Source organism: Saccopteryx leptura, chromosome 1 (assembly GCF_036850995.1).
Source record: "Saccopteryx leptura isolate mSacLep1 chromosome 1, mSacLep1_pri_phased_curated, whole genome shotgun sequence".
NCBI lineage: Eukaryota > Metazoa > Chordata > Mammalia > Chiroptera > Emballonuridae > Saccopteryx > Saccopteryx leptura.
In genome coordinates this window covers 49,172,648-49,294,543 of record NC_089503.1, presented here as the reverse complement: position 1 = coordinate 49,294,543, position 121,896 = coordinate 49,172,648, and the positions used below count along the sequence as shown (strand labels likewise).

General features: G+C 41.1%; 2 protein-coding genes, 1 long non-coding RNA gene, 2 other non-coding genes and 1 pseudogene across 5 annotated transcripts; 2 read left to right on the top strand and 4 right to left on the bottom strand.

The window, feature by feature from the left end:
- The first annotated feature begins 4,135 nt into the window (after positions 1-4,135).
- On the top strand, positions 4,136-12,285 carry LOC136388767 (uncharacterized). The gene is made up of 3 exons (XR_010748216.1): positions 4,136-4,249; positions 4,837-4,955; positions 12,005-12,285. It is a non-coding gene; the product is annotated as an uncharacterized lncRNA (long non-coding RNA).
- Positions 12,286-13,707: 1,422 nt separating this feature from the next.
- Positions 13,708-54,985, top strand: CTR9 (CTR9 homolog, Paf1/RNA polymerase II complex component). The gene is made up of 25 exons (XM_066365806.1): positions 13,708-14,039; positions 15,102-15,200; positions 18,621-18,860; positions 19,369-19,486; positions 19,972-20,061; positions 29,533-29,681; positions 30,528-30,635; positions 38,622-38,729; positions 38,847-39,083; positions 39,273-39,362; positions 39,456-39,584; positions 39,688-39,871; positions 42,191-42,279; positions 42,789-42,974; positions 43,407-43,494; positions 43,649-43,797; positions 44,862-44,978; positions 45,136-45,281; positions 46,555-46,626; positions 47,592-47,727; positions 48,209-48,355; positions 48,747-48,904; positions 49,915-50,011; positions 50,228-50,340; positions 53,914-54,985. The coding sequence occupies exons 1-25, from the start codon at positions 13,995-13,997 to the stop codon at positions 54,332-54,334; spliced, it is 3,516 nt and encodes a 1,171-aa protein (XP_066221903.1). The 5' UTR covers positions 13,708-13,994; the 3' UTR covers positions 54,335-54,985.
- Positions 54,986-59,938: 4,953 nt separating this feature from the next.
- Positions 59,939-60,045, bottom strand: LOC136390286 (U6 spliceosomal RNA). The gene has a single exon (XR_010748705.1). It is a non-coding gene; the product is annotated as a U6 spliceosomal RNA (small nuclear RNA).
- Positions 60,046-76,399: 16,354 nt separating this feature from the next.
- Positions 76,400-77,381, bottom strand: LOC136388766 (tropomyosin alpha-3 chain pseudogene; annotated as a pseudogene).
- A 6,553-nt stretch (positions 77,382-83,934) lies between these two features.
- Positions 83,935-97,273, bottom strand: EIF4G2 (eukaryotic translation initiation factor 4 gamma 2). The gene is made up of 23 exons (XM_066360067.1): positions 97,075-97,273; positions 96,746-96,757; positions 95,285-95,411; positions 94,895-94,960; positions 94,243-94,383; positions 93,596-93,698; positions 92,592-92,723; positions 92,115-92,181; positions 91,879-92,030; positions 91,231-91,341; positions 90,954-91,037; positions 90,770-90,868; positions 89,700-89,841; positions 89,450-89,610; positions 88,977-89,090; positions 88,189-88,314; positions 87,934-88,038; positions 87,629-87,844; positions 87,287-87,545; positions 86,840-87,044; positions 86,485-86,696; positions 86,277-86,398; positions 83,935-84,765 (listed from the first exon to the last, which is right to left on the bottom strand). Exons 1-23 carry the CDS (start codon positions 97,271-97,273, stop codon positions 84,700-84,702), a joined length of 3,021 nt encoding a protein of 1,006 aa, XP_066216164.1. The 3' UTR covers positions 83,935-84,699.
- On the bottom strand, positions 88,781-88,923 carry LOC136389985 (small nucleolar RNA SNORD97). The gene has a single exon (XR_010748517.1). It is a non-coding gene; the product is annotated as a small nucleolar RNA SNORD97 (small nucleolar RNA).
- Positions 97,274-121,896: the final 24,623 nt, after the last annotated feature.

Sequence of the window (121,896 nt, the reverse complement as noted above, 5' to 3'; positions counted from 1 at the left end):
GTTCAAACCAATGTTATTTAAGGGTCAAGTGTATATGTATAAAATCTTCCATGTGAGACAAGGTTGCCTGTATTTTGAAATTTAAAACTGTTGGCTTGAATCTCATCTCAGCCTCTGCAAGGGACAAAATCCATTTAGAGGTTTATTCCTCTACAGATTGGAATTGTGTCGCTTCCCTTATTAGGCAAAGAGGCTACAAATGATCTTAGTTTTAAGTATTATTTTCTTCTTTTCTGTTATACATGTAATGCTTTAAGGACTGTGCCAGGTCCATCGTGGTCACTTTGAGAACCGAAAAGCCAAATGAAGGCCAGGAAGGAACAGTCCTCTCTATTAAAGCAGAGGCTGGACCCCTCCCAGGCCTCCCTTAGAAGGGTCTGCAAGGAGTTGATCTTGGCTTTAATAAGGTTTTCTGACATAAGGAACCCAACCTGAGGCCTTAAGCAACCAAAACACCATATTGGTTCACCAAATCCAAAATTCAGGTTGGTATGGGCTTCTCTGGCACAGGCTGTTTGGAGGCTCTCAATGTTTGTAAACCTCTCTCCTCCTCCTCCTCCTCCCCCATCAGCTTTTCATAAACAGGTCTTTTCTTATGGTAACAGGATGGCTGCTGGCAGCTTGGAGAGCTACATGCTTCCATTCGCATGCAATGAGCTGATGTGGTTGTATGCCCACTCCTAAAGCAATTGCAGTGGCCACAGGAATGCCAAGGGGGTTGGAATTATGTTGATGACTTAGGCCAACTGGAACCTGCTCCTGGAGCCAAGAGTTGATTTGATCGTAGACTTAAAACCCACTGTCTCTATACACATGGGATGGCTACAGGGCAGGCAATCATAATATCTATTATAAAACACCTTTATCAGTGCGGATGTGGGAATGTTGTGTTGTGTGTGTATACATGTACGTTATGTATATATGATATATCTGTGCAAGCATGTGCGTGAGATGTATGTATATAAATATATAGATATTTTATGTATATAAATGTGCATGTGGTGTGTGTGTGTGTATTAGCTGAGAAGACCATGTGTCCAGACTGATGTCCTTTCCATTTGGAGCCTTTCACCCTGACTTCTGCTGCTACCACCTCGCTGGCGCCTAGGGGGCACTGTGCTCCCCCTTTAACCTGTGTGCATAATCCTTTTTTTGCTCTAAGCAGGTGGGTTGGAAATTTTAAAAACAACTTGACTAACAAAAGGAGAACAGAAATGATATCAATTCAGAGAATGTGAGAATCATGCAAACTTATTTCTTATAATGTATGTCACTGAACCAATATTTACCTCCTATTTTTCCCCAAATGCTATCTTGCCTTTGAACCTACCCAGCTCCTGCTTGGCCTTAACTAACCCACACAATCTTATTCCCTGTTCTGCAGAACAACCTCCAAGAGCCTTGTCCCTTGCAACCAAGATCAAAAATCCCATCTGTACTTGCCATTTTGCCTCAGCCTTCCCCCTCCCTCATCACTATTTCAGGAGACTCTTTTAGCCCTTTCAACAACAGACTCACAGTAAAATGGCTCATATATATATATATATATATATATATATATATATATATATATATACTTTATATGATAAGAATCAGCACAATCTAAACAGGAATAGAGAGGTGACCTCACACTATCCATCAGTGCATTTTGAACCTAGACTCCAAAAAAGACAAGAAAGGTCACAAGCACACAGGCGCGCGCGCGCGCGCGCACACACACACACACACACACACACACACACACACACACACACACGCACTCCCTGCCCCCAATCAGTTCTGTGCAGCCCTCTGCTGCGCTCTGCTGGGTCCTTGCTTAAACAGCCCTGGAGCTCACCAGCAACTGTTGTCTAAGTAGTAATGTAATAACTCTGGTATGAAAAAAGAAAGGAAAAAGAAAAACAACTAAAACTTCAATCAAAAGACTGAATTCCAAAACAAAGAAAACACATTTGAAACATTTGTCAAAGAGGTCTTTACATTAACTTAAATAGAACTGGCATAAATAAATATGGGGGGAAATAGCCCAATAGAAAATTAGATAGAAATAGTTTATAGAACAACAAATTCAAAAGATGATAAACATATGGAAAGATGCTCTACCTTATGTGTAATCAATATAGTCAGAAAACTTTTTTTCACTTATCAAACTGGAACAAGGCTTCCCTGATGCAGACGGGATGTGAAGGGATTACTACTCCATTACTATCATCGACCTGTAATGGAGTAGTACAAACTGATACAGGCATACTACAGGCTAATTTGATAACTACCAATATTTAAAAGGCACATATCCTTTCACATAACAAAAAATTTAGGTATGGTTATAAATATAAAAATTCAGCCATATACAGAAACCTTCTTGGCAGAATTTTTATAAAAGCGAAACCCCAAGTGCTCACTAAATTATTCATCATCCATATGACCCAATATTGTACAGAAGTTAAAGAAAATAAAGAAGATCCAATTGTGCTGATGGATAAAGATGTATAAGACATATTAATTCTCTTAATAATAATTAAGAGAATTCTTAATTCTTTTTTATTCTCAAAAGCATGATATAGAGAAAAATGATCCTTTTGAGTAAATTGTAACATCAACACATCTGGGTAAATACATCTTGTTTTTCCAGAAGGAATCACAAGAAACTATGCTTTCTACCCTTGGAGAGAGGAAGTAGAATAGGAAGGAAAAGGGCAAGATTCTGTCTATGCATTTTGTATTTTTCTGGAGTAAAGTTGAAGGACTTGACAATTTTTACTTTGGATTTATATTATTTTTAATATTTTAAAAACTTGTCACTCAACTCTTTGTTACTCAATTATGGCTTCTCAGCTTTAAATGAACCTTCAGGCCCTGGCCGGTTGGCTCAGCGGTAGAGCATCGGGCTGGCGTGCGGGGGACCCGGGTTCGAATCCTGGCCAGGGCACATAGGAGAAGCGCCCATTTGCTTCTCTACTCCCCCCCCCTCCTTCCTCTCTGTCTCTCTCTTCCCCTCCCGCAGCCAAGGCTCCATTGGAGCAAAGATGGCCTGGGCTCTGGGGTTGGCTCCTTGGCCTCTGCCCCAGGCACTAGAGTGGCTCTGGTCGCAGCAGAGCGACGCCCCGGAGGGGCAGAGCATCGCCCCCTGGTGGGCAGAGCTTCGCCCCTGGTGGGCGTGCCGGGTGGATCCCGGTCGGGCGCATGCGGGAGTCTGTCTGACTGTCTCTCCCCGTTTCCAGCTTTAGAAAAATTAATAAATAAATAAAAATAAATAAATAAATAAATAAATAAATGAACCTTCAAGTATATGCTTTGTGCTAAACAACAGAATTCCTTTAAGCATGTCTCCTTTATTGATTGATTGATTTGAGAGAGAAACATTGATTGGTTGTTCCACCCATTCGTGCATTCATTGCTTGATTTTTCTTTTTGTGACAGAGACAGAGAGGGGGGGGGGCAGGGACAGACAGACAGGAAGAAAGAGAGATAAGAAACATCAATTCTTCGTTGTGGCTCCTTAGTCTCCTTAGTTGTTCATTGATTGCTTTCTCATATGTGCCTTGACTGGGGGCTACAGCAGAGCCAGTGACCCATTCCTCAAGCCAGAGACCTTGGGCTCAAGCCAGCAATGATGGGGTCATGTCTATGATCCCACACTCAAGCCAGCAATCCCGTGCTCAAGCTGGTCAGCCCACGTTCAAACTGGATGAGCCTGAGCTCAAGCCAATGACTTCAGGGTTTTGAACCTGGGTCCTCTGCGTCCCAGTCCTATGCTCTATCCACTGTGCCACTGCCTGGTTAGGCCATTGCTTGATTCCTGTATGTGCCCTGATCAAGGATGGAACTCCACAACCTGGGCATATGGAAACTATGCTCTAACCAACTGAATTACTGGGCCAGGGCCTAAGCATGTCTCCTTTAAAGTGAACAAGATGTGAGGCATTCTCGGTCGAAGGCACTAAGGGAACACTGCAGGAGGAAGAGGCTTTGCTGCCATTTTCTGGGGTCAGTATGAGGACACTTGCTGGAGCCTGCCCCAGCCACGGCCCAGAACACTGTCCTTTTGTAAGCCTGCAGTGTCAGCCTGCCAATAATCTTTCGACAGCCCTCACAACAAAGGCTTGAAGCCCCAAGTGACCCACATGCTCTAAAAGCTATCTGCCTATGCTGGGGCCCCTGACCACCCATGCCACCAGGTGGATAGGATAGTTGGGAAAGAATTTCTAAAACTCTCATAACACCTTTTTAAGCATAAAGTCACCCAAGGGTAAGTAAAAAGAATTTTTGCTGGAGTGCATATTAATTTTTTCTCTGCACTAACAAGTCCTAGAACATGGTGATGTGTTTATAACTTACACAAAGAATCAGGTAAAACGATTTTTGAACAGTTCTAAGCTTATTTTATAAACAAAGATCTTTAATATAACAAAGCCTATGATGATTCAGTCAAAAATAATCTATCTTTTCTTGAATTTCAAATGCTTCTCACAATTTTTAGGAATGTGAAGAATGATCTTTACTTTTCAAAGTTCTGAAAATATTTTCAACATATTTGTTTAAACACTTAAGCAGAGATCTCCATCCACACAAAGCAGTAACATGCAAATTTCATGTGGACCTTTGCTTTTAGAAGTAATATCTCTTGTTGTGCTTCCAACTATGGTTTTTATAAAGCAATTCCAAATCTATTAATGTATTTAGCACCTTCTAGGTTTTTTACACTGGTAGAAGAGAGTATTAAAAGGGTATTCTGACTTTTATGAAGGTTAATGTCAGAGGGGAGAAGACACTACAGTTTTAAAAAATATATTTAAATATACTGTAATATATGCTGTTCTTCCAAACTGAATATAGTTCAATGCCAAGCAATTTTTGGAGAAATAAGAAAAATAGGAGGAGAGAGCTCCTTGAAGGATGTTAACAAGGAAGGCTTCCTGGAGGAGATGGGACCCAGGATAGATGTCAAAGAATTGGTAAGTTTGAATGTTGTGATGTGTTTATTTGTCACTAGACTTTAAAGAGTGTTAGTCTTGCCATTAAGCTTTTGCTCAATATCCTCTCTGCTTATTCAAGTTCTATCCATCTTTCAAAGCCACCTCATATTCCATCTTCTTTTCTTCCTTCCTTCAATAAGTACTAATAATGAAATTCTTAAACCGGATGGGATCTTGTACATCTTATCTGTGGAGACAACAAGAGAGAGGAAGAGAAGACCTCGAGAGTCTGTGTCCTACTTGGAGTGAGAAAACCCCAAGGGAAAGAGCATTTGCTCACAGTTTCCAAAGCAGACTCACATAAGCACTGACTTTGCACATTACACCTCATCTTATTTCACATAAGCCCTAGGAAACATATATGACCATCCACAAAAGCCCAAAACATGGTCAGATTAGAGCTGTTAAAATGAGTTTTAGCATGTAAAGTGCTGACACAAGTAAACTTTCAATCAATGCCTATTAGTTACTTTATTTAATCCCATTAGAGGAAGTAAGGATCAATCCAAAAGAGTAAGTAACTTGCCCAGGTATCCCATGGATACCACACACTTAGGGATAATTCCTGTGCTAATTTCTTGCCTTGGAAATTTCCAGACCAAGTGGGTAATGTCAAACACCAACACTGCCTGAGATACAGACTTGTGGTTGCAAGTTCTCAAGAAAGACTCTCCCACCCCTTTCACAGTCTTCCTCTATCACCACTACCTCCCCCATCTGTAACTTTTATAACCAGAGGCCAGACTGTAATATGTACTGGTGGGATTCTTATTTTCCTGTACTCCCACTCGCTTTTCCTTAGACTGTAGCCTTCAGGCTTTCAGCATGGGTTCAAAGCTGCTACTTCTGTCTCTGTGAGACTTAAAATTCAAGTCCCTGAAGTAATGGAAAACAACCTTCTGCTTGTACCCACTGTAAGGTCGGTGGATAATGGGAAAGGTCAGACCCGTGAACTTTGGCTAGGACCACCCACAACCAAGCGCCAAAAGAAGCTTCACAGAAACCCTTTGGAAAAAAGCTACCGTCTGTCAGCCAGTGAGATTTCCGTACATCATATTAGCCCGACTTCCCTGGCCTCCATCTCCTCCATCTCCTCCATCTTTCTTTCTTCGGGGCCAGGGAACCTCGCAGGGTGGGATGCGCGCTCTGTACTCAATAAAGCCTTTTGTTATTCCACACTTGGGGCTCCGACCCCTCTTCCTTCCTTCTCGGCGGGGAAAAATACCTTACACCTACCACTATCTGGGTAGTCTTAGCATAGGCTCAAATTCTTGTTGTTCGGATTATTAGATCTTTTGGCTATGCAGTTACAAGGACATTTATTATGTTGCTTTTTAACCTAGCATATTTAGATGTTTATAGCAGGAGGATTTTTCTGGTTACACTTGTTTGCCGGAACAAAGATTCCAATTACAGTTTTTGGTTTTGGGGTTTTTTTATACAATCAAAGTAAGCATCTTAAACTCTACCTCCCCAGTTATCTAAGAGAGCATTTTATAGTTTTAAATTTCTAAAAAATATGCTCATATTTTAAAGACAAATGTTTATTGAAAACCCAGGAAAAAAAACTGTGGCGTAGATTATCAAACAATTGCCCAGACAAATGTAATGTCAAATTACAAGCCTAAAACGTTTTACTGATGATCCTATGTCCTAATTTTAGAAGCAAGCCTTATTTTAATAATTGACAGAGAAAAGCACAATGTCAAAATGCACCTGCAAAGACTTATCCTATTGAGAGTTTCTGTGAGGGCTGAATTATGTCCTCCCAAAATTCATATGCTGTCCTCCTAACTCCCCAGTACCTCAGAATATGACTGTATTTGGAAATAGGATCTTAAAAGAAGTACTTAAGTTAAAATGAAGTCATTAGATGGGGCTTAATCCAATATGACTGGTGTCCTTATAAGAAGAGGAAATTAGGACATAGACACACACAAGGGAAGACCATGAAAAGATGGACATGTACAAGCCAAGGAGAGAGGCCTCAGAAGAAAGCAACTCCCGCCTGACCAGGCGGTGGTGCAGTGGATAAAGCATTGGAATGGGATGTGGAGGACCCAGGTTTCAGACCCTGAGGTCGCCAGCTTAAGCGCGGGCTCATCTGATTTGAGCAAGGCTCACCAGCTTGAGCGCAAGGTTGCTGGCTCAAGCAAGGGGTCACTCAGTCTGCTGTAGCCCCACGGGCAAGGCACATATGAGAAAGCAATCAATGAACAACTAAGGAACTGCACGAAGAATTGATGTTTCTCATCTCTCTCCCTTCCTGTCTGTCTGTCCCTATCTGTCCCTCTCTCTGACTCTCCCTGTCTCTGCCACAAAAGAAGAAGAGGAAGAAGAAGAAGGAGGAGGAGGAGGAGGAGGAGGAGGAGGAGAAGAAGAAGAAGAAGAAGAAGAAGAAGAAGAAGAAGAAGAAGAAGAAGAAGAAGAAGAAGAAGAAGAAGAAGAGGAAGAAGAAGAGGAAGAAGAAGAGGAGGAGGAGGAGGAGGAGGAGGGGAAGGAGGAGGAGGAGGAGGAATAAAGCAACTCCCTGGATGCTTCAATTTCAAACTACCAGCCTCCAGAATTGTAAGAAAATTAATTTCTGTCATTTGAATCACCCAGTCTGCGGTACTTTGTTATGGCAGACCTAGAAAACTAATACAGCATCCTATTCTTTCTTAATAATGTATATAAACTACTTAATATACTTCCCACTGTGCTCTGCTATTTAAAATATACCTAACTTAAGACCTCAAATGTGTTTTGTTAAGATCAAACATTTTTGCCTGACCAGTGGTGGCACAGTATATAGAGTGTCAACCTGAGATGCTGAGGTCCCTGATTCAAATCCTGAGGTTGCCAACTTGAGTGCAAGATCATTATTATCTCAAGGTCGTTTAAGGCCACTGGATTGAAGCCCAAGGTCGCTGGTTTGAGCAAGGGGTCACTGGCTCAGCTTGTCCCCCTCCCCATCAAGGCACATATGAGAAGCAGTCATTGAACAACTGAAATGAAGCAACTACAAATTGATGCTTCTCATCTCTCTCCTCCCTCTCCTTTCCTATCCCTCTCTCTCAAATCAATAAAATAAATCAAATGTTCTTGATTCTTTAAAAAAATTTGTTTTGGCCCCGGCCAGTTGGCTCAGTGGTAGAGCGTCGGCCTGGCATGCAGGAGTCCTGGGTTTGATTCCCAGACAGGGCACACAGGAGAAGTGCCCATCTGCTTCTCCACCCCTCCCCCTCTCCTTCCTCTCTGTCTCTCTCTTCCCCTCCAGCAGCCAACGCTCCATTGGAGCAAAGTTGGCCCTGGGCGCTGAGGATGGCTCTATGGCCTCTGCCCCAGGTGCTAGAATGGCTCTGGTTGCAACAGAGCGACGCCCCAGATGGGCAGAGCATCGCCCCCTGGTGGGCATGCCGGGTGGATCCCGGTCGGGTGCATGTGGGAGTCTGTCTGACTGCCTCCCTGTTTCTGGCTTCAGAAAAATAAAAAAATAAAAAAAATTTTTTTAATTTGTTTTAAGAGAGAGAGAAAAAAATCTTAATTTGTTGTTCCACTTTTTTTCTTTTTTTTTTTTTTTACAGAGACAGAGAGAAAGTCAGAGAGAGGGATAGACAGGGACAGACAGACAGGAACAGAGAGATGAGAAGCATCAATCATTAGTTTTTCTTTGCGCATTGCGACACCTTAGTTGTTCATTGATTGCTTTCTTTTTTTTTTTTTTTTTTTTTTTCATTTTTCCGAAGCTGGAAACGAGGAGGCAGTCAGACAGACTCCCACATGCGCCCGACCGGGATCCACCCGGCATGCCCACCAGGGGGCGATGTTCTGCCCCTCTGGGGCATCGCTCTGTTGCATCCAGAGCCATTCTAGCGCCTGAGGCAGAGGCCACAGAGCTATCCCCAGCGCCCGGGCCATCCTTGCTCCAATGGAGCCTCGGCTGCGGGAGGGGAAGAGAGAGACAGAGAGGAAGGAGAGGGGGAGGGGTGGAGAAGCAGATGGGCGCTTCTCCTGTGTGCCCCAGCCGAGAATCGAACCCGGGACTCCTACACGCCAGGCCGACGCTCTACCGCTGAGCCAACCAGCCAGGGCCTGATTGCTTTCTCATATGTGCCTTGACCACGGGCCTTCAGCAGACCAAGTAACCCCTCGCTCTAGTCAGTGACCTTGGGTCCAAGCTGGTGAGCTTTGCTCAAACCAGATGAGCCTGCATTCAAGCTGGTGACCTTGGGGTCTCGAACCTGGGTCCTCGGCATCCCAGTCTGATGCTCTATCCACTGCGCCACCACCTGGTCAGGCTGTTCCACTTATTTATGAATTCATTGGTTAATTCTTGCCCTGATGGGGGATTGAATCTGCAGCCTTGGTGCATCAGGATGATACTCTAACCAACTGAACTACCCAGCCAGGACTTCTTTATTCTTTTAAAATAATCAGCATATTTTATCAACATATAAAATAGCTCACTCTTGGACTGGTTACATGTAGGTATTTATCAATAACATAACCAATCACAGTATCAACAACAGAAGACTAAAGAACTTTAGCTATCTATTTTGAATATATACTCAACTAAACCCATACTGACCAAATACACTAATTGCTTTACCTTGATCTGGTGCACTCAGGCCCAATATAGGAATTTTGTGAACGGACATTGCCCAACCACACCAGCTGAAATAAAATCTTTGTACTCACTCCAAAACAGGATCTACAGCTTCAAAACATCTGATTTAATCAGTACTGTATCTGCTACAGTTAAGGGAAAACAAAAAGCTGCCTGTAGTTACTTGTGTCAAGAGGGACAGTTGAAGTCCCAGTTGTTGCAGGTGATTATTTTTCTCCCTCCTTCTCTCTGACTCCTTGCATAGCCCTCCCTTACTGCCTGCCCTAGGCTGGAATTCCTCAGAGCTCTGTCTTAGGCCCTTCTCTTATCACTCTACATCCTCTCTCTAGATTATCCAGTGTCATAGTTCAATTTTACCTATATGCCAGTGGCTCTCAGACTTATTTATTCAGCTCAGAAGCTGTCCTCTGAGCACCAGATCTGTCTATCCAGCTAGTGATCTACCATTGGCCAGATGTACTCCTCAACTAATCCTTCCTGCCTGAGAAAATGACACTCGTTTACTACTCAGTTGTTCATGCCAGAAAACTGAAATTCCTTGACACTACTTTTTAATACATTAGAAAATCCTGGTGATTAATATTTATATTTTATAATATATATTTATTTTACATATATTTATACTATATAAAATTTAGTATATGTATTATATATAATTAAATGTATTAAATTTCTGCATATTTAATAACCATATAATATATAATTATATATATATAATAACCATCTAACCATATAATATATAGTCGTGGAAGTGGAGAGAAGTGGAAGAATATATGACACATACTTTATATGACACCTAGCTATTTATCAAGTATCACTTGAATTGTCTCTCCACTCCCTCTCAAACACTCTCAATCCATTCTCCACACTGTATCCAGAGCAATCTTTTAAAACCACAAAACCAATTCTTTCTCTCTCTTTCTCTTCCACATACATATATACTCTTTTATACATCATTTCAAAATTATTTCAGTTACATAGCACCCAAGATAAAATCAAAACTCCTTTACATATCCTATGTCAAAAGAAGTCTCAGATACATAAGCATTTTGAAAAAAAAAAGCCTCCCTTAGAAAAACACTTGACAAAAGTTTGTGAATTCAGGCCTTAGAAGTACTTGTTCATCAAACACACATCCCAAAGTTATAAGGGTATGTATATAGTTTGTTGGTTCTTATGGAAAAAGAACAATTTTGTCATATAATTGCCATATTCCTCCAAATTGTTGCATATCCTCAGATTTATAAAAGTCATTATTTCAGAAGTCATTATAAAACAAAACAAATTTTCCTTTTGATAGGGAGTCAGTAATATGGGAAATGCTGAAGTTTCATTCACTTTGGAAACTTTAGGCAGTAGGACACTGTTCTTTTTCTGGTTTACCTCAGAGCGTTACACGTCTTACTGTGAGATGTATACACCTACTCATATTGGAAGCAGGGCAAAGTGCCAGTTTTGCTTCACATGGATAAATCTGGGCATGATCTGACTGCTTCTTATGTCTTCAGCCTCAATGCATGCTGCTCTCCCCCTCATTTTTTTATGTTCCAGCCACAGGGCCTTCTTTCAGGTTCAAAAAGCCCTTCCCCAGCATACTGTCCCCTCTGTCTGTTACACACTCCCCTATAGCCTTTACCTAGCCAAATTTTTCTTGTCTTCCTAATTGCCACTCAAAAGTCACTTTCTCCAAATCATATTCTAAATCAAGTTCTCCTATTATTCAATCATAGCATTATACATTATCAGTTAGGATGCCTTTGGTTGCCAGTGACTGAAAGACTAACTCAAACAGTTGCTGGGGTGTTTAAGGCCAGGGAGGCTACAGGCACGAAAAATAACATTCACCACTATGTTTTGTTTAAACATGTGTGGCCATTGAGCACTTGAAATATGTTTAATGAGCCTGACCAGGTGGTGGCGCAGTGGATAGAGAGTTGGATTGGGATGCAGAGGACTCAGGTTCGAGACCCCGAGGTCGCCAGCTTGAGCGCGGGCTCATCTGGTTTGAGCAAAAGCTCACCAGCTTGGACCCAAGGTCGCTGGCTCCAGCAAGGGGTTACTCGGTCTGCTGAAGGCCGGTGGCCAGGGCACATATGAGAAAGCAATCAATGAACAACTAAGGTGTTGCAATGAGCAGCGAAAAACTGATTGATGCTTCTCATCTCTCCGTTCCTGTCTGTCTGTCTGTCTGTCTCTCTCTCTCTCTCTCTCTTTCTCTGTTTCTGTAAAGAAAAAAAATATTTAATGAAACTGAGTAATTGGGCCCTGGCTGGTTGGCTCAGTGGTAGAGCATCAGCCCAGTGTGTGGATGTCCCAGGTTTGATTCCTGGTCAGGGCACACAGGAGAAGCACCATTTGCTTCTCCAACCCTCCCCCTCTCATTTCTCTCTCTCTTTCTCTCTCTCTTCTCCTTCTGTAGCCATGGCTCAACTGGAGCAAGTTGGCCCCAGGTGCTGAGGATGGTTCCATAGACTCTGCTTTAGGTGCTAAGAAGAGCTAGTTTGCTAAGCAATGGAGCAACACCCCAGACGGGCAGAGCATCGTTCCCTAGTGGGTTTGCTGGGTGGATCCCAGTCTGATGCATGCAGGAGTCTGTCTCTGCCTCCCCACCCCTCACTAAATTAAAAAAAAAGGGAGGAAAAATAAACTGAGTAATTTGAATTTTAAATTTTATTTATTTTCAATTAATTTTAAAATGTAATATGGTAGTTGATTCAGTTATTGGAAAACTTTTAAGTATGTTTGGGAAAACTCAAGTATATGAATCTCTTTATTCAACTGTAAATTTTATGAAATCTTAATACAGATCCAGTATTTTTAATTAAAATTAGGCGATTGAATTAAGTATATAAGTTAAATACATCCTGGCTTTCAAAGACTTAATATGAAAAAAGCTATATTGACCTGTGGTGGTACAGTGGATAAAGCATTGATCTGAAATGCTGAAGTTGCAGGTTTGAATCCCTGGGCTTGCCAGATCAAAGGCACATACAGGAAGCAACTACTAGGAGTTCTGCTTCTCCCCCGTCTCTCTCTAAAAATCAGTAAATAAAATCTTTTAAAACAAAGTAAATTATTTCATTTTTGATTACATGTTGAAATAATATTTTGGATATATTGGGTTAAATAAAATATATTATTAAAATTAATTATGTCTACTTTTTTAATGTGGCTACTAGAAAAATTTTAAATCACTTATGTGGCTAGCATTATATTCAATATTGGACAGCACAGCTCCAAACATTGGAAACATACCTTTAACAAAGTTTTCATGGAAAGGCTTTGAGGGAGGTTGAAGGAAAAACAAACATCAGACTGGTATTTTTTAAAGGTAAGTGTGTAACCTGATGCAGCTGGATTGGAGTTGGAGGGCAGAGTGGATGAAGCACTGGTAAAAGGGGAGGTTAATATTGTAGTAATACTAGTAGGAAAGTGATGATGATCCTTTGGGCATTCTAGAATAGGGAGGGTGGAGAGGAAGAGAAGATGATACATTTTAGAGACACTGTGGGAGGTTAACACTGAACTGTTTGCAAAAGTATTTAATCAGATCCTCCCCTGATCTCATCAAAACCTTGATTATGAACTAATTTAATCATATTCTATAGTTTGAGGAAAACAATAATTAAATGATACTTATCTAAATTATATAATTTAATCAAAACATTGATTTACAGGTTTAATCAAATTCTTCAATAATTAGTCACAAATCTAGCAGATTCTCATATACTTCAAAGTACCAACAAAAGACGACCTCACAAAAAATATATGAACTATCACAATGATTACAGAATCCATGTAACATTTATATTTAAACTGATCACAAAGGTAGCACAGGCATGGCTCGCTGATAATAGCTGCTCAAAGAGGAATCAATGCTTGGGTTGAGAATGAATGATTGAAATAGTCACAGCAATCTGCAGAGGAAAACAAGATTGGCCACGCCCATCCCACAGAGGCCCGACCGGGGCTCGGAGAAAAGGACTGATAGCATTGGTCGAAGGTCACACTTCTGTCAGTGGCCAGGCCCCGAACCTGCTCCTCATTCGTCGCCTGCCTTCGGCGTGAAAATTCTGGTTTGCGCCAGAGAGGACGCAGATTCAGAAGCTCCTAGCCAGTGGAGGGACACACAGGTTAACCACTACATAGAAACCCGCGGCCCGATAGGCCCTCCCGCGGGGAGTGTTTCCGGGGTAGGGGGCGGGGCTGCCGGAAGTGGCCGGGCAGCGTCTCCAGCTCGTTGTTTAAGCGACTGACGAGAAGGAGAAACCGGAGCTCTGGCGGCGTCGCGGAGCACTGGTCAGGGCCACCAGACCCCGAACCGCTGCTAACCTCTGGACGAGCCAGAAACCAGGAGTACCGGCTGCAGAGTTGAGGGGCAAGACGCCCGCTCGCCTTTTGATCTCATCATGTCGCGGGGCTCCATCGAGATTCCCCTCCGGGACACTGACGAGGTAAGTGTCTTCTATGGGGGAGGGTTGGGACAGTGAACTTGCACGATCCCCTCTTCGCCCTTTCTATCGGCTTCGTTTCGAAGCGAGAGCACCCCCCCTTCCCCCCAGGATCCCAGATCAAAATCCCTGGCCGAAGCTCTGGTCACCTCCTTCCTCAGCCCCTGCGTCCTCCCAGGCTGAAAACATTGTGTTCCTGCAGCCTGGGGACCACTCGAGAAGGAGTTTTGAAAGTTCTTCTCCAACCTGTTCGTTTGACAATTCTCTGCCCTTTTCCTAATTCACGGGCGCAGGGATGTGAAAGTGCTCAGTAAACTGTAAAGCACCTCACAGATCACAGAGGTGGGTGCTGATGTCACCGTGATCTCTTTGTTGCTCAAATCAAGTGTTTTTCCCTGGGAATATCTAGATGTCGCCCATTGTTTCTTAGAAACTGGCGTCTGTCAGGGTGCACTGGGATCCTCACACAGGCTCCATCAGCGAAATAGAGGTCCGAAGGTAACAGGCGGTACTGTGTTCTGACAGAATTAACCCTCTTTCCCTTCCCGATGCCTCATTCATGGTGGCCTGCGGCTTGTCTGAGTAAAGCTTTCGCATTAATGTTCTCTTACTGAGTATCTCATACTCATTTTTGTTCGTTTGGTTAGTTGAGATATAATAATTCACTTACAGGTAAAATGCTATGGTTTTTAGTAATATTCACAAAGTTGTGTAATCATCCCCACTATCTAATAATTTCTGAACATTTTCCTACTACTGTTTTTGTGCCCACATTCAGGAATGTCTGTGACACACAAATGTTGCCTTAATGTGTCCAGTGGCATTCAACTTTGCATTGCTTCTAGGGTTGTTAGACCTAGGGCATCAGAGTCTCTGGGGTGCTTATATGCACTTTGCCTGCATTATATGTTAAGCAGGGTTTTATTTTGTTATTTTTGAGTAAACAAAGCTTTTGTAGTATTCTAAAAGTGAACAAAATATGTCTTGCTAGATACCCAAGAAAAACAGCAAAGAAATGTGAATTTAAAAAGAGAAAGTTTTAAAAACCTGCATTTTGTGTTTTAGGTCATTGAACTTGACTTCGATCAATTACCAGAAGGAGATGAAGTTATCAGTATTTTGAAACAGGAACACACACAACTGCACATATGGATTGCTTTGGCGGTCAGTATACATGCAGCAAAATTTTTATATGTTGACTGGAAAAATTATGTGATACCTGTTTTCAGATACAGTAATAGTCATCTCAGGTGCCTGATAAATAAGTTAATTGTACCATGTGTATGGAAGTTAATTGTATTACCATTTATGGAACAAAAAGGCCAGTTTCCTAAATGATGTGCTACTCCACTGGTAAATTAGTGTATGTTGATAAAGGCAAACCTCAGTTAAGTGAAATAGTACTCTATATTAAGTATTTGATTATTTAATGATTGATTACTCTGTGAAGACTAGCTTAATATTTAAGGATAAGCTGAGAAAAGACAAGGTGTCATGATGTAAACATTGATATTTAACATAGTTTCCCATAACAATAGGACATTTCCCATAAACTACTTAGAAGGTGATTAGGTTCCAGACTAACTCACAAAAGCCCTTTGGGATGGAGTTTATCAGGCTTAAGTTTTTTGTCCTGTTTGTTCCCTTTTATCACATAAATACTACTGGCATTTCTCAGGAAAATCACCTCAGAGATTCTAAAATTCTACCACTCTGCACCCTGCCCAGCACCAGGGGCATAATGATATTTTCTTTTTCTGGGAATATTATAGTAAATGATTACCATAGAATAGTAAACACTGTAATCATTATTTCTAAGCAAGTGTGCCACAGACACTGTTATGGAAACATAAGAGACTCCTAATACTGTCTTGAAGGGTCAGAGAAGTAGGTCTGGAATTGGGCTTGTATCTGGTGCTCAAGCCTAACTCTAAGAGTTTCTTAGATATGGATTTACACAGAAGTACTTTCAGTGACAAGCAGTGCCTTTCTGACTTGAAGTTCTAAGTTTTTCTAGTCTATGAAGAACAAGTCATTAATGCTTGCCCCACATTTTTTAAAACCATATGGTAACTTGGATTTTTTTTTTAGTACGAATGTTTCTTTTAACAGTACTTACACAAAAATTGGAGTGTTGAAGGATTAGCATGGCACCTGTCATAAAATAAACTGTTGAGTCACTGTGGGTATAGATTGTTACACAGAAAAAAGTATAGGCTCCAACTGTCTATCAGTGGGTGAGAGGATAAAAAAGCTGTGGTGCAGTTACACAGTGGAATACTATGCAGCCATAGAAAGGGAAATCTTTCCTTTTATGACAGCATGGATGGACCTGGAGATTACTATGCTAAGTGAAATAAGCCAGGCAGAGAAAAACAAATGCCATTTGATCTCACTTATATGTGTAATAAAGAGATAAACAAAACTAATGAACAGAATAGAAACAGAGGCATGGACACATGGAACAGGTGGACAGCTGTCAGAGGGGAAGGAGGAGAGGGGACTGGATGAAAGAAGGTGAAGGGATTAACCAAAAAACGTACACACTTAGCACATAGATACAACAGGGTGGCAATAGCCAGAGGGAAAGGGGGGATGGAGGTGGGGGAGGAGGGCAAAGGGAAATGGGATGGAAAGAGACTGCTTGGGGCAGAAAGTGCACAATGCATGTGTAGATGGTCTTATATTGAGTTATATACTTGAAACCTGTATGGTTTGGTGAACCTTGTCATTGCAATATATTAAAAGAAATAACAATTTTTTTAAAAAAGAAAATGTTTGAAACTAAATACAATATGTAAATCTGGATTGGGTCCTGAATTTTTTTAATTATAATTATATATATGTCCAAAAAAAGGGAAAAGAGTAAAGGCTTTGGAATTAAGAGTCCTTGGTTCAAATTCCAACATTGCTGCTAACTAGCTGTGTGACCTTAGACACATAATCTATCTTCTGAGCCTGTTTCCTCATCTAAAATATGGGATGTTAGTATTCACTTGAAAAGCATGTTTGAGTACAGATTATATATAATGTATATGAAGCCTTTGGCATAGTATGTGGCCTGTATAGGTGTTTAACAGATGATTGACATTTCTTTCTTATTTTTTATTTATTTTTATTTTTTTTATTCAATGAGAGGAGGGGAGGCAGAGACAGACTCCCGCATGTGCCCTGACTGGAATTCACCTGGCAAGCCCAATAGGGGGCGATGCTCTGCCCTTCTGGGGCGTTGCTCTGAGGCGGAGGCCATGGAACCATCTTAAGCACCTGGGGCTAACTCGCTCCAACTGAGCCATGGCTGCTGGAGGGGGAGAGAGAGAGAAAAGCAAGAGGGGTTAGGGATGGGGAAGCAGATGAGTGCTTCTCCTGTGTGCCCTGACTGGAAGTCGAACTCAGGATATCCACACACTGGGCCAACACTCTACCACAGAGCCAACTGGCCAGGGCTGACATTCCTTTATTATTAATAAATGAAACATGCCCAAGGAAGTTATTCAATAAGCCCAAAGTCATAGATAATTTTTGATAGATCTAGAACCAGAATCTAAGTTTTCTGTTTGAAGTTCTTTTAGCTCTCATTACTGCTTTCTGTGTTGGGCTCTGTTTAGTTTGAAATCAACTATTGCTAGTAAGAGGTAAGCTGGAAACAGTTGTAGTGATTATAACTTTTAACAGCTTTGTTAGATATAATACACCTGTAATACACTGCACATATTTCTTGTGTATCATTTGTGAAGTTTTAGCATATGTAAATACTTGCAAAGTCATTACCACAATGATAAGTATATCCATTGCCCCCCCCAAAAAAAAACTATCCTCCAAACTCTCTTCTGCCCGTACAGTGTCCAGGCAACTCTGATTTACTTTTTGTTGCTAACGGTTAGTTTGCATTTTCTAGAGTTTTAATGGAGTCATATAGTATATACTCCTTCTAATCTGGTTTCTTTCACTCAAAATAATTATTTTGAGATTTTTTTTATGTTGCAGTATGTATCAATAGTTCCTTCCTTTTTAGTGGTGAGCAGTAGCCACTATACAGGTAAACCACAGTTTCTTTGTTCATTCACCTGTTGATCAACAATTGGGTTGTTTCCACCCCACTGGGTGGTGGTATAGTAAATAGAGTGTCAACTTGGGATGCTGAGGGCCCAGGTTCAAAATCTTGAGATTGCTAGCTTGAGCACAGGCTCACTGGCTTGGATGTAGGGTCACCGGCTTGACATGAAATCATAGGTATGACCCCACAGTCGCTGGCTTGAAGCCCAATATCCCTGCCATGAGCCCTGGGTTTCTGGCTTGAGCAAGAGGTCACTGGCTTGGCTGGAGTCCCCCGGTCAAGACACTTATGAGAAGCCATCAATGAACCACTAAAGTACCACTACTATGAGTCAATGTTTCTCATCTCTCTCCTTTCCTGTCTCTCTGACTCTCTTTCTTTCCATGTACATGCCCTGAAAAAGAAAAAACAGTTGGGTTGTTTCCAGTTTTTGACTGTTACAAATAAAGTTTTATATAAAGATTTGTGTACAACTTTTTTTATGGACATAGGCTTTAGTAATTCTGATTTGATACTTTACCTTACAGCTGGAATACTACAAACAAGGAAAAACAGAAGAGTTTGTAAAGTTGTTGGAAGCAGCACGTATAGATGGCAATTTGGACTATAGAGACCATGAAAAAGACCAGATGACTTGCTTGGATACATTGGCAGCCTACTATGTACAACAAGCTCGGAAGGAAAAGAATAAGGACAATAAGAAAGATCTTATTACACAGGCAACCCTGTTGTATACAATGGCTGATAAAATTATTATGTATGATCAGGTAAAATAAGTCCTATATCTTTGCATTTGTGAAAGGAAAAAAATGCCACATGAAAGGAAAATGTGTATGATAGGCAATAGATTTTTTTTGAAAGAATTTTTCTTAAAATAGCATGGTTGGTATAAATAGTCATAATAAAGAGGGGTTCCTTGTTAAAATTGGAATTTCTTTGGTCGTACTGTTGAAGTAAGTTAGCATTTAAAACTTATCTGCATGTTTAGTCAATACTTCCAATATCTTCAGGTGAATTTCAAGCATATTTTAAGGAGTTTAAACTTTATCTTTGTCATTATTCCTGGCACAGACTTTTTGCATTTCAGGATAATTTTTCAGTTTGTTATTAAGAATTGCTTATTACTGATTTAAACACCTTACAGTTGGTAAAGGAATTTTGGTGATGCTGTGCCTCCTTCCTGTGTGATTTTTATTATAGTGTTACATAGTCATGTTAAATTATGGTTAGTCCTTGGTAAAGTCAAATCTAAGATGATGCACGTTGCTTTTTCAGAACCATTTGTTGGGAAGAGCCTGCTTCTGCCTTCTTGAAGGTGACAAAATGGATCAGGCTGATGCACAGTTTCATTTTGTACTCAACCAGTCTCCAAATAATATTCCAGCCCTTCTTGGTAAGTCATTTTTGGCAATCATCTTACAAATCTAAGTTTTTCAGCATGTGCCTGAAAAATATCTTATATAATAGCTCCTTAGTAATGGGCTAGACACCAAAGTAGAAGAGCTTTACCTTATTAAAATGTGACTATCTGCAGTAGATCATTGTTTCTGTTGAAATTACAGAAATTACAGAATTAAATCCAGTTAAAAGTAATTTGTGTTACTTCTGACAGAGTAGATAACTTCTAAAGAGTCAATAAACAATTTCTGTTTGGACAACTCTAAGCTATTTTGATTATTGTTAACAATTACCATAATGATAGGACTGTTCTATTTATAAGTATAAATTAATATACCTTTATGGAAAACAAATTTTGATATGAAATTATTTACTGTTTTCAAGAGTTTCTTACTAATTGTATTTGATTTAGGTGAGTGTAGAGCATATGAGACTTGTATTCTTTAAATAGTACATGTTTGTTTTTAAAAATCATTATAGGTAAAGCTTGCATTTCATTCAACAAGAAGGATTACAGGGGAGCTCTTGCTTACTATAAGAAAGCATTGCGTACTAACCCAGGATGTCCAGGTAAGAGCAAAGTCTAAGGTGTGTGTGTGCTCTAACTTAAAATATTAAGGATTTTGGTAGTTGCTTATAAAGTTAGATGTGAAAAGATACTAGAGGATTGTTGAAATGATGAAATTGAGACATTTTACTATGTTTAATTCAAAAACTGAATAGTAGATTACATTATAATCTTTTTACCCTTTACTATTCTTTCTAAAATCTCTTCATTTTAGCCAATTTTATTGATTATTGGTTGTATACAGGCACAGTTATAGAGCTAGGGAATACATCAATGAACTGAAGAGACAAAAGTCCCTGCACTCATGGAATTTATTTTCCAGTAAGGAAGATTAAATGAGTAAAATATATACTATGTAAGATATTGGAAAGGGCTAAGGAGAAAAATAAAGCAGAAAAGGAATATGAAAAGCATTGGGGTTAGTTGCTTAGAAAACTTACCCAGGGAAAAGCATCACTGAAACAGTAACCACAGGAGTGACTGTAGCTAGAAAGAGGTCCAAGGATGGAGCCCAAGGGCACTCTTGACATTTAGAGGTTATAGAAATGAGGATAATCAGCAAAGGAGTCAGAAGGAATAGCCACAAATAAGAGGAGAAAAAGAGAGTAAGTACAATATCCCTGAAATCAAATGTAAAATGTTTCTAGGAACCCAGGTGTCCTTGAAAGGGGACAACATACAGACTGTCTCTCACAGGCATTTACCCTGGGCAGAGGGATGTTGGCTCAGGGTGCCATGGTCATACGGGGAGAGACTGAGAGTTGTGTGGCTTTAGTGTTAGATTAGAGGGACAGCCTTCATTGTCCATGTGTTGAGTCCTACTACATGGCCCATGGGCACTATGTGTCCTGGGGTAAGCATTCCCTGCACATAGCATTAGCCTGGTGAGCTACAATAGCTTCACCCTGACAACTCCTTGATGTGCCACCCTGGTCAACTCCTGCACAGTTGAGTACTCTGTCAGGGGCAGCCAGCTTGGGCCCACATTGCAGTCTTTCTTGAAAAGCTTTTCAGGAATTCTGCTCAAGCTTGTAGGGTGTGAGAGACATACAGAGAGAAACTGAGTTGTATGGCTTTAGGGAAAAGGCCATCTTTCCACATGGTTGACAGGTACCACCTTTCCTGTGCAGAGTCCTCCCTCCACAAGGCCAGATCTTAATCTGCTTTAGCCTGGTGAACTCGACTAGCTCCACCATGACAACTCCCTGAGAGCCTGCCCCACTGCAAAGGCCCAAGTCAGTGGGCAGCTGGCCTAGCCGTATCCTGAGACATTTATTGAATGGCCTCAAACCTAGCACTGGTGCCAAGTTTGAAATTGTATTAACCTGATGAACACCACTCACCACTACCTGGTGACCACCTGAGAACCTGTCTCATGCAACTTGCCTACGGCCTGAAGGTCTTTCAGTGGCTGAAACTAATTGGCAGCTGAAGGTGGCAGTAGGTTTCAGTGTGCATTGGGCCTTTTGCTCGCTTGCCCCAGGCCTGGTACTAGTGGCAGCTAGCCTTGGTTCATAGCTTGGACCCTTCCACATGCACCAAGACCCAGCAGTTGTAGCCACCAACCATGGATCGATTAGTAGCTTCTAACAGGTAGTCCGGGGCCAGTCATAGAGAGCATCTGACATTGACCTGCACTGAAGTCTTTCCCAAGAGGCACCAGAACCAACACACCTGCGGGGACTGGCTTCAGACCACAACACAGTGCCACCCAATTAGCTTCACAAGCTCTACTCACAAACAGAGATCTTGGCAGGCACAAGGCCCTCTGGAGTGAATTCTGCTTCATGGGGTAAACCTCCACTTAGCAGCTTGTGCACTGTGGGCACAGCTATTCCTTACAGCCAGCCTGAGGGTCGGTGAATTCTGCTTCATGGAGTAAACTCCCACTTAGCAGCTTGTGCACTGTGGGCATAGCTATTCCTTACAGCCAGCCTGAGGGTCAGTGTCCTCGTGGACATGCCAACAATGATCAAGGCTGAATTACAATAGGAGGGCACACATAACTATACAGGGATACAGCTGGAGCACCTGGTTCAGGTGATCAGAGAGCCTTTGCCACTGGGCCCCACAGGCCACTACATAAGGGCACTCTATAAAGACTGGGAGACACAGCAGATCTACCTGATACATAGTAACACAGAGAGACAACCTAAAGGGGAGACAAAGAAACATGCCCTAAATGAAAAAAAAAAAAAAAACACACACAACTCTACAGGGAAAGAACTAAATTAAATGGAGGCAAGCATTCTATCAGATACAGTTCAAAACAATTGTATAAGGAAGCTTATGGAACTTAAGGGAAGAATAGATGAACTTGGAACTTCAACAAAGCAATATAGTAAGCAAAAAAAGGGGGGGTATAAAAACCATAAAAAAGAACCAGTCAGAAATGAAGACTATAGTAAGTAATGAATATACTAAAGGAATCCACAGTATATTAGATGGAGCAGAGAATCAAATCAGTGATTTGGAAGACAAGGCAACAGAAAACACTCAGAGCAGCAAAAAGGAAAAAGAAATTTTAAAAACGAGGATACTTTAAGGCAGGGGTCTCAAACTCAACTCAGCATGTGGGCCGCAGAGCAAGATCACAGCCGTTCGGCGGGCCGCACTAGGTCTACAAAAGGCAACTGTTACGCAACACTTTTCAGTGTCACAAAACGACCAGAAACTGTAGTTCGTGGATTAGTCTGCGGGCCGCAAAAAATTGTTCGGCGGGCCGCAAGTTTGAGACCTCTGCTTTAAGGGATGTCTGGGACAACATCAAGCATAACAACATCTGCATCATTGATACCAGATGGAGAAGAGAAAGAGCAAGGGATTGAGAACCTATCTGAAAAAAATGAGTGAAATCTTCCCTAACCTGATGAAAAGAAACAGAAGTCCAGGAAGCACAGAGAGTCCCAAACAAGATGAACCCAAAGAGTCCCACATATTTTAAGATACATTATAACTAATACAGGAAAGGTTAAAGACAAAGAATCTTAAAAGCAGCAAGAGAAAGATAGTTTGGTATCTACAAAGGAGTTCCCATAAGACTGTCAGCTGATTTCTCAACAGAAACTTTGCAGACACAAAATATTCAAAGTGATGAAAACCAGCATCTACAACCAAGACTACTGTATTCAGCAAGGCTATCATTTAAAATTGGAAGAGAGATAAAGAGCTTTCCAGACCAGAAAAGGCTAAAGAAATTCAAATCAGTATTACATAAACTGTTAAAAGGACTTCTTTAAGAAGGGGAAGACAGCCCTGGCCAGTTGGCTCAGTGGTAGAGCGTCGGCCTGGCATGCAGAAGTCCCAGGTTCGATTCCTGGCCAGGGCACACAGGGGAAGTGCCTATCTGCTTCTCCACCCCTCCCCTCTCCTTCCTCTCTGTCTCTCTCTTCCCCTCCCGCAGCCAAGGCTCCATTGGAGCAAAGATGGCCCGGGCGCTGGGGATGGCTCTGTGGCCTCTGCCTCAGGCACTGGAGTGGCTCTGGTCGCAACAGAGCGACGCCCCCTGGTGGGCAGAGCGTCGCCCCCTGGTGGGCGTGCCGAGTGGATCCCGGTCGGGCACATGCGGGAGTCTGTCTGACTGTCTCTCCCCATTTCCAGCTTCAGAAAAATTCAATTATACAAAAAAAAAAGAAAGAAAGAAAGAAAGGGGAAGACACAGGTCCTGGGCCAGTTGGCTCAGTGGTAGAACGTCGGCTTGGCGTGCAGGAGTCCTGGGTTCGATTCTTGGCCAGGGCACACAGGAGAAGCACCCATCTGCTTCTCCGTCCTTCCCCCTCTCCTTCCTCTCTGTCTCTCTCTTCCCCTCCCTCAGCCAAGGCTCCATTGGAGTAAAGTTAGCCTGGGCGCTGAGGATGGCTTCATGGCCTCTGCCTCAGGTGCTAGAATGGCCCTGGTTGCAACAGAGCAACGCCCCAGATGAGCAGAGCATTGCCCCCTGGTGGGCATGCCAGGAGGATCCCAGTCGGGTGCATGCGGGAGTCTGTCTGACTGCCTCCTGTTTCCAACTTCCGAAAAATACAAAAAAAAAAAAAAAAAGAAGGGTAAGACACAGATATGAATAATAAAATGGCATTAACTGTGTACCTATCGATAATCACTTTAAAAGCAATTGGTTTAAATAGTTCAATCAAAAGACACAGGGTAAAAAAAAAAAAAAGACACAGGGTAACTGAATGGATAAGAAAACAAGACCCATGTGTGTGTGTGTGTGTGTGTGTGTGTGTATTTGTATGTATATATGCTGTCTACAAGAGACCCACTTCACATCGAAGAACAGACTGAAAGAAAAGGATGGAAAAAGATTTTATGCAAATGAAACAGAAAAAAAACTGAGAAAGCAATACTTACATCAGACAAAAATCGCCTAAAACAAAGGCTATAATAAGAGACAAAGGACACTGCATGATGATAAAAGGATCAATTTAACAAGAGGATATAACCCTTGTAAACATTATGCATCCAACATAGGAGCATCCTAAATATTATAAAGCAAATTCTGGCCATAAAGGAAGAGATTGACAGTAATACAGTCATAATAGGGAACATTGACACCCCAGTGACATTTCTGGATAGATCTTTGAGACAAAATCAGCAAGGAAACAGAATCCTTAAATGACACATTCGACCAGTTGAGTTTAATTGATATATTTAGAGTATTTCATACCAAAGTGGCAGAATATACATTCTTTTCAAGTACACAGGGAACATTTTCCAGGGTAGACCACATGTCAGGCCACAAAACAAATCTTAATAAATTTAAAAAGATCAAAACTATATCATGCATCTTCTCTGACCACAATGGTCTGAAACTAGAAATCAATTACAGGAAAAAAGAAAATGAAAAACACAAACATGTGGAGGCTAAATAACATATTGCTAAACAAAGAATGGGTTAACAGATCAAGGGAGGAAATCAAAAGATACCTTCAGACAAATGAAAATGAAAGCAAAACAACCCAAAATTTATGGGACAAAGCAAATGCAGTCCTAAAAAGGAAATTAATAGCAATCCAGGCCTACCTCAAGAAACAAGAAAAATCTCAAGCAGTCTAACCTTAAACCTAAAGTAACTGGTAAAAGAACAACAAACAAAGTCCAAAGTGAGTGGAAGGAGGAAATAATAAAGAACAGAGTGAAAATGAATAAAACAGTCTAAAAAGCAATACAAAATATCAAACCAAGAGCTAGTTCTTTGAACAGATAAATAATATCAATTAAACCTTTAGCCAGACTCATTAAGAAAAAAAAAAGACCTATATAAATGAAATCAGAAAAGAAAAAGAGTGATAGCTGACAGAAAAACAAAGTATTAAAAGAAAGTACTATGAACAGTTATATGCTAACAAGTTGGACAGTCTGGAAGAAATGAATAAATTTCTAGAAACACACAATCTTCCAAGACTGAATCAGAAAGACATAAAAGCTGAACAGATTAATTACAACCAACAAAATTGATTCAGGAATTAGAAAACTCACGATCAACAAAAGTCTTGGACTAGATGTTTTAACAGGTGAATTTTACCAAACATTCAAAGAAGAATTAACACCTGTGTTCAAACTCTTCTGAAAAATTTGAGAGGAAGGAAGGTTCCTCAGCTCATTTTATGAGTCCAAGAGTACAGTATCTGATTCTAAAACATGAAAAAGACATTACAAAAAATGAAATTTACAGACCAATATCCCTCATCAACATAGATGCAAAAGTCTAACAAAATATTAGCAAACCAAATTCAGCTAACATTAAAAAGATCATACACCATGATCAAGTGGGATTTTTTCCTGGCATGCAGTGTTTGTTCAGTATATGCAAATCAATTAATGTGACAATTTGCATAAACAAAATGAAGTATAAAAATGATATGATTGTATCCATAGATTCAGAAAAAAATAATTTAGCATAATCCATCACCCCTTTATTATGATAACTCAGCAAAGTGGGAATAGAGAAAACATAAATCATCATAATAAAGGCCATATATGACAGACCCACAGCTAACATCATACTCAACTGAGAAAAGCTAAAAAGCATTTTTCTTAAGATTAAGAACAAGACAGGAATGTCCACTTCACCACACTTACTCAACATAGTGTTGGAAGTCCTAGCCACAGTGTCAGACAAGAAGAAATAAAAGGTATCTCAATGGAAAGAAAGGAGTAAAAAATGTCATTATTTGCAGATGATATACTATATAGAGAAGAGCCTAAAGGTTCTACCAAAAAACTACTAAAACTAATGTGAATTCAGTAAAGGTTTAATTGATATTCAGAAATCACTTGCATGTTTATACACCAGTAATGAACTGTTAGAGAAACTAAGGAAACAATCCCATTTAAATTGCATCAAAAAGCATGCCTAGGAGTAAATTTAACCAAGGAATTTAAAGACCTACACTTGGAAAGTTGTAAGACATTGAAGAAGATATAAATAAGTGGACGTATTTACCGTGCTCATGGATAGCAAGAATTGACATTGTTAAAATGTCCATACCACTCAAAGCCACATATAGCTTCAGTGCAATTCCTATCAAAATGCTAATAGTGTTCTTTGCAGGAACAAAACTAATAACCCAAAAATTTATATGGAACCATAAAAGACATTGACTAGCAACAGCAATCTTGAGAAGAACAAAGTTGGAAACATCATACTACCTGATATACTACAAGGCTATAGTAATCAAAACACCATGGTACTGGCATAAAAACAACCACATAGGTCAATGGAACAGAATAAGGAGTCCAGAAATAAACCTATACCTGTATGGACAATTAACGTATGACAAAAGGCAAGACTATTCCATGGGGTAAAGACAGTCTATTCAATAAATGGTATTAGGAAAATTGGACAGGGGCATGCAAAAGATGAAACAAGACCACCTATAGCATTTACAAGAGTAAATTCAAAATGGATTAAAAACTTAAATATAAGACTCAAAACCATACAACTCTAGAAGAAAACATAGGCAGTAAAATCTGTGACATTTCTCTTAGAAATATTTTTTCTGATATATTTCCTCAGGCAAGAGAAACAAGAAATAAAGAAATGGGACTACATCAAACTAAAAAAAATTTTGCACAGGTAAAGGAAACCATAAACAAAACAAAAAGACAAAAATAACAAAAACCTGAGAAACAACAACAAAAAAACCCCACTGAATGGAAGAAGATATTTGCCAATGATACATCTGATAAGGGGATAATATCCAGAATGTATAAAGAACTCATACAACTCAATACAAAATTTTTTTTAAAAATCCAATTTAAAAATAGGCAGAGGACCTGAAAAGACAGTCTCCAAAGAGGTTGTACAGATGACCAGTAGATGTGAAAAGATGCTCAGTGTTACTTATTATCAGAGAATTATAAATTAAAACCAAACCACCTGTCAGAATGGCTATCATGTTTGTAAATCAACAAGTGGGTTGGGGAGGATGTGGAGATCAGGGAATTGCTTGCACACTGTTGGTGGGAATGCAGATTGGTGTAGCCACTATGGAAAACAATATGGAGATTCCTCAAAAATAATTAGAAAGGACTGCCTTGTAACCCAGTGATTCCATTTCTGGGTATTTATCTGAAGAAATCTAAAGCACTAATTTGAAAAGCAATATGCACCCGTATGTTCATTGCAGCTTTTTAAACAACAGCCAAGATATAGAAGCAACCTAGATGTCTATCAATAAGGAATAAATGAAGTGGTGCATATACACACTTGTTTATTAATCAATTACACACACACCAAAAAAATTGAAATGTTAGCATTTGAAACAGCATAGATGGACCTAGTTGGTATTATGCCAACTGAAATAAGTCAGAAAGGGAAAGGCAAATACATGATTTTACTTACATATGGACTCTAAAGAACAAAATAAATGAACAAGCAAAACAGAAACAGACTCAGAGATACAGAAAACAAACTGATGCTTACCAGATGGAATTAGACGGGACACTGGGTGAAACGGGTGAAGAGCTTACAGAGTACAAATTGGCAGTTAAAAATAGTCACAGGGATGTAAAGGATAGCATAGGGAATATAGTCAATAATACTGTAATAACTATATTGATGCCAGGTGGGTATTACTTCTTGAGGGGATCTCTTGGTAAGTTATGTATATGTCTACCACTATGCTGTACAACTGAAACTAATATAATATTAAATATCAACTGCAATTGAAAAATAAATTTTAAAAGAATGTTTTCAGAAGAAGAGGGTGTCTGTCAAATTTTTATGTTAGGCAGAGTAAAATAGGGATTTAGAATTGATCATTGGATTTTGCAGCATACAAATTATTAGTGACCTTGATAAAAATCAGTTTTACTGGAATGGTGAGATCCTCACAATGAAATCAAGAGAAAATGGAAGGAAAGGGAGTAGAGGTAGTAAGTGTATATAGATCTGAAGTTTTTTTTTTTTTTTTTTTTTTTCATTTTTCTGAAGCTGGAAACGGGGATAGACAGTCAGACAGACTCCCGCATGCGCCCGACCGGGATCCACCCGGCACGCCCACCAGGGGCGGTGCTCTGCCCCCCAGGGGGCGATGCTCTGCCCATCCTGGGCGTCGCCATATTGCGACCAGAGCCACTCTAGCGCCTGAGGCAGAGGCCACAGAGCCATGCCCCAGCGCCCGGGCCATCTTTGCTCCAATGGAGCCTTGGCTGCGGGGAGGGGAAGAGAGAGACAGAGAGGAAAGCGCGGCGGAGGGGTGGAGAAGCAAATGGGCGCTTCTCCTATGTGCCCTGGCCGGGAATCGAACCCGGGTCCTCCGCACGCTAGGCCGACGCTCTACCGCTGAGCCAACCGGCCAGGGCTGAAGTTTTATAAGTAAGGGAAGAATAGGAATGTGTTGGCACCTGTGAAGGGAAATGCAATCAAGAAAGGAATCTTTTTTAAGATGGGAGAATATTTGTATGTAGGTAAGAATGATCTAGTCGACAAGGAAAATTTGATGATGCAGGGAATGTAGGGGAGGGCTGCTAGCAGTGTCCTTAAATAGATGAGAACAGGTAGGATCTAGTGACCAGTGGAGAGAAGCGTTAGTTCGGAGCATGGTTGTGTTTTGGCATGGCTTGGAAATTGGGTAGTATGTATAATCATAGCTGTGAAGGGAATGATAGTATGTGCATTTAGTGAGTCACAATATTTAAGATCTTAAGGAAGCTTTTTGTACTGTACTTTAAACTGCAGTTCAAAATTAGATATTGCAGGTACAGTGTAGCCAGGAGTGTTGGGAGACAAGAAAAATACCAGTGTTAGAGGTGTTCTGTGCTATGGTGAGAAATGTATCCATGATGAGGGATCAGGGTTGGGGGAAAGGTAGAGAAAAGTATGATCTAACCTTCAATGAAATCAAGTTTGTGATATACTAAACGATTTCATAGTGTAGTTACACTGAGGTTAATTTTGGGATATTTTCAACTCATAAGTAGAGAATGTTTAGTTTGACAGATTGAATGACTTAATTTTATTTTTTTAGCGGAAGTTCGTTTAGGAATGGGCCATTGCTTTGTGAAACTTAACAAACTGGAGAAAGCTCGTCTTGCATTCAGCAGAGCCCTGGAACTCAATTCCAAATGTGTGGGAGCATTGGTTGGACTGGCTGTTCTAGAGCTCAACAATAAAGAGGTGTGTGAGTGTAAAACTCCTGGCTGATTTGTCTAGTCCCTTATCTAAAACTCTTGAGGCCAGTGTTATAGAAATCAAGATAGCAGGTTATAGAAATGTAATGTGCCCAGTTATTAGGACACAAACCCAAACTTTTATTTCTATGGCAAAATGAGTGACTGTTTACACTACTTAGTAGGATAGCCTCGCTATTCAGGTAAAGTTTGCCACCAAATGAGCTTGCTCCAAGGTAACAAAAGTTGTTTTTTAAAGGTTTGGATTTTAGAATCTCAGGTAATGAGATTGTAGACTATATATCAGTTTGGAATGCTTTTAGTTGCAACTAACAAACAAAAAGCACACACCGTTGGTTTTTATTATTTACTAAACCCTCTAGACTCGGATACACTCAGTATCAAACCTAGGGTTTAAATAATCTATATGTGGCCTTTCCTCCTCCTGTCTGTCACCTCATAGTTATACAACAGTTGTTACATATCCAGGCATCTCATCATTACATCAGCCTTACAAGGAAGGAGGAAGGGAAAGGATGAGAGGCTTTCTCTTAGAGAAGTTCTGTGCTATCCTGAGAAGGAAGCTCCCATGTTTCCCCTGTGTATAATTGCCCACACAGCGTTCTGGGGGAGGTGTTTCTGCTATTAATTATAAGAAAACTAAATTCTAGCAATTTAACTCAACTATTTGAAATGTTTTATCCCTGGTGAAGGTCAACTAAAACAAGAGCTATATTTGGGTACCTGAACTTAGATTTATATAACCTTATTTCTTCAGACTCTAAATAAAACTGAAAAAGTGCTAAATATGTAATGTTTTCACTCAACCTTGTCCTCCTTGTTTTTCTTTTAGGCTGATTCCATCAAAAATGGTGTCCAACTTCTTTCCAGAGCCTATACTATTGATCCTAGCAACCCTATGGTATTGAACCACTTGGCAAATCACTTTTTCTTCAAAAAGGTAGGAGAAGGCAGCTCTTAAAGTTCTTTTTTTAAAAAATTATTTTTTGGTCCTGGCTGGGTAGTTCAGTTGGTTAGGGCATTATCCTGATAGACCAAAGTTGTGGATTCAGTTACTGGTCAGGGCACATACAAGAATCAACCATTGAATACATAATAAGTGGAACACAAATCAATGTTTCTCTCTCTCTCTTTCTCTCCTTCTTTCTCTTCCTAAAATCAATTTTAAAAAAAATTTTAACTCAGACACAGAGAACCGTTATGGTTGTTACCAGAGGGAAAGGGGATGAGGAGATATTAAAGCTAAAGAGGATCAAATATATGATGACAGAAGGATATTTGACATTGCATGATAAACATTCATGTGATATACATATGATATAGAAATATACGCTTAAAAACAATATAATTTTATTAACCAATGTCACCCAAATATATTTAATTTTTAAAAAAGAATTTTTTAAAATCTCAATTACAGTTGACATTCAATATTATATTAGCTTCAGGTGTTACAGCATAGTGATTAGACATTTATATAACTTAGGAAATGAACCCCCATAAGTCTTGTACTCATGGGACACAATATACAGTTATTACAGTATCATTGACTATATTCTTTTTTTTTTTTTTTTTTTTTTTTTTTTTTAATTTTTCTGAAGCTAGAAACAGGGAGAGACAGTCAGACAGACTCCCGCATGCGCCCGACCGGGATCCACCCGGCATGCCCACCAGGGGCGACGCTCTGCCCACCAGGGGGCAATGCTCTGCCCATCCTGGGCGTCGCCATGTTGCGACCAGAGCCACTCTAGCGCCTGGGGCAGAGGCCACAGAGCCATCCCCAGCGCCCGGGCCATCTTTGCTCCAATGGAGCCTTGGCTGCGGGAGGGGAAGAGAGAGACAGAGAGGGAAAGCGCGGCGGAGGGGTGGAGAAGCAAATGAGCGCTTCTCCTGTGTGCCCTGGCCGGGAATCGAACCCGGGTCCTCCGCACGCTAGGCCGACGCTCTACCGCTGAGCCAACCGGCCAGGGCCATTGACTATATTCTTTATGCTGCACTTTCCATCCCTGTGACGATTTTGCAACTGCCAGTTTGTCCTTCTTAATCCCTTCCCCTTCTTTACCCAGCCCCCCCCCCCCCCCCCCCCCCGTCTCCTTCCCATCTGGCAGCCATTGGTTTGTTCTTGGTATCTGTGAGTTTGTTTCAGTTTTGTTTTGTTTGTTTTGTTTAATTACACATATAACTGAAATCATTTGGAATTTATTTTTTTCTGACTTTTTTCATTTAGCATAATACCCTCTAGGTTCATCCTTGTTGTCACAAATGGTACAATTACATTCTTTTTTAGAGTCAGGTAATCAGTGGAACAACTTATATGTGTTACATCTTCTTTATCTATTTGTCTCTTGATGGCCACTTAGGTTGCTTCCATATCTTGGCTATCATAAGTAATGCTACAGTGAACATAGGGATGCCTATATCTTTTTGAATTAGTGTTTTGGATTTCTTTGGATGAATACCCAGAAGTGGGACTGATGGGTCATATGATAGTTCTATTTTTAATTTTTTGAGGAACCTCCGTACTGTTTCCTATAGTAGATGTACCAGACTAGGCAGAAAGGTATAATTTTCTTTACTTTTAAATCCTGATTTTTGTTTTTCTGTACTGTAGTTTATACTTTATGTTTTTTACTGGGAAAGCAATTTGAAGATGCCAAGAGTTTTTTTCAAATTAGAGTTTGTATCTGGGGGTAGTTACCTGGGGTTGGGTACGTTTGTTCGTTCATTCATTCATTCATTCATGTATTTAACATTTATTTCCCCTTTATATGGTACCCAACATTGTGATAGGGATGTAGAGGTCTGTAAGACATGATTTCTGAACTTAAGGGGTTTAGTTTTATAGAAAATCGACATGTAAACTAAATGTAAAAGTAAAGATCTTAACGCTGCTTTAGAAAAATGAAAGGAAATGATCATCTGGTTAAAAGAGGGTTTTCAGCCTGGCCAGTGGTGGCATAGTGAATAGAACATCAGCCCAGTAAGCTGAGGTCCCAGGTTCGAAACCCCAAAACCTTGAGGTTGCTGGCTTGAGTGTGGGGTCACTGGCTTGAGCCCAAAGGTTGCTGCCTTGAGCCCCAATGTTGCTGACTTGAGCAAGGAGTCACTGGCTTGGCTGGAACCCACCGGTCAAGGCATATATGAGAAAGCAATCAATGAACAACTAAAGTGAAGTAACTATGAGTTGATGCTTCTCATCTCTTTCCCTTCCTGCCTCTCTCTAAAATCAGTTTTTAAAAATTTAAAAAGAAGGTTTTTACTAAGAAGGAAAAGCTCTTAAATTTTTAGGAGGAGGTCACTAGAAGGAGGGAAAACACAGCTCTGTGAAATAGTGCTAGTTTAGTTTGTAACATCATGAGCATATGGTGGGCTTATGATAGGTGATGTGTGGGATCCAGAGTGGGACACTTGTGTAATATAAGGCCCCTTGGACCTACTTCTATAGGCAACAGAGTCATTGAAATTTTTGCTAGTGGTTATAATGGAATTTTTTTAAAGTTTCCACTAATTCGATAGAACCAGTGGTATATCTTATGTATTACACTGCTCACAAAAATTAAGGGATATTTTATTGCTTCATATTCATTTTTGAAATATCCCCTAATTTTTGTGAGCAGTATAAACCCAAGATTTCTTTTTTTTTTTTTCCTAAGGTAAGAGGAGAGAAGACAGTAAGACAGACTCTCCCATGTGCCATGACCAGGATCCACCCAGCAACCCCATCTGGGGCTGATTGATGCTCGAGTACCAAGCTATTTTTAGTGCCTGAGGCTGATGTGCTCCAAGGGAGCTATCCTCAGTGCCCAGGGTCATGCTTAAACCAATCTAGCCACTGGCTCTGGGAGGGGAAGAAGGAGAGAAGGAGGTTGAGGGAGAAGCAGATGGGTGCTTCTCCTATGTGTGCTCTAACCAGGAATTGAACCTGGGATGTCCATACACCAGGCTGACACTCTATCCACTGAGCCACCAGCCAGGGCTTAAATCCAAGATTTTATGGGCAAAGTTAAACAGTAAGCATGAAAGTTTAATCTGCCATTTGGAATTACACTAAGACACTAAATTATACTAAGAATTTTTAAATTAGTTAAATAGCAATTTAGGTAAAAGTTTACAAACCTTTATTGATCCTTATTAGTAAATACTGTTACTGTTATTGTTGCCATTAATATGCATTCAGTGCTCACTAAATGGCAAGCTCTGTTAAACGTGCATTCCATGAATTTATACAACAGGCCTATGAGGTATTGGTAGTATCCCCTTTTTATGGATGAATAATTAAGGCAGAGTTAATAAGCTAAAGTCACACAGCTTTTAACCATATGCTTTACTCCCTCTGGCTATGGAAACACTCCCCTTAGATCAGGGGTCCCCAAACTTTTTACACTGGGGGCCAGTTCACTGTCCCCCAGACCACTGGAGGGCCGGACTATAAAAAAAAACTGTGAACAAATCCCTATGCACACTGCACATATCTTATTTTAAAGTAAAAAAACAAAACGGGAACAAATACAATATTTAAAATAAAGAACAAGTAAATTTAAATCAACAAACTGACCAGTATTTCAGTGGGAACTATGCTCCTCTCACTGACCACCAGTGAGGTGCCCTTTCCAGAAGTGCCGCGGGGGCCGGATAAATGGCCTCGGGGCCACATGCAGCCGCGGGCTGTAGTTTGGGGACCCCTGCCTTAGATAATGAATTATTAATTAAGCTTTATGCTGTAACTGGTGTGGTACTAAAAGACAACTCTTTGGGGAGAAGATGAAAATACATCTTATAAACAAATTAAGTATTACTATTTAAGATACAACAGTTATTCATGTTAGTTTGACTTTTACTGGAAAAAACAAAGGACTGATTCTAAATATTTGAATGCATATCTAATAATCAGTGCTCACAGGTGTTAGGACAGCTTCCTTGAACCAAAAGAGAATTATTTAGTTTTTCATAGACAATGCTAGTCACCCTTGTATTTAACACAGTCAGTATATACATACCCTTATAGATTTCATAAGTAAAATATGTAAACCAAGATAGTTTGCATGTTACTGGACACCTGATCTGTGATCAGCACTGTGCCGTGTGATGTGAGGTCATCTCCTATGGAATATACATATGTCTTTAAGGTTTACAGAACATGTTTACATATGTTTTCTCAGTTTGTCATTTTAGCAGCCCTAGGAGGTAGCCAGGCTATTTCTATTTCCCCTTCTATAGATAAGAAAATTGGGAAAAGAAAGAAAGAAAGAAAATTGAGTCTGGCAAAGTTGAGTAACATCACTTGCCAAAATTCACTCAACTAGCAGATAGTAAGGCTGATATATAATTTTTTAATTCTCTGCCCACCACACTACATTGCCTCTCCTATAGAAGAATAAGTTAGCTCGGAAGAAAAGGTATTGTTGATTAACATCCTAGACGTGTCAATAATTGAGTGGTAAAGTGGGTTTAGACATGGGAGCTATTGTAATTCCTGGGCAATTAACACAAACCTCCAGAAAGAGCTGAGACATGAGCTTGATCTTTTGATTGGGAAGAGAAGCAGCCAGAATGCAAAGTACACTAAGGTAAAAAATTTAGGGGGAAAACTAAGAAAGAGAAGTTTCAGTTGTACAAAAGAAGATATGAATTAGGATTTTAAAATAGAATTGAATCTTTTTTTTTTTTTTGAAAATTAATTTTAACAGGGTGACATTGGTCAACAAGAGTACATAGATTTTGGGCAAACATCTCCACATAATTTGGACAGTTGATTATGTCGTATACCAATCATGCAAAGTCAAATCATCCTCCATCACCTTCTATTTGTCCCTCTTTATGCCCCTCCCCCAACCCCTTTCCCCCTTTCCATCCTCTATCCCCTTCCTCCTGGTAACCACTGCACTCTTGTCTATGTCCATGAGTCTCAATTTTGTATCCCACCTATGTGTAGAATCATAGTTTTTAGCTTTTTCTGATTTACTTATTTCACTCAGTATAGTGTTCTCAGAGTCCATCCATGTTGTCATAAGCAACTCTAGGTCATGGTTTCTTATGGCTGAGAAGTATTCCATTGTAAGAGGGATTGCTGAATAATATGATAGTTCTATTCTTAATTTTTTGAGGAACCACCATACTTTCTTCCATAGTCGTTATACTAATTTACATTCCCACCAGCAGTGAATGAGGGTTCCCTTTTCTCTGCATCCTCTCCAACACTTGTTATTACCTGTCCTATTGATAATAGCTAATTTAACAGATGTGAGGTAGTATCTCATTGTAGTTTTGATTTGCATTTCTCTAATAACTAATGAAGATGAGCATTTTTTTATATATCTGTTGGCCATTTGTATTTCTTCTTGGGAGAAGTGTCTGTTCAGGTCCTCTTCCCATTTTTTATTGGATTATTTGCTTGTTTGTTCTGAGTTTTGTGAGTTCTTTATATATTTTGGATATTAGGCCCTTATCTGAGCTGTTGTTTGCAAATACCATCTCCCATTTAGTTGGCTGCCTGTTTGTTTTGTTCTCAGTTTCTTCTGCTGTACAGAAGCTTCTTAGTTTGATGTAGTCCCATTCATTTATCTTTGCCTTTATTTCCTTTGCCTTTGGGGTCAAATTTATAAAAAGTTCTCTGTGCCAAGGTCCATATGAGTTTAGTACCTATATTTTCTTCTATGTACTTTATTGTTTCAGATCTATTTAGGTCTTTGATCCATTTTGAATTAATTTTTGTGCAGGGGACAAACTGTAGTCAAGTTTCATTCTTTTGCATGTGGCTTTCCAATTTTCCCAGCACCGTTTATTGAAGAGCCTTTCTTTTCTCCATTGTGTGTTTTTGGCTCCTTTGTCAAAGATGATTTGTCCATATATATGTGGTTTTATTTCTGGGCTCTTGATTCTGTTCCATTGGTCTGTTGTGTCTATTTCTCTGCCAATACCACGCTGTTTTGATTATAACAGCTCTGTAGTATAATTTGAAGTCAGGTATTGTAATGCCTTCCTTCAGCTTCATTTTTTCTCCTAGGATTACTTTGACTATTTGGGGGTTTTTATGGTTCCATACAAAGGTTGATTTTTTTTGTTCCATTTCTTTAATAAATGACATTGGAATTTTGATTGGAATTGCATTAAGTTTGTATGTTGTTTTGGATAATATGGCCATTTTAACTATATTTATATTATAGAATCTAATCTTTAGTACATTTTATGTAAATTTCAAATAGACCTTTTTTATTCTCTAGAAGTATGTCATGAGTCATGGAATAATAAAAATAAGAAAATTAAACTAGATTCCATAGTAAGAAAAACCCAACATTTAATCTTTACCCTCATTTCAGTTAAACAATACATAAATTTAGCTAAAAGACTGTATAGCATAATTAAAAGTGTGGACTTTGAATCCCTCGGTTCATATTCAGGCATCACCATTGTATAGTTATGTGGCTTTAGGGAAAGTTAATTTCCTTAAACTTTAATGTTCTCAGTTATAAGACAGAATAATACTTTGTAGGATTTGGGGGAGTGGTAGTTAAAATTAAATATAAAGTGCACATTAAATACTTATCTACTGGAAACACTCAGTTACTATTAAAGACTGCAATAACATTATTATTCCTAGTATAAAAAAAATGTCAACACTGGCCATTGATCAAACAAAAACTGTACTTTTTTTGTGTGTGTGGCAGAGAGAGGGACAGACAGACTGGAAGGGAGAGAGACGAGAAGCATTAATTCTTCATTGTGGCACCTTAGTTATTCATTGATTGCTTTCTCATATGTGCCTTGACCAGGGGGCTACAGCAGACCAAGTGACCCCTTCTTTAAGCCAGTGACCTTGGTGTCAAGCTGGTGAGCCTTGCTCAAACCAGATGAACCTGTGCTCAAGCTGACAACCTCAGGGTCTCGAACCTGGGTCCTCCGCGTCCCAGTCTGACGCTCTATTCACTGCGCCACCACTTGGTCAGGCCAAAAGCTGTACTCCAGACCAGATTTCTAGTTGAATTAATAAAATACATTCCTGTTAAAATCGGAAAGTTGTTTCCTTCTCCTGATGCAGAAGCTCTGACTCTGAGACTCTAAGGAGATTAGCTCGGCAATCCAGATGAAAGAGGTCTGTTAGGAAGGTCATGACCTGTGCATTGAAACAGAGATAACTTCAGCCCTGGCTGAGGAGCTCAGTTGATTGGAGCATCATCCTGATGTGTCAGGATTGTGAGTTTGATCCCCAGTCAGAGCACAAGCAGGGGTCAACCAATGAATTCATGAATGAGTGGAACAGTTAGGTGTTTCTTTCTTTCTCTCTTCCCCTCCCTCTCTCTCTTCCCGCCTCTTTAAAATCGAGAAAATAAAATAATAAAATTTTTTTCAAATAAAACTAAATTCAAATCCAACTCTGGCAGTTACTATTCTCATGTGATTCAACATTTTCTTGTAATCAGAAACACCTGGATTCAGATTCTAGCTTTCAGCTTTATTGACAACACACTTTATCTCTTTAAGCCTCCATATCCCCATCTTTAAAATGGTAATAATGACACTCTTTGCAGGGTTCTAATTAAATTTGAAACAATATAAGAATCATACCTAGCTAGTGTTTGGTATGTAGTACATAGTTTTAAATAAATTGTAACTGTTCCTATTACTGTTAATAAGGGACTTAAGCTCTCTTAGGTCTTCTCATCACAAAAATAGGCCTAATGACTGCAATGGTTGTTGTAGGAATTTTTAAAAAGTAATAGATATAATGGGCAAATGTTAAACACTCGGTAAATGTTAGTTTCTGTCTTCCCCCAATTTATCAGGAAGGGAAATGAGAGGAATGATCAGTAAGTCTGGATACATACAGCACTGTTATTGTTAATTCAGTTACCATTCTAAAAGAAGCCTTATGGTTGAGACTGTTAAAGTTGTTTGAATTCACTCAGTTGATTTCCGGATCTTCCCTGTTCAGGATTATAGTAAGGTCCAGCACCTGGCTCTCCATGCATTCCATAATACAGAAGTGGAGGCTATGCAGGCAGAAAGTTGCTACCAGCTGGCTAGATCATTCCATGTTCAGGTAAGATCATTTTCAGCCTTCTCTAAATATCCATTCTTTTTTTTTTGCTTTACAGCTGTTCAAGTCTTTGAAATACTTCATATGTCTTATTGGTCCTGTTTTATTTTCATTTTGTAGGAAGATTATGACCAAGCTTTTCAGTACTACTATCAAGCCACACAGTTTGCCTCCTCCTCTTTTGTGCTGCCATTTTTTGGTTTGGGACAAATGTATATTTATCGAGGTGACAAAGAAAATGCATCTCAGTGCTTTGAGAAAGTTTTGAAGGCTTATCCCAATAATTATGAAACTATGAAAATTCTTGGCTCTCTGTATGCTGCCTCAGAAGATCAAGAAAAGCGAGATATTGCCAAGGTACGTTTTTAAAAATCCTAGCTGTTTTGTGTTATCTATTCCTACATACACTTATTCCTTATTTCTAGTTACTGCTAGAAGAGATACAATAAAAACAGTTTATTAAACAGGGTAGAATAGCCACCACCCTCTACTCTGACAGCTTGTAGTTGGAAAATACTTCAACTTAATGATCTCTTTTACCCCAAGGGTCATTTGAAAAAGGTCACAGAACAATATCCTGACGATGTTGAAGCTTGGATTGAATTGGCACAAATCTTGGAACAGACTGATATACAGGTATTTACCAGTGTGTTTCATCCCCCACCTAATGTGTAGTGTGTGTCTCTCTCACCTTCACTTACACCTGTTCTGTCCACCTTGGAAATACAGGGTGCCCTTTCAGCCTATGGAACAGCAACACGGATCCTTCAGGAAAAAGTACAGGCCGATGTCCCCCCAGAGATTCTGAATAATGTGGGTGCCCTCCATTTTAGACTTGGAAATCTAGGGGAGGCAAAGGTAGGAAAAGAGAAATTCCCTTCTTTTACACTATCTAGTTGAATGCTCACTTTTTTTAGATGCATCAACTAAGTCTTAACAAAATGATTTTCTTTTCTTACAGAAATATTTTTTGGCTTCATTGGATCGTGCAAAGGCAGAAGCTGAGCATGATGAACATTATTATAATGCCATTTCTGTTACAACATCATACAATTTAGCCAGGCTGTATGAGGCAATGTGTGAATTCCATGAAGCAGAAAAACTGTATAAAAACATCTTACGGGAACACCCTAACTATGTTGACTGTAAGAATTTTAAACTTTTCAAAAAATTATTTATTGATTAATTGATTTGAGAGATGGGAGAAGGGGAGAGAAAGAGAAACATTATTGTTGTTCCTCTTATTTATGAATTCATTGATTGATTCTTTTTTTTAGCGAGGGAGACAGAGAGAGGGACAGACAGACAGAAAGGGAGACAGATGAGAAGCATCAATTCTTCATTGCAGCACCTTAGTTTTCATTGATTGCTTTCTCATATGTGCCTTGACCAGAGGCTCCAGCTGAGCCAGTGACCCCTTGCTCAAGCCAGCAACCTTGGGCTCAAGTTGGTGAGCCTGTGCTGGCGACCTCTGAGTTTCGAACCTGGGTCCTCTGCATCCTAGGCCAACATTGTATTCACTGTGCCACCGCTTGGTCAGGCCATTAGTTGATTCTTACATGTGCCTTGACTGGGGAGCAAACCACTTAGCTACCCAGCCAGGGCTAAGCATTTTTTAATGAATTAAAAGTCCCACAACAGCAGCAAAATTTAGCCTGAAAAAAAAAAAATCTTTCTTAGAACCAATAGTAAATTATTTCGAAGGTTTTAATATCCCCTGTTCTTTAAGGCAAATAGATGCAATTTCACTTAAATTTATGCTAGAAACTAAAACAACTAAAAATTAATTGGACCCTGATAGCTCGGTTGGTTAGAGCAGTGGTCCCCAACCCCCGGGCCGCAGACCGGTACTGGTCCGTGGGCCATTTGGTACCGGTCCACAGAGAAAGAATAAATAACTTATCACGCAGTGGCGCAGTGGATAGAGCGTCGGACTGGGATGCCAAGGACCAAGGTTCGAGACCCCGAGGTCGCCAGCTTGAGCACGGGCTCATCTGGTTTGAGCAAAAGCTCACCAGCTTGGACCCAAGGTCGCTGGCTCGAGCAAGGGATTACTTGGTCTGCTGAAGGCCCGCGGTCAAGGCATATATGAGAAAGCAATCAATGAACAACTAAGGTGTTGCAGTGAGCAATGAAAAACTAATGATTGATGCTTCTCATCTCTCCGTTCCTATCTGTCTGTCCCTGTCTATCCCTCTCTCTGACTCTGTCTCTGTAAAAAAATAATAATAATAATAACTCACATTATTTCCGTTTTATTTATATTTAAGTCTGAACGATGTTTTATTTTTTTAAAATGACCAGATTCCCTCTGTTACATCCGTCTAAGACTCACTCTTGACCCTTGTCTCAGTCACGTGATACATTTATCCGTCCCACCCTAAAGGCCGGTCCGTGAAAATATTTTCTGACATTAAACCGGTCCGTGGCCCAAAAAAGGTTGGGGACCACTGGGTTAGAGCATTGTCCTGAAGTAGAGAAGTTGCAGGTTCAATCCCCAGTCAGGGCACATATGAAGCAGATCTGTGTTTCTGTCTTCTCTCTCCCTTTCTCCTCTCTCCCTTTTTCTCTTTTATAATCAATTTAAAATATCAATTGGACCATATTTCGTAGATAAGGCTATCTCAGTGGGTCAACTCCTTTATTAAATTTTCAGTAACTCCTTAGTGATAGATTTACCTTTATGACGGTCCTGCTTTCATGTCATTTTTACAGTGTTTACAATGGAAAGAGCAGTGTTTATAATGGGAAGGACAGTGAAATGATCATAACTAAAAATGTTCTACCTTGATTTTTTTTACAATTTCTAAGCATTGTAAAATTTGGGAATTATTTTATTAAAAATAATTCACATCTTGTACTTTCCTTAAAAGAACCTAAAACAATGGTATTTTGACCCTGATCAACCCAATAGCTATTAACTTGGCCTCTGACATGGTGTTATAAATGTAATAATAAGATTTTAGTTGAATGCCATACTGAATTTGGATTGATTTGATAGGCAGTAGTAAGCCATAGGAGAATGACATTTTCTGGGAAAGTAACTTGCATTTGTGTGGCACTTTCTTATTTAAATGAAAGAGCCACAGTTGGAGCCCAGGTTTTTGTAACAAGTAATTTTTAGTAGTCTGCCCATCACTGTTTTGCCATATGACAAGTAATATTTTAAGAAAAAAGTAACTTGACAAGAGAAACTGGGAACAGACAACGCAAAGCTTTTAAAATAACTAGAGATATGGACTTGGAGCAGGCCACTAGCATTGGGAGAGGAGTGGAAGAGGAAAAGCGGAGATTTCAGACAGTAAAACTTGATGATGACTGATTGCTTTAACTTGTTAGATATTTTTTTACCTGTGTGACTTTTTTCTGTTCATGGTATGAATGTGTTTACAAAAAACAACTGTTTCAAAAGTATGACTTAAATTATGACCTTTATAGGTAATATTTTAAACATATATTTTCAGGCTATCTGCGCCTCGGAGCCATGGCCAGAGATAAAGGAAACTTTTATGAAGCTTCAGATTGGTTTAAGGAAGCTCTTCAGATTAATCAGGTTGGTGATATTAACTATTAGATTTGAAAAATAATTATTTCATCTTTTTCTCTCAGTAAGTTAGGTTTTCCATTTAATAGCTATCATATTTCTAATATTTTGGCATCTCCCTTTTTAAATATATACTTGTTATATGTATATACTTTTTAAAGGTATTAAAGAGTATGGAATTCGTCTAAACTTTGATTTTGGCCCGCTGATTTCACATCTTAGCTTAGTACACACACATGTGTATATAAACAACTGAAATGAAAGTTTTATAAATCATTATGTGCTCTTGCCATGTAAATGATACTGGTAATTTTATTATAGTCTATGTTGTTGCATTTCTTTTGCTGATAATTTCACACTAAATTGATTTTGCAGCTCCTAATCTAAAGTCTCTGTTTGAAAAACACTGTTGTAAATGTAGCTTGTAAACCTTTTCAGTAATCAGCTGCTATGGAAAAATGACTCATCTTTCTGAATCCAAATGACAGATTTCACTTCTCTTTATGCATATGTTTCAGGACCATCCAGATGCCTGGTCTTTGATTGGTAATCTTCATTTGGCAAAACAAGAATGGGGTCCAGGCCAGAAGAAATTTGAGAGGATATTAAAACAACCAGCTACACAGAGTGACACTTACTCTATGCTGGCCCTTGGCAACGTCTGGCTCCAAACTTTGCATCAGCCCACCCGAGATCGAGAAAAGGTGATTTTTTTTTCTTTTTTTTCCAAGTGAGAGGAGGGAAGATAGAGAGACAGACTCCAGCATGTACCCCAACTGGGATCCACCCAGCTATTTTTGCGGGCCATGCTCACAACCGAGCTATTTTTAGCACCTGAGACAGAGGCTCTAAGGAGCCATCATCAGCACCCAGGGCTGATGCACTTGAATCAGTCGAGCCATGGCTGTGGGAGGGGAAGGGGGAGGGGAAGGGGGTGGGGAAGCAGATGGTCCCTTCTCCTGTGTGCCCTGACTGGGAATCAAACCTGGTACATCCACATACTAGGCCAATGCTCTACCGCTGAGCCAACCAGCCAGGGCCAAGAAAAAGTGATTTGTTATTGTCTCTTCAAAACAAAATTGATATTTGTTTCATTCTTGTTTGAATTCTTTTTACATTGTTTGTTTTTTTGGTAGGAAAAGCGCCATCAAGATCGTGCTCTGGCCATCTACAAGCAAGTACTCAGAAATGATGCAAAGAATCTATATGCTGCTAATGGAATAGGTGATTATAAGATTTGAATTTGTGAAATGAATGCTTTTTGGAGGAATGTTTATAGATCAGAATTTTCTTCTAAATGTATTGAAGTTAGGACTTTCAGTTCTTTTTCTGGTCACAATTAGAAAATTCTGAACTGTGAACCTTTCTCTAACTTTAGGAGCTGTTCTGGCCCACAAAGGATATTTCCGTGAAGCACGTGATGTATTTGCCCAAGTGAGAGAAGCAACAGCAGATATCAGTGATGTGTGGTTGAACCTAGCACACATCTATGTGGAGCAGAAGCAATATATCAGTGCTGTTCAGATGGTAACATCTTTTCTTTCAAGATATATTTTATATTGTGTTCATTGTTGAGCAGATGTTTTCTTAACCATTCTAGCCCTGTCCTGGAGTGGCATGCTATTTCCTGTGATACTGTGTCTATTCAGAGGTTTATAATTATATAATGTAGAGACCTGTCTTTGCTCTACAGAGCTCCACCACTGATTGCTTCATATTTGTTGAGTGCTTGAACTTGGAGTAAAAGAGTAGTACTACTCTATTAAAAAGTTAAAAGGCTCTTGAGCTCTATGGGAAATACTAAGGTTAGAGAAAACAAGCTTCTTACTAAAGGTAGAAGGTCAGAGCAGTTCAGGCTCTGGGAAGTACTAGGGTGGAAATTATTACAGTATTTGAATATCAGAAAGGCAGTAGTCACAAGGATGTATAGAACCCAGATTCCGTGTTTTAGTCTCGGAAGTTGTGTTTTTGGAGGTGGGCCTTTCTGATCTTCAGAATGATGATGTTGCCTTTTAAAATGCAAATTATCACTAGGGATATTCAGGGGGAAATTATTTAATCATCTTTCATGGAAAAGATCTTATCTACAGCAAAATATATTCCATTGTCAAAAAATGACATGTTCATGGAAAAATTAATACCAGTATTACTATATTAATAATTTCACCAAAATGCTAACAGCCAGAAGAATGAGACTTCTCATGCCTATTGCCAGTAGAATTCACCGATCCTAAGAAAAGGTGACAGAGTAGAACCCAAAGGAGCTGGGTGTATGACTTCTAATAAGTTGTCAATAAGCTGATTCTAGATAGTATTGCTAAAGATGAAAACGGCCTTCTAGTCTGCTTGTCCTTTTCTATCTTGGTCCAAATTTCAAATAGAAAAACTATTTCAAGTAGTTTTTCTTTTGATCAGAATTTTGTGTTGTGAAAACTTATCCTGGTGAGTATCAGAATTCATTCTCTGATTCTTTGAAACTAACCATTGAAAGGATAAAATACCTTTTCATATAGCTTTCAAATAGCCTGAAATTTTATTACAAAATAACAATATTATTTCATTCTTGTTGAGATTTAACTTTTTTATCGCAGTATGAAAACTGCCTTAGGAAGTTCTACAAGCACCAGAACACTGAAGTTGTGCTCTATTTGGCCCGGGCCCTCTTCAAGTGTGGCAAGTTGCAGGAATGCAAACAGACTTTGCTGAAGGTAAAAGAACTCATGATTATTCTTATTTAATTCTGTGCTCCATTACATGGATCTTTTAGTCTGTTTTATGCAAATTCATATACCTGACAATCTTTCACTAAAATCCTTTTCATTTCATTAGATCATATGCAATATTTACTTTGTTTTTTATTTATAGGCTAGACATGTGGCACCCAGTGATACAGTTCTTATGTTTAATGTGGCCTTGGTCCTACAAAGATTAGCTACCTCTGTCCTGAAAGATGAGAAGAGTAATCTGAAGGAAGTACTAAATGCTGTGAAGGAACTGGAGCTTGCACATAGGTAAAGACTGTGTAGAAATAACCTTTGAAACGCTTTGTTTCTTTAGACTCGTGTCTCAGAAGGTGCTGAAAATCACTTCCCTTAGGAATCTGTTAGTAAAAGGGAATCTATTCAAATCATTCCAGCAATTTTTAAACCAAACCAGATAGCTGCCACCAGGTGGTGCCAAACTGCAGCAAGGATCCTGCCCGAGTTGGATCAAGGAGCCAGATCCCTGGAACTGGCTAGTTAGCGAGCTTTCAAGCGTGCTCTAGATTTTTCATTAATCTGACAGTAATATGACCCAGCATGTTACATACTCAAAACTTTTAGATTCCACTTATGTTGGTTTTATTTCTTATGTCAGTGTGTCTTTTTATGGGCTATTAATTTTCACTGAGCTAAGATAAGCCTTTCCCCCTTAAATAATAAGTTTTTCAGCTGAAAATTTATGTAACTTTATAGTATTTATTTGGTAGTTCATTGTGTGGTCAGATTAAAACCTGACATCTCTTCAGGTTTTGTCCAACCTTAAAGAATTCTTATTTAAGCATTGTGGCCTCGCTTGGTAGATTGTAATTGCTTTCATGGCCTAAGCGTCCTAACCTCCATGCTGACATATTTAGTAAATTTCATGTTCAGTACATATTCATTGCCTTAACTTGTTTTTGGTTTTTTTGTTAATTTACTGTTAACATTAAGTGTAACGTGGATTTTCTTAATGAACTTGTTTTTTATTAAACAGATTAGCATATCGATGAAAGTCTTTTTTTTAAGTGAGTTGCATATATAATTTTCCTATTGAGATGCTAGCCCTTCATGTATTAAATACATGCATGTAAGTCAGTTAATATGTAAGCCTTTTCTCAGACTGTTTTTATACAACAGATAAAAAATCTAAAGGGCCTGACCAGGCGCTGGCGCAGTGGCTAGAGCATCAGACTGGGATGCAGAAGGACCCAGGTTCAAGACCCCAAGGTCGCCAGCTTGAGTGCAGGCTCATCTGGTTTGAGCAAGGCTCACCAGCTTGAACCCAAGGTCGCTGGCTCGAGCAAGGGGTTACTTGGTCTGCTTAGCCCCATGGTCAAGGCACATATGAGAAAGCACAATGAACAACTAAGGTGTCGCAACAAAAAACTAATGATTGATGCTTCTCATCTCTCTTCGTTCCTGTCTGTCTGTCCCTATCTATCCTCTCTCTGAGATAGACTCTCTCTCTGTCTCTGTAAAAAAAAATCTAAAGGGCCTATGTGATTAAAATCTTTTAAGTATTTTATTTTCTCATTTTATTTAGATACTTCAGTTACTTGAGTAAAGTGGGAGATAAAATGAGATTCGATCTGGCCCTTGCTGCCACTGAAGCCAGGTAATTACCATAGTAAATGGTGGCCTTGGGCGGGCGGTGGTCCATGTGGGCTGGGAGACTGGCACAGTGTCCTGGGGCGGGCGGTGGTCCCGTGTGGGCTGGGAGACTGGCACAGTGTCCTGGGGCGGGCGGTGGTCCCGTGTGGGCCGGGAGGCCGGCACAGTGTCCTGGGGCGGGCGGTGGTCCCGTGTGGGCCGGGAGGCCGGCACAGTGTCCTGGGGCGGGCGGTGGTCCCGTGTGGGCCGGGAGGCTGGCACAGTGTCCTGGGGCGGGCGGTGGTCCCGTGTGGGCCGGGAGGCTGGCACAGTGTCCTGGGGCGGGCGGTGGTCCCGTGTGGGCCGGGAGGCTGGCACAGTGTCCTGGGGCGGGCGGTGGTCCCGTGTGGGCCGGGAGGCCGGCACAGTGTCCTGGGGCGGGCGGTGGTCCCGTGTGGGCCGGGAGGCCGGCACAGTGTCCTGGGGCGGGCGGTGGTCTCGTGTGGGCCGGGAGGCCGGCACAGTGTCCTGGGGCGGGCGGTGGTCTCGTGTGGGCTGGGAGACTGGCACAGTGTCCTGGTCTCTCAGGGGTCGTTCACACTTTTCTCTGGGACACCTACCCTGGACCAAGGACTTTTTCTAAAGGTTCTTTCAGTGAGCATGGCAAAATTTACTTGGGTTTGTTGGGAAAATATATCAACTGTGTCACCAGAATCAAGATATTCCTGACTCTGAGTCACATATGAAGATAATATTGAGAACCTTTTTAGTTTTGCTTTGGGCAAACATGATAATTTGGAAACTTAGCATAGTTGACAGTATTGTCTTATAAGAAACGAAGTTAATTTTGCTAATTAACAATTTCCATAGATAACAGCTAATGCTCCTCCTTCAGATTCTTTAATTTGTGTAAGGAAAACAAGTGCTCTGAGTGTTTGAACCAAAAGTACACTGGCTGCATTCACTTTCTCTAAATGTGAAATGTTCTAGGCAGTGCTCTGACTTGCTGAGCCAGGCCCAGTACCACGTGGCCCGGGCACGCAAACAGGACGAAGAAGAGAGGGAGTTACGGGCCAAACAGGAGCAAGAGAAAGAGCTGTTAAGGCAGAAACTTCTAAAGGAACAGGTATTTATTGTGTTTTCACTTGTGCTAGAATCAAATTACATGCATACATCTACTTTGTGTAGTAAAGAACTTCTGATGGGAACCATCGTTTATTTCATAAGAACGTTCTCGCCTGACCAGGCGGTGGCGCAGTGAATAGAGCATCAGACTGGGATGCCGAGGACCCAGGTTCAAGACCCCAAGGTCTCCAGCTTGAGCATGGGCTCATCTGGATTGAGCAAAGCTCACCAGCTTGGACCCAAGGTCGCTGGCTCGAGCAAGGGGTTACTCGGTCTGCTGAAGGCCCACAGTCAAGGCACATATGAGAAAGCAATCAGTGAACAACTAAGGTGTTGCAATGAAAAACTGATGATTGATGCTTCTCATCTCTCTTCGTTCCTGTCTGTCTGTCCCTGTCTATCCCTCTCTCTGACTCTGTCTGTATCCAGAAAAAAAAAAGAACGTTCTCATGGGGCTTTTATCTACCCTTTTTTTCTCACAGGAAGAGAAACGTCTCAGAGAGAAAGAAGAACAAAAGAAACTCTTAGAACAGCGGGCCCAGTATGTTGAGAAGACCAAAAATATTCTTATGTTTACTGGAGAGACAGAAGCAACAAAGGAAAAGAAAAGAGGAGGTGGCGGTGGACGGGTGAGGGCGCCTCCCGCTGACCCTGGGGGCCCCAGTGCCGCCTTTGGACTTCCAGAAATGAAATGAAAATGATTTCACTCACTCTGTACTGAGTCCCTAGCTAAAGACAGTCTTCCAAGGCAGAGTGCTTTAAATGGCATCCTAGTGTTGGCTCAGCATATTTCATCTTGTAGTAACCTAAGTAGTTGATGATTTTTGCCCTTTGAGACATTTGTCCTCATTAGAAGTCTTTAAAATATGGGCTTCACCAAGCACCTCTTCCATGTGACTTGGTGTAAGGTCCTTCATTTGTCACATGACTGAGAGGAAATATGGCCTCTTTCTACACCTTAGAATCCCGACCACATTCCGCAGCCAGGAAAGGGTTGATTGTGTCTTATTTGGATTTCAGCGTTCTAAGAAGGGAGGAGAGTTTGATGAATTTGTCAATGATGACACCGACGAAGACCTGCCACTGTCCAAAAAGAAGAAGAGACGAAAGGGCAGTGGCAGTGAGCAAGAGGGTGAAGAAGAGGAGGGTGGTGAGAGGAAGAAGAAAAAGAGGCGAAGGTACGTTTAATGTGTTGTATAAACCTTATAAAGGTAGCAAAAGACTTTCATTTTCTGAATCTGTCTTATGTTTAGAATTTGCAAACACCTGGAAACCTTGATCTTCCTGAACGTGAAGCCTCTTTTATACCCTAATTCCCACTTTAATCCTAAGATAGACACCCACCACAAAGTCCCCTGACGACTGGAATCAGCACAAACCCCACAGCTTTCCTTCTGAGAGTTATGAGTTAGTCAGAACTAATTGCCTTTCTTGTGTCTTTAAAATTGTAGTATTTATTGGAAGATGTATGCAATGTAGAAGGAGAAAACCCAGTGTGTCCACGGGAAATCTTAGACTAAGTCACTGCGCCTCAGTTTCCTCTCTGTAAAATGATAATAGTGGTGCCCACTTAGTGGTTTTACTGGATGTTTTAAAAGTGAATTAATGTAGAGAAGGGCCTTTCACTCCTCCCAGTGCCATCCACCATTAATTAGTGCCCTGCCCGTCTCTCACCAGGAGGTGCCCCTACGTTGTCCCTTTCCTCCCCCATGGTGCTTCCCGGTCCAGGAACCTCCGGTGGTCTATCTGACGTAGACCTGTTCTTCCCAAACCTTGGATGCCTGTGCTTGGGAAGAACCTGATAAATTCATTCAAACACAGACCCATAGAATTAGAGCTGCAATAGGACATTAGCGGGCCTGGAATGAGTAGTTGGGAAGGAAGAAAGAGAGGAGCATGTTGAAGTCTGGAACCTGGGTCTTTTCTCATGTCCTGTATCATTCTACCAAATGCAGGGTTCAGACTTATTTAAAGTTAATTAGCTGGCTCAAGAGTGACTTAGCAGACATTGCATAAATACATGGTGTTTGCAGACTCCTGAGCCATGTGCAACAAGAATAAGTTAGGACTTCTGGCACCTGTGAAGAAGGATGTTCAGAATGAGTAATATTTTGATGGCAAGTAGCCTCAGACTTTATAGGCAAGAATTAATCTTGACGAACTTTCTTGGTGTTCATTCATTACTAAGACCTCAGAAGGGAGAAGAAGGATCTGATGATGAAGAAACGGAAAATGGCCCAAAACAAAAAAAGCGCCGTCCACCGAAGACAGAGAAGAGGAAGGCAGTAAGTGTTTAATTCTGTGATTTTTGTCCCCCTACATAAAAGATTGTAGTACACTAGAATACATTCTTTTCCAGCATTTTATTTAAGCACAGATTTTTGTTTTTGAAATGTGTTGGTTGCTGTTTGATTATATGATTACGGTGCAAACTCAGTTGAATAAGATGTCCTGACATGAGAGTTTTGACTCATCTGTTATATTTGATCTTCTTTTTTTAGCTCAAGCCAGAACGTCTGCCTCCTTCAATGAAGGGAAAAATAAAATCCAAAGCCATAATATCATCAAGTGATGATTCTTCGGATGAGGATAAACTTAAGATTGCTGATGAAGGGTAGGAAATTTTTCCTTGGTCTGTTCTGCCAATGAGAGATAACCGAGCTCTTCCAGGGATGGTGTCTACAGACATTCAGAATATTCCAGTGTTTGACATACACTCTAGGCCGTCCTACAACACAGCCTCTAACAAAACAGGGCTGGCTGAAGCCCTGGTGATAGACTTGTTTACCTTTCTACCACATGTGCTGTGTGCTCAGGCTGACTTCGCAGGGTTCATGTGTGACCCAAAGTTCTTATGAAGTTGTCTAACCTGAAAAGGCAGGTTAACGGGGCCTGTGGTGGACCCATGTTTGCTAAATGTGTCCGCAACAGGATCAAGTGTGCTTTTTTTTATTGAGGAGCAGAAAAATATTGAAGACACAAGCACAGAGTCAGGGAGCTAAATTAAAAAATGAAGCTTGTTTGAGTAACAAACAAAAGGCTGAAAGAAAGCAAAGAAAGTAAGAAAGGTGGGAGGCAAGGAAGGAGGGAAGGGAAAGGAGAGGGAGAGAAAGAAAGAACGAACGAAAGAAAGGTAGATGGAAGGATGGATGGATGTGTGATAGGTAGGTAGATAACAGAGCTTGATCACTGCCAAAATATCTTCTCTTAAGCATCTTAGAATCTTGTAGTTGGAAGAAACCTTCACACTATCTTATTCTAACTTGTCATTTTGTGCCACTATGTTTGTCTCTCGAAGAAAACCTGCTTTGAAATCTTATATCTTTGGGAATATTAGCTGAGATTTCCTGCATGACATTCTCCTAAATATATCATTTTCCTGTACTACCACTGACTGGCTAAAAGTATTATGAGTATCTGGATCCTGGTCACGTGGAGATAGGGACTTGCTTGACCATTTCCTCCCACGGTGCACAGTGAGACAGCTCTGCCTGCTTTGTGGAGGGCTGATGTAAGACTGCTTTCCAGTACTCTTCTTCACCTCATGGCCCACCAGTGAAGTAATATTTGATTTTACTTCCCTAAATTTGCCCCTACCCATTTAGAATCCTAAGGCTAGGACTCATAATACTAGACTACACCATGTTCTTCTGATGGCCATCATTTCATTCATCCATTCAACACACAGAACAACCATTGTATGAGGTAGCATGCCAAGAGCTAGGAGTACAGAGGAAAAAGAGATAGACCCAACCTCTGAGGAATTTATGCTTTAGAAGCAGTGAAGAATCACAGATAAGCCCAAAACCATGTTATAGTAGGTTAAGTGTTATCACTTAGCTTTTTGCATTTAGGTTCTCCAGGGGACCATACCTAATCTGGAGTTGGGCTGGAGGGGAAGTTGTAAGAAATGTTTTTGTGAAAGAGAGACTGAGTTGAGGGTTAGAAAAAGAGTAGGTAGTCCTGGTTGGTTAGAGGTGAGACAGAGGTGAGAGGTTAGCACACTGAGGTGCTAAGGGTGCTGGTGAGAGGCAGGCCCTGTAGGGTAGAGATCGTAGGGAGCCCTCTGTAAAGATTTGCAGTTCTCCTTTTCTCTGAAGACACTGGCTGACAGAAATTTGGGTTGCTTTTCCCTAAAACACTGTTTTGCCCTTGCCCGCAGTGTTGCCCTGGTCCATTGGTTATAGGCATGTGTGATTAGAGTGTTGAAATGTGTGGATTTAGAATAAGCATTGTTAAAATATGTAGCCAGAAAGAGTTATTGTGAGTGCCTGAGCTGCTGCCATATCTACACCTGAAGCCAAGGGCAGCTGGCCACATTGACACGAGCCGCTTCGCTCAGTTGAACTCCATCCTGACCACTGTGAAGTGCATGTTTATTTTGTCAGATGGAATGCAGTGAATTGGACTCCAGGGGCGCACTGGCCTTTAGTATGTATACAGAATGAATATATAGTGTCCTCTTCTTAGTCACTCTTCATATTCTCTAAGAGAACCTGAGTTAACATAATGTGTATGTAGGTTTCAGAAGAAAGTAATATATTCACCTCCTTAGACTGAACCCTGTAGGATTCAGTATTCCTTTCTTAGAATATCTGTCATGAGCCCTGGCCAGTTGGCTAAGTGGTAGAGTGTCAGCCTGGCATGTGGAAGTCCCAGGTTCAATTCCCAGCCAGGGCACACAGGAGAAGCGCCAATTTGCTTCTCCACCCTTTCCCCTCTCCTTCCTCTCTGTCTCTTCCCCTCCCACAGCCAAGGCTCCACTGGAGCAGAGTTGGCACTGGGCACTGAGAATGGCTCCATGGCTTCCACCTCAGGCGCTAGAATGGCTCTGATTGCAGTGGAACAATGCCCCAGAGGGGCCAAGTATCACCCCCTGGTGGGCATGCCGGGTGGATCTCAGTCGGGCGCATGAGGGAGTCTGTCTGTTTGCCTCTCCCCGCTTCTCACTTCGGAAAAATACAAAAAAAAAGAAAGAATATCTGTCATGAGAACCAAAACTGAGGAATATGCCAGAGGAGAAGTTTGTCCTTTCTAGAGCTTGGGGTTGAGTAGTGAAAGGAATGTTCTTTCCTCGGGAGCCTCCAGGAAGCCAAGAGTCCCTGGGTGCCACCACCATTCCAAGTATAAGCACGAGTACTCTTTCCTGTCACCTAACACCTGATAAATAAAAGTAGACACGCTGCAGGACTCTGAGCCCCAAGCTTCCTATCTGGAGTACGCCTGGTGCTGGCGGAGGGCACCAGCGCAGTACAGCCCCGGGCGGAGGGCACCAGCGCAGTACAGCCCCGGGCGGAGGGCACCAGCGCAGTACAGCCCCGGGTGGAGGGCACTAGCGCAGTACAGCCCCGGGCGGAGGGCTGGCGTTGCTCGGCAGACACTGGCAGCACCGGGGGTGGTAGGACAGGAAAGTGCCCCCCATCCAGCCTCGGGACAGGGCAGTTGTTCAGAGTTCCCACAGCCAAGGGAGAACCTGGGCTTTACCTTTGCTGCCATGTGTGTCTTTATAAAAATAAACAGAAATATCCCTTTTTCATACTTTTATATATGAAATTGAGAAATGCTTTGTTCTGATGAAAGGTTTGTAATAAAAGCCTAGTGAGAATCATCCTTCACTATATTGTCTTAGAGCTAAAGTGTTTATTCTTTTTTTCTCCTTTTTTATTATGAAATATATCAGTTATTAAAAAGTACACAAAACAAATATCACAAAATGAACATCTATATAAACACTGTAAAGTTGAAGAAACAGAATATTAAGTGCCTTTATTTATTTATTTTATTTTTTTGCGACAGAGACCGAGACAGAGAGAGGGACAGTTAGGGACAGACAGACAGGAAGGGAGAGAGATGAGAAACATCAGTTCTTTGTTGCAGCACCTTAGTTGTTCATTGATTGCTTTCTCATATGTGCCTTGACCGTGGGGCTACAGCAGACCGAGTAACCCCTTGCTCAAGCCAGCAACCTTGGGCTCAAGCTGGTGAGCTTTGCTCAAACCAGATGAGCCCACGCTCAAGCTGGCGACCTCAGGGCCTCAAACCTGGGTCCTAAGTGTCCCAGTCCAATGCTCTATCCCCTGCGCCACAATGAACACCTTAGTTTTTGAAAGCACATTCTCCACTTGTCAAGTTCTCCGCTGGCCAGAATCCTGGTGTCAAACCTAACCAGTGTTTGTCCTTTTGCCAGACATCCCCGCAACAGCAACAGCGACTCCGATGAGGCTGAACCACGGAATAAACGTGCCTCTTCAGAGAGCGATTCCGATGAGAACCAGAATAAGTCTGGCAGCGAGGCCAGCAGTCCCCGAAGGCCCCGAAGACAGCGGTCAGATGAGGATTCAGACAGTGACCAGCCGTCCAGAAAGAGAAGGCCCTCGGGTTCTGACCAATCTGACAACGAATCTCTGCAGTCTGGGCGGAGCCGCTCGGGAGCTTCTGAGATTGACTCTCCTCCGCCTTCCCCAGGTGCCGAGTCAGATCGAGATTCGGAGAGAGGATCGGAAAATGAGGGTTCTGGTCGAGGCTCTGGAAATGAATCAGAACCAGAGGGATCCAACAATGAGGCCTCGGATCGAGGCTCAGAACATGGGTCAGATGATAGCGACTAGGTTTTACTTCACAAATAAGCTTCATCTCTGGAGGGAACTTTTTAATATATATGAAAGCTGTGATAAAAATGTTTCAAATGTTTAGTTAAAACAGTTGTGAAATTTTTCCTAAGGCATTTTTTTTCTATCCATTTGTATATTGCTAAGCCCCAGGAGACATTTCCATTGCTAGAGTCCAATATTTGAATCTCTTGTGCAAATGAAGAATGTGACTATTCTTCATTATGGTACAATTCCACCTATCGCATGTGAAAACTGCAGTAAAAATAAACTCAGATGCTAAATCATTCCTACAAAGGTTTGGCTGAAACTGGCAGAAGTTGTACCCTCTTTGTGTGTTAAGCAGCATCCAGTTTTGATTCTTATTGCAATCTTTTACCAAGTGGTGCAGGAAACTTGGTGTTAATGTCTTTGTTTCATTTTAATCTTAGATTGAGAATATTTTTATTTTCTGAAGGAAGAGCTATCTACTGTATAATGGCACCAAAGTATAAATGAAAAATGAAAGGAAGGTTTTCTTAAGTAGTGTAATACTGCAGCCATGTAGATATATAATTCATAGATATATAATTCATTAGGTTGAATAAGATGTGAAAAAATGTTTTTTTGTTAGTAGAATGCTAAGCTACATAATAAAATTGTTTTACCAACTTTTGTGTCTTTTTTTTTTTTTTTTGCTTGGTACATTTGTATAATATATGAACATTTAGTGTAAATAAATTAGGCAAGTATTTGGAAGAACCTGAGTTAAGCCAAAGGTTGTTGACTCACAACTCTTATAACTCTTTGTAGATTTGTGGAATTTTTTTTAAGATACAAGAAAACTGCCCTGGCTGGATTGCTCAGTGGATAGAGCATTGGCCTGGCATTATGGATGTCCTGGGTTCAGTTCCTGGTCAGGGAACACAAGATAAATGACCATCTGCTTCTCTCCCTCTTCCTGTCCTGCAGCCAGTGGCTTGACTGGTTTGAGGGTCAGCCTCAGACACTGAGGATAACTGGTTGGTCCAAGTATGTCAGCCTCAGGCACTAAAAATAGCTTGATTGATTTGAGCATTGGCCACAGATGGGTTGCCGGTGGATCCCAATTGGGGTGCATGCAGGAGTCTGTCTCACTATCTCCCCTCCTCAAACAGAAAAAAATAATAAAGATACAAGAAAACTAAGGTACTAGTATGAGTTTTATTCTCCATTCAGTCTAACAATTTGAAGAGCAAAATTTTTATGCAACATCTAACACTATAATTTGTAAAAGGTCTAATTAATATAATCCATAAGTATTAAATGCATTATTTAGGTATTGAGAATGGAGAGATAAAGGTTTTTTCTGTCCTGAAAAATCTAGTGGTGAAGGTAAGTTTATTGTCCCTATAGTGTAAAAATTGGGGTAATGTTTGCACAGGTTGAGGGAGCACAAAGGACAAAGTCAAGGCCAAGTTGCCTGAGTGGGACACCTGAGATGACTAAGGATTGGCCACGTGGAGAACTAAAGGAGGTGTTAACAGGCAGTGGTAGTCGCATGTGCAGCTCTAGTAACTGGAATGACGAAGGCAAGCTTTGAAAGGTGAAGAGCCTGAGATTCAGAAGTTCATGCAGTTATTAAAGGTGAGGTTTAAATTGCCTGCTTTTTCTAGTATCATATAACAGATGAATTAGCTAATCCCCAAGTTAAAAAGCATTTCCCCACCTGGCCAGGTAGCTTGGTTGGTTAGAGCATCAGCCCGATGCACAGAGGTTGCCAGTTTGATTCCCAGGCAGCGCATATACAGAAACAAATGGATGTTTCTGTCTCCCTCTCTAAAATCAATAACAAAATTTAAAAATTCCCAACTGATAACTCACTTAACTTCAAACAGTATCTATTTAAACAAAAGTTCATTGGCAGATGGTACCTTGGGGAGCTATTTATGGAGGGATTTAACCTAACGCAGATAGTAATTTCTCCCCTTTCCCCACCTGCTCCAGGGTTTGGCTACACAGGTGCTTGTGAGGGTCTTCCTCATTTGCAGTTTTGGAGGCAGTTCCACCTCACTGGACATTTCTCCCAGGTGTGCCCTCAAATGAGCCCATCCGCAGGATTCTCCCACAGTCACGTTGCCCACATCAAAAGCCACTGTGGTTTCTTCAGATGTAGCTCCCCTCTGGCCATCCTTTGGAACCTGGAGATGCCAGGTAATGGGGAATGTCCCTCTGAGGAGGGAGAAGTTCCCTCAGTCTGACAAAGGAAACCTGGCTGACCTGTTCTCTGCTTTGCTGCACTGGAACTCAGCAATGTCATTGTCCTGCGCCTGCATGCCAAGATTAGCCTTTTTTTTATTTTTTTTAAGTGTAATTGACATATAACATTAGTTTCAGGTATATAATATAATGATTTGATATTGTATATATCACAGAATGATCACATTAAAACTAGTTAATATCCATTACCATACATGGTTACAAAAATGGAAAACAGTATAGAGGTTCCTCAAAATATTAAAAATAGAACTATCATATGACCTAGCAATTCCACTTCTGGGGGTTTATCAAATAAACAAACAAAAAAGCAACTCAAGGCCCTGGCCGGTTGGCTCAGCGGTAGAGCGTCGGCCTGGCGTTTGGGGGACCCTGGTTCGATTCCCGGCCAGGGCACACAGGAGAAGCGCCCATTTGCTTCTCCACCCCCTCCCCCTCCTTCCTCTCTGTCTCTCTCTTCCCCTCCCGCAGCCAAGGCTCCATTGGAGCAAAGATGGCCCGGGCGCTGGGGATGGCTCCTTGGCCTCTGCCCCAGGCGCTAGAGTGGCTCTGGTCGCAGCAGAGCGACGCCCCAGAGGGGCAGAGCATCGCCCCCTGGTGGGCAGAGCGTCGCCCCTGGTGGGCGTGCCGGGTGGATCCCGGTCGGGCGCATGCGGGAGTCTGTCTGACTGTCTCTCCCCGTTTCCAGCTTCAGAAAAATACAAAAAAAAAAAAAAAAGGAACTCAAAAAGATATCTGTGTTTATTGCAGTATTATTTACAACCTTAAGTTACAAAAACAATTATAAGCGTCCATGGATGGAGGGTTAGATAAACAAGGTGTGATATATTAATATATTGGAAGGCAGACCCTCAGGCCACAGCTATGATGATAAACTAATAGGCCTCTTTCACACAAAGGCTGAGTTCCTGGTCTGTCACACCCTGAGACTGACAGCTACATGAGCTACTGCTGGGTGAAGTCGGGAGAGCAGGGATTCTGCACCAGCCTGTGTTCTCGGAGAGCAGCTCCACGGATCCCTAGATGTGTGTCAGACCAGTAGCCTTCCCCTCAGGCCACAGCTCCGAGAGGAGCAAATAGGCCTCTCACAGGAAGATGGGTTGAGGCGGGACTGCTGTCTTTGAAGTGCCCGGGGTGGTAGCCTGCCAAGAACTGTCTCTGATGTTAGTTTCATGAGACCGAGGAACACAAGCCCCTCTGGCCTCCAGAGCCAGGGGATTAAGGGTTGTCCCCAGGGCAGCAACCACAAAAATTGAGCCATCAGATGTCAAAATCAGGGTACCATTCCCTGTCTAGAAGCTCTCCTCTGGGAGATGCTGGGGCTCTGGAGGGCATCAGAGGGAGGGCATGAAAATAGGGAAGTAACAAAGGGGGAGTGCAAAAACGGCACCCACCAAAAAAGTGCAAAAAGAAAAAGATGTCACCTGCAGGCTTTAGCAAGGCAGAGGGAGTATACAAAAATGGCCCACATCAGCTCCCAACCAGAATGGTACCCCATCAGGTCCCTGCCCTTCCTCTGCCACTTTAAATTCACAAGCAAGCCTCCTCCACCTAAAGTCAGCACCTTTCAAAGGCCGCTCCTGCCCTGGGCCCTGAGGTGAGTGAGTGCCCGGGCCACATGGGACTTTGGGCTACCAACCCCATTGGTTCTCACAGGTAGATGTTTTGGGGGCTCATCTCTCAGGTCTTAAAAGTTGAGTGTGCTATGTGGGGTGTAAACTCTGTGCTCCTCAGAGAAGCTTTTGTTCTGAGTTCCCTGAGTCTTGATTGTGGTTCGGAGTGGGATTTACGGGAGATTATGTCAGCCTTTCCTACTCCCTTTGATATGGGTATCTTCTCACTTGCCTAAATTGCAGGAGTCATTCTGCTAGTTTTCAGGGGTTGTTTTTATTTATTTATTTATTTATTTATTTATTTATTTATTTATTTATTTATTTATGGCAGAGAAAGAGAGAGTCAGAGAGAGGGACAGATAGGGACAGACAGGAAGGGAGAGAGATGAGATGCATCAATTCTTCGTTGTGGTTTCTTAGTTATTCACTGATTGATTTCTCATATGTGCCTTGACAGGGGGGATTGGCGGGGGAGGGCTACAGCAGACTGAGTGACTCTTTACTTGAGCTAACGACCCTGGGCTCAAGCTGGTGAGCTTTGCTCAAACCCGATGATCCTGTGCTCAAGCTGGCGACCTCAGGGTCTCGAACCTGGGTCCTCAGCATCCCAGTCCAGCGCTCTATCCACTGTGCCACCACCTGGTCAGGTTTCAGGGGTTGTTTTTAAAAGGAAAAATTGTACCACATGCAGCTGTAGTTTTGGTGCATCCTTGGAGGAGGTGAGTTCAGGATCTTCCTGTGTTGCCATCTTGACTAGATAGAACCTCAGTATTGGGCAAACCAATGTGTTTCATATATGTTAGGTTGGCTCGCTTATATTTTGCCTAATTAGTGCATTGGCATGGGGCAGTGTCACGTGTGTGTAGTCCCTGGAAGGCTGTGGGTGCTTGCCCTCAGGGTGGCAGATTGCAAATTGCTGATTGCCTTCTTCTGGTTGGGAGGGGCCATTATTTGCTACTGTTTGCTGGAGAAGGGGTTTTTTCCCCCCAGCCTGTTTTGCTGGAGAGGGCTGAGGCTGGTGGGGGCCTAGGAGTCTCTCTGAGTCCAGAGTGCTGAGGGACTTGAGAGCCCTAAGAAAAAGGGAAGTGGTCTTCCCTGCCTGTTTGCTCATCTGCAGTTACAGGACTTTAATAAACAAAGTGGCCCACCATTTTTGGCTCCACAGTTCTTTTACCATCTGCCTGAATCCAATGAGAACCTGCATGGCCACGACAGCAGCGCCCACTGGCCTTACACACTCAGCCTTCCATTTCTCAGCGGGGTTGGTGTCGGCAGGAGAAGGCAGCAATGCCTGAATGGTGAGTTAAGAGCAGACATACTGGAATCTAGGAGTCCTGGCGTATTCCTGGAATCCTGCTTGGAGATGCTGACAGGCTATGTGACCTTGGGCAAGTCACTTCCCTAGCGAGGCCATTTTCTTCATCTAAAATGAGCCATTTCCACTGGGGTGTGCACCTGAAACTAATATTATGAAGTAATCGGCTGTAATTTAAAAATAAAAATGATTTCAAAATGAAAAAATAAAATCAGACATTTCTCTTACACTGTAAGTTTCTTTTCTTTCCATTTTATTTTGTATTTGTTTCGAGTGTACAGCTTAGTGGGAAGAAAATCATATTTATGCAGTATTCCCCTCTATATTAACAGTACCCCAACAGGCACCATATACAGTTATCACGATATTATTGTCTATATTTTCTATGCTTTACTTACTTTCCTGTGACTGTTTTGTAATTACCAATTTGTGCTTCTTGCTAAAAATATAGGACACTTAATAAATCTGCATGCCATCTTTGTGTAAGGGCCAAGCTAATCTTCTCCCTATCGTCCCAATTTTAGTATAAGTGCTGCCAAAGTGAGCGCTGCACTGTAAGTTTTGAAAGCCTCAGTTGGATCTGTCATGATTAGAGAATGTGAATTGTGTTGTCTTTTATGTTAATTTAGAACTAGACCAAGTATTACAACCATAATTAGAGCGATTCCATTTTAAAATAAATTTTGCCTAGCCTGACCTGTGGTGGTGCAGTGGATAAAGAGTCGACCTGGAAATGCTGAGGTCACCGGTTCGAAACCCTGGGCTTGCCTGGTCAAGGCACATATGGGAGTTGATGCTTCCAGCTCCTCCCTTTCTCTCTCTCTGTCTCTCTCTCTCTCTGTCTCTCTCTCTCTCCCTCTCTAAAATGAATAAATAATAATAAAAAATAAAATAAAATAAATTTTGCCTAAATTTAGGCAAGAAAAAACACATTGTTATTCTGACTCTGTAATTAAATCACTTCTCCCATTGACATTACTGTTGTTATAACATAAGGTTTCCTAAGTGAGCAACTATTCCATTATAGCAGAAGACTATACCTAATTCATAGGTTTGTTGCAAGAAATTAGGAAGGCGGGTTCAGTGATGAGCATGTGGTGAATTCCCGGAAAAACCCTCCCTAGGATCGAATCAGTTCTGAATGTCTGACAGCCCTCATCAAGCTCACTGAGCCTTGTTCAGACCAAGTGGGGACTAGGTCAGTTACTCTTTCATAGGTCCTTCTTTTAAAAGTTTTTGCTTCTTCCTAGTTTCCCTTGAGAAAAAATATTTTAAATCCCCAGGTAATATGACTTACCTGGAGCTTTTTAAGTATCCCTTGCTTTGATTCCACTAATGAACAATTTCTTCCTTGGGATAATAAATAGTATTTTGTAAATAAATAGTTCAATTGGAAGACTCAGTATTATTGGACTCAGCTCACTCATTCTTTTTATCATGCATACAGAAGAATATAAAATGTAGAATAAAGAATAATAAAATGAAGAAATAATAAATGAAGAATAAATGAAGAATAAAAAGAATAATAAAATGTAGAAATAATACAACACCTATACCTCTAGAAGCTTCCTGTGCACCCTTCTCAGCCGTACTCCTGTCCATTCCCATATAGGGTACTTCTGAGTGAGGTATTGAACCTTCTTTTGATGTTTCAGGGTCATAATTTGACATTGGTTATTGTTGTCTCCTTCTATAGAAAGTGAAGTGTGTTGGGCTCCTTGCCTCTGCCCTAAACTACTCCAGACTATTGATTGAAATGATCTATTCATATGTCCCCATCAGACACGGAGCTCCAAGACATGGATTATATCTTTTTCATCTGTTTTCCAAGGGCCAAACATAAGATTTGGCAAGAAGTGGGTACTAATTTATATTTTGTTCTTAAAATAAAATTTCTCATCTGAAAATAGAGGTTGTAGGAAAGGGTTGGACTCTCCATATAGCGGTCTTGGGTAGCTCCACACTTCTCTTCTACAATGCATTTTAACAAATTTATTTTGTTGGAGTGATGCTTATGCTTGGACTGTCAACGGCAGCCATTTGGTGTCCCTGGACTCAGACATGAGTCACAGACATAATGACTTTCAGATGTGCTGCCAGACGCTTCATGTGGCTGTCAATTGTCAGGTTGCTGTTTCTTAGAAACCATTCTTACAGTTCACTCGATTTTGTTCTCATTTTGACAACTGTGAAGGCATTGTTAGTCAAACGACCGAAAGATGATCATCTTTGAGCATGATCCTGATAAACAGACTTGTAAGTTGGCCTTTAGTCCCGAACAGCCTGGATTCATCTGAGTGGGATAGAGAGTCTATGATAGCATCTTCTCCAGAGAAGGATTAATGCCAAAACCTTTGTTCTCTCCTGGACTGTTTTGTTCTTTGAAACAATGCTGCTTTGATTTCTCCAATGGGAGCTAGTGCTTCAATTTCCTTAACTGGAAAGAAGTGGAGACTTCATTTCCTGCCTCAGACTGCTGCTGAATTGTCTTGGGTCTTGTGTGTGTGTGTGTGTGTGTGTGTGTGTGTGTGTGTGTGTGTGTGAGAGAGAGAGAGAGAGAGAGAGAGAGAGAGAGAGAGAACACATGGTGCCTATATGGACACACTCTTCGCTAACCTCTCCTCCTTTTGCTTAGAGTGGCAGCTGCAGCAATGCAGGAGACCACTCTTGGGCCAAGGAGGTAGGAGAAGGGAGTTCCACTCTGTATCTTGGCCTTGAGTAAATTATGTGAGGGCCAAAAGTTTAATGGATGTTAAAACCTTGTTTCAGCAACCTGCAGCCCTCTTGCTGGTCTAGTCTGAACTCTCTGGCATTGGAACCAGGCATTCTTCTTTTCCATGATTCACAGAAATCAAGTTTCCACTCTTTTGATCATCCAAGAGGACTTGGGGACTTTTTCTGCTGGAATCTTGCATTGCACACAGCACACAACTCATCTTCACAGCCCCTTTTCAAGGCAACTTCGAAGCTCTCATTTGTCACATGTGCTAGTGTTGTAAAGTACCCGTATCTCACTTCTGTGGGTTTACATAGAGACACCAAGTCCAGATGAATTTTGAAGGGTTTTATTAAAGGAGGAGATTTATTAAATATGCCGGCCACATATGGCTGACACAGGAGCATTTGCAGACACAAATCGTGTGTGCCAAATACATTTCAGAGGCTGGTTATATACCCTTGATCACACACAGGTTGGAGGGAGCATTACATCATGACACAATTATTAGCAAGCTTACAACATTTGTTTAGGAGATTCACAAAAACATTTAAACTTTCAAAGTAATACAATCAAAGATATTTACAAATCTTTTAGTATCTATCTCTCCTCCTTTGCCTAGAGGTATGTTACTCTCAGAATTCCAGGAAGGAAAGGAGGGCCTAAATCAGTGTAGAGTGGTATGTAAATTCTGTCTCTTATTGAAAGAGAAAAGAAGTTCCTCAGACAATCTTTATTCGATAGTTAAAACTAAATGCTTCATTGTCCTTGCAAGCCAGAAACTTCTACATTCTTCTTCCTCCCCTCCCCAAAGGAAGGACGAGACATAAAGCTGACCTTTCCTCCTAGAATATCAAATATTAATTTTGCAACTTTTTGGTACCTTACCACATTCCCCACTGGTTTTATCTCCTAAGTCAAATCCTTGACTTAATTTACTGAAGAGCATGAGGCTGTAATAGATATTAAACAGACAGCATTAATAGCAATACAGTTCATTAAAGAAACAAATGTTACTGATTAATTTCTTACAAACGTGTCCAAACCTTCTGCAACTTATATAAAATTAACTGGCTTTTGTAACAATTTAATTTTAGTCAGAACTTTTAATTTTAAAACCTTTAACACTTAGCGACAGCCAAGCTGGCTGCTGGAGGGGAGAGAGGGGGTGTAGCTTGCCCTAAGAAGAGCCACTTGTCACTGGTTTTAAAAACAAATTTGGTTAAAGTTTTCTATACTATTTGATTCATGCGTCTACCTGCCCTGAACTTTTGGGGCCTGTGGGCACAATGTAACTTCAAATTAGTTTCTAATTAATATTGGGTTCCTTTCTTACTAGCTGTGAGATTTTGAACACAAATGTAGTCCTAACATTAGAATGTAGGTAAGCTAAATCTGGAAGGAATTCTATATAGCAACTTTCTAATAACTGTCATTGTGGCCCCACTTCTAGTAGGAAAAGTTTCTATTTACTTGTCAATTACTTTAGTAAAATGTATATATTTCTAAATGTTTACTTGGGAAAGGTTTCTCTCTCCCTGTTTCTTTTCACAATTTTTTTACTTTGCTTAGTATTCACTTGGGCATAAACTAAACACTCAGATATTATGCCTTCTGTAATAGATTCTAAGTCTGGCTTTTTAAATTATTCCTTTCCTGTTGAGAAAATCTTTTTCTAATTGGTTTTGAATAAAACTTTAGTAACAAGGGTTTTAGTGAAGTTCTTAAAAACCCCACTGGTTTTAGGTAGCATTTTCCTACTCATTTGAATTCCCATGTTCCGATTTTGAGGCAGACTGGAAAAATATAAAATAAATAACAAAATTAAAACAGCTAATGTTAACAAATACTATAACAAGTGTCCTAATACAATGAAGTAATTAAGGCCAATTAGATTATTAAGCAAAGTCCTAACTAATACAACAGAATTTAAAGTAAAATTCTTACAGTCTTAAATGTCCTTAACATGATAATGTAATTTCCCTAAGTCTATGTTGACACCATCACCACTTCATATTATTTGCAAATGTAACCGAATCCCCACTTCAGTCTGAGAATTGTCCCAAGGAGCAGGAGTCACACATATTCAGGAAAAGTCCCACAAAGCACTGGAGTTTTGTTCTCATTTTCACACTTTGCAACTAGAGTCTAAGTCCCAATAACCATTGCTTCTCACTGGCAATGATTCAGGTAGACTAGAAAAGCCCTCTGCAGCACATACAGTGACAGAGCTTTCGTTTTCTTTAAACTGGAGAGATGAACCCAGGGTGCCTTCCCCTGAGGCTCTGCAACCATGGCATGGTGAAGAGAACCTTGGGATACACTATGCTGAGTGGCAGAGGTAAATTTGTCTAAATTAAGAGTGGGTCCCAGCCTAAAATAGACATGGGGCATTGAGATAAGAGGAGACACTATACATTAAACAAAGCAACAGAAAATGAGACTATTAATACCCACAACAGAGATTTTCGAGGGATAAATAAAACTCGAATACTCAGGTAAGGCATAGTAAGTGGCCCTCATGTTTACAAGAAATGAGATCCATTTACCTGCTATTTGGAAGAAATACCCTAGGTGACTTGAGATGGGGGCCAATGGCCCTGGGCACCTTTAGCTTTCAGTGGCAAGTCCCAGCAGGCTGGGCAAGGTCAGGTCACAGGTGGCTGGAGCAGGACTGGAAGAGACTGAACCTTCCCTTAGAGAGGGAGGGGGCAGCTTACCTTCCTGTGTCCCTTTCTCCCACAGCAAAGGTATGTCTCTGGTGGGGGGCCGAGAAGCTTGGCAGGCTTTAGTTCAATGATCTTTTTTTCCACTCTTGAAGCAGGGCCTTGATGGAGTCCTATGAACCCCCCTTCAGGGCGTTGGAGCCTTTAAGGGCATATGTTAAGAGCTGGTATCTTCCCTGATCTCTTTCTGGACTCTATCTGCCTTTTCTGTTTCTCTCTTGGTCATTATGGACCTTAAAAGCCATGCTCAGAAGATCTTGCTGAGGGGCTTGAGGGTCCTTATATGTCTATATAAATTTTTTGTATATCTGGAGCTGATTGGAAAAAGACAAAAAACAGCTGGATCAAATAAAAGAGGGTACAAGTTTGCAAGAGAAACAGGTTTGGTGTCTTCTGTAGGATTCCAGAGTCTCTCTGCTGCTGAATAACTCTGTACATTAGCATTTAAAAGAAATTTTTAAGTAAAAAGTATGATAAAAATAGATTTGCAGGAGTTTCAGGATATGACTCCCTTTCTTTATATTATTTATAATTGACCTTTAAGCATTTGTTGAGCACACCTTATTTATGCTGTAATTTTACTATTAGGCTAATCAATAGTCATATTTGTCCCTCTGGGTTTTGGTGACCTAACATTGAACAATACTGTTTCAAAATGATAATAAACTAAACATTACATAAAAAGACATTATTAACAATTATTATATATTCCCTAATATTTAAGCTAAGGTTTCAATATCACAGGGCTATGAAACAGCAAATAAAGAGCATTAACAAAAGACCTTTGAAATAATATATATTTTTAACATAGAAAATAATTTTTTAAATTTTTTCACACAGCAGTGGGAGACAATAAGTCACCACTCTTAACCCAGTGGTTGGAAAACTTATTAGTCAATAGAGCCAATTATTAACAGTACAACAATTAAAATTTCTTTTGAGAGTCAAATTTTAAATTTAAACTATATAGGTAGGCACATTCCTTATTGAAGCAGTGCCCACACATGGCACTCCATTGGAGAGCTATACCCAAGAGGGCAAAAGGCGTTATGTGGTCCATGAGCTTGTTTGCGAGCAGCAGTTTTCCAACCAGGGTTCTTAGGGAAGGGGAAAGAGTCAGAGGCATCTGGCAGGCCTGTCCCTTCTTGCACAACCTAGCATTTCCAAGAACTAAGCTAACTTTCACTCCCCCCCAACATCTGTCTAGCTTTATTTCTTACCAAAAAAGCAACAAATTAAAAAATACAATTTTTACAAACTTACCTTCCTAACAGTGGGCTGCTTTAGCCCACATGAAGTTTCCAATTTCCCTGCAATTCCCTGAAAATTCTTTTTTACAATTTTCTATTATGGCCAAAGCAGTGGGTCTCCCCTGTGAATCCCATGCCTCCCACATCAGACAACAACCATGCCATACGAAGGAATTGGGGAAGGGGAGGGGAAACTTGGAGGGGACCCAACACCCGCCTTGGCCTTGTGGGAGAGAGTCAGAACTCTTCTCCCAGTGCTAGTTTTTTATATTTTATATTTTATTTTCCCTTCTATAATTTTTTACACACCAGTGGAGGGCAACAAGTCATCACTCCAACTCATAGACAGCCCACGCCACCCCCAGGTCCTAGGGAGGGGTAGGGGAGAGGCAGCTGGAGGGCCTGTCTCTGATAATCCCATCCCCTATAATCCTGTTATTCATGATTCCATCCCCTATAATCCTGTTATTCATGATTCCATCACTTATTTTAGAGTTGCAATTTATTTCAAGAAACTGATAACCAGCAAGGTCCACACCTGTGTTTTGTTAATTTTTAAACTCTTTTACCTGGCCTTGATTTCTTTTCTTATACATCCTGAGGCAGGCTGAACCCTAGCCTAGCCGAGCGCCGGGAAGCAGTGGTGGGGCTCCTCTCTTGGTGCTCGGCCTGCTGCCCTTTGTCCCCCTCCTGCTCAGGTGCGCTGCAGTGGCTGAGGCAGGAGCATGGCAGGATGGGAAAGGAGCAGGCCTGCGCTCGCTTCTCTGTGGTTGCACCCATACTCCCTCGTTTCGCACCTCACACGTCCTGGCTTGGCTTTTTATTTTTTCCTTATTTAAATTTCTCACTTGCTGCCCCTTTCTCCTAGAGGCTGGTGAAACACTTTCCCAGGTGTATTTCCTATTACAATATGTGTGTTGATTTTTTCTAGTGAAGTCTTAATTCTTTTTCTTGGATTTTTTTTCTGTCCTAGATGTAAATCTGGCCAGACTAGGAAGACATAGCACCCATTCTGTATTGAGCAAGCTTTTAGCCATTATGACAGATTCATTGTTAAATTCAACCATTAATTAATGTATGGAAACTGATCAGGGTGGCCCAGATCCTCAGTTATGATATTTCAAACTGCCCTTACTAGCCAGGGGTTAAAAGTTCTGGCTGATGGCCATCAAACCCTAAAGGTGGGCCATTCTGATTCATAGAGCGTGCGAAGCCTTCTCTTAGACCATTTACTTTTGTATCCACGGTTGTCTTCATAAGCTTCTTGAAAGTGCTTTAGGAGACAGCCTAAAGGGGTCTTTTGTGTACTGGGCCCTCCTCCCATATTTAATAGCTACGACCACCGATTTACAAAATTGAAACTATCTGGGAAAATCCAGGAATTAGCACACTAATAAAAGCAAAATGATAAGACAGGTAATAACTAGCACCTAGAATAAAGGATGTTTGACTATGGAGGTATTAATTATTACACAAGACAAGAGGAAGGAGCCATCAGAAGAGAATGATTTCTTCAGGGGAGAAATCAGACAGAGTGCCCTGAAGCCAGAGGTACATGTAAAAACTTAATTTAGGCCTTAAAAACAAACACGTTTAAACATTAAGCAAAGACTTCACATACACGAATTATAAATTAAGAAATTTAAATGAGTGTGCTTTATTTATTTTAATTAAAATTATATCAGAGCTTTTTCTGACAAAACAAAAAGACAAAACAGATCACTTTACACAGTTCAATAGACAAGGGAAGGGTTCCCCTAGTGGCCTCTCAGGTGCTCATAGGCTAAATATCTGCTTAGGCTCAAGCACCAGAAATTCTCACTAACACACCAATTACTCAGGGGTTTCTAGACAGAAACATTAAAAACAAGGACTGAGATCTCGACAAACACAAAGGTGTCCCTGGAAGTCCTGAGACAAGACTGATCAGCTCAGTATTAACTCAGTTCCCACGCAGGTCTCTTCCCAAGAGCACCACCAAATGTGGCACTACCAAATGTCCCCACTCAGGTCTTTCTCTGAGAGTACAACTAGATGTCTCTGGAAGTTCAGGATTAACTTGGTCCCCACTAATGGTCTTCCTAGAGCACAAGCAAATGTGCAGACACAAACAGACACCTCTGGAAGCCTGAGGCAGAACTAATCAACCTGGTTGACTCAGTTCCCACTAATTGTCTTCCTAAAGCATGAATAAATGTGCAAACACAAATGGACATCTCTTCCAGAGTACAACCAGATGTGTCCCAGATAAGCCTAAGGCAAGACCCAAAACTCTCCACAGACGTCTCGGTCTTGGAGAGTCCACCACATGAGTAAGATTGTGTCCAATCCTCATACAGCAGATCCAGACAAACAGACTAGTTCCAAACAGCAAAACAGAAGATGGCCCTACCTACACACATCTGGAGTCCCAAATCAGTAAAGCAGAAAGTCTGCTTTACCTACATATCTTTGTAGTCACAAACAGCAAAGCCACAGATCTGCCTTACCTACATCCTAGTCCCAAACAGATTTCAACAAAGCAAAAGATTTGCTTTACCTATCTCCTTGATTTCTCTGCTGAATTATCCAAATCATTGAATTTGGGAACTGGAGGTATCTGCTGAAGAACTGTCCAAACCCTACAGGAAAACGGGGAGCCCTGAAAACATCTAAGTGGCACCTCTCCTCAAGATTCCAGCGGGGTTAGGCAGTCCCCCAGAGAGACCAGCCGATTCGGGGTGTCTCTACCCAGTGATGCAAAACATTGCAGCCCCACGTTGGGCACCATATGTTGTAAAGTACCCTGTACCTCACTTCCACGGGTTTATATAGAGACACCAAGTCCAGATGAATTTCGAAGGGTTTTATTAAAGGAGAGATTTTTTAAATATACCGGCCACATATGGCTGATACAGGGGCATTTGCAGACCCAAATTGTGTGTACCAAATACATTTCAGAGGCTGGTTATATACCATTGATCACACACAGGTTGGAGGGAGCATTACATCATGACACAATTATTAGCAAGCTTACAACTTTTGTTTAGAGGATTCACAAAAACATTAAAACTTTCAAAGTAATACAATCAAAGATATTTACAAATTTTTAGTATCTATCTCCCCTCCTTTGCCTAGAGGTATGTTACTCTCAGGATTCCAGGAAGGAAGGGAGGGCCTAAATCAGTGTAGGGTGGTATGTAAATTCTGTCTCTTATTGAAAGAGAAAAGAAGTTCCTCAGACAACCTTTATTCTATAGTTAAAACTAAATGCCCCATTGTCCTTGCAAGCCAGAAACTTCTACATTCTTCTCTCTCCCCTCCCCAAAGGAAGGATGGGACAGAAAGCCTGACCTTTCCTCCTAGAATATCAAATATTAATTTTGGAACTTTTTGGTACCTTACCACACTGGCAGTGTGCTCCCAATGACTGCCATGCTCTGGCTGCTGGTGCTTTATTCCCGGTGTAAGGTATTTTTCCCCACCAAGGAAGAAGAAAGGGCATAGCCACAAAGTGTGGAATAGCAAAAGCTTTATTTAGTAGAGTGCTTCCCAGACGATGTTCTCTGGTCCATGAGACAGGGGCCAGAGAAGTCGCACAGGGGGATCTGCGTGGGGGTGATTTATAGGGTTGGGAGGGTGAAGGCGAGTTGATATGATGTGGTGAAATTTCATTGACTGACAGACGGTTGCTCTTTTCCAAAGGACTCCTGGGAAGTTTCTTTTGGCATGTATGGGTATGGGTGGTTCCAGCCAAAGTTCCTGGGTCTGGTTCCTCACATGACCTTCCTCTATTGCCAACCAACCTCACATTCTGACCTTTTATGTTAGATAGGGTCGCCACTGTTCGTCAGGCTAATTCCTGCTGGTTAGGGGCATCATGGGGAAGGGAGGTTGGAAGGTGGTGGCTCTGAGGAGAGTCACGTATATGGGTGTAGGAACATCTGGTTGATCATGACTCGAGAAACTTCGCAGATGCAGTCCTGTAAGAATTTAAAAAAAAAGAGAGGAGTAAATATGAGTAATAAATATGCTGATAATTAGAAGAGGACTGTAAAGCCAGGAGCTGCCATCGTGGCCATTCACATGCAGGTTCACATTTGATTCCGACAGTCGGTAATGAAACAATGGAGCCAAGAACTGGTGGGCCATTAACTTTAATCCTAGCAAGCTCCCAGTCTGCCCCACTTTATAGTATAGAAATCCAAACCTTTAATCTAATATACGAACAAGGAAGTCTCTGATACAAAGTCACTTATCTGAGGCATAATGGGATTCCTCATGAGAGTGCACCATCCTACATCATGCAATCAGTCAAGGGTCTGAGGAAAAGCTTAGTCTTAAAACTAAGCCTTAGGCTATAACGACCCAGCCTGCTTACAGCCTGTCCCCCACACCCAATACAAACTATAAGTGAGCAAACATATATATCATATTTACAAACTTATTTGACCAACAAGGACCTAGGATAGAGGCAGTCCAGGTGAGAATGGGTGGCTGGCACCAGGAGTTAAGCAGGTTGTAGAAGGAGAGGTCCTTGTGCAGTTTCTCTTGCAGATGGTGGAGGACCCTGATGCTTTCTTCCATTGGGCCATTCTCATTGAACAGCATTGCTCCCTGCTTTAGCTCACTCCCTTCCTGGTGGGAGGGACAGGAGCAACAGGGGGATCTGCAGGGTCCAACCTTTTGGTGAACCGGAGACAGGTAGGGCCCAATGATTCTGAGTGCCAGCAGTCCTGCATGCAGGCAAGCTTGAGGCAAAACTGCATGTCAGGAATGGCGTGTGAAGGGGAAAAGAAGGGGTCCCGTCCATCCCCATAACCGAGACCTGTGAGGGAACTAGAGGTCCAGAGTTTGATGGCAAAACAGAGACGATAGCCCCCGTGTCCACAAGAAATGAGATGGACTTACCTGCTCCTGCAGCATTACCCTGGGCTTCGTGAGGGTGATGGGGGTCTTCAAGTCTGGGCCGTGTCAGTCGTCCATGAGGCCTAGGAGTTTGAGCAGCGGGCCTGCCTGGCTAGCTTGGCCTCCCATTTGGGTGGCTTGTCTTCCACGTAGAGGCGCGAGGAAGAAGAGCCTGTTACCCAAATGGGGCAATCGCTCCACCAGTGACCAGGCTGCTTGCAGTCAGGGCAGGGCTTAGTGGGCAGCCGCAGGCAGGGGCACTGCCGGGCCCAGTGACCCTCTTTGCCACATTTAAAGCAAGCTCCTGGTGGGATTTCTCTTTGCGGTCTGGATTTGGGTCAGGCACTGCCTGTGCCTTGCCCCTGTTGCTCTACCAGCCTCAGGGCTGCCACAAGAGCCTGGGTTTGGAGAGTTACCTTCTGCTGCATGCAGGCCTGGCGAACAGCCTTGGCCTGTTTCTACTAGCCGCAACCATTAAAAAATTTAAATGCCATGTTCACAGGTCTTGGATAGGGGTTTGGGGGTTGGGAATAAGAGGAGGGGGGCTCCTGGGGAACCTGGAACTCAGATCCAGCCAGAAATACCAGAGCCAGAGACAGGACAAGGCCAGGCCTTCCTGCAAGAAGACCAGGGTGGTGTCAGGAGCTCTGTAAACTGGGGTGAGCGCCAATGCCCGGCGGAGGGTGGCCTGATGGGGGAGGGGCTTAAGAACACAGCAGAGAAGGGAGGGGCCCCTGGCAGGAAGGGAAGGAGAAAGAGGGACTGGTATTTGCAGGTGAATGAGAAACAGGATCCCTCGAAGGGAGGGGAGGAGCCTGATAGGACAGAGAGAGCTGTGCAAGAGGGAAAGAGAGTTGGGGGTCGGCTGAGAAGAAAAGATTAGGAGTGGAGGGTTTAGGTGAGGTTTCTCTGGCCAAACAAGGCCTGCACTGTGGAGCAGGCGGCACGGAGATTAGGATGGGAGCACAAATAATGGAAGCCCTGAATGTAAGGGATCTCCCAGTTCTGTGGCAATAGTTAAATTGGTGAAGGTGTTAAAATTGAAAGTCCCTTCAGGAGGCTACCGGGTTTGATTATCCAGTGGGTTCTGTGACCCAGCCACATCGGAGAAGAAGATCAGTTTCTTCTTCTTTAGGGAAGGAGAGATTTCGGTTAAGGCACTCCAGGAGTGTTTTTGAGTCAGGTTTGGATTCCTGTGCCTCTATGGCCACCCTCAGCCCTCGGAATGATCAGAGATGAGAATTGGCATCCCTCAACTCAAGCTCTGGTCACCGGGTGGTTAGGTAGAGTGGGAGTGGCTGGGATATCTCTGCAGGCACACGTGCACTCGCACTTGGAACGGATAAGAACTCCCTGACGCAGCTGCGATTACGAACAAGGAGTCTCAGCAGAAAGAACTGAGGGGAGGCTGGAGCTGAAGTGGGTGGAAAGTCAGAGATCCTGGTTCTTTCTCAGAAGGGAAGAGGAGAGGAGTGGACCCAGCAGGCTTCAAACTCCTCCCGGGTTTCAGCACCAAATGTAAGGTATTTTTCCCCACCCAGGAAGAAGGAAAGGCATAGCCACAAAGTATGGACTAGCAAAAGCTTTATTTAGTAGAGTGCTTCCCAGACGATATTTTCTGGTCCATGAGACCAGAGACTAATAAACGAGTTGGGAGGGTGAAGGCAAGTTGATATGATGTGGCGAAATTTCATTGGCTGACAGACGGTTGCTCTTTTCCAAAGGACTCCTGGGAAGTTTCTTTTGGCGGGCATGGGTGTGGGCGGTTCCAGCCAAAGTTCCTGGGTCTAGTTCCTCACGTGACCTTCCCCCATTGCCAACCGACCTCACACCCTGCAATGGGGATGTCAAGTATCTTACAGTCTTTTAACTCCAGGGAATAGGGTCTGAGAATGAGAAGAAGGTTTGGCCTTTGGAAAGACCTAGGACATTTTATCTACAGAAAAGAGAGGAAAGTCACACATCGGGGCAATTGTTGGCAAGTTGGTAGGAAGAAGTGAAGGGAATAGAGTTGAATCTCAGTGAAGTAGAAGCTGAGTCCCAGGTCACTGTGGCTGGGGGCACAGTACAATCCTTTGTGGACAGCAAGGGGGCCTGTATCAGGTTGTGTATCAGGGCTGCCAAACTTTAATGAGCTAAAGAAGAACCCAGGGCTTCTGTAAGGCCAGTGGCTGCCACCATGGCCATGCAGGTTTACAATGGATTTGGGCAGACGGTAAAGGAACTGTGGAGCTGGAAAATGGTAGGTTATTCTGTTTATTAGTTTTGTAATGGTGGATGAGCAAACAGGCAGGGAAGACCGCTTCCCTCTCACTCAGGACTCCTAAACCCCGACTCACCTCTTTGGTCTCACCGGACTCACAGCCTCCACCAGCCTCAGCACTCCCCAGCAAAAAGGGCTGGAGGAAATACCTCTTCTCAGGCAAACAATGCCTGTCCCAATCCGCAATTTGCAATCTGCCGCCCTGAGGGCAAGCACCCACAGCCTTCTGTAGACTATATACACATGGCGCTGCCCCACACCAATGCAAAATACAAGTGAGCAAACCTAACTCACTTGTTTACCCAACACACTTATTTGTGCATTCCTTATATATGCCCTGACTGAGTATTAAACCTGCAACCTTGACATATCAAGATGATGCTCTAACCAACCAAGTCAATACTCTTTAGATTGTGTGATCATGTCTCCAGGAATAATGGTTAAATCTGTGTTAAATTTCTTTGTGCTTTTTTTTTGTTTTGTTTTGCACCAAGCCCATCAGGGGGCTTCCATAAACATCAGAAACTAGCATTGGTTGGGCCATGTCAGGTTAATGTGTGTCAACCAATGGTTGTTGGTGCCAATTCAATACCAATAGGCATCCCCAATTTTGGGTGTGATGTAGAAGGAAACTATTCAGTGCAAAATAGCTCAGCCATGTTATAGCATGGCTGTGAAAACAACAAAGCTGTGAGGCAGCCCCAGATCCAGGCCCCCTCTTGGGTTAGACAGCTCTGCTCCTTGATGGTTTGCTCTGCTCTGCTCCATACCAGTCTGCTTTGTGCTGTACTGGTCTGCTCCACTCTTGCTAGACACTGTCTGTGTTTCAGCTCAGCCAAGGAAACACAGTCTTTGGTGGAAAGGGAAAGTGCATTCTCCCAGCCAGAAGTCCCTGGCCCTGGCCCCTGATTGGTCTGCCCTCATGCAAATGAGAACTCCAAATTCTCACAGTTTAATTGGCACTGTCTTGACTGGTCAGAATAGAGCTGCTCTGATTGGCTGGAGCCACACAGTTCTGATTGGATGGGGAAAACTTCAGTCCTATTGTTTGAAATAGGATTACAGGAACTTTTTTAAAGGGCTGGCTCAGTTGGCAAAGACTCAGTGCAGGCAGAGGCAGGCAGTCCAATTTTGGCTTTCAGTGAAGTGCAGTTTGCATGAGAGGCCACTGCAGAAACAGATGCTAGGCTCTGTTTTTTAAAATTTGAGCCCAGTTAGCCACTAGGTAACCTTCTTAACAGATATCATTCTTTTTCAGGGTTCACATGTATCATTCCATTTTTTGCATCTTTGTGTAAAAAAAGTAATTGAGAGGGCTTTGTGTAATTGGAAACAAATTGTTAGAGCTAAAATGTCAGGCCACTCCTTATTTGGGGGGTAATTTGTGGTATAAAATTTTGGAGTACCTATGGTATGGATTGCCATGTTTTCTTATATTTTCCCTACCTTTGAAAATCAGCTCCAATTTGACCATGTCTGATTATATATATAAGCTTTAGAGATATTCAGGTTCTAAATCTTACTCTTTCAGTGATAAACTATATGATGCTGGGATGTGGCTTTATTTGAATGTTGGCTTTATCTCCTTTAGCTCCAATTTCCTGCTGTTCAAATTGGGATAACAGTGTCTGCATCCCAGAGCTGTTTGAGAATCAAATGTAATAATGTATACCAGGGGACAGGCACATATTTGGATTCAAAAAAGTTAGGGTATTTTTCCTTTTCTTTTTATTTTTTTAATTTTAGGGGGGGAGACAGAGAGAGAGACAGGGACAGACAGACGGGAAAGGAGAGAGGTGAGAAGCACCAATTCTTCGTTGCAGCTCCTTAGTCATTCATTGACTGCTTTCTTATGTGTGCTTTGACCGGGGGGGCTACAGCAGAGCAAGTGACCCCTTGCTCAAGTCAGCGACCTTGGGCTCAAGTCAGTGACCATGGGGTCATGTCTATGATTTCATGCTCAAGCCAGCAAACCCACGCTTAAGCTGGTGAGCCCGGAATCAAGCCAGATGAGCCTGCGCTCAAGCTGGTGACCTCGGGGTTTTGAACCTGGGTCCTCCATGTTCTAGTTTGGTGCTCTATCCACTGTGCCACCGCCTGGTTAGGCAGATTAATTTTTTTTTTTTTTTGTATTTTTCTGAAGCTGGAAACGGGGAGAGACAGTCAGACAGACTCCCGCATGCGCCCGACCGGGATCCACCCGGCATGCCCACCAGGGGCGAGGCTCTGCCCACCAGGGGGCAATGCTCTGCCCCTCAGGGTGTCGCTCTGCCGTGACCAGAGCCACTCCAGCGCCTGGGGCAGAGGCCAAGGAGCCATCCCCAGCGCCCGGGCCATCTTTGCTCCAATGGAGCCTTGGCTGCGGGAGGGGAAGAGAGAGACAGAGAGAAAGGAAGGGGGGGGGGTGGAGAAGCAAATGGGCGTTTCTCCTATGTGCCCTGGCCGGGAATCGAACCCGGGTCCCCCGCACGCCAGGCCAACGCTCTACCGCTGAGCCAACCGGCCAGGGCCCTGGTTAGGCAGATTAAAAAAAAAAAAATTAACATTGACTTGAGAGAGAGGTAGGAGAGAGGTGGGAAAGGAAAAAGAGAGAGAAGCATCAACTCCTTGTTCCATTTAGTTGTGTACTCATTGGTTGCTATTCATATGTGAACTGACCAGGGACCTAACCTGAGTCCTTGGTGCACTGGGATGATACTCCATCCATTGTGGCACCTGGGCTCCCATTAACTATTTTTTTAACTTATTTTTTATTTATTGAGATGACACGGTTCACCAAACCATACAGGTTTCAAGTGTACAACTCAATATAATACCATCCACACATCACATTGTATATCCCCTGCCCCTAGCAGTCTCTCAGTCTCTTTCTGTCCTCGTTTTCCCCAACTTTGCCCTTCTCCCTAACCCCCACCCCCTTTCCTCATCCTGTTGTCTGTATCTCTATATATAGTGTTTTGCTAATCCAGTCCCCTCAGTCTCACCCCTCTGGTAGCTGTCAGTCTGTTCCATGTCTCCATACCTTTGTTTCTATTTTTTTTTTTCCAGCAGCTTAACATTTTAATTTGGGGTGGGGGTGGAAAAGAATACATAATTTGCTTTGTGCCCCCCCCCCACCCATCCTAATTCCTTGGGGACCAGCCAGGCTGACCCAAATGGAATCCAGAGTGAGAGTGGGGCGTTGGGTTTCCCGAGGAAAGGGGGCAGATCCAGAACAGAGCAGAACCGTTGGTAAGTTATATAGAGGTCATGTCATTGAGGGCGTGGTCCACTCCTCGCTAATGGCCTTGTACTTCAGTTTCTGGGCATAGAGCTCATCTTCCAAATCATCAATTGTCTTTTCCAACTTGGCTACTGATCTCTCAGCAAACTCAGCTCGGGTCTCTGCCTCCTTGAGTTTATCAGTGAGAATCTTTATCTCTTCCTCATATTTGTCTTCTTTTTGAGAGTACTTTCTTCGGCAGCACTCAGACACTTCAGGTTCTGGTCCATCAGTCTGATCTGCTCATCCATCTCTCGGCAACGGGACGCTGCAAGCTCAGCTCGTTCCTCTGTGCGTTCCAAGTCTCCCTCAATAATCACCAACTTACGAGCCACCTCTTCATACTTCCTGTCTACCTCTTCAGCAATGTGCTTAGCTTCTTTGAGTTGGATTTCCTGGAGTTCCATCTTTTCTTCATCTTTTAAAGCTCGGTTTTCAATAACCTTCATACCTCTCTCACTCTCATCGGCAGCTTTCTCAGCTTCTTCCAGCTTTTGCAGGGCAGTGGCCAGGCGCTCCTGAGCACGGTCCAGTTCCTCTTCAACCAGCTGGATTCTACAGTTCAAGGAGGCCACCTCAGCTTCAGCCTGCTCCCGGGCTCGCCTTTCTCCCTCCACCTCCCGCTGGAGGCGCTCAGCCCCCTCCTCTGCATCATCGGCCTGCTGCTGCAGAACTTGAATCTTGCGTTTCACCGCCTCGATGGTGGTGATCCCGGCCATGGTCCCCACCCAGCGCTTGGTCGCGTTTGGTTTCCTGCCTCCTCCGCTCCGCGATGCAGCCGCTTTTTTCCTGTTTCTATTTTGTTCATCAGTTTATTGTGTTCATTAGATTCCACATGTAAGTGAGATCATATGGTATTTGTCTTTCTCTGCCTGGCTTATTTCATTTAACTTACTACTCTACAGGTCCAGCCATGCTATCACAAAAAGTAAATTTTCCTTTTTTATGGCCATGTAGTATTCCATTGTGTAAATGTACCACAGCTTTCTTATCCATTCATCCACTGATGGACACTTGGGCTGCTTCCAAATCTCGTCTATTGTAAATAACGCTGCAGTGAACATGGGGGTGCATATCTTTTTTTGAATTAGTGTTCTGAGATTCTTAGGATATATTCCTAGAAGTGGGATCACTGGGTCAAAAGGCAGTTCCTTTAATTTTTTTGAGAAAATGCCATGCTGTTCTTCACAGTGGCTGCACAAGTCTCATTGATTTTTAAGAACTTTTTTTTATGATTGACCCTTTATTGTGAGTATGGCAAATATTTTTCTTAGTTTGTCTTTTATTTTGAGTGAAAGAGATTAATAGACAAATCCATCAATTTTTTCCTTATGGTTTCAAGATATTTTTTTCATGAAGTAAAAGAGGCTTATGCTTCAGGAACCTCCATGTGCTCAGGCCCCTTCCAAGGCCCTATATCTAATTTTGTATTTGTAAGTTTGTATTCTTTTTTTTTTTTTTTTTTGCATTTTTCCCGAAGCTGGAAACGGGGAGGCAGTCAGACAGACTCCCACATGCGCCCAACCAGGATCCACCCGGCATGCCCACCAGGGGGCGATGCTCTGCCCCTCTGGGGCGTTGCTCTGTTGCATCCAGAGCCATCCTAGCGCCTGAGGCAGAGGCCACAGAGCCATCCCCAGTGCCCGGGCCATCTTTGCTCCAATGGAGCCTCGGCTGCGGGAGGGGAAGAGAGAGACAGAGAGGAAGGAGAGGGGGAGGGGTGGAGAAGCAGATGAGTGCTTCTCCTGTGTGCCCTGGCCGGGACTCCTGCATGCTAGGCCGATGCTCTACCACTGAGCCAACCAGCCAGGGCCTGTATTCTTTTTATTAAAACGGCCCCTTGCCTGACCAGTGGTGGCACAGTAGATTGAGTGTCGACCTGTGATGCTGATGTCCCAGGTTCGAAATGCTGGGCTTACCTGGTCAAGGCACATAAAACAGGCAAGCAATGAACATAAAATAAAGCAACTATGAGTTGATACTTTTCATTTATCCCCTCTATAAAATCAATAAATAAAATCTTAAAAAAAAAGGGTCCCTCAGCTTATATAAACTCAGGCCCCACAAAATCCAAAACTGCTCTGTATCATGATTAGAAAGGTCACTCCTTTTCAAATTATGAAAAATTTTAGTATGATTAGCTTTATATCTTTTTTAAACTTATTATTTTCTAATTTTTCAGTGCTCATCTGGATTACTAGTGCAGTAATTTTCTTCAGAGATTATTTTTCTTAGAACTAAATGGAGCTCCATCACTCATTCATTCATTTATTCATTCCTTCAAACCCTTCCCTCACCTTTTGCACCCAACTGAATAAGTAATAAAGCCGCTGTGGCCTGACGTGTGGTGGCGCAGTGGATGAAGCGTCAACCTAGAGCAATGAGGTCGCCAGTTTGAAACCCTGGGCTTGCCGGGTCAAGGCACATAGGGGAAGCAACTATGAGTTGATGCTTCCTGCTCTGCCCACCTTCTCTCTCTCTGTCTCTCCTCTCAGTAAAACAAATAAAGTCTTTTAAAAAATATCTCCTATAGTAATAAAGCAGCTGTAGGGTGCTCTTAAAGAATACAAAATTAGGTTCAACGTCCAGAAAGAGTCCTGTGTAAGAGGTTGGCCATGAAACTCTATTGACTTCATAGTAACTCTAAAAAAACTGACTATAGTCCACTACCCGCACTAAGTGGAAACTTAAAATGGTAATTACCAACAGATGTTTGTTGAAGTGATTAGAGTTTTTTCATCTGTGGCTGCCCCAGCCTTCCCATTTGCCAATGCTTCCAATTCAATTACAAAGCACCCAGTTTTCTCTATTAATTTATTCACTTGTACATTCATAGGTAAGCGCCTCATCACTGCCAGCCTTGTGCCAGGGGCTGGGACATAGCACGGGTAGGGCAGTGTCTCTCTGCCACGGGAGTTTTCTCTCTGTTCAGCAGGGCAGACAGAGAGGAGCAGATCATGAGAACTTGGAGCAGGTGATGGGCCATGCTGAGACATGAACAAGGTGTCATGTCACTTGAGCTGAGAGGAGGAAACATCCTGGAGAAGCTGAGACTTCAAGGAAGGGTCACTTTCTCAGCAGACATTCCAGGAAGAGCTTTCCAGACAGGGAATCCAACTTTGCTTTGTCCTGACTTCACAGAGCTCCCATCTCCCTCTTACTCTACACCAGAAAGACAGCCTGAGTGAGGGGACATCCTTCTTCTTCTGTTGGAGGTGGCTGTGTAGAGCAGCTTCATACATCAGCTGTGCAGTGGGGCTTGGAGGACAGGGACTTACAAAGTTCTTTCCCATTTAGCTCAGTAGGTTTAGAAACAGCCTCCCAAGGGGCGACAGGAGGAGACAAGGATATCTATCCAGTACATTCCAAGGGGAAAAAAGATCAAGACCTATTGGACATGCTCATCTGTGGGAGGAGGGAAAAGTAAGGGTTTTGGCCTGAGCTTGGTCCCCACTGTCAACTGTGGATAATGCAAAGAGATGACTAATAAGCAGTGAATCCTTGCTCAAGTCTGCATGGGACATGCAGAGTCACAGACCAAAGCCTCAATCCCAGCTTCTCCATTACTTAGTTCCATGAGTTTAGGCCAATTGCTTCACCTCTTTGGCCTTCATTTGCCTTATCTGTGAAATAATCTTTGGTTTGTCTGCCTCCTAGAGTAATTTCAAGGAGCCAGATGGGTAACAAAAAACAGAGTTGGACAGGTGTGGGATTGTTCTACATACAAACCATTCACCTCATAAATATTTATTGAGTACCAACTACGTGCCAGGCGTGATGATGATGATTATGATGATGATGCAAGTCTAGGGATGTGACAGTGAACAAGACCAAGCTTTTTAATAGAGCAAACATTCTGGTTGCCCCCATTGTCAAAAAAAAAAAAAAAATCAAGACTCAGAATTGAAATATCTTGGCTAACATCACATTGCTGATAAGTGGTAGGGCTGAATCCTAGATCTAACTAGAGCAGTGGTCCCCAACCCCCAGGCCGCGGACCGGTACCAGTCCTTGGGCCATTTGGTACCAGTCTGCAGAGAAAGAATAAATAATTTACATTATTTCTATTTTATTTATATTTAAGTCTGAACAATATTTTATTTTATTATTTTTTTAATTGAATTTGCTATGTACAAACTCATCGTGAGATTTAGATCCAGCCCAGGCCACTAATATATTTATATTTTTCCTTGGTTTGCACAAAATTTTGATTCAAGTTGTTTGAACTCCTCAATGGCCGGCCAACTTTTGGAAGCTGTATGCCTGTGCTCATCTGTATATGACATTTAAAATATTATGTACCAGAAAGACATTTTAATATCTAGAAGATCTTTTAAGAAATTAGGTCCTCTAAGCTGAACAATGTTTTATTTTTTAAAAATGACCAGATTCCCTCTGTTACATCCGTCTAAGACTCACTCTTGACACTTGTCTCGTAAGTTCGACAATTATATTTAAAAATACCACAGTTTTTACGCCGGTCGCATTCTTTTAAATTTTGTGCATTTATCCGTCCCACGGTAAAGCCCAGTCAGTGAAAATATTTTCTGACATTAAACCAGTCCATGGCCCAAAAAGGGTTGGGGACCACTGACCTAGTCAAGTCTGAGTTCTTCCCACAACTTTTTTCTATGTCCACATCCTGCCACGTAAGATAATTTTTTTAAATTTGTGTTTTGGTTCAACAAATATTTGAGTTTACTGTGTACTAAGCACTGTTCTAGGGGCTGGGGATACAGTAGTGAATAAAACAGTCAAAACTTTCAACCTCTTCACATTCTGTAGGAAGTCAGATGTAAATATGCAGTATGTCATGTAATAATAGATAATCAGATACCTAAACCAGGAAAGAGGACATATGTGTTCAGGGTTACATTTTAAATAGGGTCAACAGTGGGGAACTTACTAATAAACGTGACATCTGAGCCACACCTGACGAAGCTGAGGTAGCCAGTCATCTAGTTATCCAGGGCTTAAGTAGAAACTGAAAACCTCCAATGCTTGGCATGCCCAAGAACCAAATGGAGGCCCGGCCAGTGTGGTGGGAGCAGAGTGAGCAGCACAGGGAATTAGATCAGGGAAATAGGGTGTGGAGTAAGGACAGGGAGCAGGGGAGACTAGGTTAAATCTAGGGCTGTGTAGACCAAACTCAGTCTTTTCCTTCCTTTTTTTTTTTTTTTTTTTTTGTACTTTTCTGAAGCTGGAAACGGGGAGGCAGTTAGACTCCCGCATGCGCCCAACCGGGATCCACCCGGCATGCCCACCAGGGGGCGATGCTCTGCCCATCTGGGGCGTCGCTCTGCTGCAATCAGAGCCATTCTAGCACCTGAGGCAGAGGCCACAGAGCCATCCTCAGCGTCCGGGCAAACTTTGCTCCAATGGAGCCCTGGCTGAGGGAGGGGAAGAGAGAGACAGAGAGGAAGGAGAGGGGGAGGGGTGGAGAAGCAGATGGGCGCTTCTCCTGTGTGCCCTGGCTGGGAATCGAACCCAGGACTCCTGCACGCCAGGCCGACACTCTACCACTGAACCAACAGACCAGGGCCCAAACTCAGTCTTTTCTTAAAAACCTAAGTGGGCCCTGGCCAGTAGCTCAGTTGGTTGGAGCATCATCCTGATGTGCCAAGGTTGTAGGTTCAACCACTGGTTGGGGCACATGCAGGAAGCAACCAATGGGTACACAACTGGATTTAAAAACGTTTCTCTCAAATTAACAAAAAAATATCTAGGTGAAAAGCCAATTGGTGGGTTTGGGGCCAAGGTTCTCCCCCCACTCCCTAATTCCTCTGGCTGCTGTGTTAGACTGAAAGGAGAGCAAGGGCTAAGCAGAATCCAGTTAAGGCTATTGTGGCATTTAGGAGAAATGAGTGGCAGTAGAAGTCCATTTCCAATGGTTTTTGGAGGGAGAGCCAAGATTTAATGATTCGACATAGGATTTGACCGTTAACCAACTTGTCTTATTTTTTTGGAATCATGGAGACTGAGAAAGAACAACCAATAGAAAGAAAACTTAAGCATTTGTTGTCCTGGAAAGAAGTCTCCAAGTATGACTTACTGTCAAATGCTGCCTATGGAATGAGGGAAACTACTAAATTTAGCGCTGGTTATCGATCTAGAGAAGGCTTTGCTGTGTTTGGGTGCAGTCTGAGAATGGAAAACTGACAAAATGAATACACAGCTCTCAAAGGGGCAGTCAAGAAGTGAAATCTTCAGTCACTGCTTATTTGTATGCTGATACTCAAGGCGTTTTTCATACAAGACGAATGCTGGGTACATCCAAATAACGTTCCCGTAGCATGGTAGTTTATATAGTGTTCAGTAACAGCATGACAGGAGTGTTATTCAAGAGGTCGTCAGTATTTGAGTTGTTCCTGAAGCATGGGAGGGGAGCGAGTGTGAACAATCTGACTTTTGCAACCAATGACAACTGCACATTAGGTCTAAGACTTCCTTTGGCCCAATTCCCTCAGAGTTGAGAATTCTGGCTGGAGTCCATGTTCATAACACCCTGAACATGCACCTGATCATGTCTGATCTTGGAAGCTAAGCAGGGTTGGGCCTGGTTAGTAGTTGGATGGGAGAATTCAGGCTGGAAACTGAAGCAAAGACCTACTCCTCTAACCATACATTTGCTGGGTTAAAACTTTCCCCCCTCTTGGTAGGGAAGGCAAGCAGAGGGCCAAGGAATAATTTAACTCCTATAGCTCACATACCAGCCTAGTCAACTCAGCTTTCACTCTTAAGTGTTTGTCTCTGTTTAGCCTTCATTTCAGTGGATAGCCACCAAAAGCTATGAATCTGTTACTTGTTAGAATTTGTGATGGGGACTGCTAAAACACAGGAAGGGCTAGATTCTATTCTCACTCAAACAGGACACAAATATTGGTTCTACTCATTACCCCGAGAGAATAAGCCAGTAAAACACTGAAGACATATAGGTTGTCATCTGTAACAGCAATAAAGTTCATTACCGTCTGTCTAGGCTCTCCAAGAGAACCACCAGGACTTGAGCAGCAGCTACTGGGAATGCCTGCAGGGTCAATAGCTATGTGGTGTTGGCCGTGAGGGTTGTTAGCCTTTTAGAGGTCACCATGTATGACAATGAAAAAGTAAATCTCACCAAGTTAGTTGCTATGCATTAGCAATGTACTCTAAAATCACAAGATTTGTGATCTCAGCCCTGCCTTTGATTATAGAAACTGTTTATTGGTTTCTTCCAGTAACCTGACCTAAGGAGAAACTTATGGCAAAGGAGTTCCAGTAATAACTTAAAGTACTGAGAATGTTTTGTTCCTTTAGGAAATGGTGGATGCTAACTTAGTCACACACAACTCTATCAAGTATCACAATGTTTATTGATAGATACAAGTATATAAAATCAGGGCATGAACATGACTTGATAAATTAAGTAGACTTAATTTCAATACTATAATAAGAGGGACCAATTCAAATTCTCACCATTTGTTTCACACCCACAAAAACCACTTCTAGGGCATTAACGATCTCTCAAAACTGATCAGTTTTGTGCAAGTAAACCATGTTTCTTTTTAAAAAGACTTGTGCACTTGCCCAGGCTCAAGGATATTAAAATCTAGCACATAAAGCCCATTACTAGAGGTAGAAATACAGGCAATATACTATTACGGCAACAACCATCAATTACAGTTAAGAATTTTTCTGTAACAACCAAATGGATAATCAAATATTGCAACAACTCAAGTATTACTGAGCAAAGTGCATCTCTACAGTATTCAGTGTTGCTAATTCAGTTTTCTAACTTAAAACAGCCTATGATAACTGGTAGCAAAGAAGATCCTTGCAATAGACTGCCTTCTGCTTGAGAACTTAGGATGTAAGTATTGCATGCTGCTAATATACTATCTAAACATTAAAGATACTCCTAAAATATTTGATGGTAGACTATGATTAAGACATTACACTACAAAAAAACCTTATGCAGAAGGAAATCCTAACTGACGTGCTTCTGCTTTAAATATTGTGAAAACATTACAGCGGAATGAATTTTCGCAGTGGTTAGGTCAAATGCAGTTACATCATAGCAACAGTATGTTTTGCACAATTTAAGGCTTTGGCTGGTTCTTTAGTCAGCTTCTTCCTCTGATTCTTCTTCTTCAGCAGTTTCTAGCCAGGTTAGCCACTGATTCACCTGTAAATTAATTTGTAATTTAAATAGGTATTACTTACAGAGAAAATCTCAAAGCAGCTTTGATTCAGGACCAAACGAGCAATCCATTGAAGGAGAAAGTTTTACGTAGTATTATACCTTTTATAATTGCAAACAGCCTCCAGGACATACATCAAATTTAAAGTTATCTTATAAAGTGTTCATTATTTAGACTTGGGATTACATATAAGCTGTTTATATCTAAGTTAGCTCAAATCTCATTCTTTGACACTGCTCCAATTATATTTCAGGATCATTTAGTATGAGACTCCTTTTAAACCTAAATGTGTTAAAGCAGTAACTGGGGAGAGGGGGTAGGAGGTAGGGAAAAGATTCTAAACAGATCTCCAGCTTCATCTGCAAACTGCTGAATTCAATTTTCTAAGGACAGAGCTAAGTATAGATGCTGGAAGAGTGACTGAGCCTCACGAAACAAGTTTGTAAACCTAAGGAGTCAAGATAAGATACTATAGTGGGTTTTCCACCTTTTTACACTCGTGGACTAGTGAAAAAGTATTATTTCAGGGACCACTAAAGACAGAAATCACCCTAAGCATAACAAAATCATTAAGTACATAACCTTCGTACAACACATCAGGATAATTAACTTTTGCATACTGGTGATCGACAAACACTGCTATAGACCAGTGTTTCTCTAAGCTTGATCCCCTTGAAAACTAGTACTGACTGTATTATAAATATAATCACGTGGATCGTGTACCAGAGAGACCTATTAAATCAGAGTATCTGGGATCAGAGAATGACAGAACCTGCTGTCATTTTAGAATCTGCTAGGACTTGAATTCCACTCACTAAGAGTGAAAAGCTATGAGAAACCTAGAAGCAATAGGAGTGAAAAGCTATGAGAAACCTAGAAGCAATCTGTTCTTTGCCAGCATTAAAAAAGGCTTAAACTCACTTTTGTACAACCGACTCATCTAAAGTGGATTAAAAAAAGCCAGCTGTAACCTAACATCTCTTTTTATTTTTATTTTTTTTACAGAGTCTGAGAGTCAGAGAGAGGGATAGACAGGGACAGACACACAGAAACAAAGAGATGAGAAGCATCATTCATTAGTTTTTCACTGCGCATTGCGACACCTTAGTTGTTCATTGATTACTTTCGCATATGTGCCTTGACCGCGAGCCTTCAGTAGACTGAATAACCCCTTGCTTGAGCCAGTGACCTTAGGTCCAAGCTGGTGAGCTTTTTGCTCAAACCAGATGAGCCCTCAAAATCCCAGTCTGATGCTCTTATCTACTGTGCCACCGCCTGGTCAGGTTGTAACTTAACATCTTATACACACCTCTGGAACTGAAGCCGTTCACTTCATAGCTTTACCTCACTTTGCTGTTTACTGCCTACTTTACCAGAGCAGCACCAACATATGTACAAACCGATTTGCTTGTATTAGTTTTAAGTACTCTTGATTAAAGTAATAAGTAAATTGGAAAAAGCAGACCAACTTTCTCCAGCAAAAGAAGAGATTTACCTGGAACAAAGCCTTGCCTTTCCCTGGAAACTCTTGGGTTATATCTTCTTTCCAAGCCAAGAAAGCTTCTTCTTCAATAATTTCCATGTCATAGAAGTGAACAAAAAAGCGCAGTAACATGCCTAAAAGACAAAATGTAATCTCCTTATTCAGTGTGCCGTTTAAAAATGAGCCCACACTTGCACTCCTCCGATACTGGTCCTCTCACCTTTTGGGAAGTTGCTGTTGTAGCAGTGCACCTGAAGGGCATACAGGGCACTGACTTGTAGATCAACGTGATCGTGAAGGAACTTCTGCATTACCGGCTTGAAAGAAAGAAGCAGTTGTTTTTCCTGCTCTAATTGTTCTTTGGAAGGAGCAGAGGAAGAATCTGTTTCATCACTGGGTGGGTTTACTTCACTAGAAATATACTGTAAGAAGCTACAGAGAAAAAGATCTTATTAGAATATAAAAGCAATTTTTCTATGTTAAACAAAATTCTTAATCCCTTGCCCCTTTCAACTTTTTCTAGTTAAGAAAAAACAGGTTAGTTGTGCATTATACACAGACCAACTTCATCTTACCTAGTCATTAAGATGTTCACAAATCCTTTATCTACATGAAGTTTGGGAGAGATATTATCTTTAATCCACTTATATATGGTTTGAGGGGATGGATCCAACTTTATTTGCTTCAACAGTTCCTTTTCCAATTTGAGGAGTGGGAATAAGAAACTCAGTCCCTTTCCTTCCAAAATCTCCAACATACGATCCTTATTTTGATCTATTTCTGAGGACACAAGACCATTTTCACCATCAAGTAATAATTTCCCAAAAGTATAAGGTTCATGAAAAAGAATAACTAACCCAGCAAAGAAAATTTGACATTTGAAGCAACCTGAAGTAGTTAAAAATCATAATTTTCTATGAAAGTGAAATCTACTTGTAGTAGGTAATGCTTATCTCATTATCTGGAAAGGACAGTTACACTGTATGACCTAAAAAAACAAAAAATCCCCAGCATTCTCTTACCTGGGAGCATTTTCTGCATATTGACCTTGCTTTGTTGAAAAAGTTCTGTTAACCATTCTCGATCTTGTAATTTAGCTAGTTGCTGAAGACAAAGTAAGAATAGAGGAAAATGGGTGCCACTTTCCAGTGGTTGAGCCAGTTCTGAAATGCTCACCAGCTCTGAAATGATGGCACGAGCTGCAAACTGTGCTAAGTATGATTTCACCAAGGGTATGTCAACCTCCAGTTTGGGGCACTGGTCCAATACATTCAGGAAAGCCTTAAAAAAGAAATATATAGTCACTTTATTAGTTATCAAATTTAAATGGAAAGAATACTCATAGAATCAGAAAAGTATCCTACCTGCATGAAGTTGTCACTTGTGGCTATCCCTTCCTGTTTCAGTAAACTGATCAAAGAACTTGCTTTTTCTTTATCTTCATCACTTCTGTCTAGTGACAGGATGATCACTTTGCTTAACATCTCTGGAAGGAAGTGTTTAGGAGCCCTCATTTCTCTTACACCATTGACAGCTTCATTTGCATTTCCACTATTCAGATATTCAGTCACAACAGTTTCCTGAAAAGAACACAAATGTCTGCAGTACTTTTTCTCCCCCCAATTCAAATATAATCCATGAACTGACTATGGGATTAATCAAAACTTACTGTTAGTTTAAGAAGTTCTTCCTTTGAGGGCGGTGGCTTTTTACTGGTCTTGGCAGGCTTTTCTTGAATAAGTGGTGGATTAGTTTTGAGGCCAAGCTGAGGTGTCTAAAACATAGCAATGTAACAGGTATACATTTTTAATAAAAAAGTTTTTAAAAGAAAATTATGACCTCAGAGGAAAAACACTATAGAAAAAAATAATCTTTAGATAACTTCAGAAAGTACCGAAAAAGTTATCATACTATGGTTCAATACCTGTCCCAGGGGTGGTGTTTGAGTGCGCGGTGGTTGTGCACTAGGAGGAATCATAGTTATCTGGGGCTGAAGCTTTGGCACTTGATTTTTATTCATTAGGAAAGACTGAGCAGGCCTCAGGCTAATCTAGAATTGATAATGAATGAAAAGAGATACCCAAAGTTAACAACATGCAGTAGGATAAGATACTAAATGTAACACTCAAATACTAAGATTGAGTACAAAGATGATAGGATCTAGGGCAGAATGTAAATTTCACCAATAACTAAAAAGGTACTCCTTGTTAAATTTAATTACTGGCAAGGAAACCAAAGATCTGATCCAAAGAAGAATAAAATACTATTAAATCTTGTATTTGTACCAAAACACTCTAGGATTAGCATCATTAAAATAACCAGAAAACTTAAATTAAGTATCTTTTAAAAACCCTCCCTCCTTCCAAGGCATCCGTGTCCAGGGGCTGATCCTCGAGGGTTACAAAGTTTTTAAAATATTTATTTTTAGTTAAGTCATTCTATTTGAGGGAAATCACAATCAAAATCTTGACAACCATTTTTTTCCTTGCTCTCACTAAAGACCTTGTAGAAGAGATTTGCCCTCATATCTCATAATCGTCTCTCATAGGATGCTGGACATTCAAAGAAAGAAAAAGTAGTACAGAAAAGAGAGAAAGAAAATAAAGAACTCCAGCATTAAGTCCTCTTAATAACGCGTCTCTTTATAATCATCGGGCAATAGATTTCTGAATTGACAAACTGTGGTATATTAAGTAACATAGGCAAAAGTACCTCATCTGCATTAAGCTGTCCTTTCTTAGAAAACCGAGGTGGCATATCCTTCGACTGTCCTTGCAGCTGGGATAAGAGTCCCTGACTCTGGTTATGGTAGAGCTGGCTTAGCCCCTATTTCAGAAAGGGAGAAAGAAAGTCTAGATAAAAAGGGGTCCACAAATTTAGGTAATAAAGTACCAAAGAAATGAACCAAGCCATAGGAAAGTTTAATTGAATTTGCCCAAAGAAAGTAAAAAGATGAAACCGGGAAGAATAAAAATCTAACCTGTCAAATAAACTGATGTGGCTTTATCAATATTTTACTAATCTTATTAAGCATAAGCATTAACTCAGTTTAAAGTAACCGCTAGATATAAAACTTGGTTTAGAAAAATATACACAACCCTGAAGTATTCGTATTTTTTTAAAAAAGCAGAACTAAACCACACATTTCAAGAATACTTGTCTAAACATTTGTAAATGTAAATTACCTGGCTTTTCATAAACTTGCCTCCCATCTCTCCAAACTGTGATTGTGTGGGAGGCATGATGTGTCCCCCATGGCCATTGAAGAGTTGATTTGAACGGTGACGCCCCATGGTGGGTGAAAATCTATCCTGGATAACTCCTGGACCAGTACCAATTCCGCTACCTTAAAATACATACATGGACAACTTTTTACAACTCTACTATGTTATATTGATTTTTTTACTTAACCAAACCAGTTTTATTCAAAATCACCTGGCATTTGTCCAAACATATCAGCAAGTCCTCCAAGTGGGTCCCTGTCCATTTTCATCCTAGGTGGCATGAACGGTCCCTCCAGAAAGAAGTCACTTCTCATCCCTTGAGCCATAGGTGCTGGAATAAACACTCCTAAATCCTTAAGAAATAAAGTGAATAAAACACTTGTTTGGGGCCTTATTTTATCTAAAAATATAATTCTTATATTGGGGCCTGACCAGGTGGTGGTGCAGTGAATAGAATGTCAGCCTGGGACACTATGGACTCAGGGTTTGAAACCCCGCAGTTGCCAGCTTGAGTACAGGGTCACTGGCTTGAGCATGGGATTACAGATATGACCCCATGGGTGCTAGCTTGAGCCTAAAGGAGCCTCCCAGTCAAGGCACATACAAGAAAGCAATCAGTGAACAATTAAAATGCTGCATCTATGAGCTGATGCTTCTCATCTCTCCGAGCCCTTCTTGCCTGTCTGTACCCTCTCGCTAAAAAAGTTCTTATATTGAGGGAAAAACACAGAAAAACCTGTAGACGATAGTGCTACTTAAATAACTTCTGAGCTCTACCAGGTAAGATAAGATGTCGAGTTTTTAAGAATTTACTTGAGCCTGACCAGGCAGTGGCGCATGAATAGCGCGTCAGACTGGGATGCCAAGGACCCAGGTTTGAGACCCCGAGGTCGCCAGCTTGAGCGTGGACTCATCTGGTTTGAGCAAGGCTCCCCAGCTTGAGCCCAAGGTCACTGGCTCGAGCAAGGGGTCACTCAGTCTACTGTAGCCCCCCAGTCAAGGCACATATGAGAAAGCAATCAATGAACAACTAAAGGTGCTACAACGAAGAATTGATGCATCTCATCTCTCTCCCTTCCTGTCTGTCCCTATCTAACCCTCTCTCTGACTCCATCTGTCACCAAAAAAAAGAAGAAAAAAAAAAGAACTTTGAGCCAAACTAGTGACACCTGCCAGGAAGCAGAACCTCAACGGATTAAGAAAACGCTCAAGTTTTAAGATGGCCCTTTCGCAACTCGAATCTTAAAACCCACTTGATAAAAGGAAAAAATAAAATCTTACTTTTACTGCATCTTGACGGATTTGATTGATCGTCTTTGGTCCATTGTCAAGAAAAGCCTTGCGAGGAACCCAATGGTGTTCTCGCAGCTCTACAGTATCCTTTAAATTTAAAAATAGATGAATAAGTTTTAATATTCTGAACAGCAAAAAATGAATTCAACAACACAATTTTTAAAAGTTTTACCTGCAGCAGGAAACGAATCCTTGCTGGCAATTCCTTACTTAACATCAAGGAACACATTCGGGCAAAGTACTGATCCATTAAGGACTAAAAAACAAAAAAAAAGTGCTATGACAAATACATACTATTTAAGGCTTTTAAAACGGCTTTTAAAACTTCTAGATTACAGTCAAGGTTAGTAATTAAATATGGCAATCCTTTGTAGTATCACAAATTAAAGCCATCTGGGCTGAATAAAATTAAGACAAACTATTTATACCATTTGTTAGAACACACATACCTTGGCTCGTTCATGATCTAATCTAGGTCCCACTGTCCTCATTATCTGACAGAGGCACTCCAAATCCTCTCCCATATCTTTGAGTTGGACTCTCTTCTTCTTTTCCAAAAGCTACAAAAAAAAAAAAAAAAAAAAAAAAGGCAAGCCCATGTTGACAAAAATCTTATGTTTAGACATACCACTTTCCCTTACATTTACACTGACTCATAGTTCCTACAGTACCTAACATAGTACTTTCTATTTAGTTTGCGTTGAAGAAATCCCTCCAAGTTAAGCTATTTAACACAGTAATCAGTTCTACTCCTACCTTACTACACCACTTACTCCCATATTTCAGAATAGTTAAATTTTGCCAGCTACCTAAAATGCTTAGGTCCTGGATAGTTAGCTCAGTTGATTAGAACATCGTACCAAAACACCAAGGTTGTGGGTTAAATCACCAGTCAGGGCACACAAAGGAAGTAGACCAATGAATGCACAACTAAGTGGAACAAATAAATACCTCCCCCCAACCCATCTCACTATTATCAATATATACACTTATTACTAACATTTTCAGATAACAAAAGCAATTACAATGGACTCATTTCCCCAAATAAGTATGTGTATACAGTGATTATCTAAACCTAAATTTCCAATCATACTTACTGTTTTGATGCACTTATGAAGGATAGATTCATGAATAAGATCAAGCTTTCCAAGTTCTCCAATGAATTTGATGTTCCCCAACATCTTGATCTTAGCAATGGCTCTCTGTTCCTCCTCCTCGGGGAGGAGGGGATTTTCACGCTTATCATAGACTGGAAAAAACATAGAGTCAAGTCAACATTCAGAATTAGGCTGAAAATGTACAGTACTCCTTAGTGTCAAATATAAACTCTCACCATCAACATTTCTGGTTCGGTTTTCAAATTCATCTTGTAATTTGGAAATTAGGAGGCGTCTGAATGTCTATTAAAAACAAAAGACATTTCGCAAGATTTAGTAATGAAGTCTTCCAAATCAACTTTAAAATAGGTAAAGCAGCCCTGGCCAGCTGGCTCAGTGGATAAAACATCAGCCTGGCATGCGGATATCCCGGATTCAATACCCGGACAGGGCACACATGAGAAGCGACCACTGGCTTCTCTTCCCCTCCCTCTCCCCACTTCTCTCTTTTCCCCTCTTGCAGACAGTGGCTCGATTACTTTGAGCGTGGGCCCCAAGCACTGAGGATAGCTCAGCTGATTTGAGCTTGCATTAACCCTAGATGGGGGTTGCTAGACAGATCCCAGTGAGGACTCATGCGAGGGTCTGCCTTATGATCTCCTATCCCCTCACTTAAAAAAAAAAAAAGAGGCAAAGCAAATACTATCACTTACTGTGCTTTGCTTCTGTCCTGGTTGACCCTCTGCTGCTGGGCCATCAAAGTTTGGTGCATCTTCTGCCAATCGCAGACATAGCTGAGCATACAGTGAACTATACTTTGGCTCTTCTAGGGCTTTGTCCACAATCTATAGAAAATATCATTTGTTAAATACTAAAAATGACAACCTAAAAGAACTCTTCCTTTATAATTCAATAATTCTTTGAAGTCTTAATATCTTAGATCTCAAATTTCATACCGGCAAAATCTCTATGCCTCATTTATAATTTCGGAATAAGAACACCTCTTTTGTAAGGATTACTGTATAAACTAAATTAAACAATGCATTGTAAAGTGCTTAGCACACAGCCTGGAAAAACCAAAAATTTAAATGTTAGCTATTATACTGTATCAAAAAAATTCAATTATACAGATCTCATTAGTAGGCTCAACCCCTCCCTCCTCAGTTCGAAATATGCTGAAAATCAAATATAAACAGACACTGGAATGTTTTATCAACTATCACACAATTCATTTCCAAAACCAAAATATGGTGTTTTCCACAGAAGGAAAACCTAATAAAACCCAAATAGCCTGGGAAAAAATAGAAGAGTCAAGTCAACATTCAGAATTAAGTTGAAAATGTACAGTACTCCTTAGTATCAAATATAAATTCTCACAATAAGCCCATTTTAACTCTCCAAGCATACACAGTATGAAGAACTTAAAAATCCAGCTCTTAAATCCAATACCATAAAGTGTCTTAAAAAGAAAAAAATCATTACCAATGTCATCTCAATAAATTCAACTAAATAAAAATTAAAAAATAAAAGGAGAAAACCCTACATTAGCTCATAAGCAATAATGCAAGTGTAAAAAAACCAACTTGGTTTTATTAAATACACCACTCACAAAAACTAGGGGGTATTTTATCGCTTCATGTTCCCTTTGAAATATCCCCTAATTTTTGTGAGCAATGTATTTCTTTCTCCTTTTCAGTTAGGCCAACATTTAACTTACCAGCAGTATGACCCCTTTAAGGATGAGTTTAGACTCTACACCCACATTGAGGAGCTCAAGGCATAGCTTGTCAAACTTTTCAGGAGTAAGCTTATTTAGTATGCTGGGGAAAAAAGAAATCACACTTTAAGTGTCATGCAACACACGAAGAATTGAGTTGAAAAACAGCTTTTAAATCGTTAATTTTTTTCTTCTATCGTCTTCTTTTAGTATCAAGATGTTTTCCTTACCTATCTAACCAAAGGGATGTTTAAAAAACCTGCCACTGTTGTTTAAACTATACAATCTGTACCTAACTAGGGGTCTCCAGCTGTCTGACAACAAATCTTTCATACATCCCCCAAATCCAGAAAACAAGAGCTTCCTTATTATCAGGGCTAGATGAGGAGCTAAGCCCAGTCCTGTGCATCACTGGGTTATACACCAGACACTGGCAATAGCAGCATGACAGGCTGAAAGCAAGGCTAAGCCCTAAAATACTTACTGACAGTGCTGTTAAGCACTTTAAGACACTGGCATTCCTTAAAATACACACTTTGGGCATGAACACTGCTCCTGAGTAATATAGCATAGCCACAAAAGAAACACAGCTAACCCATTCTTTCCTCCTTTTAGCAAAAGGACCAAACAGACCTATATAAACTTACCCTCTTACTTTCCTGAAGATTGCGTCATGTCGTTCTTTTTCATTTGCGGAGTTGTTTGCTGCGGAGTTGTCATCTCGTCTAGTGCTTCGTGCAGGAATCCATTTCTGAGCGTTTTGCCCTGGGGTTTTCCCCAGGAACTCGCTAGTACAAATTAATAAATTTATAATTAAAATTAAGACAATTTAAAACAGCATCCAACCATACATACCAAATGTCATACTGATTAGAAATCCTTCTAAATATAGAAATTTTTCAGTTTTGAGTTTCTCAACTTCTCTAACAACTACAAACTCACAATCAGTGGTCCTCAAATAATGTGCATTTGAATCACCTGACGGGCTTTGTTCGAACCAGTTGCTGGGCCCACCCCCAGTTTCTGCTTTAGTGGGTTTGGGGTAGTGCCTCCTAATTCACCTTTCCAATAAGACTCCCAGGAGATGCCAACGTCTCATCTTGGGAACAAACATTTTCTAAAGTCTCATGACCATGCTGCATGTATAACCTAAATTTAGGTTATGTAGTAGAAACCATGTCCAATAAACTTAATTTCTGATGTCTACTTGCATAACTATGTATATTATTACACATGACAGTGACTATTAATATAAACCTGTTATTTGTAAAACTCATGGCTTTTGCAAGTTCACTATACCTGTTGCCAGCAGTCTTGGGATAGTGCTGAGGTGCACCCCTACTTCCTCCTCCGCCCGAAGAAGCACTGATTAAAAGGAAAACAGTTTTTAAAACTAGACCCCAATTATGTGTTAAGGAATAAAAGATCTCTTTAATTTTTCTGTATTTTAGAAATCACACCACAAATAAAGATTAGGCTAAATATTTGGAAAGCCAAATAACGGATTATTTTTCACATGGCAAGTAATAGAAAATAATGAAAATAGTGAAAATTTCAGGACTTTAAAAAACAAACACGACACATTATGAATTAAATGTAAAGCACATTTATTCAGAATTATTTGGTGTGGTGATTCTTTTGGTCTTGTGACTGCTCTCTAACAACTGCCCAAAACAAATCTACACATACCTGAAACGAGAAGCACCCCCTTCTGCAATCGCACTCTCCACTTTGGCGGCTTGACAACGAAGAATCTTCAAAAGAATAATATTAATGGATGGGGTGGGGAGGGATGGGGACAGGAGAAATGAAAAACCTAGAATGAGAAAAAGTACCAAAATTAGACACTGCAAACATACAAGTCTATAAACTCTCCTTCAATTATAATTTATTTCACATTGTGGCACTGCAGTTGATTGAACTTTCACTGCATTGCAGATCTCCTAAGACAAACAGAATGTTCTCAATCAATAGGCAATACAATTGTTTTGTTTAGCTACCTGGAAATTCCGTTGTGTTCAAGAAAGCCAAGAGCCTTCACAAAAATGTACATAAGAACATCTCAACAGCTAAGAACAAATCTTTGAAAAAAATCACATTCCACCTCTTTTAAAACTGAGCACTCTGATCAATAACAGGAAACCTAGCTCTATCAACAGGGGCATACTATGTGGAAAATGTCCTAATACTTGAATGCCCCAACGACACACCAAACAGATTAAATCAGAGACAGATTGTCCAGCCGTCCTTCTGTCCATACTTAACTCCTCCGCACAGAGGACAACGGGGAGATGCGCGAGAGGGACAAGGGTGCACGGCGCCTGGCACCCAACAGGCGGAAGACCAGGGCACAACATGGCAGCGGAACCTCCGCCCCGTGTCTTCCCTTCCTGGAACAAAGAGCAGTGGACTCCTGCAGCCAGGCTGGAGCTGGGAAGTGTTTCCGCCGGCCTCCCCACAGAGCCGCCGGGGGCCAGCCTCGGCGAGGCGGAGCGGGCCACCCCCGCCGGCCCAGCGCCCGGCTCTTTGTTCTCCATTCGGGAAGGCGGCCTCCTTCCCACCCGCCGCCTCGCAAAGGGCCCCCTCCCACCATAAATCCCCAAGAGACTGACAACCGCTTCCCAACTGACACAAGACCACAAATCCTTGTTTTCTTTCCCCTCTCTCGTCCCACTGGGCCCGCGGGGGATGCCCTTCGATCCCCGCCACGAACAACAGCCCTGCCGCTAGGGCCGGCGCCGGGCTTCACACACCTCCCTGCGGGGAGCGGTCTCCGGGACTCCTGCGTCTCGGCTGGTCCCGCGCCAACGGCCGGGCCCTCCGGCCGACCCGCGTCCCTCCCCGCTGCGGCGCGTGCAGCCCAACCACGCTCTCCTTGGACGGTCGCGCCCGCGCTGTGGCCCGCCCGGCTCCCAGCCACGCGGACGGCCGGGGCCGCCAGGGTTGCTGTCTTCTGCTCCGTTGGCAACAGGAAAAAAGAACAAAGGCGAAGAATTTCCAGGTGCCCAAAGCGCGGAGGAAACGCTACAAAAAGTCGCCCCGCCCGGGTCGGCCTGCGGCCGCCATTTTGTAACCACTCAAAAAGAGGAGGCCTGGGGACGGCGGCCATTTTAGAGCGCTCTCCTAGGCAGCAGCGGCGGCTCCACTCACCTTCACCGAGAACTCAGCTGCCACTGCAGCTGCCTCCTCAGGATCCGGTCGCCGGGGACGGGGAAGGAGGGGAAGGGGAACGGAAAACAAAAAAGGGGGAGGGAAGGGGGAGGAAGGAGTCGGGAACGGCTGGAAACTCTCAGCTCAGAGAAGTCGCGGCTGCAGCCACAACACGGTACTCGCCGCCACCTCCATAGACCTCCGACTCACCGCTGGCTCTGAGGCGTGTCTGAAGCCGAACTTATCACTCTGGGGGCAGCCGAACCCACCAGAGCCGCCCCGAATGCCTCCGTCGCCACCCAATCAGCATCCTGCCTTCTGTCCACTACCAATCCGCGCAGGATGGCGGGGAGGAGCCGTAGGGCAAGCTGGGTTGCGGCGCACCCCCGCCGCAGTGCGCAAAGCCGTATTCGCGAAGGCTCTGAAGCCGGGCCGGTGGCGTAAGGGGAGCGGAGCACCGTGGAATTGCGGGCTACTTGCGTAAAGTCGGAGCGCCGTTCTGAGTCTGCGTTGGCGTGGCTGTCTCATCTTCCTCCTGTCTTTGTTCCCCGAGTCCGCACCCCATGCTGAAGTTATACCACCGTCTTTCCCTTTTACCTCGTTTTCTCACCGAAATGTGAGAAGTATATTCGCCCTTCCCCTATTCTGTCTGATTCTTGTTCGTAGCCTGTCGGGGCACTGACTTTCTTGGCGCCTCCAAGAAGCCGTGATTGTCCCTCGCAGGCCGGGCTTCCCTGGGATGGGCCTGCAGGATTAAGGCCTGGTGCCTACGGGGCGCCTCGCCTGGAATCAGTGTTGGTCTCCGGGTGCTCGGCTCCGGCTGCCTGAGGGCGGGAGGGAGGAGCGGCACAGTAGGGCTCAGGAGACTAGACGGTACACCCAAATGCGTAAAGAAAGCTTCATTCAGCTCCCTAGTTATTCCACCCCCTGCAGAGTGAATGAGAAAGGGTTGATAGGAGGGATTTACTGTTTGCTTTAGTACCTCACACAGAAACAGTTTTTCCCTAAGATATGTCCGGCCAGAGGTCACGGAAAATACCCAGAATATGCCAGGCCAATTTGGAAGAAATGTTTTCGGAGCGCGGGCTTTGGAGGATTTTAATTGCTAGTCCTGGGTCTTTTTTGGTTTTAGTGGTTTTTAAAATGTTGAAGACTGGCAGCTGTGTATTTCTATTTTGTGTAAGGCCCACCATAACAAGTAGTATTAGGTTTTTCAAACCTGGCAGAGTAAACTATTTATACTTCTCAGGTAATATTTTAAGGGAGGGTACCGTAAAATGAAGTGTTAAATCGTTTGCGACATTTTAGGCATCCAAAAATGGAGTCATATTTCCATATACGTACTACTCAACAGAAATTTTCCCACCTTCATTTTGGATATACAGTTCTTGATACAATGCGTAATCAAAAGCGTGTGTGTGTGTGTGTGTGTGTGTGTGTGTGTAACACGCACGACTTTTAAAGAATATGTTCGATACAAGGCGGTATTTTCAAAGACCCAAACTAGATTTGACGTGTCAAAACAGCTCTTGAGGTTGAAAGTACCTAGTCCTTGATTCAATTTTCAAGAGAGTTGCAGTTTTTCCTAGGACATTTAAACCTGATCATAGGGCTCCATGGGTGTGGTGTGATTCTGAAGGTTCAAAACAATTCCAGCATCTTCAGATGTTTGTCATATATTAGGCTGATCATTCCCCCCCTTTTATTATATTACCACAATTATTGCTGTTAAGTCAACTTCACTTGAACTTTAACAACTGGAAAAGATTAGTCTCATTCTTGGTATTAGTTAAAATGTTTTTTTTAAAAAAACTTGTTTTTGGGAAAGGTGCAAATTGTGTTTCAAATACAAAAGGTTTCACTTTATAATTTCAGGACCCCCTTAGCTTCAAAATAACATCAGAATAATATTTCGTTATAATTTCTGTAGGGCTTTACAGTTGCCCCAAATCTTTCCTATATGTGATATTTGACTTTTATATAACTAACTGGTTTATATTATTCATGACTAGTAATACATTAATTGGATAGAATAGTGTTTAAAAACACTAGTCTAGACTTCCAAGAGAATATTTACTGAGCCCTAAAATCTAGATGGTCTTTTAATTGATAAACTTGTAACTTGATAATTAAAAATAAAAAAAGGTTTTACATAATTAAAAATCTTTGCTGATTGTAAACCCCTCTGATAAGGGCTTTACAGGCATGAGTATCCATGAGAAAGTGGGGTAGGAAAAAGTAACCCAAGTAGAAAAAAGTGGAAATTTGGATAAAACGTAATCTTTCAATTAGTGGGAAACATAGATTTCCCACTTTCAATCAGTGGAAAACATAGATACAATTTTGATATGCTTCCACTGCATCATGGATATATAAAAATTCAAGTCATTGTTTGGAATTTAGATTTTAATTTATTAGAAAATTGAATTTTAAATACACCCAGTTCAATCTACTAGGTTTTTTGTTTGTTTGTTTTTGTGGGTTTTTTTTTTCTTCTTCTTCATTTTTCCGAATTTAGAAGCGGGGAAGCAGTCAGACAGACTCCCGCATGCGGACAACTGGGATCCACCCGGCATGCCCACCAGGAGGCGATACTCTGCCATCTGGGGTATTGCTCCGTTTCTGCTGGAGCCATTCTAGTGCCTGAGGTGGAGGCCATGGAACGATCCTCAGCGCAGGACTAACTTTGCTCCAATGGAGTCTTGGTTGCGGGAGGGGAAGTGAGAGACAGAGAGGAAGGAGAGAGGGAAGGATGGAGAAGCAAATGGGTGCTTCTTCTGTGTGCCCTGACCAGGAATTGACCCCGGGACTTCCACACGCTGAGCCGACGCTGAGCCAACCAGCCAGGGCCACAATCTGCTAGTTTTAAATTTTCCATTTTATAGCAGTTTTCTCTAAGATTGAAAACCTCTTAGAGTCCTGACTTGTTAACTCATACTTTTACATTATTTTAACTAATCATGTCAAATGCTGGTTATTATTCTAACATATAATATATAGCTCCTGAAACATCTGCTATCCTATCTGCACTTAAGGATTCCCTATTCATACATCTCCTGCCCAGATCCCTCACTAACTTCAATTTTGTATTTCCAACAGCCTGTTAATCAGAGATGCAAACTTGCAGCCATATTTTCTTTGGGCCACACAATAATTTTAAACATTTGAATTATTTGAAATTAAAATTTTAGGAGATATTACATACAAATCCAGACTTCTTTCTTCTCATAAAAAAATCTTAACATATGACAATATGGGGTCTGAAATTCCAATAGATATTTAGGTATAGCTGAGTAGTAGCTGCCTCATCTAGATGTTTTCTCTTTTTCACCATGGTTAAATCTCACTTGACTCATTTATGTTCCTGCTTTTTTGAATTATTTGTTAAAATTCAACAGATTCATTATGTAACTGATCATCTTCCTATTATAATAAAAAGGGGTCAGACTAGTTCAAACATCTCTACCATTTACTATGTAACTTCAGAAAAGTTATGTAACTGCTTTCTCTTCTTAGTTCCTGGATCTGTAAAATAGGAATAACAGTATTTATGGAGTTGTTGTAAAGATTAAATGAGATAATGTATGTAAGCACATAGCATAGTTCCTGACATAGTAATTACATGTCAACTACTATATTATCAATAATATTGATTAATCAACTGTTTCACAGCTACTTTAGTTTTACTAAGAATCCCACTCTTCTGTACTAGAAACGTGACATGACATTTTCTCTTTGTTTTTGATCAGGTTTAATATTCAATCAGTTACTGAATCTTGTTATTTCCTTTCTAAATAATCTGCCTACATTCATTTCACATCCTACAGTGTCATTGCAAGCATGCTAATTTAGGCCTTAGTATAAAAATTTCTCGCCTAACCAGGCGGTGGCGCAGTGGATAGAGCGTCGGACTGGGATGCGGAAGATCCAGGTTCGAGACCCCGAGGTTGCCAGCTTAAGCGTGGGCTCATCTGGTTTGAGCAAAAGCTCACTGGCTTGAGCCCAAGGTTGCTGGCTCAAGCAAGGGGTTACTCAGTCTGCTGAAGGCCCGTGGTCAAGGCACATATGAGAAAGCAATCAATGAACAACTAAGGTGTTGCAACGCGCAACGAAAAACTAATGGTTGATGCTTCTCATCTCTCTGTCCCTGTCTATCCCTCTCTCTGAATCTCTCTCTCTATAAAAAAAATAAATAAATAAATTAAAAAAAAAAAATTTCTCCTGGATTACTGAAAAATCCCAGTTAGTCTCCTATAGTCTTTCCCCTCTATTCTGGATACTCACATTAGTTTTCCTTAAAACACTTTCCCCCCAACGTATCATTGCCATGTTTAAGAGTCTTAGTGTTGCACTACTTTCTATATCAGTTGCTCTCAATCTTGGCTACACAACAGAATATCTGGGGACCTTTTCAAACTCTCAGTGCCCAGGCTGCATCTAAGACCAGATAAATCTGAATCTGAGTGGGATCCAGGCATCAATAGCTTTTAAAGCTTTCCAAGTGGTTCCAACGTGCAGTCAAGGCTTGAGAACCACTGTAGCAGGTCAGAATATCATAGAAAATGATAGCATATACAGCTGAAAAAAACCTAAGACAAGGAAACTGGATTCTAGAAAAAGAAAACTTTCCCCATATAGGGAAATAGGTATTGAAATCCAGGGACCCCAGTTCACATACTTTGCCCTGGCTTTCAACCCCTGTGTATTCTGACCCTACCCTATCTCTCAATTGGCCTTATTTTTCACCACTCCCAGACTCCCAATCTTTTTCATAGAGCCAGTTTGGCTGGTATTGCTGCCTCGAGAAATTTACTCCCACTAATGCACTATTGCTTGTAATTTTAAGGCCATCCTCATTTATCTCTTCTACCTGTTTATTCCTGAAGCACAGAAATGAATATGTAATGTCCTACTCAAAAATGTTAGTAGGTCTCCCTTAAAAGAACAACATCAGACCTCCTTAGTTATGCCCTTTATAATCTAGTTTGAGATTACTTCCTTGTTCCTAGCTACATCCTGCCTCCAGTCCTACTTATCCATAATCTAGCTCTATGGTATTCAAAATTTGCTCCATTATAACATCAGTGTCCTATATCATAGGACTAAAATTTGATGGTCTTTGTCAGAGACTTGGCAGAAAAAAATAAAGCTAATGAATTAATATACTAATGGTTAGGCAAGGATATTGAGCTTAATCTCTTTTCAAGGAGATCACACTCTAGACAAAAGATACACCAATCACAAGGGCAGGAAAGGGTAGAATTAATACTAAATTGAACAACCAAGAAAAAAATGCTGTAAGGTTTCATGAAGTTAATATAGGAGATGAAGCTGTGACCATCCTTCGTTGAGAGCCAAAAGGATGATTTGGGACTGATAATAAGGACAGAAAAAGTTCTTGAGCTGTTCAAAATTCTGATGAATTTTAGTTTAAAATTGATAGTTTTAAATTGGCCAGAGTGTTATTTTAGGAAAATGAACCTTTTGGCTTGTGTAAAGCGAATTGAAAGGAAAACCTGGAGATAGGGAGATAATTTAGAAGGCTATGTACTGTATTATTTTTATGGGGCTTATTTTTATCTTCCTTCAAAAATCATTAAGTTACTTGAGATTAGGAACATTTCTCTTACATTTATAGTAGAGTTCTTTGCACACAACAGGAGCTGAGAAAATAGTTGAGTTTATTACCTTGTTCACATTTATTCATTCATTTTTCTTTTGTCTTCTATGACTTTACACTTTCAGGATTTCCTTTTACCTGATTGGCTCCTTCACCAATTTATATTTGCTGGCTTTTCCTTTTAAGCTTGACCTCTAAATATTGAAACACCCAAGAATTTATGCTGGCCTTCTCTTCCAGCTGAATGCTTTCCCCCAGTCGGTGGACGGCAAACTCATTAGTCAACAGAGCCAAATATCAACAGTACAACGATTGAAATTTCTTTTGAGAGCCAAATTTTTTAAACTTAAACTAAATAGGTAGGTACATTCCTTACAGAGGTAGTGCCCACATGTGGTATTTTGTGGAAGAGCCACACTCAAGGGGCCAAAGAGCCGCATGTGGATCACAAGCCCCAGTTTGCTGACCAGGGCCCTAGGTAATTCATGTATCTTATGACTTTAGTTAAAAAAAAAAAAAAAGTTTTTTTCTGTGTGTGTGTGACAGAGACAGAGAGAGACAGATAAGGACAGACAGGAAAGGAGAGAGATGAGAAGCATCAATTCTTCGTTATAGTACCTTAGTTGTTCATTGACGACTTTCTCATATCTGCCTTGACCAAGGGGCTCCAGCAGAACGAGTGACCCCTTGCTCAAGCCAGCTACCTTGGGCTCAAGCCAGCAACCCTACACTCAAGCTGGTGAGCCCGTGCTCAAGCCAGCGACCTTGGGGTTTCAAACCTGGGTCCTCTGCGTCCCAGTCTGATGCTCTATCCATTGTGCCACTGCTTGGTCAGGCCATCTATCTTATGATTTAAAATACAATTTATATAAAATTTCTTTTCTTTTGCCATCTCTGATTTATCCCCCCCCCATTTAAGTTATGAATATATATCAAATTGCCTACTGAAATTTCCCCTTGGATATCTAATAGGCATTTCTTTTCTTTTTGTGACAAAGATAGACACAAAGAGAGACAGATAGGGACAGACAGGAAGGGAGAGAGATGAGAAGCATCAATTCTTCATTGCAGCTCTTTAGTTGTTCATTGATTGCTTTCTCATATGTGCCTTGACTAGAGGGCTACAGCAGAGTGAGTGACCCCCTGCTCAGGCCAGCATCTGTGCTAGTCCTGCCTCTAGTAGGCATTTCAAGTTAAACATATTCAAAATAGGTTTTCTTCCATTATTTACCATCAGCCAGTTGCTAAGGCCAAAACCTATGAGTCACTCTTAACTCCTGTTTTTCATTTCCCAAATCAAATCCATCACAAGTTCTGTTGGCTCTGTCTCAAAAATATATCTTACACTTTTCTTGATCTATAGGGTGGGACAATGATATGTTTACAGTTTTTTGTATAGAAAATAATACAATAATAAACAATAATACAAGGGTAAATTGTTTCACATACAACTGAAAACCTACTTTTACCCAATCCAGTATACTGCTATCACTTTAACCATTATCTCTAGTCTGTATTATTGCAATAGCCTCCTGACGGTCTCTCAACTTCAATTCTTGCTCTCCAATACATTCTCTATCCAGAAGCCAGTCATCTTTTAAAAATGTAAATCAGATAACATAATTACCATGTTTAAAACCCTTTGAGCCCTAGCCGGGTAGCTCAGTTGGTTAGAGCATCATCCCAATATGCCAAGGTTCAGGGTTCAATCCCTGGCCAGGGCACATACACGAAATCAACCAATAAGCCTGACCAGTCAGTGGTGCAGTGAGAAGAGCATTGGACTGGGATGCAGAGGACCCAGGTTTGAAACCCTGAGGTTGCTTACTTGAGTGCTCGCTCATCTGGCTTGAGTGCGGGCTTACCAGCTTGAGCACAGGGTCGCTAGCTTGAGCCCAAAGGTTGCTGGCTTGAAGCCCAAGGTCGCTGGCTTGAGCAAGGGGTACCTTGTTCTGCTGTAGCCCTCAGTCAAGGCACATATGAGAAAGCAGTCAATGAGCAACTAAGGAGCCACAACAAAGAATTGATGCTTCTCATCTCTCTTCCTTCCTGTCTGTCCCTATCTGTCCCTCTCTCTGTTTCCTTAAAAAAAAAAATCAACCAATCAAAGCATAAAGTTGATATTTTTTGCTCTAAAAGTGAAACAAAACAGCCTGACCAGGCGGTGGTGCAGTGGATAGAGCGTTGGACTGTGATACGGAGGACCCAGGTTCGAGACCCCGAGGTCACCAGCTTGAGCGCGGGCTCATCTGGTTTGAGCAAAAGCCCACCAGCTTGAACCCAACATCGCTGGCTCCAGCAAGGGGTTACTCGGTCTGCTGAAGGCCCGCGGTCAAGGCACATATGAGAAAGCAATCAATGAACAACTAAGGTGTTGCAACGTGCAATGAAAAACTAATGATTGATGCTTCTCATCTCTCTGTTCCTGTCTGTCCCTGTCTATCCCTCTCTCTGACTCTCTCTCTGTCTCTGTAAAAAATAGATAATTAATAAATAAAATAAATTTTAAAAAATGTTTAAAAAGTGAAACAAAACAAAAAGAACCCTATGATAATGAATATATATCATATCCAAAATAAAATCCAAAGTTTTTACTGTGGCCTGAATGGCCTTATATATTCCAGCCCTTGAATACCACTCTGACCTCATCTTCTACCATGTTCCTCCTTGACCTCTGTACTTTAGTTCCACCAGCCCTTTTTTCTATTCTTCAAACATTAAGTTGAAGCAAAGCTTTCTATTCCTCAAATATGCAAAGATTGTGGCTACTTTTTTTTCAAAGTTCCTCAAAAAGGTCTTATTCCAGTTTTTTACATGGTTGGCTCTTTTTCATAATTAAGTCACAGCTTTATAAGCTTATCGTCACTTTAGAAGAACCTTCTGGGACCATCCTAAGTAATGTCTCCTTTCCAGGCACTTCATTACATTACTGTACAAAATTTTTTAATAGTTCTTATCACTATCTAAAACAATTTGTTGCATTCTTTCTTGTGTATTGTCTGTTTACTGTATTAGGCTGTAAGCTAAATGATAACAGGAACTTGTTATGTTCACTGTTATATCTCTTAGAAACAGTGCTTAGAATAGTTCCTGGTAAATCATAGGCATCAATAAATTATTTATTGAATACAAAAAATACATTCTTTCATTTGAGTCTCAGTTAAAATCACTTGGGGGTAAGTAAGTAGGGAAGTGTCATTTCCCCCATTTTAGAGATAAGGAAATTGAATGTTAGGTGACTTTTCTAATGTAATTCAGTCGGTATGTGTGTGGCAGATACCGACTCATTCTTTCCAAGTGTGCCTCTTATAGCAAGCTCCCTCTTATAGCAATATGAGTAAACATAATGAGGATATTATTTTCTTTATTTCTAAATCATTTTTGCATGCAATGTGGAATGTGCTTCCATTTTCCCAAAGTGGGTGGGTTGAAACAACAGAAAATTAATTTTCTCACAGTTCTGGGGATCTAAGTCTAAAATCTAGGTGTTGGCAGTGCTATGGCCATGCCAATGCTTTAGCAGATAACCCATCCCTTGCTTCTTCCAGCTTCTGTTGGCTGTTGGCATTCCTTGGCTTGTGGCTGTATCTCTCTTGTCTTCATATTGCCTTCTCTATGTATGTGTCACAAAACTCCCTCTGACTCTCTTATGCAGATAGATGTGATTGCACTCATAGATAATTCAGGATAAACTTTTCTCAAGATTCTTAATTTAATTACATCTTTTGCCATATAAAGTAATAGTCATAGGTTTCAGGAATTAGGATATGGACATCTCTTTTATGGGGCAACCATTCAGCCCACTACACTGTTCGTAACATCTTAGTACAGAACTAAATTCTTGGAATTCTAATGGGCCACTCTCTCTTTATTTGGATCATCATTAATTCATTTAATAAATATTATACTTAGTGAGCACTTAATACATGCTATGTGCAGAGATTGAGTATATAATGATAAACAATTGTAAGCACACTTTATGCTTTGGGTGAGAGAGGGTGCTTAAATAATTACATTAGGGCAGCAGGACTATACCAGGCAAACCAGGACATATGATTGATCACCTTATAGTACTTATGATGCATATTGTAAGGTCAACAGAATGAAATAAAACAAGATCCTGCCTATATTATATATAATATTCAGTATTTTCCCTTTGTCATTTCTCTTTTTTAAGTCAAACATGGTGCTTACTTTTAAGAATTCCTAAATGACTAGATGGTAGCATGAGTAAGATGATCTATCTCGTTGGACTTCATCAATATGAAGACCCCTTTTACCTATGGATGTTGAATTTTTAAGCTGGAAGATGAGCCTTAAGTAGAGTAGGTAAACTCATACTTTCAGTTCACTGTATTTTAGAATTTTAAAGAAAAACTAAAAATTAGAGAATGGGTAATGTTCATCTAAAGAAACATTCCTGAAAGGTGATCAAGTTTACTGGCAGCAACTTAGATGACATTATCTTCAAGTTATGTGCAATTCCTAGTATTCCTTTCTTTTCAAGGTAATAAAGCATATATGAATGCAAGTTATACAGAATATTATAGGGATAATATTGCATCAACTTTAACTTATTAAAGAATAAAATTATTTGCACACTTTGGTACTTTATAATTTTTTATTAGTGACAATACTTATTTACAATATATCTTACAACAGTGGAGTTGAAGAATCATTGTTCTTGAAAATGCAAATTATCAAACTGAAATAGAAATACTTAAGCACAATATACAAAGTAATGTTTTTGAGGGCAGAAAGTACATACCTTCAGAGCATAAATTATAAACAATAATAATAATTTGTAAAGTATCTAACTTTACTCTTTACAGAATGCTTTCATATGCAGCAGAAAGATTTTTAGTTCCTGCTACCCCAATAATGCATTGTGCAGACCCAATTACTTGGAAATCAGATAATCCTGTATGGGTAGACCAATGGCCCCTTTCTCAGGAGAAACTTAGGGCAGCTGCTAGAGTGGTACAAGAGCAGCTACAGCTTGGACACATTGAACCATCTAATAATAGCCCATGGAATACACTTCCATATTTTGATCTTGTTGCCTCCTGGATTATCAAGGGGCATAGGCGACCCTTACAGCTTATAGGTTTTGAGCCTCAAAATTATTGTTGTTCCTTTTTTCAAAGGATCAACAACAATGGCTCTGGGAAACTTCCACTAAATGGCAAATCGCTTTTGCAAATCAATGGACAACTTTATACTGAAACAGTCAACTTAAAATCAGCTCAAAGACTAGAAATATATGCCATTATCATGGCTTTTCAGCATTTGCCATATTCCTCCTTTAATCTATATACAGACAGCAAATATTTACTTATGGTTGTTTCCACTATAAAGACTGCTGTCTTAGGGACAACTGCTGATGAACTATTTCAGCAGTTCCTCCTTCTTCGAAGACTTGCATGTCAACATAGAGCTCCATGTTTTATAGGACATACTCGAGCTCACTCCATGCTCCCTGGAGCTTTAGCGCAAGGGAATGCCCTTGTTGATCAAGCTACCCAAAAGAAAATTATTTGGAGCAACCACGACAGATCGAGCAATTCAGTCTCATACTATTCATCACCAGAACGCTGCAGCCCTGTGTAAACAGTTTCAACTTTCTCGGGAAGCAGCACCACAGATTGGTAAATCCTGTCCAAGGGGTCCTATACTATTATAGTAACCTCTGTCAGAACCGGAGAGGCTGCTAAGTATGTTATAGCTCATTGTCTGTATGCATTTTTCTATTATTGGATTTCCTAAACTGATTAAACTGACAATGCTCCTGCATATGTAGCAAAAGCATTTACTGTATTTTGTCAAACATTTCGAATTATGGGTATCTCTTACAATCGTTAAAGTCAAGGTATTATTAAAGTGTACCCAGCAAATATTTTAAGGTCAATTAAAAAAATTTAAAGGGGGTGAGTCATATCCTGGAACTCCTATGGGTCTACCATATCATGCTTTTTACTTAAAAAATTTTAAATTTCTCTCGTATGCTGATGAACAGGAGACGCCAAATCTTCTCCTGCAAACTTCTACCTTCTTTTATTTGATCCAACTAATAACAGTTTTGTCTTTTTCCAAATAGCTCCAGATACACGGAAAAGGTTTATATAGGCAGATGGGGATCCTCAAACCCCTCAGCGAGATCTTCTGAGCATGACCTTTAAGATACCAAGAGGCAGAAAAAGCCCAATAGAGAACAGGTGAATTACTGGCTTTTAGGATATGCCCTTAAAGGCTCCAACTCCCCAAAGAAGTCTCATAAGAATCCATCTGGGTCCTGCTTCAATAGTGAAAAGGAAGGTCATTGAGCTAAAGCCTGCCAGGCTTATAGGCCTTTGCTGTGAGGAAAAGAACCACTGGAAGGTAGGGTTCCCCCTCGCTCCTCTAAGGGAGGGTTCAGTCTCTTCCAGCCCTGCTCCAGCCACCTATGACCTAACCTTGCCCAGAATGCTGGGGTTTGCCACTGAAGGCTGAAGGTGCCCAGGGCCGTCGGCCCCTTATAAGACACTGTAGACGAGCCTAGGGTATTTATTCCAAGAAGCAGGTAAACTGATCTCATTTGCACAAGGGCCACTTAAATATGTCTTGCCTGAATAGTCAGGTTTTTTATTCTTCCCTCAAAGATCTCTGTTGTGGATGTTGATAGTCCTATTTGCTGCTGCTTTGTTCAATATATAGTGTTTCCTTTATTCCTCCTACCTCATTGCCCCACTCATATTTCAGGCTGGGACCTACTCCTAAATTAGAGCTCTCTCTCTCCCTTTTGCCAACTTCTATTGTGAATTTATCTTTGCCACCCAGCTTAGTGTATCCCAAGGTTCTCTTTACCAAGCCACAGTTGCAGAGTTCCAGGGAAAAGCACCCTGGTCTCATCTCTCTAGGCAAAGGAGAACAGAGGCTCCATCTCCACACATGCTGCAGATGGCTTTTCCAGTCTACCTGAATCATTACCAGCTAGAAGCAGTAGACATTGGGACTTGGACGTGAGCTGCAAAGTATAGAATTGTGACAACAATTCCAGTGCCATGCGGACTTTTCCTGAATGTGGACTTTTTTTTTTTTTTTTTTTTTTTTTTTTTTTTTACAGGGACAGAGAGAGAGAGTCAGAGAGAGGGATAGATGGGGACAGACAGACAGGAACGGAGAGAGATGAGAAGCATCAATCATCAGTTTTTTGTTGTGACACCCGAGTTGTTCATTGATTGCTTTCTCATATGTGCCTTGACCATGGGCCTTCAGCAGACTGAGTAGCCCCTTGCTCGAGCCAGTCACCTTGGGTCCAAACTAGTGAGCTTTTTTTGCTCAAGCCAGATGAACCTGTGCTCAAGCTGGCAACCTCAGGGTCTCGAACCTGGGTCCTCGGCATCCCAGTCCAACGCTCTATCCACTGCGCCACCGCCTGGTCAGGCTGGATGTGGACTTTTTCTGGACTCCTGCTCCTTGAGATAGCTCCTAATGGACTGAACTGGGGTTGGGTTGCATTCGCAGGAATTTGGAATGGTGTTGGTGCCAAGTTGGACTTGGTGAACATGTTAAGGACACTACTCTTTTATGGATTCTTGTTGTATTGGCCAAGAGTTTGCTTAAAAGCTTTAATCACAGTAAAAAAAAAAAAAAAAAAAAAAAAAAAAAAAATATATATATATATATATATATATATATATATATGACTGGATAAAGAAGATGTGGCACATATACACTATGGTATACTATTCAGCTATAAGAAATGATGACATCAGATCATCTACAACAAAATGGTGGGATCTTGATAACATTATATGGAGTGAAATAAGTAAATCAGAAAAAAACAAGAACTGCATGATTTCCATACATTGGTGGGACATAAAAACGAGACTAAGAGATATGGACAAGAGTGTGGTGGTTATGGGGGTGGGGGAGGGAAGGAGGGGGAGGGGGAGGGGCACAAAGAAAACTAAATAGAAGATGACGGATGACAATCCGACTTTGGGTGATGGGTATGCAACATAATTGAATGACAAGATAACCTGGACATGTTTTCTTTGAATATATGTACCCTGATTTATTGATGCCACCCCATTAAAATTAATAAAACTTTATGTATAAAAAAATAAAATAAAATAAAATTCCCGAGCACTTGTTTACCTAAAAAAAAAAAATTATTTCCATTTCACAGATGAGAAAACAGGTTTGGAGAAGCTAACTGACTGCACATATCTTTTTTTTTTTTTTTGTGACAGAGACAGAGAGAGGGACAGATAGGTACAGACAGACAGGAGGAAGGGAGAGAGATGAGAAGCATCAATTCTTCATTGCACACCTTAGTTATTCATTGATTGCGTTCTCATATGTGCCTTGACCGGGGGCTACAGCAGACCAACTAACCCCTTGCTCAAGCCAGTGACCTTGGCTCAAGCTGGTGAGCCTTGATCAAACCAGGTGAACCCGTGCTCAAGCCAGCGGCCTCGGGGTTTTGAACCTGGGTCCTCCACGTCCCAGTTCGACACTCTATCCTGCGCCACCACCTGGTCAGGCTGCACGTATCTATTTTTAAGAACTTTTATTCTACTGGTTTTTCTCTACTTTATACTTCACCTCTTAATAGAGTGTTCAGAATTAAGATAATGTATAAAGTATTTGTTTAATGCCACTAAGCCATTTATCTAATCTGAGTAATATAATTAAACCAACTGTGAGGGTTAATTTTCTGTGTAAACTTGCCAAGGGCATGGTACTCAGATATTTGGTTGAACATTCTAGATGTTTCTGTGGAGGTATTTTTTAGATGATATTAACATTTAAATTGGTGGATTTTGAGTAAAGCAGATTACTCTTCATACCAGAATCCAGAAACCTTATCCAATCAGTTGAAAGCTTTACTAGAACAATGACTGGCTTACCCTAAACAAGAAGGAATTCTGCTAGTTAATTGGCTTTGGACTTGAACTGAAACTCTTCCCTGAGTCTCCAGTGTGAAAGCCTACCCCATTAGATTTTGGACTCATCAAACCTTAGCAATCATGTGAGCCAATTCCTTAAAATAAATAAATAAACCTATCTATCTATCTATCTATCTATCTATCTATCTATCTATCTATCTATCTATCTATACACACACACACACACACACACACACACCCTATTGGTTCTCTTTCTCTGGAGAACCCTAACTAATACAGTAGCTATTTGGAAAATTATTGTGATCAGGATTAATCTTATTCCCTTACTACCTTTGGAAGGTTGATGGTTGGTTAATTTAGAAAGTTTATCATTTAAAAAGAATGCCTCATCTTAAGTAATTTTTAAAGTGTAAAGTACGGGTACAGAGACATTTATTTAAACAATTATTGGAGGGAGTGTTTAAAATGTCAGGGGATGGGTTATTTATGCTGTTGCTCTGACAACCAGTATATATATTCATATGTACTGGTATAGAATTCTGGCTCTGGATCATTTGCAAACTTGTTTGAAAACTTAGGCAAGTTACTTATTTTGTATATTGGAATTTTCGTAGAGGTATGCTATATGAATACATATGTTTCTCTTTATAAATCTTTGAGTTTCTCTGATGAAAGAAGCATTAATAATGACAAGTACCAAGTAGAAGAATAATGACAATAATAATCATAATGATACTAATAATGCTTCAAAACATTATTTTCCTGAATAGTCCAAAGCACTTTTATGTTTGTCAGATCACAGTATCTTTAAGGGGGGATGGTAAGGTGTAGGTATCACAAATTCCAGATGATGCAGCTGGGGCATGCTGGGATTTATAATTGGGGTTTTGCTCCTAAAGTTGTACAAGACAGAGTCTAGAAACTAGGAAATCAACTTCCTGGCCAAGTATCCTCCTGCTTTTAAATTTGTTTGCCTCTGATGTTTCCTGGGCTGGGAATTCAGAATCTCTGATTATCCTCCAGATTTAGGCTGTAAAACAATAGAGTTGTACCTGCTGTGAAGTACCAAATACTTACCTTTCCTTAGTTTAAATGCACTTAGGTTGATAGTTACACTGTATTGTGGACAATTAAACAAAGAGTGAAGAGAGAACATTCATGAACCACCAAGAAACTCAATACAGAAAGCAAGGATAACATGGGAACCAATGCTGATCCAGTTACCCAGTGCTGTCTCAGAGACTAATTTTTTCCTAGAGCACTGCACCCCTCCATTTTCACATTGCACAGCTGAGCTCAGAGCCTGTTCACAACTCCTCCCCTCTTTTAGAAGAGAACATACCTTATCAGAGTATATACAAATCAACAAAATGTCTTGCTTTTTGATGTAGAATGACAAACCAGAACAATCAGAACAAAGGACTGTCCCTTTATTTTTAGTTAATTCACTATATGCTTTTTTCCCTTTCAAGCAACTATAATGTCATATTGTGTTTTAGAAATAGTTCCTACTCTCTTCTGGACAGAACATGTTAAAAGTTTGTCTCCTTTCTTCATTCTTTCACTGTGATTGCAAGCCAAAGATAAAATCCAGCTTGATATAGGAAACAAATGATAAGAAAGAGACTTAAATAAGTACTACATATATTCAATAGTAAATTCATTCACACCTTTCAGATTCAAGTCATCTTTCCACATCACACTAGAGCTCAAGGGCAAACATATATACAGTCATGCACTACTTAACCAGAGAGATACGTTCTGAGAAATGTGTTGTTAGGTGATTTCATTGTTCTGTGAACATAGAGCATACTCATACAAACCTAGATGGTAGGCTACTACACACCTATTCTATATGGTATACCACCATCACATATGCAGTCCACTATTGACTGAAATATCATTATATAGTGCATGCCTGTATAATGACATACCACAAATAAAAGCTATAGGGAGGAAAAAAAGAAAAAAACAAAACAACAATCAGAGTCATTTCAAGGTCCAAAATAATGATTTCTGAGAACTTGAAGAACTAAGAATTTGGGAAATAGACAAAGTATTGTTTACTTTTAATCATAGGAAAATAGGAGATATAATTTTAACAATCCCTGGTAAATTTTTTTTTTAATTTTTTAATTTTTATTTTATTTATTCATTTTTAGAGAGGAGAGAGAGAGAAGGGGGGAGGAGCTGGAAGCATCAACTCCCATATGTGCCTTGACCAGGCAAGCCCAGGGTTTCGAACCGGCGACCTCAGCATTTCCAGGTTGACGCTTTATCCACTGCGCCACCGCAGGTCAGGCAATCCCTGGTAAATTTAAGAGATACAAGGGGAATCATGGATTTCTTACCTCCCCAAAAACAAACAAACCCTCTTCCCCTAGAATCTAATACAATAGAAGTTAAAGGGTAAACATTTTTTCTTGCATTTAAGAGTCAGTGGGGCCCTGGCTGGTTGGCTCAGTGGTAGAGCATCGACCTGGCGTGCAGGAGTCCCGGGTTCGATTCCCAGCCAGGGCACACAGAAGAAGCGCCCATCTGCTTCTCCACCCCTCCCCCTCTCCTTCCTCTCTCTCTCTCTTCCCCTCCCACAGCCGAGGCTCCATTGGAGCAAAAGGTTGGCCTGGGTGCTGAGGATGACTCCATGGCCTCTGCCTTTGGTGCTAGAATGGCTCTGGTTGCAACAGAGCAACGCCCCAGAAGGGGGCAGAGCATCGCCCCCTGGTGGGCATGCCGGGTGGATCCGGTCGGGCGCATGGGGGAGTCTGTCTGACTGCTTTCCCATTTCCAACTTCAGAAAAAAAAAAAAAAGTCAGTGGGAACAGCTGTGAAGGGCTATCCAAATAAACATCTATTCCTTCGCTATCATCACTATCTACAGACCACTGACAATTCATTGAGAAATCAATGCAACATTTGTTTCTGTTTCATCTCTTTTGTTCTTCCTTAGCAGTGGATTTCAGAACATCTTGACCCCTTGTCTGGGCACCTTTGTTGTGTAGAAATTAAAAAGTGAGAGAGAGAGAGGGAAAGAGAGAGAGAGAGAGAACTAACAAAAGCCAAGGACAAAAACTGGCATGGAGGGAGTAGCAGATGGATCCAGAAGGCCAAGACTCAGGAAGTGATGAATCCATTGTAGTGACAAGAATGCTTCAATTAGGGAGTTTTAAAGGTCTCCATTACCTCCACCTCTCTCAAATTCTTCTCCTAAAAAGCCTTGTTTCTTTTGATCAGAGAAATAATATAAATGCTAACAAGTAATAATGAACATGGTTTTAAAAAAACACACTCTCAAAGCAACCCTTATGACAGAAAGACTAGAAGGAGAAGTGAAATATGAAATTTAGTTTGACTTGAATGAAGTTTTAAATTTTATACAGCATAACAATCTCTCTAAGGGAGACAATTAGGAAGAAATAATCATAGGTAGACAAGAGTAGAACATGTTTCTTTTTTCTTACTGACTGAAGAGAACTGCCATCAACCTTGGTCCAATTGATACCTGTAGATGCACAGATAAACTGCTGATAGGCACCAAGTGAAGAGTAAAGGCAGCAGATCATCCAAAAAAAGGTCTGTTATCCACTCACATGCAATTTTCCTCAGGGCTTAGATGCCTGAGACCTAAAGGAAGGAGGGGCACAAAGGAGGTGAGTGGCATGTAAGAGTCACTCCAAGTGGCACCTTCCAGTAGACATTCAAAAGATCTCATGAGCCTGGGCATCAGTCAGCCTATGTTAGAACAGAAGAATATAGTTTCTGAATTTGAATTTTCCTTTGTTGTAGTTTCCTTGTTGAACTTCCTTTTGGAATCCATTGTTTTAATAATTCATTTTTGGGGGAAAAAACCTCATATACACTAATGATAAGGGAAATTACCTACTATGTGCCAGGCATTGTGCTAAGGTGCTGAGGATATTGTAATAAAAAGGACAGAAATGGTCTCTGCCTTCATGTAGTTAAGTTTTTTTGGGAAGACAGACATTGAAAAAGAAAATATGTGTAATGAAAGAGGAAGCACAAGTTGCTATGGGTATTAGTGGAGAGAGCAATTAGCCATAAACAGAAAAGAAATTCTCAGTGGATAGCAATCAAAAGCCAAAATAAAAACCAAGAACTCTCAGGAATGTGTGCGAATAGATGGGAGATTGTGAATCCAAGATTTTATTTACTAGACTTCAAGTGGGTTGAATATTTCAATTAGGTAAGAACCCTATTCTTTTTCTCAGCCTATGTGGGAGCATCCTGAAAGATTTGGTCTAAATTCAGGTTTTATAATTTTAGGGATTAGTTAAAATGCATACACAACAGTTACAGAATGTAGGAGATAGAGCTATTGTCCTGAAGTGTTCATAACCTGGTTGGAAAAACAATGTATAAACAAAAGAAATAAAAGGGGGATTTAGGAGACTATAAATGAATAAAGCCTCATAGAAGGCAGAATAAGAAGTTGCTTTGGGTAGGAATGATAAGGGATGACATCATGATGGAGATGTCTTATTTTGGAACTAACTAGTGAGTCATGCCACTCCAAGACAGAGCTTAGTGTACAAGAATGGGGCTTAAACTTAGACCAGGATTTATCAACCTCATTATTATTGACATTTTGGACCAAACAATTCGTTGTTGTAGGCTGTCCTCTGCATCTTTAGCAGCATCCCTGGCCTCTACCCACTACACCCAGTAGCAACATTACCCATTGTGAAAACCAAAAGTTTCCTGGTATTACCAAATGTCCCCTGGCAGGCAAAAGTCACCCTCCAGTTGAGAACCACTGCATTAGATCCTGCTGATATGGAGCCTGGCTGATAGCAGAGGTAGTCAACAATATAAGGGAGGTTTAGTAGCCAAAGATGGATTGATCTACAGTCATGATGTGATAAATAGTTGGCATCAAGATTACTATACATTCTGGTATCTAGAAAGGGTTCTTGGACTTCAGAATGCCAGGTAAAAACTTCCCTTTCAGTATAAGACATAAGGGGTGAGTTGTCCTTGAGGCTGTGTAATGATTAGGACTAGATAGCTATTTCTGGGCCAGTTGAACAGGGAAGATAATTTCATATTAAGTCTCACTCAGAGGGAAGATTAAAATCTACTCAAACAAGTATGTAGCAGGAATCTAAGGTATGATTGTGTCAACATACAGGAGGTGAGCCGGTTGAACCATGTAGAGCTGGAGAAGGTAGAAACGGATGTGAAACTCCACTTCCTTTAGCTTTGGCCTTATTCATAGGTATTAGGGGAGCTGAACTAGATTACTCTTCCAACTCCAAAGTTATAGGTATGTAAAAGGGAAGACATTTTAATGCTTTAATGAATGCTGCATATCCTAAACATGAATTTTTGTCTCTGTTCCTAAAAAACTCACTCTAATATATATACAATAGCAGATACAACAGTTATCCAGTATAATACTTGATGTTAACAAAATATGAGAACTGTTGGCTGATGCTCAAACCCTTTCTAATCAGAAAAATTAGAAGGATAGTTAAGTGATATTTCCCAGACTCCTTTTCAGTTAGGACTTCAGATATAGCTCAGTTTGATGGATCTTGTGAGAAATAAATTCAGAATGGAGCCATGTGACAGATTTGGAAAAATATATTGGATCTAATTAGCCTGTGTGGATTTGGCAGAGGTGATGTGTGTGATTCTGGGCCTAGCAGTTCTCTGTAGAAGCAGCAGCAGCAATGGGAATGTGGTTCTGTGGTGACCAATAATGGCAGCATTATTCTACAGTAGCAATGATAGTGAGAACATTTCTAATCATGGTAGAAATATTATAGATTGGTTATGAGGGCTGAAGGTGGTTCCAAAAAGATGCACCTATAGCTTTCTCCTCTAGTCCTTTCAATCATTTCATAAGCACTTGATTCCTTATTTTAAATCTTTTTATCTAAACTAGACTGGATTTTATTACCCAACTGAAAACATACTGATGCATTAATAAGAAACGTTGTAAACAATTGACTTTACAATGAGAATGTGGGATGAATGATCTGACCTAGATGTATATGAAGGTAGTATGGTTACTATTAGTAGTGACTGGTGGTCCATAATAGATACTGCTCACAAAATTAGGGAATATTTAAAAATGAATACGAAGCATACAATATCTCCTAATTTTTGTGAGCAGAATTAGGGGATATTTCAAAATGAATATGAAGCTGTAAAATATCCCCTAATTTTTGTGCACAGTGTACATTGGAGAAACAGTATTTAAATTATCACCTGTAGATTGCTAAATTAGTAAAATGTAAACCTGAGACCACCTCTGCTATCACATGGAAAGAGTGTCCTTAGGAATAAAGACAACAGTGGTAGGCAGAGTCAAGAGATGGCAAGGAATGGATTCTTATTTACATGTTTTGAGTCCATAGATCCAGGTCTATCCACAGACTTTTCAGTTACACAAGAAAATATATTCTATTTTTGCTTTAAAAATATTATTATCTGGGGTAATCTGGAGTAAAGTGCCTATTAAAGGTAAGGCTTTTGTGAATCAATTAGTTGCTGAGTTAGACCACTATAAAAGGCACAAGGAATATAATGGCAGAGATTGTACTGGTTGCTTCTAATTGTGCTAGAAAACTTAAAGGCTCAAGGTTCCAAATTTTTAGCACAGGGTGTATATGTTTAGAAAACACAGGGATTTCTGTTATGTCCTAAAAACATTTTTTGTAGCCACAAGTCTAATGCACCAAGAATTAGAAGCAGAATCTTCTTCTGTAAAACACTGAATTATTAGAGGTAGAATTAACAGCCTCACTTGATTGATTTGGAAATGAGGGTACTAACTATAAAATGGTGCTACAAAAACACTATGTGCTGCTGAACACCAATGAATAACTCTTGCCTACAGAAGGAGCTCCCTTCTTTCCCTAATGAGGCTGGTATTACCTTTCTTGACAACTCCATGGACTTTATGGTAACCAGTCTCTAAGAAGGTCCTAGTGATTCGTACCTTTTTGTATTAAATGTCCCTGTGTTGTCCCTTCCTACAATGAATAGGGCTGACTAGTGCTATCCTTAGAATATTGTAGAAATGATGGTGTGACTGATGAGGCTAAGTCATAAAAAGTATTGCACTTTCTACTTTGCTCTCTTAAATCTGGGGAATGCCATGTTGAGGACACTCAAGCAGCACCACAGAGAATCCCCACATGGTGGGAAACTAAAAGCTCCAGCCAACAACTAGAACTAACTTGTCAGGTATGTGAGTGAGCCATCTTGAAGACGTCTTGACACCAACCTCATGAGAGAAACTGAGCCAGAACCACCCGGTTATACCATTTTCAGAGTTTTGACCTACAGAATTGATGTGAAATGCTTGTCATCTTCAGCTGCTAAATTTTGGAAAGTGACACAATAATAGATGAGGCAGGTCTCATCTTGCACAAAGATATCAATTTTTCTCCTTTTCCCCCTTGGCTCCTCTTACTAACTCCAAACCTATAAATTGAGTCAGGCCTTAGTATGCTGTAGGGCACCAAATAAAAGTAAATCTGGGGGAAAAGATTATGGGTCAGAAGAATGGCAAGATTTTGCTCAATTGCATTAGCAAAAAGCTAGGGAATATGTGTAGAAATAGATTTTGAGGGTATAACAAGAAAAGAATTTATTGATAAAAGAACATCTGCTGGTTTTGCAGTCAATGTATGAGTTCAGGTTATCAAGGAGTGTTCTGATTATGCTCAGTTGGTTAAAAATGACTCAACTGGTGATTGAAACAAAATAGTTATGTTGCCATACATTTCTTTATCTTTTAAGACTTTATTGAATTTGCAGACAGAGGAGAGAGGTGGGGGGAACAAAAAGTATCAACTCATAGTTGCTTCACTTTAGTTGTTCATTGTCATATGTGCCTCATATGTGCCTTGACTGGGCTAGCCCAGGGTTTAGAACCAGCAATCTCAGCATTCCAGGTTGACTCTATCTACTGTGCCACCACATACCAGGCATCATACATTTTTTTTTAACAGACAGAGAGAGGGATAGATAGGAACAGACAGACAGGAACGAAGAGAGATGAGAAGCATCAATCATCAGTTTTTCGTTGCGACATCTTAGTTGTTCATTGATTGCTTTCTCATATGTGCCTTGACTGTGGGCCTTCAGCAGACGGAGTAATCCCTTGCTCAAGCCAGCAACCTTGGGTCCAAGCTGGTGAACTTTGCTCAAACCAGATGAGCCCACGCTTAAGCTGGCGACCTCAGGGTCTCGAACCTGGGTCCTCCACATCCCAGTCCGACGCTCTATCCACTGCGCCACCGCCTAGTCAGGCCATAATTTCTTTTTTTTTTTTTCTACAGAGACAGAGAGTCAGTGAGAGGGATAGATAGGGACAGACAGACAGGAATGGAGAGAGATGAGAAGCATCAATCATTAGTTTTTCGTTGCAACACCTTAGCTGTTCATTGATTGCTTTCTCATATGTGCCTTGACCATGGGCCTTCAGCAGACCGAATAATCTTGGGTCCAAACTGGTGAGCTTTGCTCAAACCAGATGAAACCACGCTCAAACTGGCAACCTCAGGGTCTCAAACCTGGGTCCTCCACATCCCAGTCTGACGCTCTATCTACTGCGCCACCGCCTGGTCAGCCATACATTTCTTGATATAATGTGAAGACAAGCTCCAAAGGTTTGTGAGGAAAGCAACACTGAAGAGGGTTGTTATTCATATTGGATCCTCCACCCCTACGCTCTCACAAAAGGGTCCGGAACACACCTTATCACCCTATAGCATAAGTAGATTGATGAGAACTGCATAAGTATCTCTAAACATTACTGTAATGGCTGTCCTCTGGGGATAAAGGTTGCATGTGTTGCCATAGATATGGGCTTTTAATTTTTTTAACAACTTTTTTTTTTTAAAGATTTTATTTATTCATTTTAGAAGGGAGAGAAAGAGAGAAGGGGGTAGGAGCAGAAAGCATCAACTGCCATATGTGCCTTGAACAGGGAAGCCAGGGTTTCTAATCGGCGATCTCAGCATTCCAGGTCAATGCTTTATCGACTGCACCACCACAGGTCAGGCAGCTTTTAAATTTCAATGATGGTGGAAGGATACTGAGGTGGCAGAGGTCAGATAGCAGATAACTGCCATAGATACAGGAGGCTCAATTACCAAAGCAAAGTAGTATCAGGATGGTAATTGAGATGTTTGACCTACAGAGATTTTTGGTGATTAATTGATCATAGAGTTTCTAGTACTAAAATAGATGGATAGCTAAGGACTTAAATATTTATGTAATTAAACTCTAGATTGGAAAAACAGAGTCCTGATTAGAGATACTACTAAGAGTAATAGCCTTCACTCATTTCCTAGTCCTGAGAAGTTTGTAGACAATGAGTCTCTTAAACATAGAATATGCTAGGTACCTTTGAGAAAAACCTTGTGATAACATCAAACGTATATGCAAATCCTTCTTTCAACCTTTCCCCAAAGGACATACAGCTATTTACTAGGATTAAACTATGTGTGTGGGGGAGGGGAGATACCTTGTCCTTTAAGGGATTATTGGACAATGGTGTTAATCCCTGTTGACCCAGAATACTGTGCACATAAGACTCAATTGGTTTTATAGTATATATCCCCACCATCCAGTAGCAGCTGGCTTTTAGAAATATTGAATGATATTTGAAGACTCAATTCCAGTGCCAGCAGAGAGAACACTTTGCAAAGTTAGGATGTTATCCTATAGCAGGGATTAGCAAATTATAGTTTGAAGGCCAAATCCTGTTTTTGTATAGCCTTTAAGAATGGCTCTTATACTTTTTAAGGGTTGTAAACAAAAACAGAATATGTGACAGATACCATATGTGGTCCTTAAAGGATGGAATATTTACCACCTGGCCCTTCAAACTCCTGTCCTAAAGAATTGTGCGCTGAGAACAAGCAACTGTTCTCTCTTATGTACAATACATGAGCTGGGGAACCCAGGAGACAGACACTTCCACCATTATATATAGTGATTTATTCATAAAATGTTTTGCTTTCTATTCCCACAACTTTGAGCTTTGCCAATTTAAAGGTCTTAGTATCCAGGGGAAGAGTGCTCTTTCCAGAAAACCCAACAATGGTTCTACTTAACTGAAAGTTTATACTATTAGTTGATTATTTGGGGCTCTTCGTAACATTGACACCACAGGGGAAAAATGGTTACAGTGTAGACTGGGATGATTAATCCTTGATATCAAAGGGGAATCTGATTGCTGCTACATAATGGAGCAAGGATGAGAATGCCTGAACCAGGGGATGCTTTGGATCATCTAGTATTGCCATGTACAGTGGTAAAAGTTAATAGGAAGCTACAGCAAATCTAATTCAAGCAGAACCATCATGGATTCATTCCTCAGGAATGAAGATCACGTCATGTAAAAACCTCAATCAGCTGTAGGTGCTGGTAAAATGAACATGGAATAGATGATGATAGAATGTTTTAAATGGAACCTCAAGACTAGTTGAAATGAAGATGTAATAGTTCCTCGTCTCCTTTGTTCTGTTTTGTATCTATGTTAATGATTCCCATTGACTTGTTTTTCCTTCTAGTTTATATAAGGTATAGTTGCAGTTTAGTTAATGATACTGTACTAAAGTTAATTTATTTTTATTTATTTTTGTGACAGAGAC

Bases quoted from the DNA above. Each gene is read 5' to 3' on its own strand.
- CTR9 (XM_066365806.1), top strand. From the start codon at position 13,995: ATGTCGCGGGGCTCCATCGAGATTCCCCTCCGGGACACTGACGAG. The intron at 42,280-42,788 runs GTTGGTGATATT...CATATGTTTCAG, and splicing joins AAGCTCTTCAGATTAATCAG to GACCATCCAGATGCCTGGTC. The intron at 47,728-48,208 runs GTATTTATTGTG...TTTTTCTCACAG, and splicing joins AGAAACTTCTAAAGGAACAG to GAAGAGAAACGTCTCAGAGA.
- EIF4G2 (XM_066360067.1), bottom strand. From the start codon at position 97,273: ATGAGACAGCCACGCCAACGCAGACTCAGAACGGCGCTCCGACTTTAC. The intron at 90,869-90,953 runs GTAAAACTTTTA...TTAAATTTAAAG, and splicing joins GGATTCGTTTCCTGCTGCAG to GATACTGTAGAGCTGCGAGA. The intron at 87,845-87,933 runs GTAAGTTTTGAT...TGTTCTTTTCAG, and splicing joins AAGAACTTCTTAAACTAACA to GAAACTGTTGTGACTGAATA.